Consider the following 144,179-nt stretch of genomic DNA (forward strand, 5'->3'; position numbering starts at 1 on the left):
ATACCCCATGTGTGAGACTTTTCCACTACCTGGCCACATACAGAGGCCCAACATGCAAGTAGCACCTCCAGGCTTCTAACACATAGCATGTACACACCAAGAATTACACCCCAAAATACATTCTGCTGAGCAAAAGGTAAAAAAAAAGCTCACCTGTGGTTGTAGCAGGCAGGAATACCGTTCCAGAGCAGCCAAAGCATTTGTCCAGACAGCCAAAGGAAATGTCCAGGAATTGTCCAGGCAGCAGACAGATATGGAAAAGTATGAACATGGTTCAGTACAGTGCAAGGTTTAGCAGGCAGTTCAGGTAACAGGCATAGGCATGGCCAGTCCAGGTGGCAGGCAAAGGCATGGCAAGGTCATGTGGCAGGCAAAGCCATGGCCAGTTCAGGTGGCAGGCAGAGGCATGACCAGTTCAGGTGGCAGCAGGCAGCACTTTGTACATTGGGCCTTGGTCAGGTAAGACCTGAGGACAGGGGTAGAGGCTTCTTCCCACCCAAATCTCTATGAAGCCTCCGAGTCTCCAGACCCTAATCCGAGAAAACGAAAAACCCGGAGAAAAATGTTTTCTCCACTCGGAAAACCTTTTCTGGAGCCCCTCACATATGTGAGACCCCTGTACCGTACAGTGGCAGGGCAAATGATCAGTTCAGGAGGCAGACAAAAAGCATGGTCATTTAACAGTCCGGGTCAATTCACGTTGAAGGCAGAAAGATGTTTGGCAGAGGCATAGTCGTTAACAGTCCGGGTCAATTTACGTTGAAGGCAGAAAGATGTTTGGCAGAAGCATAGTCGTTAACAGATAGTGGAAAAAAATCATCTTCACTGTACTAATAGTGTAGTGAAGTATGATAGCTCTGATAGCACGTTCCAATACAGAGGCCTGGCTGGGAGGGACATTGGGGACAGTAGTATCGGGTGTCACGGCGAATTCCTCTACTTGCACATACACGACATTTTTTTGGGGGTTTGCGCCCTGTTTGGGTAAGAGGGAGGAAAGTGCCTTTCATGGAGTCTGGCTAACGAATCGGAGCGAATTAGTTGAGGGGCTTGGCCTTGGGGATAGAGAAGGGCTGTGACAACGTCTTCTTGGAATTTTAGCTAGGGTAGGGAACTTTGGGTGCACTTAGAAAAAATGATATAGGAATTAAATAGGGCAAGTTGCATCAAATAAATGGCGACTTTCTTGTACCAAAATAGTGATCTCCTGGTGGCCAAGTAGGGCTGCATCATCTGGTCGTTCATATCCACCCCCCCCCCATGTATAGGTTGTACTCATGCACACATTTTGGCTTCTGTATGGGGCCTCCTCTTCTCTGAAGTTCCACCAAGGTGTCGTCATGTATTGTTGAAAGGATGTAGACATCTCTTTTTTTATCTCTCCACTTCACCGCTAGTACTTCTTCAGTTCACATACTGGCCATTTCACCCTGCTTCAATTTCTTGGTGACCAATCTTTGTGGGAAGCCTTTGCGGTTGGTCCGTGCTGTCCCACAGGCCACAGTGTTCTTTAGGTACAAATGGCGGAAAAGTGGGAGACTAGTGTAGAAATTGTCTACGTAAAGGTGGTAACCTTTCCCAAGTAATGGTTGGATCAGCTGCCAGACAATTTTGCCACTTGTTCCCATGTAGGTAGGGCATCCAGGGGGGTTTAGCTGTCTGTCTTTTCCCTCATAAATGATAAAATCATATGTGTAACCCGTGGCCCTGTCACACACCTTATAAAATTTTACCCCACGTCTGGCTCTTTTACTAGGGAGGTATTGTTTTATTCCCAGTCTTCCGGTGAAGTGCACCAGGGATTCATCCACACATATGTTTCTATCAGGGGTAAACATCTCTTTGAAGCTGGCGCAAAAAAAATTGATTAGGGGCCGAATTTTGAATAACTTATCGTAACTGGGATGATTTCGAGGGAGGCATTGGGCATTGTTATTGAAGTGTAAAAATCTCATGATCATCTCATAACGGGTTCTGGGCATCAATGACGAATAGACCGGCATGTGGTGGATAGGTTGGGTAGACCAGTAGGAATGGAGTTCATTTTTTTTTGTCAGCCCCATGTTGAGGGTTAGGCCAAGGAAAATTTTAAATTCTTCTACGGTGAGGGGTTTCCAAACAAAAGGACGGGCATATGAGGAACTGGGATTGTTGGCTATATGTTGGCTGGCGTATAGATTACATTGCTCCACAATGTAGGTTAGGAGATCATTGGTAAAAAATAAATGAAAATAATAAAGTGGGGTTACATTTTCCGTCTGCATCTGAGGGCCTGGCTGGGCTGTGAAAAGGGGTATTACAGGTTCTATTGATGTATCGGGCAGCCATGTTGGATACAGTAGAACATCTGGGAGGCTAGTATGGGTACTGCCTCCTTGATGGGATCCATTGCTAGCATCTGGCCTATCTTCTAGGAAGGTTGCAGAACTGCTGGTGGATGCGTGCCTATCCCGGAGTGCTGCGCTGCTGGTGGATGCCTGCTGGTGGATGCCCTGGAGTGCTGCGCTACTGGTGGATGCCTGCATATCATCCTGGAGTGCTGGGCTGCTGGTGGATGCCTGCATATCATCCTGGAGTGCAGCGCTGCTGGTGGATGCCTGCTGGTGGATGCCCTGGAGTGCTGCGCTGCTGGTGAATGCCTCCTCCTGCTCATGTCTCCTGATTCTCCTTGTTAGGATCCTATCTTCCTCTGTTTCCAACTCGGAGCCACTGCTTTCCACTGGCTCATAGTCGCTATCCGAGTCTGATGGAGAGAATTCCCCGCTACTCTCGTCCGACATACTCTGGAGTATTTGGAGAGCCTCCTCTGCGCTGTAAGACCTTTTTGTCATGTTGGCGGGCAGATGTGTCAGATGGCAGGCGGCAGATGTGCCAGATGGTGGGCGGCTGTGCCAGATGGTGGGTGGCTAGATGTGCCTGATGTTGGCGGGCAGATGTGCCTGATCGTGGGCAGATGGCGGGTGGCAGATGTGTCTGATGGCGGGCGGGCAGATGTGCCTGATGATGGTGGGCGGCTGATGTGTCAGCTGTTGACGGGCTGATGTGTCAGCTGATGATGGGCTGATGTGTTAGCTGTTGACGGTGTCAGATGGTGGGCGGCAGATGTGCCTGATGGCGGGCGGCAGATGTGCCTGATGGCGGGCGGCAGATGTGCCTGATGACTGGCGGGCAGATGTGCCTGATGACTGGCGGGCAGATGTGCTTGATGACTGGCGGGCAGATGTGCCTGATGGCAGGCGGGCAGATGTGCCTGATGGCAGACGGACAGATGTGCCTGATGATGACGGGTTGATGTGCCCGCTGTTGGCGGACAGATGTGCCCGCTGTTGGCGGACAGATGTGCCAGTTGTTGACGGGCAGATGTTCACTGACAGGTGTTTACACTGTGTTTTGGGGACACTGTGTTTTGGGGGCACTAGCTGGGTGATCAGTGGGTAAACAGCAGACAAACAGCTTTATTACTCACTGATCTCCCGGCTGCAGCACAGATCTCTCTTCCTCTCCTCACTGACAGGCTCTGTGTGAGGAGAGGAAGAGATGAGAGCAGTTACTACGCTCTCTATTTACATTACATGACGACTGTGATTGGACACAGTCGTCATGTGATCAGGAGGGCCAATCACAGGGCCCTCCTGTGTTGTGCTGTCTCTGGGGGACACAGGCAGATCGGGATTGCGCCGCTGCGCGGGCACGTGGCGGCGCGATCTCCTGTCAACTGCCACCCCCTCCCTCTTGTTTACTATACGATGGCTGTGATTACACACAGCTATCGTGCGGATCAGGAGGGCAAATCACATTGCCCTCCTGCCGCTCCGAGATGCGGCGCGTCCGAGTGACACGCGCGCATCGGGATCGCGCGGCTGCGTGGGAGCGCGCCCGCGTGATCCCGCTCCTTCTGAAGGACGTTCGGGAACGTCCAGTCAGAAGGAGGGAGCTCCCACCCGGCCGTATATGTGCAGTGGCTGGGTGGGAAGTGGTTAAGCATCTCATCTCCAGCGAGAATCAATTTAGTGTTTGCAGTGGTTCCTCGTAATTGAGGTCCTCCAGCCCCCTTATTAGTTTCATTGCCCTTTTTTTGGACTCTCTCCAGCTCCAGCACATCTCTTTGGAGGACTGGTGACCAGAACTGGATGGAAAACTCCAGATGAGGCCTATTCAGAGTTTTATAAAGTGGCAGGATTATAGTTTTGTCCCTGGAGTATATCCCTTTTTTTATGCATGCTAATATTCTGCCTGCTTTGGTAGCTGCAGCTTGGCACTGCATGCTGTTGATCAATCTGTCATCTATTAGCACCCCCAGATCCTTCTCTATCCTTGATTCTTCCAGCTGTTCTCAACCTAGTGAATATTTTTAATCTATGTCTTTTGACCCCAAGTGCATTACTTTACATTTCTCCACATTAAACCTCATTTGCCATTTATCTGCCCACTCCTTGATTTTATTCAGGTCATTCTGCAAAATGTCCTGCTGAGAGTTTATTACTCTGCTTATCTATGTGTCAGCCACAAAAACTGGGACTGAACTAGTTATCCCATACTCCTATATCATTTATGAATATGTTGAATAGAATTGGTCCAAGGACAGAGCCCTGGGGTACCCCACTTACCACTCCAGACCAGTCTGAGTACATATTATTTATCACCACCCTTTGGACCCGTCCCTGTAACCAGTTTCTTACCCAAGCACAAACTCTATGGTCCAAGCCTGCAGACCTCAGTTTGTAGATTAAGCGTTTATGGGGGACGGTATCAAATGCTTTTGCAAAGTCTGGATACACCACATCCACAGGCCTCCCCCTATCTAGATGGCAGCTCACTTCCTCGTAGAATGTTCGCAGATTGATAACGTATGTTAGAGGGCCCCACGACAAACCTTACCTATGTGCTATGGTTCTCATCGGTTTCTACCAAACCTTGCATGTGTATGTTTCCCCGTTACATATTTGGAGCAGGCGAGGATTGTTCGCTGCTCCAATAATTGATTCTTTTTTTTTTTTACTTGTTTTCCAAAAACAATAAAAACTATTGAAACACAAATAAGGATGACAGGTCCCTTAAAAAGACCCAAATCTCTTATTTACCTTTTATAAGCAAAAGATCTAAAAAAACAAAAACATTTTTGATCTTTTGCTTTAAAAAACAAAAAATTATTTACTTCCAGCGTGGGCCAGAAGTGACATCATGACATTGCTCTGGTCCTCCAAGGCCATAGAGGCGATCAAAGAATATCTACTCTTTGATCGCCTATGGGAGCAGCTGGCTGCACTGGTGGATTTTTTTCGCGGGCGAACCAACGGAAACGGTAAGTCTGAGAGACACCGGCGACCAGTGGGGGGGTTGGGGCATCCCTGGGGGGGGGCTTTATCCCCTTCCACTGCTTTGGAAAGCGTTCCAGTGGCTCATGAGCTGCTCGGAACGTTTTCATGAGAAAGCCAGCCACAAAAAAACAATACTGGGGTTATGGCTGATATCTCCTGGTAAACCACTTGCAAACCGCAATATATATATGTATTGCGATCGGCATGTGGTTTTAAAGTGACACTAAACAATATTCTTATTATCAAAAAAATAATCCATACACATCCACTGCTTAATGGCCCTATAAGCTACCAAAAGTTTCCTTTTGCCTGTGAATTCTATTTGTTTGTAATAAGCAGTGCAAAAAAAAAAAAAAGATTCAGAGATTTGAAGGAAATTGAGAGCAATAGAAGAGACTTTTCTAATTCAAGAATACAATACTTTGTTTATAGGTAAAATTGATCCAGGGAATAATATCCGATTGCCTCTTGGAGGATCAGGAAATCATTTTTTCCCCCGCTGCAAAAAATTAGTGTATATAGTGTATATGGGGGTTCTCCATTTGTGTGTTTTTTTCTTTGTGGGGTGAACTGGATGGACTTGTGTCTTTTTTCAATCAGACTAACTATGTAACTTGAATACAATTTTCTTTTTTTAAATTAGAATTTAGTGGCACTTTAAAGTAAAATAAAAGGCAAACTTTTCATTTGGGACAGAGAGGGTTGTAACATAACCAAAACAGCAAATTAAAGGGATTCTGTGGTTAAATAGTTACATAGTTACATAGTAGGTGAGGTTGAAAAAAGATACAAGTCCATCAAGTCCAACCTATGTGTGTGATTATATGTCAGTATTACATTGTATATCCCTGTATGTTGTGGTTGTTCAGGTGATTATCTAATAGTTTCTTGAAACTATTGATGCTCCCAGCTGAGACCACCGCCTGTGGAAGGGAATTCCACATCCTTGCCACTCTTACAGTAAAGAACCCTCTATGTAGTTTAAGGTTAAACCTCTTTTCTTCTAATTTTAATGAGTGGCCACAAGTCTTGTTAAACTCTCTTCCACGAAAAAGTTTTATAACTATTGTGGGGTCACCAGTACGGTATTTCTAAATTGAGATCATATCCCCTCTCAGGCGTCTCTTCTTCAGAGAGAATAAGTTCAGTGCTTGCAACCTTTCCTCATAACTAATATCCTCCAGACCCTTTATTAGCTTTGTTGTCCTTGTTTGTACTCGCTCCATTTCCAGTACATCCTTCCTGAGGACTGGTGCCCAGAACTAGACAGCATACTCCAGGTGCGGCCGGACCAGAGTCTTGTAGAGCGGGAGAATTATTGTTTTATCTCTGGAATTAATCCCCTTTTTAATGCATGCCAATATTCTGTTTGCTTTGTTAGCAGCAGCTTGGCATTGCGTTCTCCCACCCCCCGGGTATAGATTGCATTCATATTTTTGCCACCCACATGCATTATTTTACATTTTTCTATATTGAACCTCATTTGCTATGTAGTTGCCCACCCCATTCATTTGTTCAGATCTTTTTGCAAGGTTTCCACATCCTGTGGAGAAGTTATTGCCCTGCTTAGCTTAGTATCATCCACTAATACAGAGATTGAACTGTTTACCCCATCCTCCAGGTCATTTATGAACAAAATAAACAGGATTCATGCCAGCACAGAACCCTGGGGGACCCCACTACCCACCCCTGTCCATTCCGAGTACTCCCTATTTACCACCACCCTCTGAACTCACCCTTGTAGCCAGTTTTCGATCCATGTACTTACCCTATGGTCCATGCCAACAGACCTTATTTTGTACAGTAAACATTTATGGGGAACTGTGTCAAATGCTTTTTCAAAATCCAGATACACCACATCTACGGGCCTTCCTTTATCTAGATGGCAACTCACCTCCTCATAGAAGGTTAATAGATTGGTTTGGCAAGAACGATTCTTCATGAATCCATGCTGATTACTGCTAATGATACCGTTCTTATTACTAAAATCTTGTATATAGTCCCTTATCATCCCCTCCAAGAGTTTACATACTATTGATGTTAGGCTAACTGGTCTGTAATTCCCAGGGATGTATTTTGGCCCTTTTTTAAATATTGGTGTTACATTGGCTTTTCTCCAATCAGCTGGTACCATTCCAGTCAGTAGACTGTCAGTAAAAATTAGGAACAATGGTCTGGCAATTACTTGACTGAGTTCATTAAGTACCATTAAGAATTTCTTGGGATTTTATTTGCTCTCCTCCGCTGTGTGTCTTTCATGTTCTATCTTAGCCGTCCTTATTGCACCCTTACATTTCTTGTTGCATTATTTATAAAGTCTGAATGCTAATGATGATCCCTCAACCTTGTATTTTTTGAGGGCCTTCTCCTTTGCTTTTATATGCATTTTTACATTGGAGTTAAGCCATCCAGGACTTTTGTTCGCTCTTTTAAATTTATTACCCAATGGGATTCATTGTCTAATGCCCTTATTTAATATTCTCTTAAAGCAAACCCATCTCTCCTTCGTGTTCTTTGTTCCTAAGATTTTATCCCAATTTATGCCTTCTAGCAAGGTGTGTAGTTTAGAGAAGTTGGCTCTTATGAAATTCGGTGTCTTTGTATTCCCCTTATGTTTCCTATTTGTGTGATTTATACTGAAGCCAATTGACCTGTGATCGCTGCTACCTAAATTGCCCCGTATTTCCACATCCATGAGCAGATCTGTATTGTTGGTAATCAGTAGATCCAGTAACGCTTTATTTCTGGTTGTGACCAGGATCCCCAGAACTAGTGTCCCCTGTTCTTGCTTCAACTGAAAATTTTCACTCTGGATGATAACAGTCCAGGACTAGGATCAATAGAGAGGGCAAATCTCCCTGATGACGGGGGGAGGAGGATTTCACAGACCGTAATAAAAACCTGACGGGTGCTTTAATCCATCTCCATTTTATCTAAATGTGTAAAAAAAAAAATAACTTTAAGTTATACTTTAACCACCTCAATACTGGGCACTTTCACCCCCTTCCTGCCCAGGCCAATTTTTAGCTTTCAGTGCTGTCACATTTTGAATGACAGTTTTTTTATCTTTTTTTTTTTCACCCAAATAGATCTTTCTTTTGATGGTATTTAATTGCCACTGGGTCTTTTATTTTTTGTTAAATAAATTTTAAAAAAACCTGAAATTTTTCTGTTTTGCAAATAATCGATCTTCATAAATTTAGGGCAAACTGTATTCTGCTACATTTTTTTGGTGAAAATAACCCAAATCAGTGTTTATTATTTAGTCTGTAGGAAAGTTATAGAGTCCACAAACTATGGTATATACAGGGGGTCCCCTAGTTACAAACATCCAACTTAGAAACGACTCCTACTTACAAACGGAGGGAGACAACAAGAAGGGAGAGGAAATCTAGCCCTAGGAAGGGAAATTCACTCCTGTAAGGGCTCTTTCACACGGGGCGGATCAGTGATGATCCGCCCCGTGAACACCCGCTGGCTCAGCGGGGATCGCTCCGCCGATCCCCGCTGAGCAGAAAGATGACAGGTCCATCGCTGCACGCTGTGCAGCTACGGACCTGTCAGAGCGCCGCTCTCCCCTATGGGGGATCGGATGATGACGGACCGTAGTGTCCGTCGTCACCCGATCCGATCCGAAAACGGTTGGAAAAGTAGGTTTTTCCTCCGTTACACTTTTCGGATCGGAGCGGCGTCGGATGTCAGCGGACATGTCACCGCTGACATCCGACGCTCCATAGGGATACATGTATGTCCGTTTTTCATCCGAAAACGGAAGGATGAAAAACGGACATACGGATCCCTCGTGTGAAAGAGCCCTAAGAGTTATTATGGGAAAAAGGTGTCTCCACTGATGCTTTATCACCAAGGCTTGTTGTATACAGTATTGGAAAATTGATCAGTCCTGATGTACTGACAGCCTATCTCATTTCTTTAGGCCCAAAAACACCAGGACAGTACAAATATCCCTCAAATAGCAGTACAAGGTGTTTAGGAAAAGGTGTGGTGAGTTTTTTGAAGTTGTAATTTTTGGGAAAATTAAGAAATAAAAAAAAAAAAAAAATTCAAAATGTTTTCTTTTACATACTGTCACCAGTGCAGTACAGTGTCATCATATAACTCGTATGGTGGTGATCAGCGACACTGACTGGTGACAGTTTATATATATATATATCTATATATATATAGATATATATATATATATATCTATATATATATATATATAATGTGTGTTTTTTTTTTATCACATTGTGACTGGAGCAATACAATGTTACCTTAACCTCCCTGGCGGTATGATTATTTTAGATTTTAGGTGCTGAAAGCGGTACCATTATTTTTGCATGGAAATGTGGCGTTTTATATTGTAGGCCTGTAATTCTTAGGAATAACTCACTGAAATCTGTCCAAACAAGAGTCTAGTAGACATCCTGGGTATGATAAAGTTTGAAACACAAAATCATAAATTATAATATAATAAATAACTATAAATAATAACAAAAAATAATATAATAGTAATAATACTTTTTATTCAATAAATTTTAGTAAATAATATAAATCAAAAACACTGACATATTTTTTTGGCCAAACAAGAGTGCAATATTAGTAGTCATATTGCTTTAGTAAACGTCTCGGGTATGGTAAATTTTAAAACAGGGTACAGCTCAAAGTCCGACGTCACAGTCAGGACAGTAGAACCGGGTTTCTTTTCTGACTTTCCTTCCTGTGTCGTCACGTTTAGAGCAGCAAACCACACACATCCTTGTGGGTGCTGCCTTCTTTTCCGTTGGTGGAATGTGGTCCATAAAGTGTCGACCTGTCAGACGTTCCGGGTTCACAACACCAGCAGCACGACGTCCAGATCGATTTACAGTGGTTGGTGTTTGGTGCTTCAGAAATATGAGTTCTGCAACTTTTCAAACGAAGTCTGCATGAATCACAGGCCTGTCACTCTTTTTTTTTAGAAGAATGAAAGCGTTCCACAGGCACTGTTCAAGAAGATGCCTGAAGATTTTTTTATAATATTTTTTTTGTTGCTTTCTCATAGCAGGGTAAAAAGTCATGGCCTGGTCAGCTCTGTCAACACCTCCCATTGTGTTGTTGTAGTCCATTACGAGTTGAGGTTTCATAACATCTTTTCCACCTTTTGTATGTACCATGAGAGTAGAGGTGTTGTGAATGGTACTCATTAGGCACACATCTTTTTTATCTCGCCATCTTAGTGCCATCATTTTGCCTTTTTGCCAGGCAACTATTTCTCCTGCAGTGAGCTTTTTTTTGGCAAAGGTTGGCGGCATGTCACGCCAGTTAGCTCTAACAGTCCCGTATGCATCCGTCTTGTGTTGTAGAAGGAACTCATAGAGTTCTGGAGAAGTATAAAAATTATCTGTGGTTACACAGTACCCCTGATTCAACAATGGCTCAATCAAAGTGAGAACAGAAGCGGTTGCCATTCCATATTGACTGAATCTGTCGTTGAATTTGGTCCCTTTCCCGGTGTAAAGGACCGAATTCATATATAACCAGTGCTGGCTTCACAGAGCATGAATGATTTTATGCCGAATCGCGCTCTCTTAGACGCGATGTACTGTATCCAGCTAAGTCTTCCTTTGTAGGCCATAAGACTTTCGTCGATACTGACGTCTCTGTCTGGTATATAGGTCTGCTGGAAATTTTTCTGAATACTTTGATATAAGTCCCAAATTTTTTTCAGTTTTGGAGCTGGATGAGAAGTCTCATCAAATTCGTCATTATTTTGAAAATGCAGATATTTCATTATGAGTGAAAATTTGTATTCCGACATTATGGTGCCAAAAAAAGGAGTGGCTAGTATTTTGTTGGTTGTCCAGTACCATTTCTGCAGGGGTTTCCCCACCACTCCCTGGAGAATAATTAGGCCCAGAAACTTCCAGATGTCCTCCTTGGTCACTGGTTCCCATTTTCTGCTCCTTGAAAACCTCTGAGGTATAGCAGCTTGTTGTTCCTGGTACCGATTGGTCTCTGTAACAATTCTTTCTATGACTTCATCAGTCAAAAAGAGTTGGAGGTATCCCAAGGGGCTGTCATCTTCAACCTCCACTTTGATACCAGGCGCTCCGGTAAACGGGAATCTTGGGGGTGCTGTGTGCTCCGTACCGCAATCAATCGAGCACCAAGTCCGCACATTGCTGGGCAAAGTCGCAGGATCATCGCTGAAATCGCTTTCCGTGCCTGATGACGAACTTCCCCATGATTCGCTATCACTCACATCTGCAAGCGATTCTGTCTCGCTGTCGCTGTTTTCCAGCAGGTCATATGTCGCTTTTGAGGTGGAAGCGCGCTTTTTGGATGCCATGGTCGCTCTGCAGTTTCCAGACACAAAGTACAGTAAAACTGCAGGCAGGGGCACTGGACAAAGCACTGGGGGGCAATCTGAGGTCAATTTTATTATATTTAGTAATGTAATCCAATAGGATTACAATGTATCAGTGTGTTTGTGTATACATTTGAATTTGCTGCCGGTTCCACCCCCTGCGTCGCTACGCTCGCAGGGAACGGAAGCCAGGGCACACAGTGGATCGGGCGGAAGATCCGGCCGCCGAACACAGCGGGAGAACATCGCGGGATCCCGGAGACAAGGTGAGTCGCATCTTCCAGGATCCAGCGATGCGATCCCGAGTCTGGCTCGGGGTTACCGCTTTTGGTACTAAAATCTCACCCCGAGCCAGACTCGGGAATACCGCCAGGGGGGTTAATAACATTGCACTACTCTGTGGAAGTGATCCTTTTTTTTTTTTCTTTTTTTTAAACGCATTATGATTGCTTATACCAGTGAATTTCACTGTTATAAGCAACCTTTTTTACTGAATGAAATATACTAGATTGTCAAAAGTATTGTAACACCTGCCTTTACACGCACATGAACTTTATTGGCATGCCAGTCTTCATCCGTAGGGTTTAATATTGAGTTGGCCTACTCTTTACAGCTTCAACTCTTCTGGGAAGGCTGTCCACAAGGTTTAGGAGTGTGTCTATGGGAATGTTTGATCATTCTTCCAGAAGCGCATTTGTGAGATCAGGCTCAGGTACTGATGTGGACGAGAAGGCCTGGCTCGTAGTCTGCACTCTAATTAATCCCAAAGGTGTTCTATCGGGTTGAGGTCAGGACTCTGTGCAGGCCAGTCAAGTTCCTCCACCCCAAACTCACTCATCCATGTCTTTATGGACCTTGCTTTGTGCACTGGTCCTAGTCATTTGGTAGAGGGGGGGATTATGATGTGGGGTTGTTTTTCAGGGGTTGGGCTTGGCCCCTTAGTTCTAATGAAAGGAACTCTTAAGGCTTCAGCATACCAAGACATTTTGGACAATTTAATGCTCCCAACTTTGTGGGAGCATTACATTTGTGGGATTGTCTGACCTCAATCCAAGAACACTTTTGGGAAGAATTAGAGCAGAGACGGCAAGCCAGGCCTTCTCGTCCAACATCAGTGCCTGACCTCACAAATGCGCTTCTGGAAGAATGGTCAAACATTCCTATAGACACACTCCTAAACCTTGCGGACAGCTTTCCCAGAAGAGTTGAAGCTGTTATAGCTGCAAAGAGTGGGCCAACTCAGTATTGAACCCTACAGACTAAGACTGGGATGTCATTAAAGTTTATGTGCGTGTAAAGGCAGGGGTCACAATACTTTTGACAATATAGTGTAGATTCATTCAGTGTGTATTGTTATGATTAGCTGTGATTGGCCACAGCTAATCATATGGTACAGATGGGCTGTGACCAATCACAGCTAGCAACACAACTGTACACAATTAATAGAAGCCATCCATTGTTTACAATTTTCATGTGATCTGCTGTGGTCACATGGTACCGACAGCACAGCATCATATGGCTTCCACCCGGGAACGACGAATGTCCAGCCGGGCAGGAATTGGTTAAGAACCCCAGAACATTATATATTTTCTGAACGCAGAGGCCCTGTAGGATACAAAGATGATAGCTGAATTTTTTTTATGCCACACAATATTTCTGCAACTGTTTGTCAAAGCTATATCTAGTGCACACAAACACAATTTAAACCCCAATTTTTTTGTGCAAAATAAAAGATGAGTTGGTTATCTTTTTCAAACACTGCCCGTTAAACTCCCAAGGTGTTACTTGAATGAGTTGAGGAGGTTTACACTTTTTGTCTGGGTGGGTGAAAGGCCGCAATTGCGTAGATCTATCTTGATATTACCTACAATAAGAGGGGGGTATAGGCTTTCCTGACCCAGTGAGACATTATGAAGCTTACCATTTAACCAGATTAATGGAATGGTGTGTGTGATTGGAACCCAAACTGTGGGTTGATCTAGAACAAGCAGGTATACCTTGCTCTCCTTGACATGGCTGCCCCACGACGATTACTTTACAGCCGACGGTTGGAGTGAATTTACGGGTAGCAAAACACCTTTTCAGGACCATGCCTTCTTTTTCTCTAGAACCGAGCCCTCTCACCCCGATATTGGGATCATATGTTTTTTCGCCAGGCCTAACAGACTCAAAATTCCACTTACTTCGGAGGCAGAACATTTTCCGACGCATTTATTTCGCAGTGAATAATAGGCTTCTGTCCAGCTGTGAAGTCGAAATTCGATTTCACAATGAGCTGGATTTTCTATGATGAGTACAACTCATCTCACCTTCGGTCACTCCCAGCAGATCACCAAACTCTACGTCAGCTCACACCACTGGAGCAGATTTGCATAGATGGCGATCAGCTCCCTCATTCACTCACATTTTTACGGATTTCTGACGAACCAGGTAGAGATATCCGACTTAACCTTTCTACAACAATGGGAAACTGCCCTACTTTTTCTCAGCGTCAGAAAGATAAGATCATACTTTTCGCTCACAAAGCCTCCTTGGCTAGTAGATACCAGGAGGAAGGTTACAAGTTCCTCACACGGTGGTACAGAACTACAGCCAAATTGCATAGAATGTACCCGCAGGTCCCGAATACATGTTGGCATTGTGGGGAATCTGTGGGGACCCTTCTACACATTTTCTGGGAGTGCCCAAAATTGAATAGTTTTTGAACAGATGTCACTCGGTGGGAATCCGGCAGCCTACCTATTGAATGATACCCCAATGTCAAACAAGAAATTTAAGAACTCGTTACTGAGGCATTTGCTTACAGATGCTAGGGACTGTATTCCGGCTCTGTGGAAAGGTACGTGTTCCCCTACAATTTCATATTGGAAGACAAGAATCGCAGATATCCAAGTTATGGAGAGTCTTACCATGACTTTGAAGGAGCAAGACAAATACAGGAAGATCTGGTCTCTCTATTTCTTCTATGAGGACCAGACACTGTCAGTGGAGCATCCTGTGGAGTGAACGGGTCAATGAAGTCCCCCCTAACCGCCTTTTTTTTTTTTTTTTTTCTTCTTCTCTCTCCTCACACTTGCCTTATTACCCTGCTCTTTTTCATCTTTTTCCTTAATGGGACCGGTCGTTTAGGCTGCTCTCTTACTTTGCTATCCTAAATAGTTTAAAAGAAAATGGTTTGGGGAATTCACCAAGACCTTTGATTAAGCATCCAGAATTACAATATGGGGCTTATAGCTGAGAATGTTAGTATTTCAGTGCTTAACATTTGAATACTGACTATGCTGGGATGTTTCTTGTACTATCTTTGCAACTGTTTATGCTTTTTGATAATGGTTTTGTACGATTCATTGACCTTGAAATAAAGTTAAAAAAAAAAGAAGAGAAGATGAAGATGTCGAGTATATAGATATCAAATACATCAAGTCTCAAAACTGTGTGCACCTGTAAAATGGCAAAAAATTACAGGACTCAACATTATCAGTAGGTGACCCTTTAGACGCCTTTATAGCTCCTCAGTTTAGCGCAAACCATAAATGAGGGACCTAGAATTATTGGTTTCACTCTGGCATGCACAGCAATATAGAACATTTGTGGTGCAATCGTTTACATACGTGCGTACATGTATGTATGTATGTATGAAGGTGCTTTTAATTGTTTTGTTATTTTATTATATTTAAAATGTTTTAACACTTTCTTTTATTTTTTTACGTTTACCAATGTTCTGGTAAAATACAAAAGCTTTGTGCCCGCAAAACAACAACAAACATTGGTGCCCTATATTTTCCATAGGTGATGCTTTATAAGCCCCTACAGGTCATCAGTTAAGACTTAAGGATGTATAATGAAACTTGAAGCATTGCTCTCACTCTGGCATGTTACATGTTATAACATATGTATCACAAGTGTTTACGTTCATGTGTGCATACATGGGGGTGAGTGTAACTTTATTTCTTTACTTTTTTTCACTTTCACTAAAATTTTAATTACATCATGTAGGGGACATCAAAAAGTCTCCTTTATGATATATTTTTAAGACAGGTTCTCTTTAACCTCCCTGGCGGTATGATTATTTCGGATTTTAGGTGCTGAAAGCGGTACAATTATTTTGCATGGAAATTTGGCGTTTTATATTGTAGGCCTGTAATTCTTAACAATAACACACTTAAATCTGTCCAAACAAGAGTCTAGTAGATATCCCGGGTATGATAAAGTTTGAAACACAAAATCATACATTATAATATAATAAATAAAAATAAATAATTTAAAAAAATATATATATAATAATAATAATAAAATAAATTTCCCCACGATTCACTATCGCTCAATTCTGCAAGTGTTCTAATTTACTATCGCTGTTTTCTAGCTGGTCTAAAGCCACTTTTGACGTAAAGGGACACTTTTTGGTTGCTATGGACAATCTCCAGTTTCCAGGCAGAAAGAACAGTATATATAATCTAAAACTGCATGCAGGGCATTGGACAAAGCACTGGGGACAGAAGGGATGTGAAATGATTTCATACAGTACTGTAATCTGTAAGATTACAGTACTGTATGTGGTATGATTTTTACAATATTTTGAATTTGCCGCCAGGCTCCACCCCCGTGCGTCACGACGCTCGCAGGGAATGGAGCCTGGCAAGGAGAGGCTTCGGAGGAGACCGAGCCCACGGACACTGCGGGGGACATCGCAGGATCCTGGGGACAAGGTAAGTAACGCCGCACCAGGATCCTGAGATGTAATCCCGAGTGTGGCTCGGGGTTACCGCTAATGGGACTGAATTTTAACCCCGAGCCACACTCGGGAAAACCGCCAGGGAGGTTAATGAGACATAAGCTTTTTTTTTTTTTTTTTTTTTTTTTTTTAGACCCCCCCGATGTCTCACCTGCCTTCCATTGAAGCTAACAGAGTGCAGATCCCTTTGTTGCCAGGGAAAGTGACAGCGGAAAACTGGTAGTTTTTTCACCTAATTTCTGGGTTCATTATAGCTAGGGGAGACCTGCAAATGGATCATCGCTGGTCTCCCCGTCTCCACCCAGCAACCCCTGCCATGCAGGCAACTCCTGCCTAGAATGGCGGAGGTCACTAAAAGTGATAAGTCAGCTGTACAGTATACAGTATGTAACCTCCGCTGCCACCATCGCAAGACATAAGGCAGTGGCATTAAAAAGGTTAATCATGAAACATCCAGAAGCAGTCCAACTGAGTGGTGGGAAAAACAGCAAACCAATGTTAGGCCAAAGTGAGGTCACCGACAAGGGAATATTCTGAATGGGTTACAAGGGCAGTCTCTGAAGGGCTGAAAAAAAAAAAAAAACAGTATAATATCCCACAGTGTCATGGGAAAATGCACAAGGAGACCTATGTGTATGACACCCTGCCTAAAGGTCTTAAAGTGTTACTAAACCCACAGCAGTAAAATCAGTCTGTATATGAAGTAAAGCATGCTTGTTATACTCACTGTGGAACTTAAGGGATTACGCCTCCGCATTGTGTAAATAGGCTGTTTGATCCTGTCTTTTCTGATAAACCCCTTCTTTTACTGTCCCCAATCTATCTCCTGATAAGACAGAGCCTTTGGAGTCACCCTGCAAATGCTCAGTTTGGTGTGTATTGCTAGAGAGTTTTTTTTTTTTTTTTTTTTGGAAGGGTGCATGTGATCAGCATAGGGCCTATCAGCACTGTCCAGACAGAGGGTCAGGGGTCCTGAAGCCTCATAGGACAGTCAGAGTAGAGTGGAAACTCCTCCTACAAGCTTACACCAGACACTGATAGAAGTCACAACACTGCTATATACTAGGTATTTTTACTAAAATAAATGCATTTCCATGTTCTGTGCACTGTGGGAGACCAGGTATAGTGAATGCAAGGTCCTGGGTTTAGTAACACTTTAATTAAGGAATGAGAGTCCAACAGGCTTTGAAACAGAACCACCAGGGATGAGATTTGCCATTTGATGGTACTCAAAGCCAGATGCTGGTTGAAACCAGAATGGAGAAAAGCCAGGATGCATCCCAGGGAATACCTAATAGAATTTCCTGGTCTTGCACCACACAAAGTAGGCCTTTCTGGTGCAGTAGTGGACTTTGTTGCCTTCCAGACTTTTTGGAGCATAGGGAAGACTGACTGCAATAGGCCTCTGTCACTTGCAGCCTGGGCTTTAACCTGCAATTCAGGCCAGCCACTAAGAAGGAGAATGGTGGACAGTCCATAGGACAGAAGGACTGGGGGATCCAGTAAGGCCCACAGAGAGTCTGCTAGAAGTCTGAGTTTGTCCAAGTACCATGTTCTTCTGGGCTAGTTTGGTGCCACGAGGATCACCAAAATGCCCTCAACTACAATTCTGCAGATCAAAGAGTTTACCAAACTCCAACACAGGATGGAGCTGTGGGAGTTTAAAGTAGCGCAGTGCCACATCCTAAATGTCAATAGTTAAATAGAAAAATGGACTTTCCAGGCACCAATTATAGAAAAATATACATAAACTTTATTAAATACATAATACAAGAAAAAACATTTAAAACATTGCAAATAAAATGCAAACAATAGCTAAACCTCTCCAATATGGATCGTAGTAATGAAAACCATGTCAATACAGACATGTATCCCTGTATTGAATTATGACATGCAAGAAAGCTCTACATGTTTTGCGAGAAATCGCTTCTTCAGGAGCTTGTTAATTATTTTAAAGGAGAGAAAAAAGGCAATCAATAACATTTATAATCTTGGTAAAAAGTCTTGAGAGTTTGCAGGGAATACCAAAAAGGCACTCAAAGGAGGGCTCAAACCTGGGCATGCAAGAAGTGCAGCGGATCACATGTGGGGACGTGCCTAGTAGAATAGTCTGAGTGTGTAGACAATAATAGCACCAGAAATAAGGTAAGTATCCAGAGCCTGGTGGGAAATAGGCAAAAGACCCACAACAACTTAGATAAAGTAGATAAAAAAGCTTGCGCCATGGAGGGAATAAAGGGGTGCAGTTAGGCATCAAATCCTAACCAGCCTACCTTAATAGGGAAACATAATTGGCATGGGCCTGGATAAATGTTGTATAGACATAAGCTTTATGCTAAGAAGTGGAACTGTTTTTTAGCGGTAAACACCGCCACCTGTAACGTATATAAATGGTAATAATAAGTATAGTCTCATTATAAACGATCTATCCAAGGGGTTGATAGGTAGTATTAACAGGATAGTCTCACCTTTTAATAATAAATCGTATGCATATACTGTATAGAGGTAGAGGATTGTATCTATAGTGGACCACCAACAAATGATAATATAGTATAGATTTGTAATAGAACAGCACAGTAGGTTTACAGGTATCAGTTCCAAAACATCTAGAGAAAAAGGTAGCATTGGTGAATTATTTACAAGTCCCAATAGCAAAGGCACACAAATGGTAGATAGCCTTATATCACGGCAACCTTTCCAGACGGTCCTCCATCCGTCCATGGATCCTTCTATTCATTACCACTGTATTTACTCTGATAAGGTACTTTATTATCTACCCTTGGATAGATACGGAGGGGTGATGAATGGAAAACAGCATTTAACACTAGAGATGGGCATTATGAATACTTGGTTATGACCTTTGGTCTGTGTAATGCCCCAGCTGTGTTCCAAAGCTTTGTTAACGAGATCTTCAGGTATCTGCTTTATCAGTATGTTGTCATCTATCTGGATGACATTCTCTTCTTTTCGGAAAATCTGCTTGTTCACAGAAACCATGATTGTACTTCAGCGCCTTCAAGAAAAAAATCTGTTTGCCAAGCTGGAGAAATGCTCTTTCAAATGTTCCGAGGTTCTGTTTTTGGGATGCTTTGTATCTAGCTTTGGTCTTTGTATGGATCCTGGAAAGGTCTTGGCCATTACCAACTGGCCTCTTCCTGCAAACCTTAGGCCACACAGCTCTTTCTTGGGTTCACCAATTATTACAGGCAGTTCATTAGGTATTACTCTTCCATTGCTGCGCCTATTATCGCCATGATCAAGAAGGGTGCGAATGCGAAGGAGTGGCCCCCTGAAGCTGTCTCTGCGTTTCATGACTTGAAACATCAGCTGCCACTACTGGTGGCCTACTCTTTGTTCTGATGTTAAAGACTACGTTAAGGCTTGTCATATCTGTACCCAGTCTAAGTCCTCCACACAAGCTCCTGCTGGTCTTCTCATGCCTTTGCCCATTTCTAAGGAGCCTTGGTCTCACATTGCCATGCACTTCATCACCGATCTTCCACCTTCTGAGAAGAATACAGTCATTTGGGTGGTAATTAATCGATTCTCCAAGATAACCCATTTTGTTTCTCTTCCTGGTCTCCCTTCTACTCCTGCCTTGGTTCCCACACTTTTGTTTGAGAGATTTTCCGCCTTCATGGAATCCCTTCCCATGTTGTTTCGGACAGGGGTGTTCAGTTTTCTTCTCGCTTTTGGAGAGCCTTTTGCAAATCCCTCAACATTACCTTGGATTTTACCTCTTCTTACCATCCTCAATCCAATGGTCAGACTGAGAGGGTTAATCAGGAATTAGAGGTCTTTCTCCGTACCTTGGTCTCGGCTCATCACAATGATTGGGCATCACTACTCCCATGGGCAGAGTTCTCTCACGATAATCATGTCAACGCCAGTTCTCAGAAGAAACCCTTTGACACAGTTTATGGAAGACATCCTCAGCTCCCTCTTCCTATGACCTGTTCTCCTGACCCAGCTTTGGCTACCGTTCAGGAATCATTCAGTTCTATGTAGGTTGACGTTCAGGATTCCCTCCAGACAGCTGCCAACAAATTCAAGGGTTTTGCTGACTGTCGCAGGCGTAAGCCACCTCCTTTACAGCCAGAAGGCAAAGTCTGGCTTTCCACCAGAAACATCAGACTCCAGGTTCCTTCTCTGAAATTTGCCCTGAGATTTATTGGTCCTTCCAATATAATTTCAAAGCTGAATCCTGTGTGTTTTAAACTCCAGATCCACAAAAGCCTCAGGATCTCAAACTCCTTTCATGTATCCCTTCTGAAACCTTTAGTTCTCAATAAGTTCTCCCGTCCTCTCCCTCTCTTGGCTCCAATCTCTGAGGATGATCAGGAGTATGAGGTTAGTCAAATTTTGGATTCTCGCTTCTGTAAAGTTGTTCAACATCTCGTAGATTGGAAAGGTTTTGGTCCTGAGGAGAGGTCTTGGATTCCTGCATCTGAAATCTTCGCACCTTGTCTTCTGAGTAAGTTCCATTTGAAGTTCTCCTTCAAGCCTGGTCCTAAGCAGGGGAGGGGGAGACCTCATTAGAGGGGGTACTGTCATGAATTGCCAGTAATACCTTCATGCCCTGTCTGTCTGCTTACCTCTGGTCTGTGTATCAGCCTTGGGCCTGCACTCTCACATCTGCATGGTTAAGTAATCTTCCCTCAGCGTAGCTCCACCCTAGCCTCTACAGGATACACTATTTAATACTGTGCTGTCCAAGCCTGCCTTGCCCGGGCAATATTGTGTGTTTGGTTTTCTGTCTCCTGCTTGCCGTGTGCTCCAAGTCTGTTTCTGTTACTGATCTTTTCTTGTTCTTTGACTATCCCTGCCTGCTTCTTACCCTGACCTTTGACTTGTTCTTTGTCTAATAGATAGAGATAGACCTTTGGTTTATCTCCTACCCCTTGTTGTCCTGGGCTGCTGCTTCCTTTCTGTCCTCCTGTAGTCAACCGTGAGCTGGGAGACCCTGGGGGCTGTGACCTGGAGCCAGTTGCAGCGCAGTCCATCCTCACCACTAGAGGCTCTGGTGAATACCTGCTGGCTCTTAGACTCTGTGCCCTGAGGAATCTTATGCTCTAGCTCCCAGTGGGATCCGTGTTGGTGCTATAGTGGACCTACTTTCCTGAACCACCCAGAGTTCCATCCACAACAGTCAGCCATAGGGTCCACTATCTTAGCGGTGCACTCCTGGCCCCAATGGCCTCAGGTGACCCGACACCCCTCTCCCAGGTCTATAGCAGAGTCTGAGCTGGCAAGGCCCTCTTACCCCTTTTCTTTGTATCTATGATCTGTCATGTGCGGTGTTAGGTGTCCCTAAAGGGGAACTCACAGCCTTCCCTGCTACAGACATGGAAGAGTGAAGCTTTGTGTGTTAGGCACTGTGGGCTACTGAAACTCAGGATTGTCCAAGGATTACTGTGGTGTCTGTGGGAGCTGTGAGCAGTGTTGCTGACTGTACGTAGTACAGCAAGATGAAGAAAAATGGTGCGCACATGCATAACAGGGCTGGGTAATCTAAGGCTGTGCAGGTGCAAGGGTTGCACCTTGCATTAGGAGGCTGAAACGCGTACAATATTTAAAACCGCTAATGCTCCCTCTCCATGAAATACCACTTGATTTTGCCAGAAATCTTGTGTGGTGATAATTTCCTGTGCACAAGGGGAGTTATGGAGATGAGGAGAGGCCTGTGTTATTTTGTAATGCATCAAAAATGGAGTAGGTAGGACTGATAACCCTTTTGTAGAGCTTTGTTGTCTTGTTAAAAAAGGAAGGTGGAGCAAACTTCATTTTTAGCACATCATTTTTTTTTCTGTACTTACAGCGTAAATAAAAAGGATAAAACATGGGTAAATGCCATCCATCTTAGAGCTGAACTAAATATGTATTTTTTTTTTTTGCCTTGAGATATGCTTATAGTTTAATTGCAACTGCATTTATTGTGCCCTTTTGTTATTTATATGAGGTAGAAAATTTTCAAATGTAATTATTTCTGCATTTCACACTTTTTTTTCTACTAAAGTCAGGTAAATTCCATCAGATCATAGTGGCGGGCTCATGTACACACTTTACAGTAAGTGTATTCACCTCAATTTGGACTGGGGGGGGGGGGGGGGCACTTGCTGCATACTACCTGGCAGCAAAATGCTGTACAGAATGAGGCATTGCTATTTACCTGCATCACAGCTCATTGTACACAGCATTTTCAGTGCATAGACATGTAATTTGCCATGTAGGGAATTCACCACAGCCTGCTAGGGTAACCAGCTAGAGACGTGAACATGTGTTCTTTAGCAATTCAGGCATGCATATTTCTGCAAAATGTAAAGCAATATGTTGCCTGGTCACTGTAAAGCCCAGCCCTGGACAAAGAAAAAATCATCCCTTGCAGTGCTGTGCCTACACTGCAAGAGTTAATAGCTCTTATTTTGTTTATGGGAGGGGAGAAACCATGTTACTTACCTGATCGTCTGCTGGGCTTTAAAATCACATATACAGCCTCCCTTCTTATGTAGCCTGCTTCATAGCCAAACATTTCCAAATAAATAGTGTAATCCTGATTCCTTACCACAAAGAGCTATGCATTTATTTAGATGTGGATAAAAGAATTGAGAACATACCACTATGAGTTTGTTTTAAAAGTAGTTTTATTTTGCCTTGGTTAGGAAGAAACAACGGAAATATAGGATCTTTTTTCTTTATACCAGACACCTAACCCATCCCGAAACCATCTAGATCATTTTGATTCCTTTTGCAGCCTAACATCAAGTGACAAAATGTTACATTTTCTGAAGGGCTGATGGTTTTCAACAAAAGGAAAATTTACAGTTGACAGCATAATGTGGAACTAACTAGAAAACTAAAAAACAAGCGTTTCTTCACCCATTCTGTTTTATTGAGTTGCAGATCAATAATGTTGAGGAAAGCAAATACAAAAGAAGCTAAAGAGCCCATTCACACAGGGGCAACACGACTTCCAGCATGACTTTGGGAGGAAACACGACTTGAGTATGAATCACAACACGACTTGGGGCAACTTACAACACAACTTGAAGTCACCTCCAGGACAGGGAACTTTACAAGTGGCCAATCAGAGCTTATCAGCTGTGTGTGAGAAAGAGGGGGCTGGCTGTTTAGTGGAGTAAATTACTTTCTGTTTCCTTTCTGCTTCCTGTAAAGTTGCCTCAGTATGAACAGTGATCAGACTTGGAGGCAACTTCCATTGAAATCAATGGGTACAAGTCGCCTTTTAGTCGGATTGAAGTAGTACAGGAACCTTTTCTGAAGTCAGAGTGACTGCAGTAGTGTGCATTAAGACGGATCCATTCACTTACATTGATTTTTTTCATGTAGCGCGACTTGGGGCGACTTGAAGTCGGATCCAAAGTTGCCCCTGTATGAATGGGCTCAAACTGAAGAGGTGAGTAAAACCTCTCAGTCTGTTTACCTGTTGAACGGGGCATGTGATGAACAACTTGAAAACAGAGGTTAGCTTCAGGCAAAACAGAAAGTGAAAATGATATGTAGATTCAAATATGTCAGTAGCTGAAAATATATACAGTAATCTCACGCTGCACCACAAAACAATGAAAGTGCCTAAGCTATCAGTAACGATGCTCCTATAGGTTTGTAGGGTGGCAGAGCTGTGGCAAAGCATAGCTCAGAATTACATTTAAAATTTAGTTATATTTTCACTTCAAGATATGGCAGATTCCCCTCTACTTATAAAAAATACCCTGTACATACACGATAGATGCAGCGTGGATGCACTGTACACTGCCACAGCATCTTCTGCACTTGGCAATTTTCACAGCCTGTATAGACCTGGGCACCTCTGCTGCTGATATTATAGAGACAGTGGGGGTTATTTACAAAAGGCAAATCCACTTTGCACTACAAGTGCAAACTACACTTGAAATTGCACTTGGAAGTGCAGTCCCTGTAGATCTGAGGGGTAGATCTGAAATGAGGGGAAGCTCTGCTGATTTTATTATCCAATCATGTGCAAGCTAAAATGCTGTTTTTTTTATTTTCCTTGCATGTCCCCCTCGGATCTACAGCGACTGCACTTCCAAGTGCACTTTGCACTTATAGTGCAAAGTGGATTTGCCTTTAGTAAATAACCCCCAATGTCAGTATAGGTTTGATATTAACAGGTTTGCCTAAGCGGCAGCTGCATTTAACAAAAATGTGCTATTATAGAAGTCACACAATTCCCACATTGGGCTCTATACTGACAAAATGACTTGCTTTCCATCCCTAATTTAGTAGTAGGGTAAGAGCACGATGATTATTACTGATATGCTTTAGTAATATAAATAGTAAAAACCAGGGCAGAAACAAGATTTCTCAAGAAGGAGAAACTACAAAACAATCTGCACCAGTATGACAAAGCCAAATTCAATTGTAAAAGGCTTTTTTTTACATTGAAAAGGCACTTGACAGGCAGTGTTAATTTTGGCAGCAAATTTCGATTTCGTTTCGTTAGTCTTAGGACTAAAATGGCATTTTAGTTTTAGTCCAATTTTAGTCTTCTGCAATTGTTTTAGTCGTATTTAGTTGACTAAATCTCCAGTACATTTTAGTCAACAAACTCATTTTAGGCATCTAAAATCTAATGGAGTTAAATTGTAATGCATTATTTAAGCATTTCTCTACAATTTCCAAACTCGTTATATACTGCTGGTGTGAAAAATCTAATATGTTATTAGTTATGGTATTGAGGTATGAACATACTACAGACCAGTGTTCATTTTGATGTTAAATTTCAATTTAGTTTTAGTCTAATGCCCCTTACACACGGTTGGATTTTCCGACGGAAAATGTGTGATAGGTTCTTGTTGTCGGAAATTCCAACCGTGTGTGGGTTCCATCACACATTTTTCATCGGAATTTCCGACACACAAAGTTTGAGACCTTGCTATAAAATTTTCTGACAACAAAATCCGTTGTCAGAAATTCCGATCGTGTGTACACAAATCCGACGCACAAAGTGCCACGCATGCTCAGAATAAATCAAGAGATGAAAGCTATTGGCTACTGCCCCGTTTATAGTCCCGACGTACATGTTTTACGTCACCGCGTTCAGAACGATCGGATTTTCCGATAACTTTGTGTGACTGTGTGTATGCAAGACAAGTTTGAGCCAACATCCGTCGGAAAAAATCCATGGATTTTGTTGTCGGAATGTCCGATCAATGTCCGACCGTGTGTACAGGGCATTAGTCTTTTGACTAAAATGGCATTTTATTTTGAGTCCCACTTTAGTCTTTTGACTAAAATGGCATTTTAGTTTTAGTCGTATTTTAGTCATGTCAATTGTTTTAGTCGACTAAAATGGCATTAAGTTAGTCGGCTAAAATGTTTTAGTCGACAAAATTAACACTGTTGACAGGCAGAGGCAAACAAAGTGAAAAAGTATAATGTCTGTACTTTAGCTTCATATGAGGGATGAGGACTATATGTATACTTTCCATTCTTTTAGACTTTTGCAATCAAAAGGCAGTAAAGGAGAAATGCATTGCCCTGTAAGCTCATCCCCTAAAGTTTACTATTGGCAAAAGAAATATGAAAGGGAAAGTGAATTCTGTTGGCAAAACAGTATTTTTATTCAGACACTTGCAACAATAAAGTGTGGTGTTTAATGATTTTTTGTTTGCTTGTCTTTCCTTTAAGTGCAACCAATATCACTTTTAATCCTTGATTTAGAACATTAAATACATAATTCTGACTGTCTGCCATTGGTTAACTTTGTTTTGAAAAAAAAGGCCAAAATCTTCTAAAGTCATCAGGACACATTTTTAAGACAAAGGAAAACTTCTACATTTATCAGATTATTCCAGTGTTTTTTTTTTTTCTTTAGACTAATTCGGACCATTATAATAACATTTTTATTCATGTGAAAATAATATATATGAGCTACATTCTTTTCTGTGCAAATAAAGTGACTTTTTGGTTGAATCTCCTGCACGTCAGTCTTCTTGTTCGTCAAAAAAATCCTGATCCATGTTAACTCCACGAAACAAGCTGAAATATACATAGAAGTAATCAGTTATCATCTTCCATTATTCAGACTTTGACATTAGTAGGTTTGAATTACAGTCTAAGTTGGATACCACTCTGCAATGATGCTACACTAATACAGATAGTGTACTCAGCTAAAAGGAGAAGTATGGCCAAAGCTCTTTTGGCTGTACTTCTCCTGGGGATCAGAGAAGTGCACTTTGGCCCACTCAGCCAGATCCATCCAGATGTCTGGGCTGGCAGCTGGCTCAGCCTCTCAGTGCGCTGATGAGAGCCTGAGCCAGCCACTCCTGCCCCCTCCCCATCCTCAAGTGAGCGCTGGAGGGGCAAAGCAGAGAGTGGTGACTGACACTTACCACTCTGTGCTTAGAGTGGACCCGAGAAGTGAGTGAACAGCGATCTTTGATTGCTCAGTTCTCAGTGTAGAGCCGCCAGGACACAACTGCAGGTTGGCAGTTATATAGGTACGAGTGTTTTTTTTTTTTCAGATCACACAATTCTCTTTTTAAGCCTCAGAACTGTCAGCAAGCATCTTAAAAATGCTTTACCCAGAACATCCAAGTTTAATCATTTTAAAATACATCCAGGGTAGTTTATATTTATCTAGTATGTGGATGATAGTTTGAATTCAAAAGATGAGTCTGTCTATGCTGGCCAAAGGGTGATGAGTGACCAAAGTTTAGTGACGAGAGAAAGATTTGAGAAGAGGTGGATACAGGCTGCAAATACAAACTGGTAGTGGACACTGACTGCAAAGGAACAAAGTTTAGTCCCAGTTTCATTCCTACTATTGTTGTTCGATGTATATTACCTATTGCTAAGGAGCCAAATGACTATCTTCCCACAATGAGAAACTTGCACTGTACCTACATATATAATGCCTACAAACATAACTACCCTCTATGCTTTTGTTACCGACTAAATCTCATCAATCACTAACCAGTTCACAATAGGGGTAATAATATTCCCAGTACCTCACATGTCCCCATTCTATATTATACACGTGTCAGTCATCATTTAACTGTGAAAAACATAAATAGATCTGGTCTTATAAACAACTAAGCATTCTTACTGAGGTTTGGTCCCTGTACTGAGCAGCACTCCCCTTCTAGGTCTACAGGGGATTCCACAGCTTCCACCTCTTCCTCATCCTGAGGAATTTCCCCCAATGCTGCATTCTCCCTCAAAAAGGGACATAATTATGCATGTGCACTCCACCACTACAATATGTCAATCCTTTAAAACTGTCTGGAAATGCCTTAATACAAGGAAACATTGCCCAAGGAACTGACACAGGGACAGCAGACCCAGTCTTCTCTCATTATAGAGGCGCAGGGCCTTCTGGGACTTTACTTCCCTTCAGGGAGATCACTAGCCTGAACCTGTATAGCCATCTGCCAGCAAGGTCACCAGATACACTGTACACTGGAGATCTCTGCCCACAGGATCCACCCCACAGACATTGCACACTGTCCCTGCTCTTGTATGCAGAGTCCGGTTCCTCTAGGCCAGCTGGTGGTAGCAACAGACCTAGATAAAGCCTATCTTTGCTCTAGAAGGGGTGTAAGGAACAAGATAGAAATCATGGTAACAGAGTACACAATCGAGATCTTCAGAGAAAGCATTACCTAAAGACACTAGCTAAAAACTGAGGCTTAGATGAGCTTGGAGGGGTTATGCCTGAGCAGATATTCTTGTCTTTTTTCCTGTGATGTATGTTTAAAAAAAAAAAGGATTTTTATACTTACTGTAAAATTATTTTCTTTGAGTCTATTGAGGGACACAAAGTGTTTAACCTTTGGATTATACAGCTGCCAAATGGGGATTGAACACTTGCAAACTGTAGATCAGCCCAGGATAAGCCCTCCTACAACCAGCATGCCTCAGGTTTGTAGCAAAGCAATAGCAAGAGTATGATCATAAACACAGAGTGGTGGGACATGTGTCTCCCAATGGACTTGGGAAAAGGAATTTAACGGTAAGTACAAAAATCCTTTTGTGCTTTCTTGTCCATTGAGTTGCACAGGAAGTCTTTAACCTTTGGGACATGCAAAAGCAGTCCAAATGAGGGGTGGGAAACACAGCAAAGAAACACTGAGGCCTTGTTTACATGGGCGGTGCCTGGGGGAAGTAAAAATAGGTAGTTGAGCCACTTTTTTATTGCCTCCTTACTGTTCAGCCACAAGTTAACATGGTCATCGTCTGAACTGTGGCATCATTATTACAACAGGTCGTGTTTGGCAGCAATACAACCGTCAAATATGACCTCTTCAAGTGAATAGGGCCACACCGCAATTGTGAGCCAAACAGCAGCACTATATTCCCATTCAAAATGCCCATTTGGCTGCAAAAAAATGTTTTAAAAAAACAGGCATTTGAGAGGAAGCAGTATTGGCAGCCACTGCTCCTAAACCTACCTGAAAATTGATCCACTGCAGATCGCTTTTTAGAGAATACTGCTCATGTAAACAAGCCCTAGCAGGCCCAAGGAAACAGCAGAAAACTGGTGACTGCCTGCAGCTCAAAAATCTGCCTATAGAACTGGAGCTGGCATCAGATGTGGCCAAAACATCCAGCTGGAAAAAACTTAGAGAACATGCAAACAGAAGACAGGGTGGCAGCCCTGCAAATCTGGGAGACAGTTGGTTGCACAGCTCTAGTAGAGTGCGCCTAAGCAGGAAAGGATGGAACCTGATCCTTGAGACCATAAGCTTGAATGATATGTATTATATATAATTTATTTATACCTAAAATGGCTGTTTCCTCTTGTTCTTCAGTCCCTCCTGTTGGCAATATACTTGCCACAAAAAACGGTCCGTTCCTACACTGGAGTTCTGGAAACATATCACTGCTATCTCAAGCAATCCACACACTTGGGCCTGTGACCATTGACAGTGTATCAGTTTCTGCTCCACTGTCCCTGCGTGGTCGTTCCACATCACAGTTACCTTTGGTAACTGTTAAAGCCATGTATGGCTTACCCAGATGTTGATCCTGGAGGTGCTGGTATGGTTCAATAGCCCATCTAAAAAGTTTAGTAATACATATTTTGAGACAATAATCAAAAACATATATTGCCATGAGGAAACCCATGACATAGAGGAGGACAGTTCCAATAGAATTCAGAACCTGGACTTCAACAGCCACACATATAAAATCAACAACCAAGTAGCACAAATCAGCCCTAGAGACAGATGATCCCGATAATATGCCAGTGTCCACAGAGCATCTGCCAGGAGTCTTGCCCCCTCAGCTTGTGCCAATTTGGAACAATAAGGATCACCACAATGCCCTCCATCCTGATCCTACAGGGCAGCCGAGGAAGAAGTTTTAGGGGAGAAAATGCATAGATCAGGATGTACTGATCCCATGGAGACACTAGAGCATCTACTGCTTCTGCTAGAGGATCCCTGTGCCTGGATACAAACCTATCTATCTAGTTTGTTGCTGAGCCTGGAGGCCAGGAGGTACACATCTGGCATCCCCCACCTCGAACACCTCCAGGTGTAGGGGCCACTCACCTGGGTCCAGTTGAGGAAATCTGCCTGCCAACTGTCTGCCTCTGGAACGTACATGGCTGACAAGGTTGGAACTTGAAATTACGCTCACAAAATGAACTGAACTACGTCTCTTTCTACAGCAATCCCTTAGATAACCCTCCAGTAGGATGGTCCAATGCTGCAGAGAAAGCCAATTGCCAATGCTCCAGGATGTTTATCAGGAGACAAGATTCCTCCTATTATCACAGGACTTCTTTGCAGCCCAATAGGCTGGTGTTCATTGTGAGGATCTTCCAAAAAAACAGGAAGGGTGAACTTTCCCAACTTCAGAATTGGATATCTGAGCTACTCAGCCAGGGATGTCCTTGGCAAAATCTTAGATTTGTCTCACAAAGTCAGAATTCTGTGTTGCAGATATATGGGGAGGAAATAGGCAAAAGGAACGGGCTGGAAGGAGGCTCCCATCAGGCCCAAGACCCCATGCAAAGTCAGACAGCTTCTGGACTGGATAGGTTGAACCAAGAGTTATAGATAGGAGAGGCTCAAGTTTCCCTTGGAGAAGGAGCTTTCTGGTTTGAAATATGTTCAGGTCTAGAAACAGATACTCCTAGCAATATGTCAGTTCCAGCAATGATTTCTAAAAGCTTCAGGACCACCTGAACTGCTGTTAACATCTGAACAGTCAGATACATGTTGTCCAACAGAGCTCTCACTGACTGTTCCCTTAACAAGTCATATAAGTATCCTATAAGAGGAATACCAACAAAGCACTGTAGGGATAATACTGGGGGGCCAGGATCTTGGTGTATACGCAAGTCCATGAGCATCAATCCAGGTGGACCAGACCTTGTCAAACTTCTTGAGACAATTTCTGCTCTCATAAGTTAATTTGTACAGTGGTAGACTCCAGGTCAACAATCACAGCATGTACCAGCACGTACTGTCCATCTGGGTCAGGGGCGGATCCAGGGGGGGGGCAATGGGGCAATTGCCAGCCCGAGAAAAATGAGATAGCGGGCGGCTCCGCGGGCGAGTGAGATAGCGGGCGGACCGGTTTGTGGGAGGGCCGCGCTGCCAGGTGGCTCAGTGTGTTGGCAGGTGAGAGTGAGTGTGGCAGCTGGCCAATCAGTTAGCCAGGGGCGGGGGAGCAGAGAGATGAGATCATCTCTCACCGCCAGCCCTGCATCCCTGTAGTAACTTCCGTCCTCACTGTGCAGGCAGCAAGACACAGCACAGCAAGAGACAACCAAAACACTACTTTAGCAGGCAAGTGACAAGCCGCAAGTGTGGCAGGTGACGTGGCAATCCTCAAGGTGTGGCAGGTGACATGGCAAGTGACAATCTGCATCTGGTGGCAGGCAAGTGACAATCCGCAAGGTGTGGCAAGTGACAAGCCACAAGGTGTGGCAGGTGACGTGGCAAGTGACAATCCATAAGGTGTGGCAGGCGACGTGGCAAGTGACAATTCGTAATGTGTGGCAGGTGACGTGACAAGTGACACACTCAGGGCTCCCACTGATTCTGCATTATGGTGAGTTGAACTATTTTATTTTATATTACAATGTAATTATAGAAATAATGCGCTTCAATCAATCTGACACCGTAACAACCATGGTGCCGGGATGATTGAAGCGCCAACACCAGCCGTTTGTTCCATGATACTATGATACTATGTTCAAATTAGCCATAAAAGCAAGAGATAAGAATTATTGCCTATGAGCTCAGTGTACTTACGTACGCAGATGGAGCGGCAGCGCCCAAACCTTAATACCAATAATACATTGTGCATCAAAGCATCAGCTGAAATGTGCATTTTCAAGAAAAACAATAAAAACAGGTAACACAAAAGTCCAAAATGCCAGAAAGATTTCCCCACTCCCCGCCAACCCCCTTAAAACTGAGGGAGGCCCAAATCCCCAAACTGTTCATGGTGAAACTTCACCCCTCTGGAGCAATGTGCTCAAGAGGCAAAGGGTCCGTTGCCAAAATGAGAAAAGACAAACTTAAAACAAAACAAAAAGGATAAGGAGTCTTTAAAAAGGCACATCCAGTAATCCAAATAAGGTGCAGGTCACTCAGCATTACTGGGGGTAGAAGGCTTGAAGGAACAGGTATTGTTACAAACAAAGAAGTTATCAGTGTATCCGAGTGTCTCAGAGGTCTGTCAAAAAAAAAGGGGGGTGTATAGAGGGAAGAGAGGGTCCAGCTCCAAAAAGCAAGAACCTCATAATGTACTTTACCCAGTGTCGAAAAGAGATCCCTCAGCTGGCAGGGGGACAGACAGAAGACATCCGGGCGTTGATAATCACAAAGTTACAGGAAAATGACCGGAACCTTTTCAAGCTCTTCGAACCGTATGCAACCAATTGGCTGCTTCCACCGGCAAGGTGAAGAACCTCACTTGCCCACCATCTTGGACTCTGAGCCTTGCTGGGAATAGCATACTGTACTTAATGTTTTTGTCTCGCAGCCGGGAGCAAACATTATCAAAGGTCTTCCTGAGGTGCTGGGTCTCTGAGTCTGGAAACACCATAAGTTTAGCATTCTCGTATCGCAGCTCTCCAGAGGTCCGGGCCTCCTTAAGTACCATATCTTGATCATGAAAGTTCAGCAACTTAAAAATAAATGTATAAGTAGATGCCCCAGGGGGGTCCCCTGTTGGGTGGGATGTGATGAGCTTGTTTCACAGCAAAGTGGGAGGAAAATTGAGCATTAAGCAGAAGCTATCGCAGGAGATTCTCAGTAAAAATTGTAGAGTTTGCACCCTCTGACACCTCTGGTAAGCCCAGGATGCGCAGGTTGTTTTACGCCGATTGTGATTTTCGGCATCCTCTGCACAGGATTCAAGATGCTTCACCTTTACCTTGAGGGTATGTATGTCCCCTGAATGATCCCTCTGCGCATCCTCTGTCACCAAGATCCACTGCTCCGCCTCTGTCAAGCATCCCCGAAAGGTATCCATATCCCTGTGGATATAGCCCAGCTCCAAATAGACATGATCCATCTTTTCAGTCACTGTAGCATGACAGGCATTAATTGCCTGCATGAAAGCTTGGTAGTCTGCTAAGTCCTCAGCCGCAGTGCCCTCTCTCCCCCGTCTGCGAAGCCATGATGCTGGTTGTAATGGCAGAGGAGGTTCACTTCACTTCAGGTTTCTTATTAGAGCCTTTGTACAGGCAAACAGAACCAGTGCTGCGACCCCTGCGCATACCCACCAGACCCACGGTGTTAAGAAGAGAGAGAGACACCGAATTTCACTCCTGCACCTATCCAACTGTAGGATTCATAGGCCGGTCAGCAGAGCTGCACGATTATATGTCCGCTCCCTGAGCCATCTTAGACACGCCCCCGAAAAGGGACATTTAGCATTTATTTGGCTTTATCCACTGAGGAAGATGGGTGCTCTTGCCATTAGGAGTCAAAATGGTCTCTATTAATTTCAGAGTAACAGCTGTAGACTAACTCCTCGAAGGGCAAGCTCATCAGTCAAGAGTCACTGCTGCCAATAGAATAGAATCCACTAGGGCTGTGGGCAAATCAGGTACAGGCGTGGGGGTATACTTGTGGCCACTGCATTCAAAGTCAGCAAACTGGGCGATTTGTATCACAAAATCTTCCATGACCATTTTAAAAAAAAAGGGCATAGGATCCAACCACACCCCACGGAGCTAAAGAAAAATTCAAGGAGAGAATAGACTTTAAGAGCATAGGTCAACTTGACTCCAGGCTGCAAACGAAGATCAAATTTTTATGTAACTATTTGAAAACAATAGCAGCAGTGGGGAGATGCTCCTTCTTCACTCTGTATGGCAGGAAAGAGCATGAAGTGTGACACTCCACCCAGCAGATGACATCAGTGCTCAGTCCCACAGCAATGATCCCTTCCGTGTGACAATGGGAAACCAGGAATAATGGCGCCCCATGACTCAGGCAAATGAGGTAGCTCTGTGTTCTATGTAAATGGGGCCAAACTGCTCCAGATAACTGCTACAAAAGAGAACACTCCAACAGCTTTGTAAAGAGGAGTCTGGATTGAGAAAAAGAAAACCCAGAATAGAAAAAATGCTAGGATAAAAACAGGTTAGTCTTTCACAAGACAGAGCTCAGGAAAAGAAAATCCTCCTAGGACACTAGCAAAAAACAGACATTCTGGAAGTAGGAGGGGTTATCCTGGTTTGGCCAACAATTTTGTTTGCCAGTGTCCAATCCTCCTGTAGGCTGCAGTATAACCTGCAAGAAAAACAGAAATGGAAGGCACGCACACCTAGTGCATTACCAGAGATAATTTAATAAGACATTTTTGTATAAAAGTGGGCACTCATAAAATGCAACTGTCAAAAGGCCATAAACACAGTGCATGGTCAAGCACAGAACACGGGGTACAGCTTCATAGATACTGGTATCCCCAAGGAGTCTGGATGCTTCAGCTAAGTAGTCAAGTCTATCTTGTATGACAAGACTACCCCCCTTATCTGCCTGTGTAATGATCACTTCATCATTGTTCTTTAAAAAGTGCAAAACTCTTTTATCAGACAAAGACATGGAGGAAGAATAATCCTTTTTGGCCCCATGACAAAATTGTACCAATTCAGAGAAAACCACGTCATAAAAGGTAGGAATGTACTTGCCTTTGGCCCAGTAGGGATAGAAAACAGATCTTGGCCTGAAATGAGTATGAGCCATGGGAGCCAAACTGGCATAACTGGATGGAATTTCAGCTGCCGACAAGTCAGTACACTGAGCTCCTTCAGAGCACAATTCCTCTAGCTTATGCAATGTCTCATAGTCATGGTCAATGCTGATATGCTCTGGAGTTACAGTGGAATAAGTGGTATTTCCAGGCTCCTTCCTATGCTTTTTGATAGAAAAAAAAAAAAGTTTGAGGGTAAGGTTGCGTGTAAATCTAGTTAAATCTATAAATAACTCAAACAGGTCCAGGGGATTGGGCGGGGCAAAGTTAAGGCCTTTACATAGTAACCCAAGTTCTGATTCACTAAAAGTTACGGAGGAGAAATGAAAGATTTTTATGGTATCATAGCTGGATCTTATTTCTTTCCTTTTTTTGGTTTTCTTTCCTCCACGCTTGCCTCGTCTAGTTTTTCTACCGACCTTTTTCTCCGATTGACCCCCGCCCTGTGGGTGTACCCTTCAATAAAAAAGAAGGGGAAAGGGTAAAGAGGAGTTTGCAGAAATGGGTTGATCATATGGATGGATAGGTACCGGGCCACTGGGTGGTGTACATTCAGGGTGATTAGTGGACAATACCATTTCTGTACTACCCCCTACAACGCTGGAGCCCTCAAATGGGGTTTCTCCATTGCCTCAGCAAAGGTGACACCATTGGGAGACTGATGGATTGAAAAATAATAAAGGCACTGTTGTAGGCATTATGTTAGATGGACCTGGCTCACTGCCTTTCTTCTGAGTCCCCCCATTTTTCAGTCAGCCACCGGATGCATCGCTCCAACCAGATGCTGAGGTTTTAAACTTACTATAGGCCACTGCGACCCATTGGAACACCTGGTGGGTGCCGGTCCAAGACCACAGGTAGATGAGTGAGCAGGAGGATATTGGGAACTATTTGGTGGAGGTCTGTTCCTAGAGTGTGAATGGATGACGCCTCTATATTGCTGCTGGGGGCAACCCCTGGGGGTGGCAGAACCTGGACCATTATTAGGGCTTGGTGGCCTATCGTGACATGATGGCCTATCCGGGGCCCCTGGTTGTCTTGTTCTTTTCCGCCAATGTTCATGACCCTGCAAAAAATCTTCCCTATCCCTTTTGAATTTGCCCGGACTTCTTACTACTGAGGTCGACCACAAATTCGATGATTTGGTCATTGATACGATCATCCCATAAAGAAAATGCAGCCAAATAAGTAAAGGGATTGAGCTTGTCTTTGGCAGCCTCAATCTCAGAACAAATGTGGGCAACGTTTCCTCTCACGTTGGGAAATGATGAGGCTCATCCATTTTCTACTGCAGTCCCTGGAGTGCTCATACCACTGATCCCTAAGGTCATCATCCAAAAAACTGCACCTTTTGGTCAATCTAAGACCTCTGGGTGCTCTTTTAACATCCAAGTATTTGCGTAAAGGCACAATATACCACCACTGTGACATTTCATTTTCAAGCAATTGCTTCAATGCATAGAATTTAGAAATCATGTTTTCTTCAAGTTGCTTGTCTCTAGTAAGGGGCACTGTGCCAGACTCATTGTTCTCCATTGAAATGGTCACTAAGGTATTAGGATTTTCAAGTGAATCTACACAATTGCTGAAACCTTTGGCCAGAAAGTCTCTCCTGATGAGTCTTTCTTCCACAGGTTTAACCAATATGAACAAATAGATAAATAAGTTGCAGTTCGAAAATGCGATCAAAATTACAACTGATTGTACAAAAAATGCACACTAGGACTGTTTACCAGACCAGGAAACCTTGAGCTGCTAGATGTCCCCAAACAGTAAAGATACAAAAACACAGCCCCTTTAGCGCTAATAGGTCTTCCAAGGTGTGGAGTAACAGATGTTAGATAAAATGGTGGTTTGAAAGGTTTATATGGTATCCCAAAACTAGGTGGATGCTGCCTTCCTCAGATGGGGTAATCCGAAAGGAACTACAAGAAAAACAGAAATGCGTGCACACCTAGTGCATTTCTGGAGATAATTTAATAATAAGAAATTTTTGTATAAAAGTGGGTACTCACAAAATGCAACTGACAAAAGGCCATAAACACAGTGCATGGACATGCACAGAACACAGGGTACAGCTTTGTAGGCACTGGTGTCCCCAAGGAGTCTGGATGCTTCAGCTAAGTAGTCAAGTCTATCTTGTATGAAGTGATCATTAGACAGGCAGATAAGGGGGATAGTCTTGTCATACAAGATAGACTCGACTACTTAGCTGAAGCATCCAGACTCCTTGGGGATACCAGTATCTACGAAGCTGTACCCCGTGTTCTGTGCATGTCCATGCACTGTGTTTATGGCCTTTTGAGAGTACCCACTTTTATACAAACATTTCTTATTAAATTATCTCTGGTAATGCACTAGGTGTGCGCGCCTTCCATTTCTGTGTTTCTTGTAGTTCCTTTTGGATTACCCCATCTGATCAAGGCAGCATTCACCTAGTTCTGAGATACCATATATACCTTTCACACCACCATTTTATCTGACATCTGTTACTCCACACCTTGGAAGACCTATTAGCGCTGGAAGTGACTGTTTTTTGCAGTATAACCTGGTTAAAGATTCTCAATGGATGAGAAAGAAAAATGGTTTATTGATTTAGGCCTGTTTTGACCCTGTGGCTGCTGCTGACCTAAACATTAAACCGGTGTGTAAACAAACTCTCAGCCAGAAGATTGTTCACCTTTTCTCTGCCAGCTATGTATTAGAAGGGATTCTTTACAGCCTTCCAAACATTTCTACATTGTGGGGTACCTGCTGTCTGACTCCCCCCCCCCCCCCATGTCATGTGTCCTGGGCTTACCTGTCCCTCAGGAACATCATCGGTTACCTGTCCCTCAGGAACATCATGGGCTGTGTCAGAGTTGAAAGCAGTGGGAAATAAGAAATCATTAATTTGTTGATTTCTTATTTGAAGTATGAACCTGGAAGAGTTCCGATTTGAGCACTTTCAGGTATAGAGCTGCCAAATCTCAGCTTCTACGGCCAGGGAATAGGCTGATCAATTAATAAAACTAATTAAAAAAAAAAAAACCTCACGCACATACAAGCACAAATTAGCAATTTGGGTGCAAAATCGCAATCAAACGGCCATTGTTAGGTATCGCCTGTCATGCCAGAGTGAGAGCAATAATTCTAGGGCCAGCAATCACTTTTAACTCTAAACTGATGAGCTGTAAAAGCTTTTAAAGCCTTGCCTATGGACAATTTTGCATGCCATAGTGTCCTGCTTTCATGCAATTTTGAGGCTTGACATATTTGGTATCTTTTTACTTGACACAAACTCATCTTTTATAGATTACCAAAAAAAAAGTTATTATACAGTATTTATGTGCACAAAGTGTACTCTTTAGTGAAAATGGAATAAAAGAATTTTCATGAACTTTGATTTATCTCATGGTTACTGTGACATTGTGTGAATGCATCAATGCAGTGCATGTCATTTCAGCTTGCAGAGCTTGGATTCTCTGAATAAGTTTATCAAAAATGGAAATATTGCAGAATATACAGCCTCATGCTACATAACTAAGCTCCATTTCATGCTGAATAAACTAAACTATTAATGTATCTTAAATAGAAAACTATCTTTGGATAGATTTTTACTCCAAAAGCATGTTATTAAAATAAATTTGATAAAAATCAAAAAAATCTGATATTTCTGATTTTTTTTTAAAGATTCATCGATTTATATCCACCCCGCTTTAGACAAACTTGAAATTAAAACTGAGCTCAAAAACGAAGATTTACTATGGGTAGGGGATTTTATAGAAATGTTAGTTGTGCCTAAGCAGTAAACCGAAAAACGTTCACTTTGTCCAGAATTCCTCCAGACAAAATAGGTACTTCTGTGTCCACAGCCTCGTAGCTGTATATCTATAGTGTGATATTAATATGCTGCTATCTTTGACTGCTAGTTTCACAAAATATGGCGTGAGATTTGGTGATGTAACTACAGTGCTGCTCACTGTTGTGCTTGCTTAAGGCTCTAACTGGAGGAAGCAAAGCCATGCCTCTACCAGAATGGCCGCCCCACATACATACAGTACAGAACAAGACATGCAATTCAGTAATGGATAAAGATCAACTGCAGGGAGAAAGACAATACTAGTGACTAGCCCTTTGCTTTTCCTTTATTGGGCACAACTTCTAGAGTTCAATTCCTCTTTAAGTCTGGTGTGCAGTTAACATTTAGACATGGTAGGGAAAAAAAACTACTAGCATTGTATATTATTCCCAAGCAACTTAAACTGAAGATATATACATACAGATTAAAACAGCCTGAAGAAGGGTTATTAAAGTGGTCGTATGGAGTTCCTCTGGACAACATGTTCATACACAGCCAGCAGAAGTATTGTTTACACCCAGTGCATGTCATTTTGTTGCACCCATCAATTTTCTGTAGGAAAAAATAAACACATATTACACTTCGTCATCTTGGACAAACACACAAAATTACCTAAAATATAACCATACACTATGAGTCTACTTGCAATAAGGCCACATTAGAAAGATGGAGTCGCTCACATATGACCATTACCCAAGCTAGATACTGTATATTGCTGTTCAAGAAGACAGCGTAAAATTGTAAGAAAAATATATAAGCATAGGCAGCCACAGATGTGTGAAAATGTCTGCAACCTTCTCCAGAATGTTGACCTGGATTTGTATCACATAACCATTCAGAAATTTAGAAGACACCCATACAAAGAACAGTAAACTTTACTAAAAATGCTTGTCACAGCCTGGCTATAATAGGTGGGGGAGGTCAGCCCTACTGGTTCAGCAATGACAACAGGGGAAAACATGAGGTCAGAACTGTAATTTCCTTAAGAAGCTCAGTGAGTGCTTTAAGTGTTCCTTAAGACACATGCACAGAGCGACCCTGAACTTCCTCTTCTGGTGTCCACACTGGCAATCTTGGCTCCTCCTCTTCTGTGTCTGCCACCATAGCAAGCCCCTTGCTATGGGGGCAGACGTGTGGGCTCCATCCCGCGCCGGGCTGTGTGCGCCTATAGACACACACACAGCATGGCTTGGCCCTCTGCTCCCTCCTCACAACATTTGATTGACAGCAGCAGAAGCCTAGGTCACTGTAAGTAGAAGGGGAGGGAAGAATTGCAGCCCTGCATAGCACTGGATCAATTAAGGACTTGGATAAGTATATAGGGAGGTGGGGGAGCACAGCAAGTTTTTTAACGTTTTTTTACCTTAATGCAGGGAATGCATTAAGGTAAAAAAATGTTTTACCTTTAGAGTGAACTAAAGTTCACTCTAAAGAGTAAAGTGTAACTAAAAGGAAAAATGTTTCTTTTTTTAAATTTTGAATAGAGTAGAGTAAGGGAGGCTTAACACTCCCCTTCAGTTTTTTTTTGCCATCTGTGTCCCATTGGGCAGATTTCACTTTGTGTCCCATAGCCAAATCAGGGAGTAGAAATCCCTCCAAAGTGAGGGAATCCCAGTGTGTCACCAGAACTTGTGCCCCTGTTTCGTCACATATGGCGACCCATTACATCTGGCTACCCACTGGAGCGCGCATGCGAGCTGCCTCCATATGCGTTCCAACACTTTTGAAACTTTGTTTCAAGCGTTAAAAGTGACAAACGTTTTATACGTTTTGGAACGCATATGGCGGCGGAGCGCATGCGCACTCCAGCGGCTAACCAAGTGTGATGGGTCGCCAAAAATGTGACGAAACACCCCCACTGGAAGATTTCTCCTCTATTAGTGTTCTTTTAGTGTTTTTATGTCAACCCAAAATGTTGGACTTTCTTTTACTTTCACTTTCGGTTATATTGGTGAACAGGACAAATAGAAAGGGTAAACTTCCCTAACTGAAGCACAGACAGCAATAGAAAGTGACAGAGGTTCTAATCCCTCTCCACTCTGTCCAAAACTAGAAAAAAAAAAAAAAAGTTTTGCATTTAGTTACACTTTAAAGCAGGGATATGCAATTAGCGGACCTCCAGCTGTTGCAAAACTACAAGTCCCATCATGTCTCTACCTCTGGGTGTCATGCTCAAGTCCCATGAGTCTTGCTATGACTCATGGGACTTGTAGTTCTGCAACAGCTGAAGGTCTGCTAATTGCATATCTCTGCTTTAAAGCCTATCTAACCCAAAAGCAAAAATGTTATATATTACAGCTTACCAATTCTTAAATGTAGTGGTTGCGTTCTTTTTAAGTCTTTCTAAGGCCACAGTCACCAGCTGACAGTCACCAGCTTTGTGATAAAAGAACCGAACGGTTAACGCTGCGCTTAAAAACAATCTATTTAGAAAATTTAAGATAAAAAGATGAGTAAAGCTACCGGCACCAAAAGTCCTAAATACAAAACTCAAATTAGTGAAAAACATGGGGTAGGTGCAGCGCTAAGTAGCAATGTGTTGATCCAAAAGTGAAGGAACCAAAAAAAAAATGAATATAATTCTATTTCAAATATTCAGAAGTAGTGAAAACGTGAATAAGAGAATGGAAAACTAAGGCAGAGTCCCCATATCTGAAAATAGGGAAGCTGCAAAAGCAGTGCAATAAATCAAATCATGTGGAAAATAAAAAAATAGTATAAATGAAAATAATGCAAAAGAATCAAACTGTATGAATAACAATGGTGAACTGTATAAATCACAAATGTTATATTAAGGTGTCAAAAACTTTGAGGCATTAAACACCAAAAGTGATCCCAAAAAATGTATATAATAGTTTCACAAAATAGCTCATGTAGATTAATCCAATGTTAGTCACCAGCTTTGTGCTCTTAGAGCTCATGGTGTTTTATCGCTCGGTTCTCAGTCTTAGAACAAGCGGGGGGAAAGATGCAGTATCGGACCAATGCTGCATCCACCTGGGTAAGTATGATTTAAAAAAAAAATAAAAAAATAAAAAAATGCCATACTTCTCTTTTAAGCAGTTACAGCAAAAGTTTACATAAATAAAAGCAGATTTTACATAAATAAATAAAAGCTGACCATTGTAAGCACCCATGTCAGTGTCAAATGGTTTGTATCAACCCTCTAACTGACACTTTTGCTGAATAGCTTGGTCTATTAAAAAAACCTAGCAAAGAAACTGATTTACTGGCTGAATCACCAGGCGAAAATAAAAGGAAAAAAGCTTAAAAAAAGAAAAAAAAAAAAGAGAAAAAATGCAGTAACCAAATTTAAAGCAAAACTAAAGCTCTGCAGGAACTCACTTCTGCTCCAGCAATGCGGTGCCAACACCTTCTTCCCAAATTCCTCTGGTTGCTTGGTCTTAGGCTTTCTTGAATGGCCAACAGGGGATGGAGTATATCCCACACATGCTAATGGCAGTTACATCATTCTGACACCGAGGTGTGCTGAGAGTGTACACTGATGCCGCGTACACACGACCAGACTTTCCGGCAGAAAAGGTCAGATGGAATCATTCTGTCGGACATTCCGATTGTGTGTGGGCTTCATCGGACTTTTTCTTTCTAAAGTTCTGACGGACCTAGAAATAGAACATGTTTCAAATCTTTCTGACGGACTCAATTCCTATCGGGAAACCCGTTCGTCTGTATGCTAGTCCGACGGACCAAAAAAACGATGCAAGGGCAGCTATTGGCTACTGGCTATTGAACTTCCTTTTTCTAGTCCCGTCATCGCGTTCTAAACGAACGGACTTTGGTGTGATCTTGTGTAGGCAAGTCCGTTTCAGCGAAACTCCATCGGAAAGACTGTCAGAGTCTACTCTGACGGAAAGTCCGGTCGTGTGTACGCGGCATGAGCTGCACATGTGCAGCTTAGTGTACATTCTAAAGAAGACTACAAAGAGGTAGGCAACTTTGTTTTTTTTGCAGAAGAGACATCACAGTTTAAATTTAGCTCCACTTTTGGCAAGCTGCAATAGATTACATTTTAGCTTTTGGGTTTAGATATGCTTTACCCTTTCAGTATGCTCCTCTAATGTACTGCATATAATTGTGTAACCAGTCAGGTTCTCTCCAAAAGCAGACACTGGAACCAATTCAATAAAGTTTCCACTTGATATACATAGATCAACCTGATGTAAAGGCATGCAACACTCTTGCTCCTTCTCTATGGCCTTCAGCTGTTTAAAATAAAATTCCATTATATTAAGAAATTATTTTTATAGCATATAAAATTGCTTGCAACTTATTGTTTCTGCTGGAAAATGTCATTCCACACGCTCTCCCACAACGGGCGGAAACAGCATAGTGACATAATCTCCCAAAAGTGTGCAATGACACAATCATGTATGGCATGTATATGCTCTTTGCCATAATTACATCACTATGCCAATTCTGCCTGCTGTGGGAGGGAGGGCGAGACAGCATTTTCCAGTGTCCTATTTAGGATTTCCAGTTTTGGAGTAAGTATCACTTGCTGCTTCTGATGTAGCTGGTGTTATACCGGTGAAACTGGTCAGGTAGTGTGTCATGACCACACCCCCTCTCTTAGGTGTTGGCTCCCCATCTGGATCAGAATATCCATGGACCTTGAAAAGTATACAAAATTACCTTCATTTTGGACTATGGCTAGCCCAGTGTTGTGGATACAATTTTGTTTGGTGATTGCACGTGACATTATGCTTCATATTTGGGATATTTGACCTCTATGTATATCTAGAGAATGATACTGTGCTGGAAGTGCTTCTGTGCTGCTATAATTGTATCCACCACTTATGAACATTGTTCTCTTATGGGACACTAAAGGCAAATCGGGCATTGATCCGCAGAGGGTCAGACTGTAAATATCCATTGTCATCTCTAATATTAGCAATATGTAATAATGTGGAGCGCTCCCTAACAAACAATGCCAGCAGTCTACCCATTCTCTCTCCCTGTTCAAAAATCCTCTAAATTTGATTTAGAATGAGCTTTCTACTGGCAGTAGCATGTAGTATTGAGATTTCCCTTTACAAGGATTGCTTAGCGTCATATGTCGCTGCATCTTTGTTTTGTACATAACTGAATTCCAGAGCCTGAGCTTTCTGTTCTGCTTCTTTCAATACTAGCCCTGTGTCCTCTCTAACTTTGCGAATAACCCTTTGGTATTGACCCCGAGTGTACGCCTTATAAGCATCCCAAAGCATCGGTGGGGTGATTGTACCTATATTGTGTTCCCAGTACACCCCCAGCTCTCCCGCAATCTCATATTGGTTAAAGTTTAGTATTTTTGTGTATACAGTGGGTGTTTCAGTTATATTTTTATTGTTCTTTTCGTCGGTTAATTTATTGATATTTTACCGGTGACTCCCCTACTGTCTATGTTAAAGCGGAGCTCCACCCATTTAAAAGTCAGCAGCTACAAAAAATGTAGCTGCTGACTTTTAACAATCAGACACTCACCTGTCCCACAGTCCAGCCATGCGGGCGCACAAAGCCTCACTCCTCTCCCCCTCCTCTCCGCGGCGTCGGCATTTTAACTGTGGGCGCCCGGCTGTGGCTTCACAGCCAGACGCACATTGCGCATGCGCGAGCCACACTGTGAATGGCCGGGCAATCTTCTAGGACCTGTGACATGTCCCAGAAGATTGAAGGGAGGGAGGGGGAGAGGCGATCTTCCTTCCGGCGCCAGGGGAGGAAGTGGGAGCTGGGTGCCTCTAAAAACAGGTTACTTGCTCACCCCCCCTTGTCTCCGCCAAGTACAAGCACACCTGGTGGGTTTAGAAATAGAATGACCTTCGTCATGGCTGATGGAAATAAAGAGAATTGTGTTTTTTTGGAAGAAGAGATATCTTTAAAAGAGGAGCGCCAGCCATTTTTGTGTTTATTAAAAGTCAGCAGCTGCAAAAACTGTAGCTGCTGACTTTTAATAAGCACACACTCACCTGTCTCCAGATCCAACGATATGCTCACCCAAGCTGTTCCTTCCCACGGGCTTCTCTCCCCGGTGCTGGCATTTCAATTGTGGACACCCAGGTTTGACAGCTTGCAGCTTTACAGCCAGGTGCCCACTGTGCATGCGCAAGCTGGGCTGTGCCTCCTAAATTGTCCGGCAGTCTTCTGGGACCTGTGACGTGTCCCAGAAGACTGCAGGGAGGGAGGAGGAGAGAAGAACTTCCGCTCAGATTGCCTAGGTGGTTCGAGCGGAAGTGGGAGCGGGTACCTGCCCCCCCCCAAAGAAAACGACATGCCAAATGTGGCAGGGGAGGAGTACGCAAAGCAAAACTTACCCTTTTGGGTGGAGCTCCGCTTTAAGGTATGCTCTAATAATTCTGACAACAGTGAAAGGATGTAGAGGAATGTCCTTAGGATGCTTAGGAGCAGGGCGTAACAGAATCAGAGATCCTTCTATTCAGTTGGATCTGGGTTTCAGCAGCTCTTAGGTCCCTTTCACACTTGTAGGACCTGAAAGTTGCACGCGACTAGAAGCAATGCCTGTGCAATTTTGAGGTCTATGGACCTAAAGTCGCATCAAAGTCGGACCAAAGTACTGCAGGGACTATTTTGAAGTCGCACAGATATGAACGGTACTCATTGGAAATTATGGGGCACGACTTGTTATGCGACTTTGCAGTCCCAAGCCGCAGGCCAAGCCACACAAGTGTGAAAGGTGCCTGAAGAATAGTGAGGCAAATGGGAAGAGGTCAGGGGTCTTCTGTAAGAAGCCTGAGGATGTTCCCGTACCCAGATGTTCTGGACCAATGAGGTATCTGAGAGCACTGTATTCCTCTCCCACGCTAGATAATAGAGAAGGGAAGCAGAATGCCGAGTGGAGGAAAGACTTGAGTGGCCGGAACTTAGAGCAGGGAATAGTTAGAATATCCAAGGCTAAAATAAGAGAATTCATAGAATTAGAACCATGAAAGTTCACTTGTTGTGGCAACTGGGGATTAGGGTGAGTACTTCCAGAATCATCTTCATTTGGCATAATATACTGCATATGTAATACAATATTTCTTGGTCCAGATGGTGGTGGCTAGGGATGAGCCGAACACCCCCCTGTTCGGTTCACACCAGAACATGCGAACAGGCAAAAAATTTGTTCGAACACACGAACACCGTTAAAGTCTATGGGACTCGAACATGAATAATCAAAAGTGCTAATTTTAAAGGCTTATATGCAAGTTATTGTCATAAAAAGTGTTTGGGGACCTGGGTCCTGCCCCAGGGGACATGGATCAATGCAAAAAAAAGTTTTAAAAACGGCCGTTTTTTCGGGAGCAGTGATTTTAATAATGCTTAAAGTGAAACAATAAAAGTGTAATATTCCTTTAAATTTCGTACCTGGGGGGTGTCTATAGTATGCCTGTAAAGGGGCGCATGTTTCCCGTGTTTAGAACAGTCTGACAGCAAAATGACATTTCAAAGGAAGCAAAGTCATTTAAAACTACTTGCAGCTATTAATGAATTGTCGGTCCAACAATACACATAAAAGTTAATTGATAAAAACGGCATGGGATTTCCCCACAGGGGAACCCCGAACCAAAATTAAAAAAAAAAAAAAATGGCGTGGGGGTCCCCCTAAATTCCATACCAGGCCCTTCAGGTCTTGTATGGATATTAAGGGGAACCCCGCCCCAAAATTAAAAAAAAAAATGTTGTGGGGGTCCCCCTCAAAATCAAAAAACATACCAACTAATTTTGGCCCAGAGGAATATTCTATAAAGTTATCTTGTAAAGCCACTGGTGTATTGTGTGTACAAAGACCTAGTACCAATGACTCATATTCCATAGAATTGGGAAATAGTAACTGTGATTATGTAGTAACAGATCATTGGAATATGGTGCAGGTAGTGGGGAGAGGAGAAGTATTTCATTTTGAAGTAGATGGGTACCGCATAGGAGGATCTGCATTTAAAAATGATACACATGTGTGTGTGGCCAAAGATAGTGCCCTAATTAGCTGTGTAAATCTGTCTAAAAATCAAACACGAGCAGATATGTTTTGGCAGTACTGGATTCACCAAGCTACTTGTACTCCATTGCCTTATCAATTCTATTTTATATGTGGTCTGAACGCTTATAAATGGCTACCACCAAATTGGTTAGGGAGCTGCTATATTGGACATATAGTACCAAAAGTCCATATAGTTTTTAATAATCCACCTGAGAGGGTAAGGAATTGGAAAAGGAGCATAGGTTCCTCAGAAATACAAGATATACCCGAGGGGTGGGATGTCACTGAAGGAGATAGATTGGCTATGATTATTCTTCCTCAGTATGGAGTGGCTCGGACAGTGCAAATGCTGAAGAGAATGTCTAAAATCATAGAATATGCGTTCAACAAAACATTTGATAGTATTGATGCTCTTACAGAAGAGGTTAGGCAAATGAGATTGGTGGTACTACAAAAAAAGAGCTGCTCTTCTTGCTGCCAAGAGAGGGGTATGTGCTCTAACTAGGGATGAATGTTGCTCCTATATTACAGATAGTACTGAAAACATTGAGTCAGAATTAACAGAGGCCTGAAAAGCTATTGGTAAACTTCATTCTATCTCTAATGATAGAATATTTGCTTGCATGGTTTATTTTATTAGCATTAGGAATTTTTATTATAGTGAAGATTATTTTTGTCTGTATTAGTAAATGTACAACATCTACTATTGAGGCTTTATCTATACGTAAGTCTGTAGATTATGTCTATGACCTGAGTTCCTTGTGAATCAAGGGGTGGAATGTAGTACGGGTCTATATTCATAACTGATTTACAAAGAACTTGGTATTATGAGTTATTAAATATGATAGTTTTAAGGTGATTACTTCTATATATGTAAATATGTATGTTTCTGCATACATTGATCTTTCTGAGCTCACAAATGGTCACATTGTCTCAGGACCATTATGGCTAGTCTTTTGTTAGTACCAGATAAAACCAGCTTCTTCGCGCTTTCTTTCAAGCCTTTAAAAGGTTAGACAATAGAGAATAGCGGCGAACTTCTTCCAGGACCTGAATGCGCATGGACATTGAAGAGACTGTCGACTTCCAGAACTTTCTAACGATTTCAGAAGTTGAGGGGTTCCCTGGATTAAATGCTGAATTTATCCTGTATTGTATCATCTGTAATACATCTTTAATCAAAGCTAAGTAAATCTCCTTTATTACATTCTTTGTGTGTTGTGTGTTTTAATCCTTGCATTTACTGACCACATATCTGAAAGGGTAAATATGAATGAACCTATGAATAAATGTAACACAGAATTTAAGCCCTTATTACAACTCGTATCAGCTAGATGCTGTGTAGCTAAGGTTGGCCCCGGGATGACAGAAGCGATCAGGCTCCTCCTCCCACACGTTGCGTCCTGGGTGTGGACTTCCTCAGTAGGGGTCCTATTAAGCATGCTGGGAAAGAGTGTACATTTTTGGAAAGATCAAGTGATCAGGGCCCTCCTACCCAGACTGCAGTCTGGGGTGGGTGTGTGAGGAACAGTTGCTGCTAGGTAGGCCTGAGGCCTAGCCATGTGCTCGGGGTGCTCTGCCAGAGAGAACCTGTTCACTGCCTGAGGGCATGGGGAGGATCTGCCAGAGAGCAAGAACCTCTTGTTACCTGGGGGTACGTGGAGAAGGATGGAGTTCTGAGATGAAGTACCAGAGGTGACTCGGGGACTGTGCAGAGCCTGGGAAATCATCAAGAGGAACTAATCTAAGGAAACTCTGCACTTTGATGTGAGTTTTGTTGCTATTGGAGACAGCTGTGGCTAGGTAGGTACGGAGCATTGGTTGCAGGCCTAAGGCCCTTGTTCTGTATTGCTGTCTACTTGTGCGGTTTGCTTTTTTTGAAGTCAGCTGATCTCCTTTTGTATATTGTCCTAGGGTGTCCTGTGCCCTAACCCTCCCACATTTTTTTCTGTTGTGAGCAATAAACTCACTTTGTGTATTCTAAAAGTGACTGGCGCCCATCTTTTATGCAAATGTCCACACCCACCATGCCTAAGAACCAGCAACAACCGACCCAAAAACTGCTAGTGAGCCATGAGGTGATAAGCAGTTGAATCTTGATAGAAGCGTCAATTGAAGCAAGGAGGAAAACTAATGAAAAATAGGGGAAAAAAAAGTCTTCTTCAACAGAAAAAGGAGACATCACCTAAGGACACTAGCAAAAGACTGGAGCCTTACAGAGTAGGCAGGGTTATATGGGTACACTGAGGGGAGTGGTTCCCAACAAAGCTTTTGCCAGTGATCAACCATCTAAAAGGTAGGCACATAACCCATGGTCTAAGAATCAACTTCTTTGCCCTGAAATGTACAATGAAGATACATTTAATAAACCGTTTCAGGTTGCTTGACCTGACATACAATGTTATTTGTATTAAACATACTTTGTGTACCTGGATTCATTTTTTTGGTCACGCTACACATGCCCTAAGTCTACAACTGGTTAAAGAGGAGCTCCTTCAGAAAAATTTAAAGTCAGCAGCTAAAAATGCTGTAGCTGCTGACTTTTAATATAAGGATGCTTACCTGTCCATGGATCCCACTATGTCCTTGCCCGAACTAATTCTTTAATCGGCTTCGGGTGCAGGTGCTGGCACCTCTAGTAAGGCAAACAGGAAGTGAAGCATTGCGGCTTCACAGCCTGTTTCCTACTGTGCATGTGCGAGTTGCGCTGTGCCTTGTGAATGATCCTGTAGTTTTCTGGGACCTGTAATGTGTCCCAGAAGACTGCAGGGGAAAGAGGGGGGGCGAACTTACGGCTCAGTTTGCAGCGGAGATCTGAGCCAGAAGTGGGAGCTGGTACCTGTCAAAACCAGATACTCGCTCCCCCCAAAAGTGCCAAATGTGTTAGTGGAGAGGGGAAGGGTGCAAACAAGCGGACCTTCCCCTTTTGGGTAGAGACCCACTTTTAGTTTAAGAGAAAAAAAATGAATGTGGCTATTCTCCAGTTGATAAATTACGCTCCTTTACATACCTTGGCAGCTAAATACGTCAGGAAATGTTTATACCTGCTCTCTCTGGGATTAAAAAAAAAAACTGATTCAACAAAAAAAAAAAAAACATACATACTCACCCAGATGGCTGCAGCATCGGGTCAGCTCTACACTGAGAACTGAACGAACAACCACCGCTAAACGCTTAGTTCTCAGTCTTCAGTGAGCACAGAGCCAATGACTGGTTCTCTGATCTGCCCCTCCAGAGCTCAATGGAGGGCTGGGCTGTGGAGAAGGTGGGAGTGACTGGTCCAGGCTCTCAGCAGCGAGCTGAGCCAGCTGCAGGTCAGGCATCTTGGCAGATTCTGACATTATTGTCAGGATACCTGCAGAGCCTGGAACAGTACTGTGACATCAGCCGACAGCGGGCTTTAGACTGCTGTCAGCTAAATCTGGGTCACAGGGGTACAGAACTAAGTGCACACCTGACCTACAGGGGGGGGAAGGGGAAAATTGCTTTTTTCATACTTTTTCTTTAAATATTGTAAATTACAATATTTACTATATCTTAAATTCCAAAGCACCATAATCTCTTTCTGCAATGAGGTAGTTGTGGCCATCAGTAGTCATAAAAGCGACCCCCCTAAAGATTAAGTCCTCCCAATTTTTGCCCACTGTTTCATTATAGCTTGGCATGTTTTATGTAAATATATTATTCTGTGCTACTAATTTAGAAACCTTGTTTCTGTGTAAGGTCAGACATTATCTGTGTACAGTGTGTGCAGCCATATTTGCTCATTACTTACAGTGGATATAAAAAGTCTACACACCCCTGTTAAAATGTCAGGTTTCTGTGATGTAAAAAAAATGAGACAAAAGATAAATAATTTCAGAACTTTTTCCACCTTTAATGTGACCTATAAACTGTACAACTCAGTTGAACAGCAAACTGAAATCTTTTAGGTGGAGGGAAGTAAAAATAAAAAAATAAAATAATATGGTTGCATAAGTATGCACACCCTTCAACTAATACTTTCTTGAAGCACCTTTTTATAGCACTCAGTCTTTTTGGGTATGAGTCTATCCCATGGCACATCATGACTTGGTAATATTTGCCCACTCTTCTTTGCAAAACACTCCAAATCAGTCAGATTGCGAGGACATCTCCTGTCCACAGCCCTCTTCAGATCACCCCACAGATTTTCAATCGGATTCAAGTCTGGGCTCTGGCTGGGCTATTCCAAAACTTTAATCTTCTTCTGGTGAAGCCATTCCTTGTTGATTTGGATATATGCTTGGGATCATTGTCATGCTGAAAGATGAAGTTCCTCTTCGTATTCAGCTTCCTAGCAGAAGCCTGAAGGTTTTCTGCCAATTATGACTGGTACTTGGAACTGTTCATAAATCCCTCTACCTTGACTAAGTCCCCTGTTCCAGCCAAAGAAAAACAGCCCCAAAGCATGATGCTGCCACCACCATGCTTCACTGTGGGTATGGTGTTCTTTTGGTGATGTGCAGTGTTGTTTTTGCGCCAAACATATCTTTTGGAATTAAGGCCCAAAATTTCAACCTTGGTTTAATCAGACCACAACACATTTTCCCACATGCTTTTGGGAGACTTCATGTGTGTTTTTGCAAAATTTAGCCTGGCTTGGATGTTTTTCTTTGTAAGAAAAGGCTTCAGTCTTGCCACTCTACCCCATAGCCCAGATATATGAAGAATACGGGAGATTGTTGTCACATGTAGCACACAGCCAGTACTTGCCAGCTACTCCTGCAGCTTCTTTAATGTTGCTGTAGGCCTCTTGGCAGCCTCCCTGACCATTATCTTCTCGTGTTTTCATCCATTTTGGAGGGACGTCCAGTTCTTGGTAATGTCACTATTGTGCCATATTTTCCCCACTTGATGATGACTGTCTTCACTGTGTTCCATGGTATATCTAATGCCTTGGAAATTCTTTTGTACCCTTTTCCTGACCGATACCTTTTAACAATGAGATCCCGCTGATGATTTGGAAGCTCTCTGCGGACCATGGCTTTTGCTGTAAGCTGCGACTAAGAAAATGTCAGGAAAGGCCTACTAGAACACCTGAACTTTATTTGGGGTTAATCAGAGGCACTTTAAATGATGGCAGGTGTGTACTGACTCCTATTTAACATGAGTTTGAATGCATTTTCTTAAATCTGAACACAGCTACACCTCCAGTTATAAGAGAGTGTGCACACTTATGCAACCACATTATTTCAGTTTTTTCTTTTTACTCCCCCCCTCCCAAAGATTTCAGTTTGTTGTTCAACTGAGTTGTACAGTTTATAGGTCACATTAAAGGTGGAAAAAGTTCGGAAATGATTTACCTTTGTCTCATTTATTTTTTTTACACCACAGAAACATGACATTGTAACAGGGGTTTGTAGACTTTTATAACCACTGTATTTAGTCCTTGTTCATGCTGCTACACAGAGGTTGCTCTTTCCTGCTTCTTCGCGTGGTCTAAGTTTACAAGTTAGTTGATTTGTTGTCTAGAAGCTGGATAGAGAACAAATATAAGGAAATTTACAAGATGGATATATGACTTCTCCAGTCTGCTCTGTATGCCTTTTTCAGATTGCAGAAACTTGCCTGAATGTAGGTTCCACAGCGAGGACAGGGCTTGGAGTTCTGCTCTAGCCACTCCACACTCTCCAGTTCTTCCACTGCCTTCTGGAGTACTCGCTTCCCATATCTTTTCTCCAGAAATTTCTTACCATCCTCATCTGCAGCCACATATTCATCACGCAATGCAAGTAACTTCTCTGAAAACAATTCATAGAAAAAACACTGGATTAAAGAGTGATTAAGAAGAGCTATAGAATATTTAATTAGCTTTCTAAAAACGAGACATGTTATTAATTATATATAAAATAAAGTGTACAAACCTAACAAAACTGTGAAAGTTATCTTGTATCATAAAGTCCACACAACGACGATAAAAAATATATTGAGGGCGTGGCCTGGACATGGCTGTGTGAGGACGCGTGTTCTGCGAGCTCCCGGTTACCCCCTGCCCATCCTGGCTTCTCACCCCGTTTTTTACAGAAATGCTATCGGCCAAAAGACACAGAACCAGATCGTCCACCCGGGGGAAACAATTCCAACACTCCACAGGGTGAATTACACTGTTTCTTTGTGAGGTTACAGAGACTTGCCCCAGGCGCCACAGTGGCGGCTCCACAAGGACACGTGCTGGAGGCTCAAACCTTACAGGCTCAACCTTCATTTCCTAGCCCTGTAACAACCTGCAGCTCTGGGGTCTCCCGAAGGCCACGGGCGCTGAAGACCTGCCAGCAACTGTCACGGCCATCATTCACAAAATTACCCAACTCTGGAGCTAGATAGAGTCCATATTACATTGAAAAAATCAAATTTCCTCTAGGTGGGACTTTAGAAAAGGGCAGATAGCACAATGAAGTATGAAAAAGATATGTAAAAAATACATATGATTTTATTGAGAAACATTTTTTAAAATAATGAGGACGTATGAACAATACACATATCAAAGTCACAATCAGATTCTGGACAAAACTGGTCATACAGTGACAGTTCAATAAGGACAACTGGTAATCGCAAAAATCTGTTAGGTTGATAATGAACACAACAGAAAAAAAAACAACGCGTTTCAAAATGACTATTTCTTCATCAGGGGTGTATGCGATATTGTCGCAGAACGTACAAACGTCGTGCAAACTGTGTGGCTCTTGAACTAGTTTCCTATCCAGAATTTATCGTTTAAAAACAGAATGTGTTGCAGCTGTCAGCCTGCGAGGCCCCCGGCTCGGCGGGGTGGGTCAATACACCGACACAGGAAGGTAGGTCCAACGGCAGCAGGAGGGGGAAAGAGAACAAAGTCCCACACAAAGGACACCCCGGGTTGGCCCTCCGAAGTGTACCCCTAGCTTGCCAGAAAGAAACCAAGGGGAAAGATGGAACAGAGGAAATAACTGACGAACGAGGACGAACGAGGACCTGCTTGTTGAGAGCTGTGCAGACAGGTATATCAGGGAACTTTGGTAAAGCCCGATAACGATCAAGGGATTGATCTGGTCAATCAGAGAGCACAATGCTGCAGATCCTCGTTTGTGTCCACCCTCACAGCGAACCTCACAGCGAAATCCAGACAATCACAGACAATCTGATTTTTGAAAGAATTTATTTGCAAATTATGGTGGAAAATAAGTATTTGGTCACCTACAAACAAGCAAGATTTCTGGCTCTCACAGACCTGTATCTTCTTCTTTAACAGACTCCTCTGTCCTCCACTCATTACCTGTATTAATGGCACCTGTTTGAACTTATTATCAGTATAAAAGACACCTGTCCACAACCTTAAACAGCCACACTCCAAACTCCACTATGGTGAAAACCAAAGAGCTGTCGAAGAACACCAGAAAAAAAATTGTAGAACTGCACCAGGCTGGGAAGACTGAATCTGCAATAGGCAAGCAGCTTGGTGTGAAGAAATCAACTGTGGGAGCAACAATTAGAAAATGGAAGACATACAAGACCACTGATAATCTCCATCGATCTGGGGCTCCCCGCAAGATCTCACCCTGTGGGGTCAAAATGATCACAAGAACGGTGAGTAAAAATCCCAGAACCACACGGGGAGACCTAGTGAATGACCTGCAGAGAGCTGAGACCAACGTAACAAAGGCTACCATCAGTAACACACTATGCCGCCAGGGACTCAGATCCTGCAGTGCCAGATGTGTTCCCCTGCTTAAGGCAGTACATGTCCGGGCCCGTCTGAGGTTTGCTGGAAAGCATTTGGATGATCCAGAAGAGGATTGGGAGAATGTCATATGGTCAGATGAAACCAAAGTAGAACTGTTTGGTAGAAACACAACTCGTCGTGTTTGGAGGAGAGAGAATGCTGAGTTGAAACCAAAGAACACCATACCTACTGTGAAGCATGGGGGTGGCAACATCATGCTTTGGGGCTGTTTCTCTGCAAAGGGAACAGGACGACTGATCTGTGTACATGAAAGAATGAATGGGGCCATGTATCGTGAGATTTTGAGTGCAAACCTCCTCCCATCAGCAAGGGCATTGAAGATGAAACGTGGGTCTTTCAGCATGACAATGATCCCAAACACACCGCCCGGGCAACGAAGGAGTGGCTTCGTAAGAAGCATTTTAAGGTCCTGGAGTGGCCTAGCCAGTCTCCAGATCTCAACCCCATAGAAAACCTTTGGAGGGAGTTGAAAGTCCGTGTTGTCCAGCGACAGCCCCAAAACATCACTGCTCTAGAGAAGATCTGCATGGAGGAATGGGCCAACATACCAGCAACAGTGTGTGACAACCTTGTGAAGACTTACAGAAAACGTTTGACCTCTGTCATTGCCAACAAAGGATATATAACAAAGTATTGAGATGAACTTTTGATATTGACCAAATACTTATTTTCCACCATAATTTGCAAATAAATTCTTTCAAAAATCAGACAATGTGATTGTCTGGATTTTTTTCCCACATTTTGTCTCTCATAGTTGAGGTATACGGTATACCTATGATGACAATTACAGGTCTCTCTCATCTTTTTAAGTGGGAGAACTTGCACAATTGGTGGCTGACTAAATACTTTTTTGCCCCACTGTATATAGAGGTTACCTCCCTACTTGTGGCCTCCTGCATTTCTTTCACCCTTACTTCCTTCTATTATTTCTGTGTCTCGAATTTTCTGTTCATCTACTCCCCCCCGCTCTTCCTATCTTTTTGATCCCTTCTGTTCCATCCCAACTATATTTGTTTCCCCCCCACCCCCTCCCTCCTGAAGACTGAACCATGGATACTATCAGAGTGATCTCAATTAATGCTAAAGGACCTAATTTCCCTGAGAAGCGACGGATGCTCTCACAAGACTTACGCCAACTCCAGGCGGATATCGCTTTTGTCCAAGAAACCCACTTCAGGGACGACAAATTACCTATCCTCAAGAACAAGTACTTTCCTACGACATACCATTCTACCTACCCGGTGACAAAATCACAAAGGTGTCTCGATCATGGTCTCAGGGAAAGTACCATGGTACTTTCGCCCTGTCCCTATGTACTATACGTCTGAACCCAGATATCACCGGAGTGACCATAGGTCACTCCCAACACAAGGTGTTGGCCTACGCAGATGACATGCTGTTTTCCCTTTCGAACCCTCTAATTTCATTGTCTAACCTCCTACACGAATTTGACATTTATGGTGCATTATCAAACCTGAAAATTAATTTTGCCAAGTTCGAAGCAATGGGGGTGGGTTTATCGCAGCAACTTCCATCTCATCTACAAACGAGCTTTAACCTGAAATGGACAAAATCTGCATTAAAATACTTGGAGACTTTTATACCCTCAAAACCCTCACAACTCTTCGACCTGAATTTCCCTCCACTCCTGAAGACTGTCAGAACGCTCCTAACTACGTGGCAGACCAGACTGCAGCCGTGGTTTGGCCGCTGCAATATTATCAAAATGAGCATCCTCCCTAAATTTTTTTACCTCTTCCAAGCTCTACCAATCTCCATCCCTACCAGCTATTTTAAACAAGCACAGAGTATGTTTATTGATTTTATGTGGGCCCATAAAAGGCCGCAAATATACAGGAAACTACTGCCACTACCTAAATTGTGTGGGGGTCTAGTGGTGCCGGACTTGCAGACATACTACCATGCAACCCATCTGAGTAAACTCGTTGATTGGTGTGGATACCAAAACACAAAACTGTGGACCCAAGTAGAACAAGCCCAAAGCGACATATCTCTCTTGAGGGCACCTTGGTACTACCAATTGCTGCCCAGAGCCCTGAAACGCCATTCCCTTATTGGACCCACTACATGTGTCTGTGCACATCTATTCCTCCGTACGTCTCTCTCTTCTTCAAACTCGCCGTTATTCCCGATTCTGGGAAACCCACTATTCTCACAGGGATGCTCCGACCTAACTTTCTGGAATTTAGTGAAGTCAGGAAGGTTCCAAGTCACTCACTTCCTTACAGCAGGACACTGGCCGTCGTCATCTGCCCTCACAGACCCTGCTGGCCCATTTTAACTGAACTTCTGGAGAGCTTTCCAACTTTCCAACTAAGAACTTTGACCAATCTCTCAATATTTTTGAAGAGTATTGTTCCTACACCGGATCTCTGCCACACGCCCTCTCTATCAATTATAATATACCGATTACACCCCCAGACAATCATCAGCTCCCCAGTTTAACTGCCTGGGAAAAGGATTTGAACCGCACTTTTACTCCGAACCAGAGACACAATATTCTACAGTTCACAAACAAATCCTCCATATGTACCAAACTGCAAGAGACTAACTTTAAAATACTGTCCAGGTGGTACCGCACACCATCACTGTTGCATACGTTTTCTCCCTCAACATCAGACCACTGCTGGAGATGCCAGAGAGAAAAAGGAACACTCCTACACATTTTTTGTTCTTGCACCAAACTAGAGCACTTCTGGAAAACGGTCCGTCACACTATACAAAAATTAACGGAAAGACCAATCCCAGATGACCCAGCATCTGTCTTCTCCATGCCTCCAATATCCCAGAAAAAGTCTACAAGAAATCCATTAATCTCCGCCTCCTTGACGCTGCCAAGCTGTGCGACGCTCAATTGGAAATCCCTGCGTCCACCGACTATTGGCCTTGTCCTTTCATCAAGACACCAGCATGAACGACACTCCAAAACTTGGACTCTGTGGAACATGTACGTCTACTCTGATGATGGAAAGGCCTTGTTCAAACGCGATACAGCCGACTAATCTCAAAATACATCTCTTGCGAGTCATTTGTGACTTTCAATGGCCATTGAATAAATCAGTCCATCTCATAATTCTCAGACACTCTGTACATCCGTAACCCCTCTGCTTCCCTTCTCTTCTCTTCCCTCCCCCTTTTTTCCCCCCTTCCGCCTCCCCCCCCCACCTTTCAATCTACTTTCAGGGCATCTACAGCCCCTCCTTTCGCCTTCTTCCTTTTCTAGTTTTGAGGAGAAGAGAAAATTGGTTGAGATAGGATTTGCGGAATCTTATCTTGTTGACTTACGGTTCTGCAAAATCGGCATCCCTATACCTTCATAGACATACAATGCTTATTATTTATAGATGCAGGCCAGGGGTGCAGGGTATGGTACCGATTCCAGTTATGTGTGGGGTCTCTGCAACGCCCTTCTATACCTGGCAACGTTATTTTGCGACATTGTACCCAACATGTACTGTATCCTTACTGCTTTGATGTTATGAATCCTGTCTTTGGCCTCTGTTTAAATAAAAGAATTGAAAAAAAAAAAATTATATATATATATATATATATATATATATATATATATATATATATATATATATATATATATATATATATATATATATTTAATGTCTATATATATATATATTCCAAAGCACAAAGTGGATATCCGTATATTCAGTGGTGTGTTCTTATTATTTCATAGAGGAAAAAAGGAAGAAGATTGGCCTCTTACCAGACAGGATGGATCTCAAATTATAGGGATCAAAGGCGCTTATTATCAGGTAACCACCTGCAGTATTTCACACTGTCCGCTCTCAGGTGAACGAGACCTCCTCCTGCTGTAATGATTGGTCCACCACTGATCAAAGAATAATGTGCAAATACTTCCCAATCCTTCGACAGGTCAGCTCAGTTGCTCTCCAGCATATGTGGAATTCAAAGATGGAGAAATTTCATGGCGTAGCAGAAAATACTTGTGTTTATTCCAAATTTTTACACATCCATGAACAAATGAAGAAATCCATGTAAAACACAGCCGTGGAATTCACCCTGCAGGCTGGTGCGTGGTGATGTCACAGATTATTACTCTACCCAACGCGTTTCCCTGTAAGAAGCATCGACTAGGAACGCAGAATCTCCGTTCCCAGACGATGCGTCTTACAGGAAAACGCATCTGTGATGCTTCTTTGAATTCCACATATGTTTGAGCAACTGAGCTGACCTATTGAAGGATTGGGAAGAATTGGCACATTATTCCGTGATCACTATTGGATCGATCATTACAGCGGGAGGAGGTCTTGTTCACCTGGGAGCCGACAGTGTGGAATACTGCAGGTGGTTACCTGATAATAAGCACCTTTGATTCCTATAATTTGGGATCCATCCTGTCTGGTAAGAGACCAAGCTTCTTCCTTTTTTCCCTTATGAAATAATAAGAACACACTGCTGAATATACAGCTATCCACTTTGTGCTTTGGAATATAAAAAACATTCAATATTTTTTATCATCATTGTGTGGACTTTATGATACAAGATAACTTTCACAGTTTTGTACACTTATATATATATATATATATACATACACATATATACAGTGGGGACGGAAAGTATTCAGACCCCCTTAAATTTTTCACACTTTGTTATATTGCAGCCATTTGCTAAAATCATTTAAGTTCATTTTTTTTTCCTCATTAATGTACACACAGCACTCCATATTAACAGAAAAACACAGATTTATTAAAAAAGAAAAACTGAAATATCACATGGTCCTAAGTATTCAGACCCTTTGCTGTGACACTCATATTTTACGCAGGTGCTGTCCATTTCTTCTGATCATCCTTGAGATGGTTCTACACCTTCATTTGAGTCCAGCTGTGTTTGATTATACTGATTGGACTTGATTAGGAAAGCCACACACCTGTCTATATAAGACCTTACAGCTCACAGTGCATGTCAGAGCAAATGAGAATCATGAGGTCAAAGGAACTGCCTGAAGAGCTCGGAGACAGAATTGTGGCAAGGCACAGATCTGGCCAAGGTTACAAAAAAATTTCTGCTGCACTTAGGGTTCCTAAGAGCACAGTGGCCCCCATAATCCTTAAATGGAAGATGTTTCGGAAGACCAGAACCCTTCCTAGAGCTGGCCATCCGGCCAAACTGAGCTATCGGGGGAGAAGAGCCTTGGCAAGAGAGGTAAAGAAGAACCCAAAGATCACTGTGGCTGAGCTCCAGAGATGCAGATGGGAGAAAGTTGTAGAAAGTTAACCCTCACTGCAGCCCTCCACCAGTCGGGGCTTTATGGCAGAGTGGCCCGACGGAAGCCTCTCCTCAGTGCAAGACACATGAAAGCCTGCATGGAGTTTGCTAAAAAACACCTGAAGGACTCCAAGATGGTGAGAAATAAGATTCTCTGGTCTGGTGAGACCAAGATAGAACTTTTTGGCCCCAATTCTAAGCGGTATGTTGGAGAAAACCAGGCACTGCTCATCACCTGTCCAATACAGTCCCAACAGTGAAGCATGGTGGTGGCATCATGCTGTGGGGGTGTTTTTCAGCTGCAGGGACAGGACGAGTGGTTGCAATAGAGGGAAAGATGAATGCGGCCAAGTACAGGGATAGCCTGGCCAAAAACCTTCTCCAGAGTGCTCAGGACCTCAGACTGGGCCAAAGGTTTACCTTCCAACACAGCTAAAATAACAAAGGAGTGGCTTCACAACAACTCTGTGACTGTTCTTGAATGGCCCAGTCAGAGCCCTGACTTAAACCCAATTGAGCATCTCTGGAGAGACCTAAAAATGGCTGTTCACCAACGTTTACCATCCAACCTGACAGAACTGGAGAGGATCTGCAAGGAGGAATGGCAGAGGATCCCCAAATCCAGGTGTGAAAAACTTGTTGCATCTTTTCCAAAAAAACTCATGGCTGTATTAGATCAAAAGGGTGCTTCTACTAAATACTGGAGCAAAGGGTCTGAATACTTAGGACCATGTGATATTTCAGTTTTTCTTTTTTTAATACATCTGCAAAAATGTCAACAATTCTGTGTTTTTCTGTCAATATGAAAAAATGAACTTAAATGATTTTAGCAAATGGCTGCAATATAACAGAGAGTGAAAAATTTAAGGGGGTCTGAAAACTTTCCGTCCCCACTGTGTATATGTATATATATATATATATATATATATATATATATATATATATATATATATATATATATATATATATGTTGAATTGAGTGTATTTCGATTTTTTCAGAAGTTGCCGCACCTATAACACTTGATTTCACTATTTTCTTTCACTAATTTTTTGGGTAAGCACAATATATTTTAATTTAAATATGTTATTAATTAGCTTTGTAATGTTAGGATAAAAGAATGTATTTTTTTTGTTAACATATTAAAGTAGATATAAACCCAAAGTGGGTGACATTTAGCATGCTAAAAAGAGGAATTTCTACTTTTCTACAGGTTCCATATTTTAAAGTACAGTAAGGACACAAGCAGAATATTCATACACCATAGGTTAAAAGACATCTTCAGGCGATTTGACACTGACAAAGCTGTAGACGATAAACCCCCTGGGAGCCTCCCTTATAACCTTGCCCCATACAGTGAGTCCTGTTTTATAGCAAGCAATGGAGAGTAAACCAAGGAATGGAAGAGAGGGTGGTCTGTGTCTTGTAATGTATCATGGAATTTACAGGTAAGTGAGAATTCCTCTGATCTTAATCATACAGTACAGGACACTGGCAGAGTATTAATACACCACGGGATATCCTCAAGCAATGAATTAGAAGGGTGGGCAACAATGAGGCAAATAGAACTATGCTAACACAGTTAGCACAGAGTGCCGTTGTGAGCAGAAATCAGCAAAAATTGCACATCCACCTGATAAAACTTTAAAATGGATTTATGAACAAAAAAACAACAGGTGCCAGCCGTAAACAACTGAGGCTTGTTTCAATAAAATCTCAGGAAACTCCGACCAATCTGGAGGAATGAGCGCGTGAAAATGCAGGAGGAGATTTCTCCTTTAGAATGTAAACATTCGCGATCAGATTTCTTTTCCATCGTGGTCGACTTTGAAGCAGAGTGTCCCTTGCGAGGTCCCGAGGACATAACAAATAAGGAATCCATTCGTTTGATCGGAGGAGTAGCTGTGACGTATACACTAATGGCTCTGACTATGTCCAGACAATGTAGAGAGATTTCCTTTGGATACTTAGGAGAAGGGCATAAGAAGGGGAGGACAATGTCCTCGTTGTGGTGGAATGTTGAAATCACCTTTGGGAGAAAATACCTCTGTGGAAATTTTGGGGGTGCTATGAGGGTGCTTGAAGATTTTTTGGGGGAGCTTCAGCACACCCAAGCACCCACCTGGCGCCGCCACTGAGCATGGGTAAAATCAAGAGAAGGAACCTGCTTTTTCCAGGTCGACAAGATGTTTTGTAGGAGTTCTTGAATTAAATTGGGTGAATACTACTTTGAAGGAGGCTACCTTTAAGCCTAGAACTCTCATGAAGAACCTCAAAATATGCCTGTTGGATCTAAACTCTCAAGCATGTGCTCTTAGGGAAGAAAAACTATTTTTTGGGAGAAGTACTTTTGCTTGGGATGTGTCCAGGACCTGACCCAAGTATTCCAAGGTGAAGAAAAGGCTGGGGAGCAGATTTGTTGAAAAGTCTGGAACATTTGAACTATCTTGTGAACTATTTTGGATAGCTGCAAAAGGAAGGAGTCTTTCAGAAGAAGGTCATCTAGATGCATGTGACTTGGATTCCCTTCATTTTGAGAAGGGCAAGTAGAGATGCTCAGACCTTTGTGAACACTCTAGGAGCAGAGAATAGGTAAAAAAAAGACAGTGTCACAAACTAGAAGTGGTTGTCCACCAATGCAAAGCGCAGAAAGCGTTGATGAGGTGGGTAAATGGGAACAAGCAGATAAGCATTTTGGATGTCCACAGATGCTATGTATTCCCCTTGTCTCAGAGACAGAATTACCAACATTGTAGATTCCACAAGAAATTTTGGAATGTGAAGAAATTTGTTGAGGGATTTTAAGTCCAGAATAGGATGAATACCCCCGATTGGCTTTCGTACTGTGAACAGGTTTAAGTATAATCCCTTGAACCTGTCTTGTGGCTATACTGGCACAAGGACTCCCTGGGATAGGAGGTAGTTCAGGGCACTCTTCAAATCTAGCTGTCCTTGGGAAGCTTGTGGTTGATTTCAAAGAAGAAAGCAGTGAGTTTTGAACTCTATTTTGTACCCCTTATAACCACCAAATGAACCCATTGGTCTGGGATGTCTGTGAACCAGAAAGGCAAACTGTAACAGACGCGCCCCCCACACAATCTAAGGAGTGAGGACATCCTTTCATTGTGAAGAAGGTATGGTGGCCTTTGTAGGCCACGCCTTGTGCCGAAAGGAAGTTGAAACCGGGTAAGAGCAGAGAGGTGCTCAGCCTTTAGATGTGCTTGGGACCTTTAGTTGTGGAAGTCAAACCATCCCACCTGTGACCTCTTTGATAGACTGGTGAAGTGCTTTAACAGACATCTTCCTTGGAAAAGCTAACACCTGAGGGGCCTTTTGCAGGCAGCTTCAACTATCCAAGCTTTTAGCCATAAGATTCTTTCATGTGAATGGAGATTAGAGCCATTATGAAAATTTGTCTCAGAACATATTCTAGGACATCCACACAAAAAGCAGGGCTGAAGGCAACTGCTGTGATTGCTCTGTAACAGCACAATACTAAAATACAGGGTCATGTTGGTTGTTCACTGTTCTAGCTCTAGGGCTGGACATGCAAGATTAAAGAGAGCTTTTAGGAGGGTCTCAAATTTTCTATCTGCAGAATCTTTGAAAAAAGTAACACGTTCAGTAGGATTAATGATGTTTGTTTAGGATAGGCACATAGTGGAGGAGAGTAGAAAAAATCCAAATAAATTCTTTAAGTACATAAATAGTAAAAGAGGGAGGACAGATCATATTGGCCCCATAAAGAATGATGAAGGGAATCTGGTTACAAAAGATGGCGAGATGGCAAAGGTTTTGAATGTATTCTTCTCCTCAGTCTTCACGAGGGAAACGGGTGCTTCAGTAACCAAAACTGCAAGGTTTATCCTCATGACACGTCACAGGAAGCCCCCTCATGGCTAACAGAGGATAGAATTAAGAATAGACTTGAAAAATTTAACACAAATAAGTCACCAGGACCAGATGGCTTGCACCCGAGGGTCCTTAAGGAACTCAGTCAAGTAATTGCCAGACCATTGTTCCTAATTTTTACGAACAGTCTACTGACTGGTATGGTACCAGCTGATTGGAGAAAAGCCAATGTACCACCAATATTTAAAAAGTACCAAGATATATCCCTGGGAACTACAGACCAGTTAGCCTAACATCAATAGTATGCAAGTTATTGGAGGGGGTGATAAGGGACTATATACAAGATTTTAATAATGAAAACAGTATCATTAGCAGAAATCAGCATGGATTCATGAAAAATCGTTCTTGCCAAACCAATCTATTAACCTTCGATGAGGAGGTGAGCTGCCATCCAGATAAAGGAAGGCCCGTAGATGTGGTGTATCTGGATTTTGCAAAGGCATTCGATACGGTTCCCCATAAACGTTTACTGTACAAACTAAGGTCTGTCGACATGGACATTAGGGTGAGCACATGGATTGAATACTGGCTACGGGGTGAGTTCAGAGGGTAGTAATAAATGGGGAATACCCAGAATGGTCCGCCGTGGAAAGTGGGGTCCCCCAGGGTTCTGTCCTGGGACCAATCCTATTTAATTTATTCATAAATGATCTGGAGAATGGGATGGCTCAGTCTCAATATTTATGGACGATAGTAAGTTAAGCAGGGCAATAGCTTCTCCGCAGGATGTAGAAGCCTTGCAAGAAGATCTAAACTAATTAATGGGGTGGGCAACTACATGGCAAATGAGGTTTAATGTAGAAAAATGTAAAATAATGCATTTGGGTGGCAAAAACATGAATGCAATCTACTCACTAGGGGGAGAACCTTTGGGGGAATCTAGGATGGAAAAGGACCTGGGGGTCCTAGTAGATGACAGGCTCAGCAATAGCATGCAATGCCAAGCTGCTGCAAGCAAAGCCAATAGAATATTGGCATGCATTAAAAAGGGAATTAACTCCAGAGATAAAACGATAATTCTCCCACTCTACAAGACTCTGGCCCGGCTGCCCCTGGAGTATGCCGTCCAGTTCTGGGCACCAGTCTTCAGGAAGTATGTGCTGGAACTGGAGAGAGTCCAGAGAAGGGCAACAAAGTTAATAAAGGGACTGGAGGACCTTAGTTATGAGGAAGATTACAAGCACTGAACTTATTGTCTGTTTTATTGTACCGTAATGGTGAACCCACAATAGGGATAAAACTTTTCTGCGTAAGGGAATTTGAAAAGACTCGCAGCCATTCACTAAAATTAGAAGAATAGCTGTTTAACCTTAAACTGCGTAGAGGGTTCTTTACTGTAAGAGCGGTAAGGATGAAGAATTCTCTTCCACAATCAGTGGTTTCAGCAAGGAGCATAGATCATTTAAAAAAACTATTAGATAGGCACTTAAATGACCACAACATACAGGTATATACAATGTAATATTGACATAAAAGCGCATGCACGGATTGGACTTGATGGACTTGTGTCTTTTTTCAACCTCACCAACTATGTAACTATATAAGCATCTAGGTGCCTAGTGCATAACTTACTTTCTCTGTCCATCCTTGACATCTTAGCGCTCTTAACCATAAAAGAAGGACCCTTGTATCATACAAAAAGTCATTTACACAGAAACCCCATTTTTATCCTGTAAATCTACCCAAACATTTTATCTCTGATGATTAGCACTTCTCTCAGGTGGGTGGCAGATTTGGGGTCAAAGGTTTTGGGTGCAACTGTAGGATTCTTATCTTCCCCCCAGCACTTCTAGTACTTCTGCACTTAATTTTCTTTTCTCACAGTTAGCTTTCTCCTCCACAAGTTCGCTTGCTGTGCTGCGTGGGCAATGTACTGGAGGATGAGATGGCACTTAGAAAAGAAAGAAGATCGGAGCAGCGGTGCACTACTGTAAGGGCAAAGAGATCATCAGAGAAGAAATGGGACATTGAATGTGGGAGCAGCACAAGGCTACAGGGGGCTAGATGACAGTGGGCGATGAGCAGGAAGTGTAGTGAGAGGGTTGCCAGACAACAGGTAAACTGGGGAAAAAAAACCTGGGAAAGTATATCTAAGGTCCCTTTCACATGGTGCGGAGGACTTTGCCGGCTCAGCATGGAACCTTGTCTGGTGAACCCCGCTGAGCTAGTGGATGGCTTGTCCATGTCCACTCTGCTTATGCGGAGTGGACACAGCCCACAGTCCTCTATGGGCAATCAAATATAAATGGAACACCTGTCTGTTTACACCCGATGGCCATCCAATCCGATAGACGAATGGGGAACAGATCCCCATCCGTCTACTTTTTTGTAGACAGGATCGTATCAGATGTCGGTGGGTGTCAAAGGACACATGTTCGTTGATACCCGCTGCTCCATAGAGGGCAATGGATGGTCCGATCGGGTACACCTAAAAAAAACTGTCAGGCAGACCTGATTGTCTGCCTGTGTAAAAGGGGCCTAAAGCTGTTCTAAACGGTTTCATTTTGGATAGAGTGGAGAAGAATTAGGACCCGTCAGTTTTTCAGTACTGTCTGTGTACCCCTGGGAAGATTATCCCTCTTTATTTGCCTCAGTGACCACTATCACTTGGACAGAGAACTATAGAAATGCAAAATTTACAGCTGGCACTGGAACAGTTCTGGTGATAGCTGTCTAGGAACAGTCCCCTTGTTATCTTTCCAGGACAGGGGGAAAAAAGGCAATTACCAAACAGCAACAGACAACAATATCAACCCAAGAGAGGTTCTAATGCCACGCACACGCGAGCGGTTTTGCCGGTGTAAACTCTGAAGGTTTCTCCAACGGAATTCTGCTCAAGCGGTCTTGCCTGCACACGGTCACACCAAAGTCCGACCGACAAGAACGCGGTGACGTGCAACAAGTACGACGGGACTAGAAAAAGGAAGTGCAATAGCCAGTAGCCAATAGCTTCCGTCTCGTACTTGCGTCACAGCATGCGTCGTTTTTGGTACGTCGGAACAGCATACAGACAAGCGGGTTTCCCGATAGTAATTAGTTCCGTCGGAAAAATTTAGAACATGTTCTTTATCTAAGTCCATCTGAATTTTCGACGGAAAAAGTCCGATGGGGCATACACACGGCTGGAATATACGATGAAAAGCTCCCATCACACTTTTTCTGACGGACAGTCCGCTCGTGTGTACAAGGTATAACATTTAATTTAAACTTGAATATTACAGTGGATAGCAGGGGACAGACCACAGAAGTAAGCGCCTGAGCATACTGAGAGAACAGGGATAGGATAACCTCAACCATAAAAATGAGAAAATAAGAGCATAGCTACTAAAATATATGAAGTAGAGAGACAAATAGGAGAACCACATCCTTACCAAGAACCACCAAAAACATGGGAGAAGAACAAAATATATTGCAGGGAAGATGGGACATTTAGGAGTAGCTGCAGGAATCGAGAAGGGGGTCTGTGTAAATAGATGGTTGTTTTGAGTAGTACAAGTAACATTCCAACTGGCTAGCAGCCAGGGAAGAACCTATGCTAAGATGGCACTGCCAAAACAGAGGCTAAATAACCTGAATCAACTATTTAAAAGTAAGTGTAGCCTGCAACAACCCCCCCGGTCTACACAAATAATCTACACCCGTCACTGTCATTTTTCTAACAGAGATGCATAAATCTGTGCACGAAGACATGATTGTAAGAAGGCAATCAAAAAGCCCTTATGCTTGTTCTGGAACTATGCTACATATAAGGGTAATAGATAAATATTTTGTCATACCCTTCCTTAAAGATATCCTAATTTTGTTTCAAAACCAACATAGACCTACCTGCTGTTAACTTGCATGGGGAGACTCCATGGTAGGTCATCTTACAAAGGGTACAAAAAGCATACTGACAGCTTGTGCAAATACCCATCGGATCCCCTGGCTCTTGCATTACAGGGGTCTCACAGCTTGGGCGAGGACAATAAACAACATCACTCATTAAGTCCAAAGTAGATTGCAAGAGGAGACGATCATAGCGACTGAACAATTGTTCTCCCACCAGCATCTTTACCTGCAAAGTACACACATTTACACTTTTATGGAGTAATAATGTCAACTGTGTTGAGATTCTGCATTTACAATAATCACAGAACATTAAGGGTCCATGCACACTGGGCTTAAAAAACTGCCAGTTTTCTAGGCAGAAAAAACAAATGCTCATATAGAGCGATTTTTTACACGCGTTTAGGCACGTACATTTATCATTTTTTTATGCCAGAAAACTCCTCTCAAAAAATGTAAACCAGAAGGGGTTTTTTCTGCCTCTAAATGTCCTAATGTGCATGGACACATAGGGTAACACTGAGTTGCTTCTACAGGCAAAACTCCTGTGAAAACAGCAATTTTTATGCCCAGTGTGCATGGACCCTCTATCTGGGATGAACAAATATTGTCTCAGTATAAGAGCCATGTATATTTAAAACTTCTTCACAAAATTTCCTAGAATCGGTCACTGCTGCTCTCTCTATATGCAGTTTGACTGGTCTAGTATCCACCCTTCTATCATTTTCTGTAGTCAGCTTGTAGTGGTGGACCTGCTGTGTTGCACAGGCAAAGTGTAACATAGCGATGATGTCACTGCTACTTTTACAAGGGAATACCTGGGCTGGCAAAGGCAATTTGGCACACAAATTGGATTAAACTCTTTTGTGACTTTTGAGGTATATATTTAGGGTTTCTGTGGCCAGAGTTCAGCTTTAATGTCTAATATGCACTATATCTTTACTAATGGCAGGTTAACCATTTGTACATATTTCATTCCTTTATAAAGGCTGTTTATACTCTGGGTATATCACAATACAATTTACTAAAATTAGGTTTGCAGACGGTTTCAATTGTATAGTGAATACAACTTCAATTGAACTTTATTCTGAAAAATTGGATATTGTAATGTACGGTGGCGTTAGGATTAGCTATATAGTTTAATTTACCTATCTGCCTTGCTACCTGTACCATTTAGAAGCTGTCAATACAACTGTCTCCACATAATGCATCCATTTTGATGAAATGCAGAACCTGTGTTTATACTGAAATGCTAAGAGCATTTTAAGGTGGTGGTAAAGTCTTTTCTTTGACTTGTACCCACAGGTAAGCCTATAATAGGGCTCACCTGTAGGTAACAGTGAATATTTCCTAAACTTGCACTGTTTAGGAGGTATTCACACTGCATGCAGCCGGTGACGTGACAGGCGCATGTGATCTGAAGGGATGGCATACGCATGCTGTCCCTTCAGAGCTCCATGCCGCGGCCATGAATCCAGCGCACACATGCAGGAGTGACGTCATCGGCCAATCAGACGGCCGGAGCACTCGAACCTGCGATACATACTAGCACATTATGTCATTGTCTTACAGGGTTTTTTTTTTGTAAGTTGCGGTTTATTACTGCTTTAAGGAAGATCTATCACCGGAAATTAAAAGGGGGTATTAAATCTCTTTGTGCATGTAGCACTTGTCCCTGTTCAAACTGTGGATTATAGGCTAAATTCACCTTTTGTAAAAAAAAAAAAAAATAAATAAATGCACATGATTTTGCAGGTAAAAAATGTGTATTTATTATTTTTTTACACTGCACCCACGATCAGTGAGTGTGTGTGTTGGAGGGAGGGGAGGGGGAAATCATGGTACGGCAGGTGCTGTATAGTAATATGTTACATGTTACACCCTAAATATGGGTGTAACAGGTATCATTTTACAATCAATAATCTTATCCTTTAAATATAAAATATCTTTTTGTAGCTGTAGCTCCACCCCTCTGAAGCCAAAAATGTTTGCATACCTATGGGGGGAGGTGAAGCCAGAACTTAGCTCTGTCCCCTTTCCATTTTCCAGCACTCTGCCTCCTGATTTTGCATGTTTATTTATTGCAAACTGAGCTCAGACCTTCCACCAGCTATTTAGAGGCCAGGATCCATTACAGGATATAGGAGTGAAAACAAGGTCAGTAGAAGAAACAAGTGAAAATTGTGGGGGACCTAGGGATCGATACTCCCAGAAGTGTCTGTTTCTTTATGGCAGACTATTACCACCTTACAGAGAGCGTTCTGGCCACGTTCACATCGGCAAAGGTAAGTATTGAGAATATTTTTATTTTATTTTTTGTTACAGGTACACTTCTTGGAGTTATTTTATGTCAGGTTGAGGTTTAGGCTCCATGCACACTGGGCTTACAAAAAAAAACAAAAAACGCTCATACACAGCATTTTTGTAAACATGTTTAATCGAGTTTAGGAGTGTTTAGCGTTTTTTTTCCGCCAGAAAGCTCCAATCAAAAATGTAAACCAGAAGGGTTTTTTTTCCTGCCTCTAAACACGGAGCTTAAAATATTCCTCTAAATGTCCTAATGTGCATGGACACAGGATAACACGGAGAAAAATTTATGAAAAATATTTATGCACTGACTTCCAACTCACACATCTAAACACCTATCAGTGTACTGTTATAAAATTACACAAGCACTATTAAAGTGGGTCTGTATTCAACATTAACATTTCCTGTGGTGGAAAAAGAACCAGTAAGGGAGAGCTAAATATTCGTCATTTTCTAGGGAAAAAAAGCTCATTTAGTCTCCTTTCAGTGCTGGGCTTAAGTCTGAAGGTCGGGGGGGGGGGCAGGACAGAATAGTAATGGGGTCCAGGAGAGAATAGTATAGGGAGGGCCAGGAGAGAATAGTATTAGGGGGCCAGGAGAGAATAGTATAGGGGGGGGGCAGGAGAGAATAGTAATGGGGTCCAGGAGAGAATAATACAGGGCGGCCAGTAAAGAAAAGTATAGTTATGAGTGGGGGGTGGAAAGGAGGAAGCTGGAGGGTACAATGCTGGCATCTGTAGTGGTTTACCTCATGCAGAGTAGCTCAGGGAAGCTGCTGGATCGCAATGGTGTCTCACGCGCCCATTCTGGTTCCTCCCTCCTCTCCCGTCCCTCCCAAGTGATGTCACACCCACACAGAGGCTCCTGGGATGGATGGGAGGGGAGGGCTGCCTGTGACAGGCGCAGGACAGTGATATCAGTTTCCTCCACAGTCTGTGAGATGTTTGGGGATGTGATCCACCATTCATCTGCTTGTGATGAACGGCAAATTGTGGCAGAACTCCTGGGGACCTCTAGCGGAACCCCTGTTGAGAAACACTGGTCTAGGCTCTTGGTTATATGATCTATTCTGAAGGTGAGGATCAGAATGCAGACTTGGTAATGTTTTAATTAAGCAGGCATTGTGTGACAAAGTCTAAGTCTTTAGACAGGAATCAAATGGCTTCATGTCTGAGTTCTGAGTACAAAAACGTGCTTCTATGTTGCTATGAGAAAAATACACAGTGCTGAAGCCAGAGATTCATCATAACACTTAGGCTATAAGCATTATCAGATGAAAAGCAGCAATGGTGGTCTCCACATTTCTCCCAGTAAGGCCTCATGTACACTTGAGCTCAAAAATGCTGCTTTTACAGAAGTTTGAGCTTTTTTTTTTCCTCTGCTTCTAAACATGTTGACCTATGTTGACTTTCAATGGCCAGAATAAATTAATATTCTTGCCAATGAAATGAATAGCCACGCCTAAACATGATTAAAAAAATGCAGCTTAGGACCGTTTTTGATGCCAGGAGAAAAAAGTTTTGAATAGCCCCAGCATGGATGAGGCCTAAAGGTTTCCTCCGACTAGACAAATTTGCAAGCTGTAAGCTTTTGATACAGTCCACAATACAGCAATTATTAAAGTAGTGGGAAGTGATGACTAATAATACAAAGAACAGCTTTCTTGGCTGTATTGGGCAGAGCAATGGACAACTATGCACATTCCTATCCTATTGATGGTAAATTGCAAAGAATGTACACAGTGGACAAAGGAAAATAAGCAATGGACTGTTAATGACTTAAAAAATTCAGTATGCACTTCAACGTTCTTGCACTCCATAGTAGTGACCAGAACATTCACATTTAGGCAGCTCCATTCCACTGATTTCATTAGCCTAGCCTAAAGCATTCAAAGTGTGGTCAGAATGGATCACAACTGGGCACTAGCATTTATGTGAACTAAGGCTTGACTGGACCCCACCACCAGCAGTGAATGTATGTGCAGAGTGCGCTGAGCATAGAAATGCTTGATTCTCTATTGCAGAGCTGCACAAGGAAGTTGCAGGATGCTTGATACAGTGACAGTTCTCTGTGCATCCCATATCTTTGACCATGTCACCGTAGATCCCAAGGTCAAGCACAAGGAACTGATGGCTAAGTAAGTAAAATAAACAACAGGTTACCTGGGCAGGTGTAGCGACTGATGTGCACTTGGGCTCAGGACAATTAAGTGCATGGACCTCTCCATCCCGGATTTGAATTTCAAAGTAGTCTCTAAGACAGCTATTACAGTAAACATGACTGCAGTCCTTAAAATACGTACACTCACTGCCTAGCTTCTCAGAGAAACAGATATTGCATAAGAAAGGTTTGCTGTCAAAACATTTCTTTTGTTGATTCTCGTTAAAATTCAATATGTGTTTGATAAGGGCAGACACTGATTGGACATCTTGGATAGCACGTCTGTCAACTGCTCCCTCTTCAGGTGTGGCTATGCAGTGACTTGATTTTTCATGGGTCTTCATCAAGGTGTGTGTTCCATTATTGTGAAGTTGAATATCATAAGGTGATTTTATGTTCAAGTACTCAAGAGTCTCCTCCTTAAGAAACTGCATCCACGCAAACAAAACGACACATCCTCCGTTTTCTTCCCATAAATCGTCTAAATGCTGGCACAAAAGCGTAAGCTGAAATATTGAGTACAAAAGGATTAGAACATTCTTTTATTTTATAGCAGTATAAGTAAGTGTAACAAGCAGTATATACAGCAGTATACAGTTGAGCTCAAAAATTTGCATACCCTGGCAGAAATCGTGACATTTTGGCATTGATATTGAAAATATGACTAATCATGCCAAAAAAAAAAAAAACTCTTATTTAAGCATAGTGATCATATGAAGCCATTTATTACCACAGTTATTTGGCTCCTTTTTAAATCATAATGATAACAGAAATCACCCAAATGGTCCTGATCAATAGCTTACATACCCTGGAATGTTTGGCCTTGGTACAGATGCACAAGGTGACACACACAGGTTAAAATGCCAATTAAAAGGTTAATTTCTATGGCTTTTTAAATTGCAATTAGTGTTTGTGTATGAGGCTGGGTTCACACTGCAGCACGCTCTGGCTCACAGCAGGAGTCCGATGCATCCCCATTCATCGTATCAGGTCAGATTTCAGCCCCAATTTTGGGCTGAATTCGGACTTGAAATGGACCAAAAGACACACAGGGCTCCTGTGCAATTCGCACCAGAGCCGCTGCGGAGATGTGTGAACCAGCTCCATAGAGAGCTGGTCACAATCTCCTGCTATGCGAATTGGATGGGGGGGAAACCCACATTCCAATTCCCAACAGTGTGAACCCAGCCTTAATAGTCAATCAGTTTGTTAGCGCTCATGTAAATGCACTGAGCAGACTGGCTACTGAGCCATGGGGAGCAGAAAAGAAAGAACTGTCAAAAGACCTGTGTAACAAAAGTAATGGAACTTTATAAAGATGGAAAAGGATATAAAAAGATATCCAAAGCCTTAAAATTGAGAGCAAGTACTGTTTAATCGCTTATTAAGAAGTGAAAACTTCAGGGATCTATTCACACCAAGCCAGGTCAGGTCAACCAAGAAAAATTGCAGCCACAACTGCCAGAGGAATTGTTTGTGATACAAAGAAAAAAACACAAGTAACCTCAGGAGAAATACAGGCTGCTCTGGAAAGAAAACTGTATGGTTGTTTTTAAGGAGCACAATGCGACGATACTCGAACAAAAATAATCTACATGGTCGAGTAGCTGGAAAGAAGCCTTTACAATGCCAATGCCACAAAAAAGCCCGGTTATAATATGCCCGACAACACCTTGACGTTCCTTACTGGGCTTTTCTGTGGCATTGGTGCAGTAAAAGCTTCTTTCTGGCTATTCGACCAAGCAGATCATTTTTGTTTAAGTATCATCATATTGTGCTCCTTTAAAACAACCACACCGTCTTTTGCCAGAGCAGCCCGCATTTCTCTTGCTATTACCTGTGGGTTTTTCTTTGTATCCCAAACAATTCTTCTGGCAGTTGTGGCTGAAATCTTTCTTGATCTACCTGAACTTGGCTTGGATGGAAATTTAATTTTCCACTTTTTAATAAGTGATTGAATAGTATTTACTGGCAAATTTAAGGCTTTTGTTATATCCTTTTCCATCTTTATAAAGTTCCATTACTCTGTTACAAGGTAATGGTAACTTTTGAGCACAACTGTAAGTGTATAAGTATAGTGTGCTGTGCCCATACTATGGACATTAAAGTGGTTGTAAACCTCTGAAATAAAAAATGAACAAAGCATATCCTCACATAGTGTGTATATGCCTCAGTCCTTAGCACTTAGTGTGGATCTTCTCTGCTCTCCCCCGCGGAGCCCGAGAATGATCCGACCAGTGGCATCGGCTGCTGTCCAAAGAGTTAGAAGAACTTCTGTAGTTCGTCCTTTGCAACGTTTGTCCTTTGCAATGTCAGAAACCAGAAGGGACATGGATTTCATTAAAAGATAAGTTCACCTTCGGGAACAGGTTACATGTTCCACCCGTTTTTAGGTTGGAACATGTACCATGTTTCCAAACCTGCTCCAAACCTGTTTCCAAACCTGCAGCCACTCCCCGATCCCTGTACTCCCTGTGACAGCAGCCAGGAAGTCTTCTCCCCATACCTGCTGTCCCTATTTGAAAAGAGCGCAGTTGTGCGGGGCTGCATCCACACAGCCACATCATTCATTCACAGAGTTCTGTGAATTAATGAACTATAAGGAGCGACAGCCTTTGCAGCTGTCAGTTTGTAGTTCTCAATGAACTACCAGGGCACTGTTGAGCGCTGTGGTAGTGCATTGATTCTTCCTGTCTTTGTGAAACTGCCTGCCTGTATGATGTATGGGCAGACAGCTTACACTGACAGTCTGTAGGAGTCCTGCATAGGACCCGCGATTTGCTGATTGTGGGTGCAATGCTTTCCAGGCTCATACAAAAAAAAAAATAACAAAATAAATGCACATTTTTTTAACTGGAAGAAAATGTGAACTTAATCTTTAAAGTGTAATTTAAGTGTAATTTTTACTAAAAATTTGCATTTGATAAACTGCTGAACAAATATGGTGCGACATAAAAAATGTAACAGCAGCATTTTATTCTCCAGGGCCTCTGTATTAGAAAAATATATAATGTTCAGGGTTCCTAGCAGAAAAATACAGATTTTTACATGTATGTGAGAAATGTTAGAATTGGCCCGGTTTTGAAGTGGTTAAAGTGGTTGACCTACTTATTAAGAATATTTAGTGTACTAAATGAGAAAAGTCTAGGCACAGAGAACCAATATTACCACATGATTAAACAGTGCTGACCTGCAACAACTCTTAAAAAGTTAAATAGGACTGTTATCCATGATAAACAAATGGCCATCATCCTTAGTTTTGTAATGTGTACTATAAAAATAAATAAAAAAATATAGAGATGCTTGGTTGCTAAATGCATGCTATATGTTTGTTCTGCAAAATACTGTGCCTACAACCCTGCAATTTTAAGTCTAAGGCCAGCTTTGGAGTTTGAGGAATGGGAATACAAAACAACCTAATTCAGCCTAAGTCAGAAGCGCCTGTGAAGGACCAAAATAGCATCTCAGATTTCAAACTGATCCCAGATACAAGTTTAAAGTGATCATAAAAGGGAAAAAAAATTTGTTTTTAAAATAACCAGCCCTGCCCCCCCCCTCCCATTGGTGGGGGAACGTGAGATACTTTTGAACAGACGCAGGACAGGAAGAATAAGTGTACTTTAAGGTGTATGTAAACCCTAACCCTCTTAATTTTTACCTCTTGGTCTGCTAAATATACCATTGAAAGTTTTTTTTTGTCATACCTGATAAGTTCAAAAAATACCTGTTGATTTTGCAGAAATCGTGTGAGCTAATAATTTGCTCTTTGGCTGTAAACAAGGAGGGGCTATGAAGATGAGGAAGAGGTCCTTGTTCTTTGAAAATGTATCAGAAATGAAGTAGGCAGGACTAACACATGCTTTGGAATTTAGAGCCTAAAATACACTATGATATCATGTCAAAGAGCAAGGTAGAAAAACATTATATTTCTGGCACATCAACAGTAACATTTCTGTACTTGTAGCAGGTTTAACGGGATTAAAACATGGGGAAATGTGCATGTATTTCAGAGATATAGGTAATATATATTTATTTTTACAATACATTTTCCATTACAAAGTTGGACAGATTCTTTATGTTCTCAACATCTAACCAATTACAGGATGTGCTACATAATTATTAAATCCAAGATACTCCTAATGTCCGATTTTGCTAAAAGGAAACAAAAGTAAAAGTAAATGTATTACCGTATATACTCGAGTATAAGTCTAATTTTTCAGCCCTTTTTTTTGGGCTGAAAGTGCCCCCTTCGACTTATACTCGAGTCACCGCCGTCTGTCTGCATGATCAGCGTGTCATGCAGGCAGACTGCGGCCGGCGTGTGATGATACTGTTCGGAGGCTATTCCAGCTTTCAAAAGCCGCGCCTCCTGCTCGTCTGTGATAGGCTGAACAGCTGTCAGTGTACAGCCTATCACGGACATTCTTTCATCCTCGTCCGTGGTATGAGAATGAGAGAATGTCCGTGATAGGCTGACCGCTGACTGCCTATCACAGATGAGGAGGAGGCGCAGCTTTTGAACAGTGGAACGGCTGCCAAACAGTATTATCACACGCCGGCCGCCGTCTGAGGATGGAGATCGCCACAGGGAGGATGGAGATCGCCACAGGGAGGATGGAGATCGCCACAGGGAGGCTGCACAGGACACAGGTAGGCTGCACATGCACACAGGACATGTACAGGACACATACACATGTACAGGACACATGGACACATACACATGTACAGGACACATGCACATGTACAGGACACAGGGACACATACACATGTACAGGACACATGCACATGTACAGGTAGGCTGCACAGGACACAGGGAGGCATGCAGCTGCAGATGGGCATTGTTGACCCTCTGCATTTCTCACCCTCGTCTTATACTCGGGTCACTACGTTTTTCCCAGTTTTTTTGTGGTAAATTAGGGCCTCGACTTATACTCGGATCGACTTATACTCGAGTATAAACGGTACCTGTTTTGATGAAAGCCACTTGCAGCTGAGTGTGAATATGGGGCAGGTAGTGGAGGGATATCCTGGAGGAAGTTCAAAGTTCAAAACGATTGGTGGTAGAAATAAAACCGTTCCTTCAAAGCTCTCCACTATGCTGTTTGCCGCAGAGTTGGCTAAAGGCAAAAAAAATAAATAAATATGCAGGATTTTCTTGATTGGGTGTAAGTCTGTCTAGTGGGAAAAAAAGAACTTTTACTTGTCACCATGAAACATATTTATACAGGTATTTTTATAACAATATATTAGGGTTACTGTTTCTAAGGTAAAAAATGCAAGTCTATAATAAGCAGATAATATACTGTCAAATTATCAATATACTCACAAATGGTTATCCGACCGCAGCAGAAATCCCTCTTCTAGGTACCAGGCCTATACAGTGTCATTACAGTTCTACATCTTCCAGCGTGATTAGCTGTGTCACAAGGGGAAGGCTGACCATTGTTCATTATGAGCCAGCCAAATCACTTCCTTCCACATGTTGCAGGGTATACTTGCGCAGCTCATTTTTCATACAACCAGCAGGCTAAACGAAAACAAAATGACAGATCCCTGCATCCACACAAGCATGTGGATGCAGGGAACTCCCTTGCAACACTATTGTATTCTGGCAGTGGGGACTCCCTCATTCCTGTCAGATTACACAGATCAGTGCTGCAGCTATGGGCTGCAAGCGATGATTGAATGCCGGTTTTCAAACATGACCATTCCACAAGAGCTGGTCTTTAGACTGGCTTCTGTAGAACAGAGAGGAGTATACACAGAACGAAAGCCATGAAGTTTCTGCGGAACCAGCTGATTTTCAGTATGTTTGTACCTAGCCTCAGAGTACACTTCTTAGCCTTTGTGACGCTGAATAACTGTCACTACCTTATACACAAGGGAAGTGGGGTGTTCTTAAAGCTGTATACGTATAGAAATCTTCCAGGGTTGCAACATCCTGCTTGTGGGATTGGTTTACAACTTTTTCAACAACTCTTTTCAAGCAGCAGGAAGTAAAAGCTGGAAATGAGGTTTGCCAAAAATCATGCAATGTGTATAACATACAGTATAACAAACCCCCTGCCAGTCTGGAGTCAGGCTCAGAGGCCAGTGGCTGTAGCTGTTGAGAGATTAACGAGTAGTCAGCTGGACTGATACACATACAGACTCGCTTAGCGAGGCTCACCCAAGGTGTCACGAGTAGCTGGGTGGGATCAGATAGAAGCATAGTCAACAAGCAAGCCAAGGGTCAATAACGAGTGGTAACACAGATATGGACTGCAGCAGGTATGCAAAGGAGCAAGATATCAGCTGGAGACAGCACAAAAATCTGACAAACAGGAGGTGCAGAGACATGGCTTAAATAGGGAAGTTCATGGGAAGAAGAGGCAAAGAGTTCAAGGTTCACCTGGAGCAAGATACAAGGCAAGGTTGTCCAAGGGATAAGGCAGGAAGCTGTCTGACATTTCAGGTAGCACAGCGAGAAGAGCTACACTCAGACACTGCAGAGGTCCCAGGTTCAGATCCCGGCCCTGACACCCCATCTAGCTGCCCCCTGCAATAGAATAAGATAAATACTTACCTCTCAGACAGGCAACAAGTGAACCACCATGGTTCTTTCCAAAAGCTGCTGCGTGCTGTAGTGATGGAGTGACTGTGAGGAGGACCCATGGTGACAGAGTCCCTTTAACTTATTTCCCCCAGCCCTAACCCTTGTGAACCTAAATGAAATATATGTAAGCATACAGCAAACACTTTCATTTTATAATATCAGCATTTCAATATCAATGAAAAAACAATAGTTATATCTGACAATCTAATATAAGCTTACTTGAAAAATCTACTTTCATGTTGTGAGATGCTGGCCATCTCTTTCCACAACTTTCTAAATGCTTTGCAGCCTCTGGGTGGGGGTGAGGGGGGATCCTGATGCCTAAACATTTTTTACCTTAATGCAAGGAATTAAGGTACAAAATGTTTAGGCCCTAGAACTTTAAATTATTCTGTATATGTATATTAATGCTATCCAGAAAACACCCTGCTATTTGCTAAAGTCAGAACATCAACCAAATTTACCTTAACCACCCTTGCTCCGAAAGGTTTTACTTCCTTCATGACCAGGCCATTTTTTGCTTTTTAGCCCCACGCTACTTTAACTGGTAATTGCGCGGTCATGCAACACTGTACATAACCGAAATTTACATCATGTTTTTTTTTTTTCACACAGAGCTTTCTTTAGGTAGTATTTGATCACCACTAGGTTATTTTTATCATATAAATAAAAAAAGACATACAATTGTGAAAAATATTTCTTACTTTCTGCTATAAAACAATAAGTTTATATTGTTAGGTTTGCATGAAAGTTATAGTATTTACAAACTATGATATATATATACAGTGGGGACGGAAAGTATTCAGACCCCCTTAAATTTAAGTTCATTTTTTCCTCAGTAATGTACACAGCGCCCCATATTGACAGAAAAACACAGAATTGTTGACATTTTTGCAGATTTATTAAAAAAGAAAAACTGAAATATCACATGGTCCTAAGTATTCAGACCCTTTGCTGTGACACTCATATATTTAACTCAGGTGCTGTCCATTTCTTCTGATCATCCTTGAGATGGTTCTACACCTTCATTTGAGTCCAGCTGTGTTTTGATTATACTGATTGGACTTGATCAGGAAAGCCACACACCTGTCTACATAAGACCTTACAGCTCACAGTGCATGTCAGAGAAAATGAGAATCATGAGGTCAAAGGAACTGCCTGAAGAGCCCAGAGACAGAATTGTGGCAAGGCACAGATCTGGCCAAGGTTACAAAAAATTTCTGCTGCACTTAAGGTTCCTAAGAGCACAGTGGCCTCCATAATCCTTAAATGGAAGACGTTTGGGATGACCAGAAACCTTCCTAGAGCTGGCCGTCTGGCCAAACTGAGCTATCGGGAGAGAAGAGCCTTGGTGAGAGAGGTAAAGAAGAACCCAAAGATCACTGTGGCTGAGCTCCAGAGATGCAGTCGGGAGATGGGAGAAAGTTATAGAAAGTCAACCATCACTGCAGCCCTAAACCAGTCGGGGCTTTATGGCAGAGTGGCCCGACGGAATCCTCTCCTCAGTGCAAGACACATGAAAGCCTGCATGGAGTTTGATAAAAAAACACCTGAAGGACCCCAAGATGGTGAGAAATAAGATTCTCTGGTCTGATGAGACCAAAATAGAACTTTTTGGCCTTAATTCTAAGCGGTATGTGTGGAGAAAACCAGGCACTGCTCATCAACTATCCAATACAGTCCCAACAGTGAAGCATGGTGGTGGCAGCATCATGCTGTGGGGGTGTTTTTCAGCTGCAGGAACAGGACGACTGGTTGCAATTGAGGGAAAGATGAATGCGGCCAGGGATATCCTGGTTGAAAACCTTCTCCAGAGTGCTCAGGACCTCAGACTGGGCCGAAGGTTTACCTTCCAACAAGACAATGACCCTAAGCACACAGCTAAAATAACGAAGGAGTGGTTTCACAACAACTCCGTGACTGTTCTTCAATGGCCCAGCCAGAGCCCTGACTTAAACCCAATTGAGCATCTCTGGAGAGACCTAAAAATGGCTGTCCACCAATATTTACCATCCAACCTGACAGAACTGGAGAGGATCTGCAAGGAGGAATGGCAGAGGATCCCCAAATCCAGGTGTGAAAAACTTGTTGCATCTTTCCCAAAAAGACTCATGGCTGTATTAGATCAAAAGGGTGCTTCTACTAAATACTGAGCAAAGGGTCTGAATACTTAGGACCATGTGATATTTCAGTTTTTCTTTTTTAATAAATCTGCAAAAATGTCAACAATTCTGTGTTTTTCTGTCAATATGGGGTGCTGTGTGTATATTAATGAGGAAGAAAAATTAACTTAAATGATTTTAGCAAATGGCTGCAATATAACAAAGAGTAAAAAATTTAAGGGGGTTTGAATACTTTCCGTCCCCACTGTATGTATGTATGTATGTATATATATATTATATATATAATGTATATGTATATATATATATATATATATATATATATATATATATATATATATATATATATATATATATATATATATATATATATATAATCTATATATCTATCTATCTATATCAGTGGTTCTCAACTCCTGTCCTCAGGACCCACCAACAGCCCAGATTTGCAAGATAACTGAAATACATCACAGGTGATATAATTTTCTGCTCAGTGATTGCAGTATTCTAGTCTTAATCTCCCCAAGGTAATACTTAAAATCTGGCCTGTTAGTGGGTCCTGAGGACAGGAGTTGAGAACCACTGATCTATATATCTATATATCTATATATATATATATATATATCTATATATATATATATATATATATATATATAGATATATATATATATATATATATAAAAATCTATATATATATTTTTTTTATACTAGTAATGGCGGTGATCAGCGACTTACAATGGGACTGCGATAGTGCAGGGGGCAAGCTGATACTAACTGGGAACTGCCACTGACATCACCAGTGACACTAATACAGAGATCATACTATACACTATCACTGTACTAATGACACTGGTTGGGAATAGATTAACATCTTGTGTAGTCAAAAGGTTAAATGTGTGTCTAACAAGTGTTAATTTGTGTAATGAATGAGGATCGTTTTTATTAAATATCTCTGTTCCGTCTACCTGAGAAAATCTTTTCCTCTGTACAGAGCCCACAGCGGGTTTGGGGGGGGGATTAAAACAGACAGCAATGTACCAGTACGTCGCTGTTCCTGTACGGGCCATCCATCCACAGTACATTGCGGGCGGGCAGTCTGGAAGTGGTTAATCTGAGCTCTGTTTAATTCGCTGCAGCAAAAACCTAGAGCACATCACAGGGCTACTGGGTGTTTACCTCCTAAAGTCTATGTTATATAAAAAGATTGTAATGGAAAGAATACTATCACCTTGACAATGTATTTGACCTAAAATTTCATTACACCCAAAACAATTTACAACAAAAGCTCTGAACTCTAACAAGATGGAGTATGCTTGTACATAAAAATGCTGCTTTATTTATTATTTCATGTTAGTGCCCCCTTACATTGGTGGTCAGTGTAGTGCCCCCTTACATTGGTGGTCAGTAGAGAAGTGCCCCTTTACATTGCTCGTCAGTGTAGTGCATCCCCACATTGCTGGTCAGTGTAGAAGTGCCCCCTTACATTGGTGGTTATTGCAGTGCCTCCTTACAGAGGTAATTAGCGGAGTGCCGTCTTACATTTGGGGTTAGTGTATTGCCCCCTTACATTGGTGATCAGTCTAGTGCCCTTTTGAGACTGATGGCCAATGGAAAAGTGCACTTTTATATTGGTGATCAAAATAAAAGGAGCCCTTTGACAATAGTGATAAGTGTAGTGCTCCCTTGTGTGGCAGGTAGAGTAGTGCCCCCATACATTGGTTGTCAGTGGAGAAATGCACCCATAAACTGGTGGTCAGTGTAGTGTCCCTTCAAACTGCTGGAAAGTAAAGAAGTTCCCCAATACAAAGGGTAGTCAGTGTAGCATCTGTCGATTTTTTGTGAAACAAATGCAATTATTGGTTACACGGGTTATCTGAATACAGTTTATGCATGTGTACATGATTGCCTGTCATTATGTATAGACTACTGTATGCTCACTTATTTTATCTTTAATCTTAGGCTTTACTAAGCCTGGGTACACATGATCTGAACATTCAGACAGTGTGTACAGCTACCCGTCTGACAGAAGCTGGTCTCACGACTGGTTTCTGTTGAACAGCCTTGCTGAGAAACCAGCATCCCTCCACCAACCGATCAGCGCTGGCAGCCAATGGCTCAGTGTGTTCTGTCACAGGGGCAGTCCCTCTGTCAAAACACAATAGCACAGCGGCAGAGGTCACTGCACTAACACCGCTTAGGTAGTATAGTGACCTCTCATTTTTCTTTGTCATTCAGCCCGCTGAGTTAAGCGGAAAAAGAAACTTTAAGTGTGTACCTAGCCTATGACTGTAACAGTCACAATGACTACATTACAGTAACATTTTTGACTCATTATGCATTATTGGATGGGTGGAAGTCTCTCTACTGTAATTGAGTGCTTTCTTACCTTTAGCAAAGTGCCAAGGGAAGATTGTATGGGCACTGTTTGTTTTTTACACTGTTAACATGTAAAATGTTTTTAAAAGAATACTTGTTTTAAAAAAAACAAAACACATGTGATTCAAAGTTCAAAAGAAAAAACAACAGCACTGTGCTCAGGTGTAAATAAAATGTCAATAAATGTGTTGATCTCCAATATAAAACAAACAAGTGATAATTACTCTAAATATTAGTACCCAGTGATAATAGCATGTAAAAAAAAAAAAAAAAAAAAAAAAAAAAGATGAAACTTAATATAATACAAGTAAACATATAATCCAAAAGGACCAAACAAAAAAAAAAAAAAAAAAAAACAACACGTGTGTACGTGTCAAATCTCCTAAAAACGAAAAAAAAAAATATATATATATATCAATGAAGTGTTCTAATAGCAAATAAAATCACATGTCCAAAAAATGTGTTTATCTAAAAATCCACACTATGATTCTCCAATCCGTATATATCCAAGTGTGGCAAATAACAGTGTAATCCTTCATATTATTACTAACACCGCATCTGGTGACTAATCCTCCACTGCTTATGATCGAGATCACTCACTGATGTTCAGTGGCTGGTATTTGATAGACCAGCAAACAGGTATTTCCTGCTACAGCAGTGGTTCTCAACCTGGGGGTCGGGACCTCCTCGGGGGTCAAATGACAATTTGCCAGGGGTCACCGAATCCTGGGCTGTGCCTGAAGCCCACGCCGCTCTCCCAGTCTCTTCGCGGCCGCCCAGCAGGGCTGTCCCTAGAGCCTGTGGCCACCCAGCAGGGCTGTTCCTGGAGCCCGCGGCCACCCACTCAGCCTCTTCGCAGCCGCCCATTCAGTTCACGGCATGGGTGGGGGGCAGAGACTGGAGGTCAGCTGACTGGTGAGGAATGGGAAGTGGGAGGGGCTGGAGGAGACCCTATCTCCTGATTACGGCATAGGTGTCACTGCTACAAGACACCACAGAGCTGGCGACACAGTAACACTACCTGTGATTAGAGTTGCCCTTAAAAGTCCCCACTACAGTTCTCAGATCAGCAGATGACCTTGATCAAGAGCACCTAAGTTGGCTGATCAGAACTCCCCCCAGCATTGACACACATCCCAACTCCCCCCCCAGCACTGCCACTCATCCCAACTCCCCCCCAGCACCGCCACTCATCCCAACTCCCCCCACCAAGGAGTAAGAGAAGGAATAAAAATAGAGAATACATGAAAGGGGGAGGAACAAAGAAAAAGGGTGAGAAAGAACAAGAAAGATGGCTAGAGAGAGGGATGGGGAAAACAAAGAAGAAAATGGGAGAGAGAGGTAAAAGGGAAAGAAAGGAGTACAAAGAGAAAGAGTGGTACATCCTAAAATGTACCATAAGGGGTTTAATACTGTACGAGTGGAAGGGACTCAGGGAGCGCTAAATGTCCGTGGGTTAGGGGCGCAAATTACTTTTCTTGATATCGATAGCTATATATTTGGAATTTTAAAGTAGAGTTTTTTTTGTCAATAACGTATCATTTATTTGTTTGATTGTGGATTAGGAGTTTTTAGTTATCATAAAGGTTGGAGTCTTAGAGTTAATTTGTTTTAAGTAATCATGACTAAATAATTAGTGTATTTAAATGATTTTATCCTTAATTTATTAAAATCATAGTACACACACATATGGAGGTGTTTACCAACACAGGCATATAAGCATAGATATATATATACGGGCTCGCTCCGGATCTATCAATGCCGCAGACACCCGATGTAGCGTGGTGACGATACCTCCAAGCAGCACACCCTACGTACGCTTCGTCCTTAGACATGTTCACGGGGCAGTGGAATGTTCGTCATCACGCATCATTTAAATACACTAATTATTTACTCATGATTAGTTAAAATCAATGAATTAACTCTTATGCTCCGTACACACGATCGGATTTTCCGATGGAAAATGTCCGATCGGAGCGTGTTGTCGGAAATTCCGACCGTGTGTGGGCTCCATCGGACATTTTCCATCGGATTTTCCGACACACAAAGTTGGAGAGCAGGAGATAAAATTTTCCGACAACAAAATCCGTTGTCGGAAATTCCGATCGTGTGTACACAAATCCGACAGACAAAGTGCCACGCATGCTCAGAATAAATAAAGAGATGAAAGCTATTGGCCACTGCCCCGTTTACAGTCCCGACGTACGTGTTTTACGTCACCGCGTTCAGAACGATCGGATTTTCCGACAACTTTGTGTGACCGTGTGTATGCAAGACAAGTTTGAGCCAACATCCGTCGGAAAAAATCCTAGGATTTTGTTGTCGGAATGTCCGAACAAAGTCCGACCGTGTGTACGGGGCATAAGACTCCAACCTTATGATAACTAAAAACTCTTAATCCACAATCAAACAAATAAATGATACATTATTGACAATTACAGTATCTCACAAGTGAGTACACCCCTCACATTTTTGTAAATATTTTATATCTTTTCATGTGACAACACTGAAGAAATGACACTTTGCTACAATGTAAAGTAGTGAGTGTACAACTTGTATAACAGTGTAAATTTGCTGTCCCCTCAAAATAACTCAAAACACAGCCATTAATGTCTAAACCACTGGCAACAAAAGTGAGTACACCCCTAAGTGAAAATGTCCAAATTGGGCCCAAGTAGCCATTTTCCCTCCCCGGTGTCATGTGACTCGTTAGTGCTACTAGGTATCAGGTGTGAATGGGGAGCAGGCGTGTTAAATTTGGCGTTATCGCTCTCACTCTCTCATACTGGTCACTTTCAGTATTGTCACATGAACAGATATAAAAAAATATAAACAAAAATGTGAGGGGTGTACTCACTTTTGTGAGATACTGTATATCACAAAATTTAAAGTGCTAGTGATCCAACCTGAAAAACTCAACTCAAAATTCCAAATATATATATTATCAACGCTTATATTCCTGTGTCGGTAGACACTTCCATATGAGAGTGTACTGTGATTTTAATAAATGAAGGATTTTAAAAAGGATTTTATGCTATGCTGCGCATCTTTTCCATATAGTTGCACTTTCCTGGAGATACTGATCGGTAATATCGGAGGATCGCTGGGATGATCCACAGAGCATTGCGCCCTGAAAGTATGCCTGCCTGCTGATCACTATAACGATACAGAGTACTGAGAGTGGAGGAGTGTGGAAACCTGCCATTAAGGAGCATTGCACCCTGTAGAAGGAAATGCCTGTTCGTTGACAATTTGTTTTTTTTCCCCATTTTTAGGAGATTTTTGACATGTACACACGCTTTTTTTTGTTTGGTCCTTTTGGATTATATGTTTATTTGTTGTACCATATTAAGGTTCATATTTTTTTTATTTTTTTCACATGCTATTATCACTGAAGAATAACTAGGTACTAATATTTACAGTAATTATCACTTGTTTGTTATATATTGGAGATTAACACATTTATTGATATTTTATATACACTTGAACACAGCGCTGTCATTTTTCACTTTTCTATCTTTCATCGAGGTCCCTCAATTTGATAGCAGCTGGACAGGATTAATAATTAGCACCATCTTGGCATGGTCCACTTTACTTTCATGCTTCAAAGTTCAATTCTCAATTGTTTCATCCAGTTTCTAAAAAATGATGTGCACATATAGTCCCCATAAATCGTTCAGAGATTTTCATTTGCATTAATTTCCTATATCCAATTTTCTACAGTTAATTCTGCTCTCAAAATTCCCCTTTTGTAGCCAAGCATTTAGATGCACTGAGAGCAGAGATAGCAAGTGTAAGTAATGAGAAATGACAGGCCAGAGTGAAAGAACACATCCCCATTGACATGCCTTTTTCTCCCTACTGGCCACTGGATAGTACAGCGTTTAGCTGTGCTGTGCCGATCATTCCCTTGATTGCTGTTCCAAAAGCAGGCCTTATAGAATGTAATCAAGCAACTGATGGGCTGACTGCACAGCTGAAGTCTACACCAACCAGTGGCCATGTATATATCCCTGGAACATGCACATATAAAATGGGTGCCCAGTGTTCTTTTGCTCAGTAACTGGAAATACTGGAAGGAACCATGGGAGATGTTGTTTTGCAATCAGCAAGGAGACCATTTATTCTCCACCCCCACTTACTGTTATAAAGAGCTGGAAATGCTTAAACTGGAGCTACAGGGATGGACTGGGGATATGATCAAATTTTCAAAGTAAGAAAAAATATTTTAAGAGAAAGAATACAACATTTTGAGTCAGTGATATAATGGACTTTAGGTGCATTTTATCCGACTTACATTTAACAGATATTTTAAAATTTGGAGGAAGTTCCAGACACACTTGGATTTCCCCTCCTGGAGCAGTGTCGGCTCTCTTAAACTCATCTTCAGAGTATATACTACTGAGAGCTAGCAGTTCATCCTCCTGGGCCTCCTGATTTTCAGAGGACATTGGTTATCTGTGAAGGTCAACACACAGAGTATGTTAATTTAGTGAAGTTGCAATTACTATAAAGTATAAACACACAGAATAAAATAAGTTCATTATTAAGTTTAAAAACCAAATGTCAGTTTAAAAAAAAAAATCTAAATTACTGTCAATTTCACAATAAAACTTGTAATAACAAGTTTAAGAACTTTAGAGTGATGCATTTCTGTTTTCAATACTAAACTGTATATACTTATTATAATTTCCCAATCAAGGCAATAGAGTTCCTCTTCACACAAAACTAGTTACATGTAAGTAGAATTTTTCTTTAAAAGTCCTCTTTAGTTACAAGTGAAACCTGGTTGCCTAATGTCAAACCCTGGTTTATTATGACTTGGATACCCCAAAAGCAAAAACTCCCAGCCTAAATTCCTGATACTTTTCCTGTCAAGCTGAAAGTTTTGGGTGTTCCTGCCAACCACTGTTGGTTCCACCCGTTGCAGTCTTTGTAAAAAATAAAATAAAAAAACCTTAGTTAGACTTACCGGTGACGGTATTTCTAGAAGTCTTTCAGAACAGCACCTGGAGAGAGCGTAGCTCCAACCAACTTTCCAGGAAACACTGCGAATAATTCCTTTTAAGGCAGCCCCCTTTCACCATGGCCTCAGTCATAAACGAGAAACCTCCAACCATGCTCAAAAACAGAATTTTAAAACAAAACAACAAAATATACACATAATAAAAAAGTGCAAGTCATATTGGAAACCACTAGGGAGGGCAATAGCTGCTGTCCTAAAAGACTTCCAGAAATACCGTCACCGGTTTTCTCAAAGCGTCTTTCAGGACAGCACCTGGAGAGGATAAGTGAGAAACTCACTCTAGGGTGGGACCACCGCCTGTAGGACCTTCCGGCCGGAGGACTGCTCTGAGGCTGACATTAGATCTAATCTATAATGCCGGATGAACATAGTGAAACTTGTCCACGTTGCGGCTTTACAGATTTAGTCGGGAAAGGCACCAGCCCTCTCAGCCCAAGATGTTGCCACTGCCCTCGTTGAGTGTGCTTGGATACCCTCTGGCGGCATTTGCCCTGAGACTTTGTAGGCTTCCTTAATGGCTGTTCTGAGCCATCTTTCTTGGAAGCATGCTGTCCTTTATGTGCCCCTGAGAACAACACAAAAAGGGAATTTGACTAGCTAAATTGCAGATTGCAGAAATTGCAGATAATGCAGTAGTCATCTCTTCACATCCAGCGTATGGAATTTTTCATCTTTAGAATTGGCTGGGGATGTGCAAAATGTTGGTAGAATCACCTCCTGAGAACGATGAAAGGCGGAGGAGACTTTAGGAAGAAAGCCTGGGTCCACCTTTAGGATTATCCGATCTGGAAAGACTGTTAGGAAAGGTTCTATTATGGAAAAGCTTGCAGCTCACCGACTCTCCTGGCGGAGGTTACTGCTACTAATAAGGCCGTTTTCAGAGTCCAATTTTTTTTACTGTCGCCTCCTCTAGAGGTTTGAAAGGATTTCCCAATAGCCCCTGCAGGACCACTGACAAGTCCCAACTTTGAAAAAAAATTTTTAGGTGCTGGTCTTGACTAAGCCAATTTTTCTTAAAGAACCTGATAACTAATGGATCTCTTGATAACTGCACCTCCAAAAAAACTGATAATGATAAAAACTGATAAAGCCACCTGTGTCTTCAAGGAGTGATTTCTTTCATGAAGAAATTCCAGGATGGAAATTGTCTCCTGTGGCAAATACTTTTGTCCCGCACCAGGAGTTGTAGCATTTCCAAACCTTGAAATAAATATCTCTTTTGACTTTTTTCCTGCTGTTTAACAGCATAGAAACAAATTTGTCCGTCTGTTCCTCAGAAACCAGGCTGCTAACTTGAGCTGGCTTACGTCTGGATGCCAGATGGGTCCCTGGCTCAGAAGACTGTCCCATAGGGGTAACATCCAATGGGGTTCCGTTGCTGGGTTCAGGAGTGTTGAGAACCAAATCCTCTTGGGCCAAAAGGGAGCCACCAGTATTAGATTTGTGGACTCTTCCTGAAATTTTTTGAGGACTAACGGTATTAACGGGAAGGGGGGAAAAGCATAGTACAAATGGAAGTCCCACGGCTGAGCCAGAGCATCCAAACCTCTTGTCTGATCCTGTCTGCTCAGGGAAAAATAAGTTGGGAGTTTTGCGTTTGAGTGGGTCGTAAACAGGTCGATCTGAGGACTGCCCCACCTGCTTATCACCATCTGGAAAACTTCAGAGTTTAGACTCTACTCTGATTCCGAAACAGTTTTCCTGCTCAGAAAGTCGGCCATCAGGTTTAAGCTTCCTTTCAGGTGTATGGCTGACAGGGACCCCAATGTTCTTCTCTGCCCAGATTAAGATCTCCCGAGCCAAGGACCTGGTACCTCCCTGCTTTGCTACGTAGGCAACGGTCATGGCATTGTCGCACAAGACCTGAACGTATTGACCCCTGATCTCTTCCTGAAACCAGAGAAGCCCCAATCCAAATTGCTTTCAGCTCCCTCCAATTGGATGATCTTTTTGTATCTGAACTTTTCCAGATACCCTGGGCAAAATGATCTTCCAGATGAGCCCCCCACCCCCAGGAGCTTGCATTTGTCGTTAACCTTTTTGAGGTAGGAAATACCCAAAGTAGGCCCTCGCTTAGGTTTAACTGGTTCCTCCACCACCATAACTTTCTCCTCACTTGCACGGGAATCATAAACCTCTTTTCCAAGGGTTCTTTGTGCCTCCAATTTTGGAGAATCACTTGCTGCAGATTCCTTGAGTGAAGACGGGCCCATTGAACAGCCGGAATGGAGGATGTTAGAAGACCCAGAGTCGATATTGCTGACCGCACTGTTACAGGCGAGCTTATCTGGATCTGTTTTAATGCCCCCAGGATCCATTTCCTCTTCTGGCAAGAAGATCCTTTGTTGGACAGAGTTGATGCTGTACCCCAAAAATGTTATCACTTGGGAAGGGACTAAGTTTGACTTCTCCTCGTTCAGGATCCAACCTAGGTCTTGCAAGTGGTATTTTGTTCTGTTCAGATTCACAAGCAGCTGATCTTTTGAGCTGGCGAATAGAAGCAGATAGTCCAGGTGTGGAACTATCACGATCCCCTGGATCCTAAAGAGGCGCCAAGGCTTCCGCCATGACCTTGGTGAAGATTCTTGGAACAGAGGATAGACCAAAAAGGCAGGGCTCTGAACTGCAGATGGGCTATCCTGCCCTCTGAGCTGATTGCCAGACGCAAGAATTTCTGGGATGCTACCGCTATTTGAATGTGCAGGTAAGCATCCCTGAGGTCGATGGAAGCCATAAACCCCCCCCACCGTAAGTAGTTTCCTTACGGAGTAGATCGTATCCATGCGGATCCCTTTGTAATTAATGGACCGATTCAGGAGTTTCAGGTTCAAAATTAAGAGAAATTTTCCCAAGGTATTTTTTATTACAAAAATGTGAGAATAAAACCCTAGACCTTCCTCCTCCTGAGGTACTGGAATAAAATACTCCCTGATGCCTCAGCTCTTCTAAATGGGATATCAGGGCTAGGGCTTTGTCCTGTGCTCTGGGGATCTGGGTCACAAAGAAGCGGTTTGAAGGTCTCTCTGAAAACTCCAGCCCGTACCCCTGGGAGATGACATTCAGGACAAATGGACTGGAGGTTACTGCCCGCCACTGAGGGAAGAAGGCTAGAAGTCTCCCTCCTACAGCAGGACCACCGTCACTGGCTTTTAGCTGGCTGTTCGGGATGTCTGAACAGAACAGCCGAGCTACCTCTTCTCCTCGGTGTACCCCAGGGCTTCATATTTCCCATTTCCTTGGGGGCCTGGGTTTGCTGAAGAGGACGAAAATTCTTTTTGATTAAAAGGCGTCTTCTTCTTCTGCCGGAAAAGCCTTTTTCTTGTCTGTGATCTAAAATGGCCTCTAAGTCAGGGCCAAAAAGTAGATCCCCATTAAAGGGGAGGGAGGTACCTCCCTCGATGTGCTACTTCAACCACTCTAGTTCTTCAGCATCTACCAAAATGGAATTATCAATTTTGGGTTAACTGACCCTTTAATTTTTTTGTATCCTTCTTGATAACCAAGGGTCAGGATATCAGAAAGCAATTAAAGGTGGAGCAGATTCTACTGGAGAATTATTGCTACAGCTGTCCTAAAAAATGCTACTTACCTTTTCTGAAAACAAAGGTAAAATCATCTTGCGAGTCACATTTCAGTTTTAACTCACAAAAAGCCTACACTTTAATATATGTCTATATACAACTCCCTTCATATGTGGCAAATTCACGTTACTACAGAACGGAGGTGAGTTTAGCCGCCCACCAATGGCCATTAGGATAAAACTTTAACCTCAATATATGATGACAGATCCAAACATATTAGTTTTAAGATTAAGTCAGTATATTTGCTGGCGCCCTCGGTTAAGTTTTGGTTGTCAAACTTGCCTGGGACTATTGGGCGATCGGAGAGTGTTTTTTGTGTGTTTGTGTACAAACACAAAAAACAGCCCCCAGTCGCCCAATAGTCTCAGGCAACCAAAACTCAACCGAGGGCGCCAGCAAGTACTGAATTACATTAGATTGTGTTGTGCTCAGTCATCTCCACTCCTGCCTGCCTGGATCTGATGGAGTGTCAGCCATACTAGAACTGCTGTGACCTACAGTCCCACATCATCATCTTCTCAGCCCAGATTATGGACCTGAATACTACTCCTCTTTCCTTCATGTGAGTGGATATTATTGTTTTAATGAATTGTTTTACGATATATACTCAGAGGCGCCCCTATTCCTTAGTGAACAAACAGCATCATAAAGGCTGAGGAACACACCAGACAGGTCAGGGATAAAGTTGTGGAGAAGTTTAAAGCTGGGTTAGGTTATAAAAAAAATATCCCTAGCTTTCAACATCTCACAGGAGCATTGTTCAACCCATAATCCTAAAATGGAAAGAGTATTGCACAACTGCAACCCTATCAAGACATGGCCATCCACCTAAACTGAAAGGCCGAGCAAGAAGAGCATTAATCAGAGAAGCAGACAAGAAGCCCATGGTAACTATGGAGGAGCTGCAGAGATCCATAGCTCAGGTGGGAGAATCTGTTTACAGGACAACTATTAGGCTCTGTTTCCACTAGTGCGACTTTTCATGCGACTTGGGACTGAAAAGTCGCATGACAAATTGTTTCCCATGATTTCCAATGAGTACCGTTCATATCTGTGCGACTTCAAGTCGCAGCGACTTCAAAGTAGTCCCTGCACTACTTTGGTCCCACTTTGATGCGACTTGAGGTCCATAGATACAGGCATTGCATGGCATGTGGAAGAAGGTGCTCTGGTCAGATGAGACCAAAATTTTACTTTTTTGCCTAAAAGCATAAACGCTTTGTGTGGCAAACACTTATGATGGGACTAGAAAAAGGAAGTTCAATAGCCAGTAGCCAATAGCTTCCGTCTCGTACTTGCTTCAGAGCATGTGTCTTTTTTGGTCTGTCGGACCAGCATACAGGCGATCGGTTTTCCTGATAGGAATTGGGTCCGTCAGAAAGATTTAGAACATGTTCCATTTCTAGGTCCGTCAGATTTTTCAAAAAATAAAAAGTCCGATGAGGCCTACACACGATCGGTATATACGATAAAAAGCTTCCGTCTGACTTTTTCTGTCAGACATTCCGCTCGTGTGTACGTGGAATAACACTGCACATCACCCTGAAGACACTATCCCCACCATGAAATATGGTGGTGGCAGCATCATGTTGTGGAGATGCTTTTCTTCAGCAGGGACAGGGAAGCTGGTCAGAGTTCATGGAAAGATGGATGGAGCCAAAAAAAGGGCAATCTTAGAAGAAAACCTGTTCGAGTCTACAAAAGACTTGAATCTGGGGCGGAGATTCACCTTCCAGCAGGACAACGATTCTAAACATACAGCCAGAGCTATAATAGAATGGTTTAGATCAAAGCATATTCATGCGTTAGAATGGCCCAGTCAATGTCCAGACCTAAATCCAAGTGAGAATCAGTGGCAAGACTTGAAAATTGCTCTTCAAAGATGCTCTCCATCCAATCTGACAGAGCTTGAGCTATTTTGCAAAGAATAGGCAAAAATGTCACTCTCGAGATGTGCAAAGCTGGTAGAGACATCCCCAAAAAGATTTGCAGCTGTAATTGCAGCGAAAAGTGGTTCTACAAAGTATTGACTCAGGGGGGCTGAATACAAATGCACGCCACACTTTTCAGATATTTATTTGTAAAAAAAAAATTGAAAACCATTTATCATTTTCCTTCCACTTCACAATTATGTGCCACTTTGCGTTGGTCTATCACATAAAATCCCAATAAAATAGATTTACGTTTTTGGTTGTAACATGACAAAATGTGGAAAGTTTCAAGGGGTATGAACACTTTTTCAAGGCAATGTATTTCGAGACCATATGTTTATCTGTCATCATATAATGAGGACTCTCCTGACTTTTGTCAGTAAGTTGTCCGACACAGTAATGAATGAAAATGGCTGGCAAACCTAGACATAGGGGCCCTATAGAGCTACTCTGGGCACAATTTGGGCCTGGGGGCCTGTGAATATTTTTTCAAAACCCAAGTTGTAGTCTTCCAGACACATACGGAATTTGTTTTGAAACTCCTGAGATTTGTATTGGAGCATAACTTCTTGTTGTTTGATGGAAAAATTTACAAACAAAAGAGAGAGACGACTATGGAGACAGCATGTGCCCCCACCTATGCAAATCTCTTCTTGGGGTGGTGGGAGAGCACCCTGGTATTTGTTTTATGGGTGCGTTACATTGATAATATCAATGTCAATCATCTTATGACAGGGCCTGAGAGAGATTCAATCAGTTTGTCATAAATCTAAATACAAATAACATTGGCATGTTCTTCACCAATGAAATACAATATGATCACATTAATTTTTTTAGATCTTAAAATTGTGAGAGAAAAAAGTGGGGCCATTAGTACAACTACTGTATATACAGCAAACCCACCTCCACTAACACCTTGCTCCACTGGGAAAGCCACCACCCAATATCACTGAAAAGGGGGGTTCTCGTTTGATAGTTGATGCGTGCCAAAAGAAATTGTTCAACTGAGGCAGCATTCAGAGCTGAGAGTAATCAATTGATTGAACAATTCAGGAGGAGGGGTTACAAGATGTGGGACCTAATAAAATCTTATAACAAGGTGAAGGACATTCACAGGGGATCCCTGCTGGGCCCCAAGGAGAGAAATTACAACACTCAAGTTGGGATGTGCATTACAGGTACATATTCCAGACAATCTGAGTAGATTTCCAGTATAATAAGAAGGTATTGGAATGTCCTTCATTCAGATAAAGATATGTCTGCAGTGCTTCCAATAAACCCCATAATCACTTACAGGAGGGGAAAAAACTTGAGATATTTATTGGTACACAGTCATCTGAAAAATAATTCAGTGGTACATTAAATTCCCACCTGGCTACCAGAGAAACCATCAGGAAGCTTTTGACGTGGACATTGCAAAGCCTACATACCAGGGATATGCAATTAGCAGACCTCCAGCTGTTGCAAAACTACAAGTCCCATCATGCTTCTGCCTCTGGGTGTCATGCTTGTGGCTGTCAGAGTCTTGCTATGCCTCATGGGACTTGTAGTTCTGCAACAGCTGGAGGTCCGCTAATTGCATATCCCTGCTATATACCAATGGTGAAGGAATTAGTACATCTGAAGGACAGACAAGTGATTAAAATCAATTCCTTTTATAATCAGGGCCGCCATCAGAAATTCAGGGGACCCTTACAGTTTTAGGCCTGGGCCCCCCCCCCATCCCCGGACCTGACCATCAACATTCCCCAGGGCCCGCCCACTGGCAGTCCCACCGAGTCCCATACCATGTCCTCCTCTTCCATTCTCATCTCCCCGATCCCATGTCCTTCTTCTCCTCCTCCAGTCCCATCTCTTCCATCATATGTCATCCTTCTCCAGTCCCATCTCCTCCATCCCATGTCCTTATTCTCCTCCAGTTCCATCTCCTCCATCCTGGGACTCCGGTTCTGGTGGCAACTGTCTTCAAGGGCATTTCTCTCTCACTACCTGTTGTGTCTATGGACCTCACAATGGGACACAGATGGTAAAAAAAAAAAAAAAAAAAAAAAAAAAAAGAATGTGGTTTTAACTTGTGACAGACCTAGCCGGGAGAGAGACTTTTGGAGGGGACTGAATGCTAGCCTTTTGCCGATCGATCGTGGGCCCTGGCATTTGGGGGAACGGTGCTCTTTGTGAGCTGTATGCCTGGGGACCCTTGAGGTGGTATTACTGTGGATTCGGGTCCTGGTCCCCCAGGACACACGGACTCTGGGGACCCTGGATTTGCCATATTAGAAATAGTGGCTGATTCATAATGCTGGGACAAATACTGTTAGGAGATGCTGATGTCAATTCCAGCCACCTGTCTGTCTGTTGTCTGCTAGAATGTGTATTGTAACTAAGTCTAGAGTCATTAGATCCCCATTGTTGTTTGTGTTAATTAACTCTGCTATTGTGTGAAGAAGAGTTCGGTGTGGATTTGTGATAATGTTGATTGGGTTTTCTGAGCTACAAGATGGCCAGTCTGGCCTAAAGGTCATGTCTGAGTCATCTAGGCTGTCTAAAGGGATTAGTTAATTAGCCCATGTTAATTAGGTTTCTGGTCACAGGTGTATGTTCAGAGCAGGAGATATGCACCTCCTCTTTTACTGTATAAAAGAGCCTGTATTCCTCAATAAAAGAGATTCCTGGTTGAACTTACATACAGCCTGCCTGGTGTTTGTTCTGAGCTACACAACTGGATTAGAATGGCACATAGCTGTAGTTCTAGTCCCGGAGTATTGGATGACCTATTCTATAGCCACAGAGGAGTGTCAGGAGAGTTGAACCGAGCGAGCAAGGGGCTCGTTACATTGGTTGGCAGCGGTGGGATTTGCTCTCCAGTTACTGGGACACTCCAAACCAGCCTGCAGGAGAGCCATGCTGAAAGATTCACTCAAGGGCCGTGGAGGGAATGGTGGGATCGTGCTTCCTTGCCGTGAACACATCCAAACTATCACCTGGATCCAAGGTCCAGATAGCAGGAGAGGAGAGGTACAGATACCAGCCACCATGGAAGAGGAATTCAGAAGGAGGTTGCGAGAGATGGCGATACAGCACAGAGGACCAGTATCAGAGCAGGTACTGCTAGGATGGTTTAATTCTATCCGCTGCGAACTCTGGAAGGAAGCGCTAGCCCGTGAGCAGCGAAACCAGGGAAAAGTTCTCCCCTCCATCCATGTAAGGTACTGGTCGCAGTATGAAGTGCGAATGCTGTTATTGGGGGAACAGCCGAACCAGGAGTGGACAGCTGAGTTAAGCAGGGTGATCAGGGCAGAAATGCGGTTGGACGAGAGCTACAGAGCCCTCCAGTGGTATGTAGCCCAAGTGTGCCCGTGGACAGCGGATGACAGCCCCACGGAAGGCTTTGACTACGATGGCCTGGGATTGTTGTACTGGAGGCTGTCCAGGGACCCTGACTTTGGGCGTGATCGGGAGTGGCATTTGGAAGAAATAATGGAGCACAGAGAGCGAAGACTGAATGTCTCGGAAGTGCACTGGGCACAGGAAGATTTGGAGTTTCTGGCCGTTCAGGAATGGGAGATTGAGATGGCCTACAGACAGCTGCTAGACTCTGCTCAGCAGCAGGGTGGGGCTCCCTTTGCCTGGGACTATCAGGAAATACCAGTTGACAACTCTGAAATCCTGGCTGAAGAGTTGACAATGTGGCAGAGTAACAGTGTGCTTTGCCAACCTGCCCCCGCAGCTATGGAGGCGGAGGTCTTATGGCGGATGCAGCAAGTGCTGACTGACCTTGATGAACCTGTTTCTGCATTGGATGATCTTGGATGGAGGAATGTGCCTGTCCAGCAGCATGCCAGAGAATCGGCAGTGGAAAATCTGAAGATTGCCGTCCCCAAACCTGAAGTGCTGACAACAGGGCAGAGCTCTGCTAACCTCTGCCCAGCACTGATAGCATCTTCTGGGTTCCACGGAGAGGAGATGGTGAACCTTTATCCCCAGACACCAGTTGCAGAGACAGGGGATTTGATAGACTTTTCTGCTGAGGAAGAACAACCTGGTGAGCCTCCAGTAGAAGAAGAGCTGTTATTAGGGCCAAACTTCACTGTGCTCTGCCCAGCACCAACAGAAGTATCTGTGAAGTTACAAGGAACTTCCCCAGCTGAAGTGCTGGCAACCGGACAGAGGGTCCAAGATCTCTGCCCTACACCTGTGGCAGTTCCGGAGGCTCAGGGTGAGAAGGAGGTGGTCACTTCCCAGCAGCAGATCAGGATACAGGGGGAGAAGGGAGAGGAGGTGTTCGTCGTCCCTCCCCAACAGTTGGCCAGGGTGGAGGAAGTGGTCTTTCCTCCCCAGCAAAGATCCGTGCACCTGGGAGACAGTACCACAGACATATCGTCCCAACATCCAGATGAGGGAATGGAAAAGGAAGCAGCCAGCTCACCTCCCCAATGGCAGCTACACAGTTTGGGAGTGGAGGAAGCCAGCCTCCTGCCCCAACGGTTAGCTGGAGCAGAGGATGCGGAGTCCCCAGCAGAAGTGCTGGCAAAAGGGCAGAGTGCTACCAACCTCTGCCCAGCACCGGCAACAACTACAGAGTTCCAGGGAAGCGGGGCAGTCGGCCTCCCTCCCCAACAGTTAGCCAGAGAAGCTGGTGTGGGGTTTCCAACAGAAGGGCTGGCAACAGGGCCGAGTACTGCTGGACTCTGCCCTCAACTAACAGAGGATGGATTTCCTGTGAAGGTGGATGGGACTTCAGTCTCCACCTGTATACCCCAGGGATGCTGGGCAGTCGGCCCAGATCCCCAACAGCAAGACGGAGTGAGCCCAGACACCCGGTCTTCTCTCCAGTGGCAGAAAGGACTCCAGGGAGAAGGGCCAGTCCAGGCCTCTCCCCAGCAGCAGATATGTTCTCTGAGAGAGGCAGAGGTTGGCTAGGTGAGTAATGGTTTGTTTGGAACAATTTGTTTGGGGTACTGTGTGGGTACAGGCATTAGAGGACTGGAACTACTGACTAACTTCGGAGTCAACCCGTCTGGGGTCTCCTCCTGTGTTAGACCTAGCCGGGAGAGAGACTTTTAGAGGGGACTGAATGCTAGCCTCCTGCCGATCGATCGTGGGCCCTGGCATTTGGGGGAACGGTGCTCTTTGTGAGCTGTATGCCTGGGGACCCTTGAGGTGGTATTACTGTGGCTTCGGGTCCTGGTCCCCCAGGACACACAGACTCTGCCTGCTAGAATGTGTATTGTAAATAAGTCTAGAGTCATTAGATCCCCATTGTTGTTTGTGTTAATTAACTCTGCTATTGTGTGAAGAAGAGTTCGGTGTGGATTTGTGATAATGTTGATTGTGATAATGTTGATTGTTGATTGGGTTTTCTGAGCTACAAGATGGCCAGTCTGGCCTAAAGGTCATGTCTGAGTCATCTAGGCTGTCTAAAGGGATTAGTTAATTAGCCCATGTGAATTAGGTTTCTGGTCACAGGTGCATGTTCAGAGTAATATGAGCAGGAGATATGCACCTCCTCTTTTACTGTATAAAAGAGCCTGTATTCCTCATTAAAAGAGATTCCTGGTTAAACTTACATACAGCCTGCCTGGTGTTTGTTCTGAGCTACACAACTGGATTAGAACAGCACATAGCTGTAGTTCTAGTCCCGGAGCATCGGACGACCGAACCATCAGATGTTGCGATCTGCAGTCTGATTCTATAGCCGCAAAGGAGTGTCGGGAGAGTAAAACCGAGCGAGCAAGGGGCTCGTTACATAACTCTTCCATAATTTAGCCAAAATTGAAAAAAAAGTGCTCGCTTTATATATACTTTTTATACATAACTAGAACATCTAATAGGGTTATATCATTGCATGAGATTTCCCCTCACTTCCTGTCTTAGTTAGGGAATCTCACTGTGGGGAAATAGCTTGCAATTGTTGCCTTATAATGTCCAAATTATATATATATATATATATATATATATATATATATAGAAACAATTGCTGGTTATATTCCCACAGGTAGATTCCCTCACTTCCTATTCTGGTGACATCAAGACAGAAAGTGAGGGGAATGTATATATGTACATTCATATGTAAGCACCTTTTTCCCCATTTTGGCCAAATTATGAAAGAGTTAAAACCCCATTTGTTTTTTTTCCCCATCTGTGTCCAACAGGTTGCAGGTAAAAAATTGCTTGATTCCCCCATCAACACAGACAGTGTTGATGGGGGAATCCCTGCTGCGGAGCCATTCTATTTTCCTGGAGTGGGCAGGAAAACCGCCCCCGCCAGGAGAACACAGTGATTATTGCTAGTGGCTACAAGAGCTGCTAGCGATAATTGTATGTAAAATCTGACAGGCTGGTTGTACTCAAGTTGATCGATTAACTTGGGTACATTCAGCCTGCCCATACATAGTTTGAATCTCAGCGAGTCTCTGCTAAACAGACCGAGATTCAAACCGTCTATGGCCGGCCTTATCTGCACTCTAGCTGCAATCTTTACAGGGGCCGATCCAGTTTTTCTCAGCAGAGGATCTGTCCGCGGATCCCTTGCTGAGCTGAGCGAGCAACTGACAGGTCTGTGTACACTCATGCTGTCCGTTTACACCCAACTGCCCTCTGATCTGGCCAGACGGAGGGGAATGGATGCCTTCCATCTTTTCTTTTGGCCAGATCAGATCGAAGGTAGACAGGTGTAAACGGACAAATTTCCATTTAAATCTGTCGATCCATAGATAACAATGGGCGGTCCGATCGGGTTTGCCTCAAACGGACAGGAGGCCCCGATCGGACCACTCATGTGAAAGGGGCCTGAAAAGTAATCTGCATGCAAGGTATAATATTTACAAAAATGTGAGGGGTGTACTCACTTTTGTGATATATATTTATTTATTTTACAGTGTACAGGGGGGGGAATCTGGTATATAGGAGAGGTGATTTCCTCCCCTGATTTAAATTACAAATGTTTCTACCCAAAATTTGTATGAGGATATAGATCCTCCTTTTGAAGATCTCATACTGCAGATTGTTGGGAATTCTTTTGAATGATCTGCAGTTGGGTAGTTTTGATACATATATTCATATACTGTATATCTTTTTCTGGACAATGGTAAGAGATTTAGTCACCACCAACCTGGGAGAGGTATCCCAGATAGAGAGTCTTTAGGTCCTTCCCCATAATTAAACAAGTATGCACACAGTTCCTTATACATAATTTTTAAATAAATCCTAATAAAGGTTATGTTTTACCTTGGTGGCCATTGGTGTGCAGGTAAACGCACCCCCATTCAGTAGTAACATATGTCAGGATAGTTGGAGGTATGAATTCACTTACAGCATAAGCTCATCTTTTAGAGCATGTTAAATGTTACACCCATATTTAGGGTGTAACATATCCCAGGTCTGCCCCCTGCACCCCTCAATCCCACCCTATTACAAAGGGGGCGGGGGGAATTTTCTTCCCGTACATGCAGTCACATTTGAAAAAACGGCATAGCTGTGCGCGGCTCTGCAGGTACAGCTGCATCATTCATTCACAGGAATCTGTAAATGAATCTTTGAATGATAAAACTACAAGCCCCATCCCCCACCGCGGATGAGTGCCCTCCTAGTTCATTGATACTTCCTGCAACTTTGTAACGGTTTGCCTGTACGTAGGTATTGGCAGGAAAGCTGGAGGCAGTGCCGATTTGCCTCTGATGAAGAAGGGAGCATCCTTGTAATGCATCAGACATATTGACCTGAGTAGCTTCTTCCGAGATAAGGAGTATGTGCAGCAGCTCCGATATCAGTCTGGAATATTATGATGAGCTTATGACAAAAAAGTTTTTTGTGAGTATACATCTATTTGAATTTCTACGAATAAATGGTTTATAAAAAGGTAATGCGCTAGCCTGGTGTGCCTTCTTTTTAGTTCTTTTGAAAACTGGAGGCAGCGTCTGCAGAAGCTTGACATTACAGCAATGCTCTGCAGGCTCATCGAAAAAAAAAAATGTAATGTACATTTTTGTCCCCTGCAAAAATGTGTGCATTCATTTATTTATTTCAAAAAGGTGATGTTTGCCTTTAAATAGAGTAAAGTCAAGAATGTATTTATTGAAGATTCACTGAATTAAAGTGGACCTTCAGTCATTTTTTTCAACTTACCATCTATTAAATCCTCTGCCCTTGTTGTTTTAACTTTGGATAGTAAAACAATTTTTGTCTGCCAGTAAATACATTATACAGCCCATTTCCTGTCTGGTAAAAAGCCTAGGCTTATGACATTCTGCACAGCTCTCTCACTCTTTTGAGAGTTTGCCAGGAAGGGAGAGGGGATTAGTCATAAGAGGGCCAATAAGAGCTGCAGAGCTGGAGGTGAGCCTCTGTGTGTCTGTGTAAATCCAGGAAGTGATCAGGCAGAAACTTCAGATGCCCACAGTTAAAATGGTTGCAGCCAGTCTCAGTGGAGGTAGATTTCTGCAGCATATTTGGCGAGTACAGAATCACAGTATATATATATAAAATAATATGCAAAGTGGTTGGAGGGAAGCTTCAGAATGACAAAGATGTTTTTATTACAAATTATGTGGGCAGACTGCAGTTTCTCTTTAAAAAGAACTATTTTAGACTGGACAGAGATCGTTTTTTTTGTCTGACTCTCTCATTGCAACACCTGTTACTAATCTTGCACTAGATACTAGTCTGTATCTTCTGATTAAAAAAATAATTCTGGGATATAGATAGATAGATATATATTATATATATATATATATATATATATACACGCTTTTTTTATTATTATTTTTGTTGTTAAAGTTTGTACATTATATTTAATCATTTATCATATGCACTTCATATCACTGGTGGTGGTAGCGTGTGTAGATTTACTTATATAGAAAAGCGCTACATTAGTTATTTATATATTACACATTTGTATCAAGAGGGGTTGGCATATTTCAATGTATCTGCTGGGGATTTAGCAGAGTGTTTCTTTTTTGTGGAATTGGTTTTAGTGTGTAGCACAAAATGTTTCAGAATTTTGGTTACTATTTCATGTAGGAATTTAGCCTCAAGGGAGGGTTCTACAAATCTGGTCTACAGAGGGGCTTTAGAATGCCGTGAGGCCTGGCGGGTATTAAGGCCACATGACCGCCGTGATTGGCTGTCACATGAATTGGAGCTTTCAGATAGCTGCCGGTAACTGTGCCAGGAGCACGCTCTCGGCACAGCTCTTTCAGCTCTATCGCATGCAAATATGTGACCGCTCGGCGTAAAAAGCTGCCGAGAGCCTGCATATTTGTCTGCGCTCTGCGCAAATCGTTTAAAGCCTATCCAGACCTGAAAACAAAAATGTTATATACGGTATTTTAGTTTAGATGTTGTGGCTGCATTAATTTTCAGTTTTTACTTTTTTTTATATTTACTTCCACCTGGTAATCCAGCGAGTAACCCATTTCCTGTGTTAGGGTGGCTCCTCTATGTATGGAGGAGCAACGGAAACACCCTTGGACAGCAGCATTGTCAGCAGAAGGTATCAGGTCGACTAGCAGGTAGGACATTACATAAGTGACTAACGCATTTAAAGCTGAACCCCTGCTATCAAGTTTTGAGCATTTATACAAGTGGTTCGGGGGGGGGGGTTAGGGGGTGAATAAACATTTTCTGTCAGTGCAACTCTCTACATTCCACTTTTGCTGCAAAGCTTGGTCTGTGAATTGAAGGGGGAGAAAAAAACAATAGGAAAAAAATAAGTTTCAAGAGGGACTCAGAAAAACAGACTGCTTTCTTAATAGACAGAAAAAGAAACAGAAAGGCGCTTCTAAGTGGAGCATTCCACAGTGTTTATTTATAAACAATGGTTAAAAACAGTTACAAGATCCAAGATAAAATATGCATGTTAGTCAGCATGGTAAATTTTTGCCCAGTCCTTTTGCCTCTGGGGAGAGAGCTGAACAGCAGCCGTATCCAGCTTCTGGGACCACGCTGGAACCAGAATTGACATCAGACGGGAGTGGTAACGCGTTTCGGCGCATAAGTGATTCGCTCCTTCGTCAGAGGTGTAATTTTTTGATTTTGCCTTGAGTACCACTTTAACCCAGAACACAAAGATGGCTCTTGGGTATTTCTATTACAAAGTATTTGTGGTTTTATTCTGAGGATCTGAAGTAGTGTGCCTGCTTTTCCAATTTATGCCCTATTCACACCTGTTTGTTTTCATGCAGCAGAAACTCAAGAATTGTGCCACATGAAACTGCATTAAGTACAAATCCCATTGTTTTTTATGTGACTGGATCACATCCATACCACGTAGCTTCGATTTTCTTGAAGGGGAAACTATATGGGCTCTCATACACTGCAGCACACACAGAACAGTGCGAATCCAGCCAGGACACATTCTATTTTACCCCACAGGTACACTTAAAGCAATAATAAACCCAAAATCAAAAATGTATTACATTGCAGCATACCAATCCTTAGATGTTGTGGCTGCATTAGTTTTCTTTTTTTTAGTTTTTTCCTTCTGTTTTCACCTGATGATCTGGGCAATAACGCACCTCCTGTATTACCCTGACTAATCTCTGGATGAAGGAGCAATAGAGGCACCTTTGGCCAGCAGCACTGTCAATCTAAGAGAGTAGTGGATGTGATGTACTAGCAGATTTAAATATACTAAACAAATTGAAGCCAAACTCCAGCTCACACTTTTTAAGCAGTTACAGCAACTGTTTTGTACTTTTTAGGATAAAGGTTTTACATAAATAAAACATAAGCTGATCATTGTATACACCCCTGTCAGTGTTAAATGGTTTGTCCCAAATCTGTAACTACTACAGCTGCAGGATAGCTTGTTTTGTTGAAAAAGAAGGGACTTACTGACAGGATCACCAGGTGAAAATAAAAGAAAGAAAGCTTAAAAAAGAAAAACAAATGCAGCCTTCAAATCTACAAATTAGTAAGCTGCATAATAACAAATGTTTGGGTTTAGTACCGCTTTATGGCCACTTGAAAATTAAAAAATGCTAATTTTTTACTAATGCAGGGGGGAACTCTCTTCTGTTTGCAGCACCGATTTCAAATTGCGGGCTTAAGGAACATCTTGTGGGGCCTCCTTGTTAAATGAAATGTACATGAAATGCTATTAAAAAGAGCAAACAAAAAAATAAACTGGTCCTTCTGCAGATTAATGTCATAATGTGCTAATATGCCCTTCGTTCTTGGTGGACGTCATATGACGGCGCACCTGAACGACCGCTCACACGCAGGCAGGGGTGCACAGTGCACAGGCAGGGGTGCACAGTTAGGGGCTCTCTGTAAAGAGCCCCTAATGTGGCTCCTGAACCATGTGATTGGCTGTGTCTAATCACAGTCGGTCACATGTAAATACAGGAAGTGTCGGTAATCGGCTCTCATTGCCTCACACTGACAAAATGTGCGGTGAGGAGAGCCGATCAGCGGCATCTCCTCACAGGGGAGTACAGGGCATGTAATCAGGGCACTAATGATCATTGCCCCAATTACATTAAAGCCCCAGAAGTGCCACCAATCAATGCCCATGAGTGCCATCAGTGGTCATGAGTGTCCATCAGTGACACAAATCAGTGCCCATTACTGGTGCCAGTCAGTGCTGCCTTTTTGTACCCATCAGTGCTGCCCATCAATTCAAATAGTGCCGCCTATCCGTGCTGCCCATCAGTACCCACCAGTGCCATCTATCGGTGTCCATCAGTGCCACCTATCAGTTCCACATAAAAGTACGGCATAATAGTGCCTCATCAGTGCCGCCTTCTCAGCGCACATGAGTGAAGGAGAAAAATTACTTATTTACAAAATTTACTGACAGAAACTAAGAAAACTTTTTTTTTTTTTTTTTTAAAGATGAAAGATACAAAAAAAAAGCAGTGATTAAAATACCATCAAAAGAAAACTTTTTGTGTGAAGAAAATTATAAAAAATTCATTTGGGTGACCACGCAATTGTCATTCAAAGTGTGACAGCGCTGAAAGCTTAAAAATGGCCTGGGCAGGAAGGGGGTGAAAGTGCCCTGTAATGAGGTGGTTAAAGGAGCAGGATCCATTTTTTGGGGGGGGTTAACAAACGCTATATGTGCAAGTTCAATAATAAATAAAAACTTGTAAATTGTAATAACAGGTTTAAAGCGGAGTTCCACCCAAAAGTGGAACTTCTGTTTTAATACCTCCTCCCCAGCTCCTGATGGTGAAACTGAGGTTTTGAGGGGGGGGGGTTCCGATTTTGACAGGTACCCGCAGTCGCCTAAGGCGATCGGAAGTGGAAGTTATCCTTCCCCCTCCCTCCCGAAGTCTTCTGGGACACAGGACAGGTCCCAGAAGACTTCAGGACCAATCACAGAGCCGCTCGGGCATGCGCAGTGGGCACCTGGTTATGAAGCCACAAGCTGTCACAGCTGAGTGCCCATAGTAATGATGCCCGCGCCGCCGAGGGAGGAGACAGGAAGAAAACTGCTGGGGCGAGTGCATTGCTGGACTGTGGGACAGGTAAGTGTGTGTTTATTAAAAGTCAGCAGCTACAATTTTTTGTAGCTGCTGCCTTTTAATAAACACACAAATGACTGGAACTCCGCTTTAAGAAAAAAAAAACAAAACAAATAGAAAGCCTTCCAAAATGATTCACAACAATCTAGAGCTCTCATTACCTTTAAATGTACAAAACATACCTCGGTGATGTAGATGTAAGACTGAAAAGGATATTGAGGACGGACTAGAGAAATTCTTCATAAAGTTGAGAGAAACACAAAGCCATTCTGGATCTAGTGACAGTAATGCAAAGACAATCAGTTAGTTATGCTCATAGGCCTATAACAAATATGCATCACACTTTTAAATCTACAGCAAATATTAATGCCGTTTGCTTGTTTAGTATGATAAAGGCCAGTGTGCTGCAAAGTATAGTAACCAATCAGAATTCATCTTCATTAACAACACTATTCATTTTCAAAACAGGTTTTAAAGGTCATAACCAGGAATATGTTTTTCTTTGCTCCATACTCCCAAATCTGATAAAAAGTAGGAGAAAATTGGTTGCTAGGGATTATGCTTTTTCCACATCATTGCTGCTCTTTGTCTTGAGTTTGAGTTATAAAAAGAGAACTTCAGGCAAAACATTTTCTTCTAGATTTAGTGGAGAACCTATGTCAGGTTTTTATTGCTGTTTATGTCCTATTTGAAAGCACTTACAGTTTCAGAGACACAAACAGGAAAAGAGAGGAAATCTCCCCAAAATGAGGATAACACCTAGCTTGGACAGTGGTCACAAGAACAAAGGCTCCCAGAAAGAGAAAACTAAATTTTACATCTCAATTGTGTTCTGCGGACAATGTTTTTTTATCAGTTCCAGTTTGATGTCTTGCCATCCTAGCATGAAAAGTTGGTTAAACTTGTGTAAAATGTTTCTTTTTTAAAAGTCTTGGCCCTATTGTGTAATTGTATCAAAGATAGATCTTTCCACTTAGTATTTTCACTTGTGCATTCCAATATATAAAGAAAAGAGGATAAAGATCAACACAATATGTACGTTTAACAGTTTGCGGTTTGTGTGTTCTGTCTATATCTGTGTTGGCTTATTTCTACATTTTAAAGTGGTTGTAAACCTTAGGCATGAAATATGAACAAAGAATATCCCTGTTTAGACCAGTTTCACACTGGGACCGTGGTCGTTTTAGCAGCACTTTAGCGCTGTTTAACCACTTCAGTACCAGGCACTTACAACCCCTTCCTGCCCAGGCCAGCTTTCAGCGCTGTCGCACTTTGAATGACAATTGCGCGGTCATGCTACACTCTACCCACGTAAATTTTTTATCATTTTGTTTCCACAAATAGAGCTTTCTTTTGGTGGTATTTGATCACTGCTGGGGTTTTTATTTTTTGCACAACAAATAAAAAAAAGACAGAGAAATTAGGAAAAAAAAAAGGGTTTTTTTTGTTTCTGTTATACAATTTTGTAAATAAGTAAGTTTTCGCCTTCACTAACGGGCACTGATAAGGTGGCACCAATGAGGTGGCACTGGTATGCAGCACTGATGGGCACTTCTGGGTGGCACTGATAGATGGCACTGCGGGGCATCACTGATGAAGAGACATCTGGCAGGCATTAGTAGTGGGCACTGACTGGCACAATTGGTGGGCACCGATTGGCAGATTTTGGGCACCGTGTGATATTCCTGGTGGCCATGTGTGGTGGGCATCCCTGGTGGTCCAGTGTGGGCATTCGCAGGGGGGCTGCGCTAAAAAACAATCAGCGCAGACTCCCCGTCAGGAGAGCCGCCAATCGGATCTCCTCTACTTGCGTCTTACGGCTCTTCCTGTTTACACTGTGATCAGCCGTGATTGGACACAGCTGATCACATGGTAAAAAGCCTCCGTCATAGGCTTCTTACCGAGATTGGTGTAGCGGTGTGTCAGACTGACACGCCGCACTGCCGATCGGGAGCTGGCCGGCAGTTATCCTGCTGGACGTCATATGGCGCCCGGTCAGGATAACTGAAGCACTGCCCGGCCATCATTCTGCTTTAGGCCGGGCGGGAAGTAGCTAAGCGGCACTTTTCGCCTGCTAGCGGGGCGCTTTTAACCCCCGTTAGCGGTCGAAGGGGTTAAAAACGCCCGTATTGCGGCGCTTCTGAAGTGCTTTTCAAGCGGCTGATCGGCTGTACTGCGGCAGGTCGGCGCGTTCGCATGAATCGCCGTCATTGTACGTCGGCTCGGGAACTTTATTTTGTGGGCCCATGTGAACCCACTGGCCATCAGGAGAGCCAATCAGCAGGTGGGGTGGACTCGAAGTCTGCCGGCCACCTGCGATCGTTCCTTGCAGTGACAGAATGGGGATATGCCTGTGTAAAAAAGGCAAATCTCCATTCTAACAGGGGAGATCACACATAGCGCAAAAAGTAAAAACCGCAGAGGTGATCAAATACCACCAGAAGAAAGCTCTATTTGTGGGAAAAAAAGGATGTTCATTTTGTTTGGGTAAAACGTTGCACGACCGTGCAATCGTCAGTTAAAGCGACACAGTGCCGTATAGTAAAAAATGGCCTGGTCATTAAGGGGGTAAATCCTTCTGGTCCTTAAGTGGTTAAAGTAATGCAGTGCTGTATCGCAAAAAGTGGCCTGGTCATATGGGGGGGTAAATCTTCTGGAGGTCAAGTGGTTAAAAAGGTGCAGCACCATGTCCTCTATATCAATCAGAGTTTTTCAACTCCAGTCCTCAAGTACCCCCAACAGGTCATGTTTTCAGGATTTCCCTCAGATGAAACGGCTGTTGTAATCGCTAGCAATGAAAATGATCAAATCACCTGTGCAAAATAATGAGACGCCTGAAAACATGACCTGTTGGGGGGTACCTGAGGACTGGAGTTGAGAAACACTGCTCTAAAATCAATAATTGATGGCAATAAAGTAAAAAAAAAAAAAATGGAAATGATTTATGCTGGTAACCGCACATCTGATTATTTACACACATACATACAGGTACGGATGAACAACCCTGGATACAACGTTCATCACACATCCGATCGTTTACATACAGGTACAGATGAACAACCCTGGACACAAAGTTCATGGCACATCTGATTGTTAACATACATAAATACATACATACAAGTACGGATGAACAAGCCTAGACACAAAGTTCATGGCACATCCGATCGTTAACATACATACATACATACATACAGATATGGATGAACAACCCTGGACACAAAGTTCATGGCACATCTGATCGTTAACATACATAAATACATACATACAAGTACGGATGAACATCCCTGGGCACAAAAATCATGGCACATCCGATCGTTTACATACATACAGATATGGATGAACAACCCTGGAAACAGAGTTCATGGCACATCCGATCGTTTACATACATACATACATACAAGTACGGATGAACAACCCTGGACACAAAGTTCATGGCACATCCGATCATTTACATACATACAGATATGGATGAACAACCCTGGAAACAGAGTTCATGGCACATCCGATCGTTTACATACATACATACATACATACAAGTACGGATGAACAACCCTGGGCACAAAGTTCATGGCACATCCGATCGTTTACATACATACATACATACATACATACAAGTACGGATGAACATCCCTGGGCACAAAAATCATGGCACATCCGATCGTTTACATACATACAGATATGGATGAACAACCCTGGAAACAGAGTTCATGGCACATCCACACCTGTATGTATGTAAATGATGGGATGTGCGGTGATCAGCGTAGAGTCGCTGCCCGTCATTGATTTGTGCTGGAGGTTGGTACACAAGATCTGGGACCCCCGGGGGCATTTTTATGGTGTACAGACCTATGTGCCTAAAAGGGGTTAAAAAATTGAAGCTATTAGCATACTAAAGTTGGGATTTTGTTTTATTTAAATGTTTCAGAGAAGAGGGAAGCAATGGCCAATGGTTAGCATAGAATTTAGAAGAGATGTTGTGTGTATTAAAGCTCCTGTATAGAGCACGAATGACTCACACAGGACAGTCCACCGGCTCTATCTCCTATAGGAAGTAATCATTACACATCACACTGCTATCCCCGGACACTCAGGGATCGTATAAAACAGCCGGCCTGTCTATACCAGCACACAGGACTCTGCCTGAGCACTGAGCCGTTCTATAGAAACCAATCCACACACACAACCTGACAACTACACGAGCACCAACCTGACAAGAACAGACAATCTATCTTCACGGCCACACAGGAACGTGCAGATCAGGAAGTTACAATCGGATACAAACCGGCCACAGCGCCATGTAGCGGCCCAGAGGACTCAGAGCGTTTCCTCCTGAGTGCGGGACAGTGACTGGGAGCCGTTTCATGTCGGAGCAGCACATTGCCTTTGTGTGAAAGCCTCGTGTTATACGATGGCACTAATAAAGCTGTATAAAACCCAAAAGCAAACATATTTTATATTGCAAGAAAGTACATAAAAGGTGGGCGTTTGACGGTGGTCTCTGGATATTATATTCTAACATCAAATGTACACAGATATATCAAAAATAGAAGATTATTGGCCAAAAAAAAAGGTTGCAAAAACAAGAAATACATCCATAGGGCATCAAGAAGCCCACATATAGAAAAACAAATATATGGGAAGCAGTCAGGTGTAACGTGGAGCTTGCCTACGTGTTTCGTGGTACAGGCCACTTCTTCTTTTTGGCAAGCTCCACGTTACACCTGACTGCTTCTCATATATTTGTTTTTATATATGTGGGCTTCTTGATGCCCTATGGATGTATTTCTTGTTTTAGCAACCATTTTTTTGGACCAATTAATCTTCTATTTTTGATATGTTTGTGTACATTTGATGTTAGAATATATATCCAGAGACCGCCGTCAAACACCCACCTTTTATGTACTTTCCTGCTTTTTGACTACCGGGTTGGTGCTCTCTCAATATTAGGCTGTTTAACCACTTCCGGACCGCCCACCGCACATATACTGTGGCAGGGTGTCCCAGGTGCGTGAAACAACGTGCCTGTACATTTCTTCCTGATGTCGGCTCTGGGGGGGGCAAGCGAGCCACGCTCCCGCTTTAATTGGACACAGTGGAAGCCAATCAGCTGGTCAGATGGCTGCCGGGACCTGCCGTTCATTCGTAGGAGAGACAGAACGGCGGTCTGCCTATGTAAACAAGGCAAACTGTCGTTCTGTCACAGAGAGAGAGAGAGGGATCTTGTGTTCCTGCTAATCGGTGTCTCTCTTCCTCAATTCAGTCCACCCCCCCCCAGTTAGAAATCACTCCCTAGGAGCACACTTAACCATTTGATCGCCCCTGATGTTAACCCCTTCCCTGACAGTGTCATTTATACAGTGACAGTGCATTTTTTAGCACTGATCACTGTATTAGTGTCACTGGTTCCCAAAAGGTGTCACTTAGTGTCCAAAGTCGCAGTGCCGCTAAAAATCATAAAATGGCATAAACGTATCCATAGTTTGTAGGTGCGAAAACTTTTGTGCAAACCAATCAACATATGCTAATTGGGATTTTTTTTACCAAAAATATATATCAGAATACATTTTGGCATAAATTGATGAAGAAATTTAATTTTTTTTATTTTTTATTGGATATTTATTATAGCAGAAAGTAAAAAATATTGTTTTTTTTCAAAATTGTCACTCATTTTTTTGTTTACAGTGCAAAAAATAAAAACCGCAGTGGTGATCAAAAACCACCAAAAGAAAGCTCTATTTGTGGGGAAAAAAAAGGATATACATTTTATTTGGGCACAGCGTTGCATGACCACGCAACTGTCAGTTAAAGTATCCCAGTGCTGTATCGCAAAAAATGGCCTTGTCAATAAGGGGGTAAAACCTTCTGGGGTTGAAGTGTGTGACAGACTTGAGATGAGAGTGTTTCCCTTGTAGCAAACGTCTATAAACGGGTTTATTTTGCAGGATGGTCTGCCCTTGTGGTTATTTTAGCCTGCTGAAATTTTGCAGTTCGAAGAGTGGCAGGTGTAATGTCCTGTCGTGATTGTATTTGTGGTTTATTGTTTGCTATACATGAGAGGGGGTGGGGACTGGTGAAAGTCAGAGAAGGAGGCTACCCGAAGGATCTGTTGGGTCACAAGCCGTTGCTCCCTACTACCCCTGACGTGCTTGTACTGAGATTAAACGTACATTACCCGGTGACAGGGGGGTTTGGGCAGACCCTCGAAGTGATAGAACAGAGAGCCAGAGAGGAGGGTCATCAAACCATTAGTTGTCCTCATTCCCCCTTCAAACCGTCAGCCGAGACTGCGGCAGACGAACAAAACAGAGTTAGAGACCTTGGTTACGTCTTAGGAGGCCCTGAGAGAGGAGGGGGAGATGGGTCAGAACAACTCTAAACCAGAGAAAGGAATTTGCTGATAAGAACGCTGAGAAAAATATTAACCCCTTGGTTGTACGAGAGGAAAGAAAGTGATATTGTAAAAAAAGTGATATTGCAAAGAAGATGTTGAAATAGTTAACAAAGTTGAAAGAAGTGGCGAAAGTTATGTTGCTGAAGAAAACAGGGAGAAAAATCCTGTGTGATAAAGAAAATTGGATAAAGGAAGTTAAGAAAGATGGCGATTGTATTATGTATGTGTATCACAGAGCTGATGATATGTTGGAACTTTAAACAAAGGAGGGGAGGGACAGCACTGCCCTCCGTCTAACAACCACTCCTTTCTCACCACCCAAGCACAACCCACTGTGACAACTCAGCCCGGCGGCCATCTTAGTGCACCCATGCCTTCACTTTCTACCCAGTCCAGTGCACTTCCTGCCGGCGGCCATCTTGGTACACCCAGTAAGCTTAAACAGCCTGTACCCAGCCCTCCCTGTTTTAAACCAAGATGGTTCATACCACACACCTGTCTTCCCCAATACGGGAGCATCACATTCCCAAGCCGGATATGTTAATGATGAAGAAGCATCTGAGTGGGAAGCCCGACAGCAGGCAGCAAGGCCACCCACTGATTTAACCCCCAATCCGGCTCCAGACTCTCAGTTCCGAGAGGATCTTAAACACATGCTGGCAACCGTAAGGAACAGTGCCTCTTGCCAGACCCTGCCCCAACAACAGTCTCGGTTACCAGAAGGGGCACCAGTGATGTATGTCGCTTTTACTCTATCACAAACAGCGGCCTTAGTGACAAGTCTGCCTGACCCAGAGAAGCAGCCAATTCCCTTCTACCACAGGATAGTGCAGATACAAGAAACTTACTCAGCTGCCTGGAGAGACTTGATCAGCCTATGCCAAATCAAAGCAGGATATGTCTTTTGGCCAGTCTTGCAGATGGCCTTCAATGATGCCTGCCTGACAAGTGCCACTTCCTACACCTCAGGCGTGGAGTTCTGTGCACAACTCCACGACTGGGCAAAGGAGAAGTTGACGGATCAGAAGACCACAATCCAAGATATTACCCAAGATAAAGGGGAGTCTGTGAAGAAGTATCATGCTAGACTCATAAAGGCACACACACACATGTTATCAACTGCTTTTGTTTCAGGGCTCAGAGAGGATATCAGAAAAGGCCTGATGGTGGCCCGCCCTGAATACCATTCAATGAAAATGTCTGATTTATTGTTGGTAACCAGAGGTATAGAAAATCAAAAAGGTAAAAAAACAACGCCCCTCATGGTAACCCATGACGAAGATCCCGCCTACACTAGTCCACCACCACTGCTCAATACCAGGGAAAGGATCACCTGTTACAACTGTGGGAAACGGGGTCACTTCAGAAAAGAATGCAGAGCCCCAAGATGTCCCAGACGAAAAACCTACCACTTTCCTCATTGACAGGGGTGCAGCCAAAAGTGTGTTGAGGGCGGTGAACCTGCCTAATAATTCTTTCCTTTCCACTTCCTGATTTGCTTGCCAGATTTGTGGTGTCCTCTACATGTCCCTTGAATCTACTAGGAGCTGATGTGTTGTCCAGACTACAGGCCTCAATCAGGACACGCCTGAAGGGGGGGATGAAGTTACATACTCCCCTAACTTTAGAAGACTAATCTGCTTTGTGTTCTCTGCCTCTCCTGATGACACTTAATGAAGAAAAAAAACTTCAAGTTCAATACTGCAGGAAGTACTTAACAGAATCCCTGCGTGCCTATGGTCCACAGGACCGGAAGACAACGGTCACTTAAAGGTGCCACCAGTTTCAGTCAAGCTAAAAGAGGGCGCATCATTGCCCCGGAAACCACACAATAACCCCAAGAAGAGAATCCTAAAAAGAGAACCAGGTACCTACTGTGGATGCCTTTGACTGCAAAATACCTCACAGAGGTGGACCTTACAAACGTTTTCTTCAGTGTCCACCCTCACCCCTCCTGCTGGTACCTTTTTGCATTCATCCACGGAAAGAAACGGCAACATACCTAAACAGTTGTGCCACAAGGGGCACAGAACTTTCCAAGCCAGTTTGCAAAAGCTATGGCTATCATCCTTGACACATGACAAGAGGAGCACCCGGAAGTGATTCTCTTCCAACATGTTGATGACCTTCTCCTTTGTGCAGCTGACTTACCCCCTGTTGAAGTCACCTCAGAAAGCCTGTTGTGCTATCTTGCCAACCAGGGGTGCAGAGCCTCAAAGCCCAAATTGCAGTGGTGCTCAACACCTGTCATTTTCCTTGGACTAATTTCCTAGTGCAGAGCATGGATTCCAGAAGCCTTCCTACTGATGCTCTGCAATCAGACCCCTTCCAGATGTCTCCTGAAGAAATATCTAAGTTTGAGGCCCTCAAGTGTGCCATCTCAGGCGCTAGGGCTCCCAGCCTACGACAAAACGCTCAAGCTCTTTGTATCTGAACGTCTGGGACATGCTGCAGGTGTACTCACCCAATCACACGGCATCAGCCTACGCCCCATAGGATATTATTCCTGTCGGCTGGATGCGGTAGCAAGAGGAGGCCTATTGTGTCTGCGAGCTGGATTTGCTACACAAGCCTTGCTTGACAAAACTTTGAACTTGGTCCTCGGACACTGCCTCGTTCTGCTTGCTCCCCATGACGTTGTTGCCATATTCAACCAAGATCCAGCCGAAACATTTGTCCACTACCAGACACTTGAGACTCCTGTGTTCCCTCCTACTGGACAGCATTACTCTATTAAGTTGTCAAACACTGAACCCTACCACCCTTCTTCCACTTCTCGAGGGGGGAAAGGAGGAGGAGTAGAGTCTTGACTTGTTACCCCATGACCACACAGGACACGCGGTCACCACTGAAAACACTGTTCTACAAGCTGAAGTCTTACCACCGGTGATGTCTGCACAGGAGGCATAGCTGTAAGCACTTACTACAGCACGTAAATGGGCAGAGGGAAAAAGAGCCAACATTCATATGGACTCAAGATATGCTTTCAGCATTGCCCATGATTATGGTGTTATCTAGAACAGAGGATTCCTGATGGCTGCAGGAACACCTGTGAAAACTTGATTGATGCCTTGCTTCTCACAACCCAAGTGACTATTCTGAGTAAAGCACACGACAAAATGAACTCAAAGGAAGCTTAAGGCAATCATCGAGCCAATACAGCTGCCAAACAGACAGCTGGTGGTCCACGGGAAGTGGACAGCAGGGTGGTAGAAGAAGACCACCCCGTGCTTACCCTACAGACTTTCCCAGTGGACAGAGTTTATCTAAAAGAACTACAGGAAACAACAAGTCCGGATAAGAAGGAAAGCTGGAAACGGAGAGGAGCAACTCTCAGAAATGGACTATTCGAGTGCAACAAGAAGCCTTGTCTACCCAGGAGTATGTACCCAGCCGTGGTGCAATGGGCACATGGAGCTGCCCACTTGACAAAGACTTTTATGAACTCTCTTATCAACAAGTGTTGCACCAAGAGTTACTCCACTGACCGACAGCTTCTGCAGATCATGCATTATCTGCACCAAATGTAACCCAGGATGCACAGAAGAAGCACAGAAGAAACACCTGGCAAAAGCCCTATACCCCATTCCAGAGGATGCAAATTGATCATTCTCAAGTGCCAAGAAGTGACAGATTTGAAAACGCCCTAGTGGAAGTGGTCATGACTGCCAGGACCACAGCTAAGAAACTACTGAGTGAGATAGTATGTAGATTTGGGGTCCCAGAGGTGATATTGAGAGATCAGGGACCAGCCCTAACAACAACCCTTACAAAAGAGATTTGGGCAGCACTGGGGGTTCAGTTGGCACTACACATCCCATACCACCCTCAAAGTAGCGGGAAGGTAGAAAGGATGAATGGGACAATAAAAACAGGATGTTAAAGATGGCCCAAGAGACTAACATGAGTTGGCCAGACAGTTAGCCCATTGCCCTGTTCAGTGTCAGACACACCCCTGGGGGAAACATGCCCTATCCCCTTATGAAATTTTGTTTGGTTCAGCCCCCAGACTTGGTTGTTACTTTCCACAACAGTTACAGTTACAGTCTGATGTGTTGACTAATTATGTAACCATTTTATCACGAGAATTAACCTGAATGCATGTCCAGGTGTTTTCTTCCATTCCAGATCCTGAATTAGATACAGGAACACACCAACTACTGTCTGGAGATCCTTGAGCCAAGTTATGATGGTCCATTCCAAGTTTTGCTGACCACAGCTACCTCAGTCAAGTTGGCCAGGAAGAACACCTGAATGCACGCTTATCACTGCAGGAGAGCGTGCTTTCGGGTGCTGCATATCCTTTTTCTGTTTGATCTAGGGGGGAGGGGCCCAGGAAGTGGCCATCACAAAAATGATAACATAATTACGTTTTAGTGTAACTCTTCAGGTACACATGTGACCACCTTTACCTTAGATTACTGTGACATAGTACCTTGTCCGTTTGACCCTTCATGGTGATGCCATTGGTACAGTGATATCCCTGACGGTAAGGACATATATGTATGCCACACAGTCAGAGGAGGAAGCGAACAGCTCTCTCCGGAAGCTTTGATCCTCATGTATACATACATGTCATAGGGGTTACAAGGGGGGCCCCTGATGAGTTTAAAGCCAGGGATCTGGTAAAAGCTGGTTTTGAGTCTTTGATCCCCATAACAACTGTCAGCAAGAATGTAGATTGGATTAACTACATGTCATGGTTATGCAATAGAGTTTGTCGATCAGCATACCTGTCTCCATGTGTTCATCTCTAGAGACCAGCTGACCCTCACCTGACTGCTTTTGTAACCTCTCCTCTAAGCATGGCCCCACCCCAGGCCCTATCAGGGAACCCTATATTAACCTGTGCACTGCAAGCCAGCAGTGCTGATCAACCACTGTGTGTTAGCCTCTGTGTGTACTTGCTGTGTTTCCTACATCTGATTCCGGTTACCGACCTTGGCTTGTACCTTACTTTCCTTGTTGTTCCAGTCTGCTGCCTCCTTCCTCTTCTCCTGTAGTGTGAGCGTGAGCTGTGAGACCCCGGGGGCCGCGACCTGGAGCCAGACTGCAGCGCAGTCCATCCTCACCACTAGAGGCTCTGGTGAACACCTGCTGGCTCTTAGACTCGGCGCCCTGGGGAATCTATGCTCTAGCTCCCAGTGGGATCTGTGTCAGTGATCCAGTAGACCTGATTCCTGAACCTCCCAGGGTACAATCCGCAGCAGTCAGCCATAGGGACCACTACCTTGCGGTGCATTCCTGATCCCAACGGTGTGCATCTGTCACCCAGCCTCTAGGTGACCTGACACTACACATATTATAACCAACAGAGATTTGTAAATTACACTAAAGATGCCCTCCAGGGAATTGCTGACCAGTTAGCCCCCACTTCCTACATGACATTCCAGGACCTGATGGCCTTAGACATGGTGCTAGTTGGGAAAGGAGGTGTTTTGTAAAATCATAGGAAAAAACGGGAACCTGTTGTACATACATTCCTGATAATACTGGGCCAAATGGTAAGGTTACTCTAGCTATAAAGAAATTAGAAGATCTGTCACTGGAGTTGAAGAAGAACTCAGGTATCACAGACCCATGGGACCAATATTTTAGCTGGATGAGTGGGTGGCAGAAGGTGCTCACCCAGATACGGGTAACGGTATTAATAATCCTGGTTCTTTTAGCCCTGATTGTATGCTGTATGCTACCTTTTGTAAAGAAGTTAATGAGCAAGGCTGTAGACAATAGCACACCTACATTTCTCCACCAAGAAGAAGAGGACCTCCTTATGATGGAAGATGACAAACCGTTCACTCCTCTACAGTCACTGCCTGTCCAAAATCTCACAATCCTATAGGGTTATAGGGATAGATAGCGCCTGACTGCACCTCTCCAGCTGTATCGAGGAGGGAAGTGAACAGTTGCTGCCCAATTCTATATACAGCCTAAAAGAGTTGCTGAGGAGAAGGGCCAGGCCAAAGTGGGACTTTTAGTATTAGGGACAGAAAAGAGAAAATAGTCATTTTAGGGGGGATTGTGAAGGAATGTGATGTAGATAATAATAGTAATCTGAAAATGTCTATTTTCTTATGTGCATACATATTTTTCTCCTTACTCATTATATAAGTATACAGGTTTGCTCTGTTCCTATATTTTCTCAAGATGGCGGGTACCCCCTACATCCCACACATCAGAAGAACGCGGAACTGAAGATAAGACCAAAGACAGCCAAACCTCGTTATGAAAATTCTCCATCTTCTTTATCTTCTTAACCAATGAGATGTACCTATTAGACTAACATAGCAATGACGTATTTGTGTGTATAAAACATTAACACCGCCTTGAATAAATTAGAAGTGTAACAGTAATGCTGCTGAGCGTGTCTCAGAGTGTTTACTTTTATATGCATGCATATCAACACTTTTCAAATTAGAGACAGCAGCAGATAACCTTGGGCTCGATTGGAGCTCTTAATCATTTCCATAACAGACTCACCCGGGAAAAGAGGCTTTTGGAGGGGACTGAATGCCAGCCTCTTGCCTACCGATTATGGGCCCTGGCATTTGGGGGAATGGTGCTCTTTGTGAGCTGTATGACTGGGGACCCTTGAGGTGGTGTTACTTTGGATTCAGGTCCTTGTCCTCCAGGACACACAGACTCTGGGAACCCTGTGTGTGCCATATGGGAAATGGTGACTGGGAGGGTATGTCTTGGATTGCTTAAAATGGGACAGTAATATTTATCCACAATATCTCCCAGGATATATGTAAAGACTATTCTTGGTTTGTTTGATTCTGAACTCAACATGTTAGTTGAGAGAGATGATCACATTGGCCTCTAGAACTGGGTAGGAGCCGGACAGTCTACTCCTACTATAGTTTGTTGCCCACTAGGATGAGGAGGGGGGAGATCACTGTTTGTATTGTTAATTGTAATTAGCTCCTGCTATTGTGAGGTTTCCTGTGTGTATACTAATGTGTGAAGCTCGGTGACAACAAGTCTGTCCTAAAGATTATGTCTCTGAGTCACCTAGTCTGTATAAATGATTAGATAACTAGCTCATGTTAATTAGGTTTCTGGGTAAAGTTTTATTGTAAGCCTGCTGTATATATTTGTGTGTCATCTCAAATAAAACAATCCATGTTAGCAGCTAAACAAGTGTTGTCTTGTTTTGTGCTTGTGAGCGGTTGTAATATCTGATATCTAGATTCAGACTGGGAGGAAGTGGTATACTGACGGAAGTACTCAAGCGGAGTGTGGGACGTTCCGTCACAAAGTGGTTAAAGCATAACTCCACTTTTGTTGAGAAAAAAAACTCCCTCTCCCTGTGATCTATGTACATTACAAGGATTATAACAACCTTTGTTGCAGATTCCTACCTTTTGTTATTCTGAAGACATTTCTGTGTGTTTCTCTGTGCCCATGTGGGAAAATGAAACTAATCGGAGTGGTTTTATAATTATCAATCAGCTGTGGCACCTGCAGGGTACTAATGAGAAAAGCTGCAGGACCTGCATCCCTTTTGATGTGATTTCATATTGGAAGTATCTCACCAAAAATGACATTTTAGTTGCAGGGGATGCCTGAAATCTGACTTGTATCTTAGTGTAGACTTCTGGGAAAATCAGTGAGCCAATCACACAAGCAGGAAATTATGTTTCTGGGGGTGGTCAGTACACATTCTGTGTACAGAACACCTCCAGGTTGCCAGATTGCATTACATTTTCAGAAAATGACAGCAGCTGCAGATCAAAAAGGAAATGTAATTTTTAATAACATCCAGTTGCAATATGACTTATGTCGCAGTTGTATACACTATATTATTTTTTCTTTATTTGCCATTTTTTTTCCTCACAAAAGTGGAGTTAACATTTAAGCATTTGGGTTGGGCCTCTTCTCTATACCATATCACCTATAGCGTATATTATATTGCAGCTTTTTAGCTGTGGTGGCTGGATTTTTTTGTAGGCTCCCTTTTTTCTCTTCATTTGGTGAACCAGCCAGCAAGTCTGTTGTTTTTCAAAAGCACAGCTTTTTCAGCTCTCTAACAGAACATATCAATTTACATGGATAAGGCAAACCATTTAAATGGGAACTTTACCCCTTGTATTTTTAAAGTATGACCACTTTAAAATGTGTATAGCATTGCCCCCTTAAAGCAGAACTTTACTCATAACAACTTGATAAAAAAAAGTGTAGCTGCTGACTTTTAATAACCGACACTCACCTGTCCCACAGTCCAGCGATGCGGGCGTACGAAGCTCCGCTCCTCCCCCCCTCCTCTCCTCTGTGCCGGCATTGTGACTGTGGGCACGCACTGCGCATGCGCGAGCCGCGCTGCACGCTGTGATTGGCCGGGCAATCTTCTGGAACACGTTACAGGTCCCAGAAGATTGCACGGAGGAAGGGGGGAGAGGTGATCTTCCGGCTCTGCAGAGCCCCAGAAGTGGGGGCTGGATGCCCCTAAAAAGAGGGTATCCGCTCCACCCCCCAAAAAAAATGACATGCCAAATGTGGTTCGTCAAGGGGTCACCTTCACTTAAAGCGGAAGTTCCATTTTTGGGTGGAACTCCGCTTTAAGCTCAAGTGCACTTGGGTTATGCAGCAAGACAATGATCTAAAACACAACAGCAAGTCCACCTCCAAATGGTTCAAACAAAGCAAAATTTTGGAGTGGCCTAGTCAAAGCCCGTACTGAAATCCAATTGAGATGCTATGTCATGACCTTACATAGGCCGTTCATGCTGGAAAACCCTCCAATGTGGCTGAATTAAAACAATTCTGCAAAGAAGAGTGGGCCACAATTGCTCTACAGCAATGTGAAAGACTAATTTCCAGTTATCGCAACTGGTTGATTGCAGTTGTTGCTGCCAAGGGTGGCCCAACCAGTTATTAGGTTTAGGGGGCAATTACTTTTTCACACAAAGCCAGGTAGGTTTGGACAGCTTTTTTGCCTTAATAAATGAAACCATCATTTAAAAACTACATTTTGTATTTACCCGGGTTATCTTTGTGTAATAATAAAATTTGTTTGATGATCTGAGTCATTTAAGTGTGACAAATATGAAAAAAAAAAAAAATCAGAGAGGGGGCAAATACTTTTTCACAGCATTGTATAAGGGTTCTAGGCGGAAGTGGTGTTAAACTATGTGACCAGTGGTGTGATGCAGCCCCTGGTCATCCACCTGAAACCAACAATCTAAAATACCCCAAACCATCACAGGTGATCTTACCTGTCCAAGACGCTGGACTGTATACAGTATATTGTCCAGATATTGCTTGTCACAGTGGGAACACCCCCCCCCCAAAGGGGTATTTAGGGGCAGGGTTTTTTAGCAAGGGACCATAGCCCTGAACTGTATAGCACCCGCGGCTGACTCAACATGTTGCACCAAGTGCCAAGGTGAGCACCCATCCAGTGCCCAGAATAACGTTACAGGCCATCCCTACAGTGTGGTGTTTGAGTATGGCTCCCAATTTTTTTACCAATCCAAATACACTGCTTTTGTGTTCACAAACTGAAGCCCTCGTTCACACTGAACACGGCTTTGAAATGAACTCGCACGATTTCAAAGCCACATTTCAGTCAGACTTCAGGGGCGATTTGAAAGACAACTGTGCGGGTTCATGCAGAGATGTCTATTGAAATCACCCCCGAAGTCGCCAAAAGTAGCGCAGGAACTACTTTTGTAAATCGGTGCGGCGTCGCACCGCTTGGGACGCTCCTATTGCCGTCAATAGGCTCCGATTTGACATGCGATTTGACCTGCAAATCGCATCGATGTGAACGGGGGCAAAGAGTTCCATTACCTTCAGACACTAGAGAAAAACTGAGCACTCAGAGTCGGCTAGGGTCACCCCAGGGAAGCATGACCTCAAGCTTGCCAGTGTCCAATCTCCCGAAGGTATATGGTGCCTGTGTACTCTACTGTAGGATTAAGACATGTACATAGGCACATTCCTCCATTTAACTATTTCACATTAGCCAAAGAATGATGCTAAATCCCTAACTCTTGGTATCGACTTGTCAACTGAGAAATACAAATCAAGCAGGTAGATATAGGTGACCTTTTCCACAGTATGGAAACATTAACCTTCAGCTGAATGCACCGATCAGTGCCTGCAGCTGCTGATTAACCAGTTCCGGACCGCCCACTGCACATATACTGCGGCAGGGTGGCCCAGCTGCGTAAAACAATGTGCCTGTACGTTGTCCTCGCTCTCTGGTCTGGGATGTGACCTGCTCCCGCTGTATTTGGAGCCAATCAGCGGGCCACCCTCGATTGTTCAGGGAAATGACAGAATGGCGGTCTGCCTATGTAAACAAGCCAGACCCTCATTCTGTCACAAAGAGAGAGATCTTGTGTTCCTACTAATCAGGAACACAGATCTCTATATTTGTCTAGTGCATTTATCACCCCCAGTTAGAAAGCACTCCCTAGGGACACATTTAACCCTTTGATTGACTGATGTTAACCCCTTCCCTGCCAGTGTAATTTATACAGTGCATTTTTTTTTTTTAGCACTGATCACTGTATTGATGTCACAGGTTCCTAAAAAGTGTCACTTAGTGTCCAATTTGTCCACCTCAATGTCGCAGTCCTGCTGAAAATCGCTGATCGCCGCCATTACTAGTAAAAAAAAAAAATTGAAAAAAATAAAAAGTCCCTAAATCCATCCCTTATGCCGCGTACACACGACCAGACTTTCTGGGAAACTAAGTCCGACGTTCTTCCCACCGGAGTTCCAGCGGACTACCGCCGGACTTTCTGAACGGACGGACTTGCCTATACACGACCGGACTTTCCAGCAGACTAGGTCCGCCGGTCCTTCCGACGGACTTTCGTCGGGGTCACCGCCTATATAAGACACATCGAAGCGCTCAGAGAGCATTCCAGCCAGAGAGAGCGTTGTGTCAACATCGGAAGAAGAGAAGAGGGGAGAAGACAAGAAGACAGAAGTCCGGGCCACCGCTAGCAAAAGAGTGGCAAAAGAGCAGAAGATAGCTGAGGAGCCCGGCAGAAGACCCAGAGAACACGGTGAAGAGGTCGAACAACAGGAGAAGAGGCCGGAGACAGCGGAGAAGAACCGGAGAGACCCCTGAAGCCGGAAGAAGACCCCTGAAGCTGTCTAATAAATTACTTTAAAAACTTGTGTAGTGTGTTTTTTTATTGACACTTTTTCCCTAGGTGAATGGGTAGGGGTACCATGTACCCCATACTCATTCACATAGGGTGGGGGGGCCGTTATCTGAGGGTCCTCTTATTTAAGGGGGCTCCCGGATTCCGATAAGCCCCCCGCCCACAGACCCCGACAACCAACGGCCAGGGTTGTCGGGAAGAGGCCCTTGTCCTCATCAACATGGGGACAAGGTGCTTTGGGGTGGTGGGGGCCGCAGGGCGCCCCCCTGCCCCAAAGCACCCACCCCCCCATGTTGAGGGCATGCGGCCTGGTACGGTTCAGGAGGGGGGGACGCTCGCTTGTCCCCACCCCCTTTCCTGACCGGCTGGGCTGCGTACTCGGATCAGGGGTCTGGTATGGATTTTGGAGGGGACCCCCACGCCATTTTTTCAGCGTAGGGGGTTCCCCTTAAAATCCATACCAGCCCTAAGGGCCTGGTATGCCCCGCGCTCTCCGCAAACATTTGTTTTTCCTATTGCAGCGAGTGCGAGATCCAGTAGCCTGCCCTTGCATCGCATCTGGTCCGTCAGACCAGCATACAGACGAACGGGCTTTCCGTCAGGAACTGAGTCCGGCGGAGTTACGAAGGAAAGATTTGCAACATGTTTCATTTCTAGGTCCGCCGGACTTTTGGGAAAAAAAAGTCCGCGGGAGCCTACACACGATCGGATTGTCCGGCTAACTCCGGTCCGCCGAACCAAGTATGCCGTAAAGTCCGGTCGTGTGTACGCGGCATTAGTTTGTAGACGCTATAACTTTTGTGCAAACCAACCATCTAATTGGGATTTTTTTTACCAAAAATATGTAGCAGAATACAAATTGGCCTAAACTGATGAAGACATTTGATTTTTTACACATTTTTATTGGATATGTTTTATAGCAGAATGTAAAAAATATTGTTTTTTTTTTCAAAATTGTTGCCCTTTGTTTATAGCGCAAAAAATAAAAAATGCAGAGGTGATCAAATACCACCAAAAGAAAGTTCTATTTGTGTGGAAAAAAGGAGATCAATTTTGTTTGGGTATAACATCACAGGACTGCGCAATTGTCAGCAGTGCCGTATCGCAAAAAATGGCCTGGTCATTAAGAGGGTAAATTCTTCCAGGGCTGAAGTAGTTAAGAAGAATTTTCGAACATGTCCTTTCGACAGAAGTCAAATGATCCATGTTGGACTGGGCAAATTTTGATCAGTGCATGGCCATCTTGAGTGAATGTATAGTGTGTTTAATGCTTTAAAGCAGGGGTAGGCAACCTTTACCACTTCAATACCAGGCACTTTCCCCCCTTTCTGCCCAGGACAATTTTCAGCTTTCAGCACTGTCGCACTTTGAATGACAATTGCGCGGTCATACAACACTGTACCCAAACTAAATTTTAAAATAGAGCTTTCTTTTGGTGGTATTTGATCACCAGCGGGGTTTTTATTTTTCGATAAACAAACTAAAGAAGACCGAAATTTTTGGAAAAAAAAATGTTTTCTTCATTTCTGTTATAAAATTTTGTTTTCTCCTTCACTGACGGACACTGATGAGGAGGCACTGATAGGCACTGATGAGGAGGTACTGGTGTGTAGAATTGATGGGCATTGATAGGTGGCATGGATATGCAGCACTGATGGGCAGCATTTATGGGCACCAATAGGTGGCACTGATGGGCATTGACAGGCGGCACTGATTGGCACTGATGGACACTAATAGATGGCACTGATGGGCAGCACTGATGATGAGGTACTGACAGGTATTACTGATGGGCACTGACTGGCAATGTGATCAGCACTGTGATGGACACTGCTATGGGCCCTGACAGGCATTTCTGATGGGCACTGACTGGCAGCTGATGGGCACTGATTGGCATTGTTGTGGCACCTCTCCTGGGGGCTGTGCTAATAATCAATGTGCTAATTATCAGTGCAGCCCCCTGCCTCTGACAGGGAGAGCCGCCAATCGGCTCTCCTTGTCAGTGCGAACCAAGGAAAGCCATTTATGGACACTTCCTGGTTCACGCTGTGATCAGCTGATCACGTGGTAAGGAGCCTCCATCAGAGGCTCTTTACCGCGATCGGAGATGACACACAGCACCACTGATCACCACGCTGCGCGCGCCGGCATGTTGTCCTGCTGGACGTCATATGAGGCCCAGTCAGGATAACTGAACCACCGCCCGGCCGTCATTCTGCTATAGGCTGGGCGGGAAGTGGTTAAAAAGGTGGAGATCTACATGAATATGGGAGAAGTCAAAGAACACTCACTCCTGATTTAAACCTCTAATTGCCATATTACCATGTCCCAATCGTGTGCATTGCATGGCAATCATTGGTTTAAATCAGGTGGCGAGGAGGCGATCTCACCTCCTCACCACCTGTCAAACACGGATCGCTTTTCAGAAGAGCAGCAGTGCCTACTGCACTTGTGAATGAGGCCTTAGTAGTATTCAGCAGCGGCACCCTTAGGGCTCGTTTAGACATAAAGTTGGGGGGGGGGGTGTACAGCCCGGCAGTTGAGTCACTTTTTTACCTCCCCCAATCATTACCTTCTTTAGCTGCTGAGGCCAAAGGTGTACACATGCCGCAGCTGGAATTAAACCCTGTGTTGCTTTTGGTGGGTGCTACCGCCTGCCAATCACAACCTATTCAAGTAAATAGGGCCACTCCACAAGCGCCCCGCAACTGCATGCTTCTGTGGGGTCCAAGCATAAGGTGAGAAAGCAACACAATGCTGCCCACTTGTACTACACAAGGTTGCAGGGCATTTGCAGAGCGGCCTCATTTACTTGAATGGGTCATGCTTGGCAGTTGCTACACACACCCACCATGACAGGGCATATAACTCCTGCTGCGGCTGCTACATGCGTACACCCCTGGCCACTGCAGCTAAAAGGGGGTGGCAGGGGTGGTAAAAACACATCTTAACTATGGGATTTTACCATCCCCCAAATTACAAATGCAAAGTGTAAGGCTGGCCGGAGGCTAGCCTGTGTTTGTGGGAGGAGTCTGAGGGTACTTAATCCTCCTCCCCTGTCGGGTCCAGTGTTGGCGTCTCTTTCAGGGTTAACGTCATTTCCGGGTTGGCAGGGGGACTGCGTCACTTCCGGGTTGCGTTGCAGAGCGGCAGGTTGGCTGCTGGAGTTTCGTGGCGGTCCCCCTCCCGGTGCTCACACCGGGCATCATGGGGGGGGGCGCCCGCCCGCCTGCCTACTTCACTCGGTGTTCACGCATCAGGGGGAGGGGGAGCCACTCACCGCCCAAGTTTCTGTCGTTGCATTCTGCCTCAGCGGTTCAGTCTCAGTGGTTCAGTCTCAGTGGTTCAGTCTCAGCGTTTCGCCCCGGCATTTCTGTCGAATCATTTTTCTGCCGCAGGATTTCTGTCGTAGCGTTTTTCTGCTCCAGGAGTTCTGTCGTAGTGTTTTTCTGCCCCAGGAGTTCTGTCGTAGCGTTTTTCTGCCCCAGGATTTCTGTTGTAGCATTTTCTGCCCCAGGATTTCTGTCGTAACGTTTTCTGCCCCAGGATTTCTGTTGTAGCGTTTTCTGCAACAGGACTTCTGTCGTATCGTTTTCTGCCCCAGGATTTCTGTTGCTGCGTTTTCTGCCCCAGGATTTCTGTTGCTGCGTTTTCTGCCCCAGGATTTCTGTCGCTGCGTTTTCTGCCCCAGGATGTCTGACGCTGCGTTTTCTGCCCCAGGATTTCAGTCGTAGCATTTTCTGTCCCAGGATTTCGGTCGCAGCGTCTCTGCCCCAGGATTTCGGTCACAGCGTCTCTGCCCCAGGATTTCGGTCATAGCGTCTCTGCCCCAGGATTTCTGTCGTTGCGTTTCTGCCTCATGATCAGTCTCAGCATTTCTGTTTTAGCATTTTCTGTCATAGCTTTGCTGTCCTTTCATTTCTGCCTCATGATCAGTCTCAGCATTTCTGTCATAGCGTCTTCTATCATAGCGTTTCTGTCCTTTCGTTTCTGCCCCAGGAGTTCTGTCACTACGTTTCTGCCTCAGCGTTCAGTTTCAGCATTTCTGCCTTTAGCGGGGGTTCTGTCATAGCGGGGGGGTTCTGTCAGCGTGGGCTGTTATAGCATTTCAGTGCCACGTAGTCACACACATACTTCAGTAGCTGTTTTCATCTTCGTTTGTTGCCATGTCTCATTGTATCTTCGTTCATGTTTGTACCTGGGTTAGTTAGCTAGGGCTCACATCTCGGGATCTGTCATGTCTACAGATCCATACGGGCTGAGGTTTTGTTTGTTAATTGATTGTTGACCACAATCTTCTCGCCCGTATACCATACGTCATACGATGCACGTTCATTCATTACACCTATACGACCACCCACCACCGCCTGTGGGTACACTAGTCCTGAGTGTTCAGTTTAAAGCGGTTGTATACCCGCAAATTTTTTTTTTTTTTTTACCCCTGTAAAGCAAAAGGCATAATGAGCTAGTATGCTCCGCATACTAGCTCATTATGAAATACTTACCTTAGAACGAGGCGTCGGTATCTTACCTGGTCCACGCCGAGGGAGCTGTCATGTTGCCTCGGCGTGTCTTCCAGGTATTGCGGTTCCAGCGCTGTGAGTGGCTGGAGCCGCGATGTCATCACTCCCGCGCATGCGCGTGGGAGATTTCTTACCCGGCAAGGTCCGGCAGTTGCCGGGCCTTCAGCCAAGAATCCCCTGTGCGCATGCGCCGCTGCAGTCAGCGGCACATAGCGAGGGGAATATCTCCTAAACCGTACAGGTTTAGGAGATATTTTTTTTACCTACAGGTAAGCCTTATTATAGGCTTACCTGTAGGTAAAAGTTACAAAAAACACTATACAATCACTTTAAGTGTCTGTCTCTGCGCTGCAGGTTACTCGGGCTCACTTACTACTTACACGAGGGTGGGGGGCACCATCAGGTTCATTCATGCATGGTGGTCTTGACATTTCTGCTCAGGTTCTCATACTTAGGTAGGCCAGAGGAGCGTTTTTGTTCTCATGTCTGGTTGTCTGTCATTTTCTCTATATTGTGCTTCTTTAGGTTAGGCTTGCCGCATGTTCCTGTAACGACTAGTTCACATTCATCCTTTCAACCACAGGGGGGGGGGGGGTTTAGAGCAGGACAGCACCCCGTCTTAAGGAGTCAGTCCATAATTCAGCTCTCGGCTAATTTTTGGCACAGGGGACTGTGGTCCGCTTCGGGTTGTTTCCAATTTCATCTTAGCGACTCTCATCTACCAGCAGGGTACATGTGCTAGGTATCATGCTTGAATGCAGTTTCATGGGGGCTAAGCATGCTCTCCACAACCTGGTATGGTTGCAAGTCAATATGGAGGTGATTGAAGCTCACGCAGTCAGAGGCAGGGTGTCTGCGCACCCCCAGCTCCTGCTCTTCTTCCATTCCTGCAGGCTAGGTCAGCATCCCCTTGGTCCGTCTTTCAGGCCTTCTGGTTTATAGTTCTGGGCCAAGTATGTTCCTTGTCAGGGGTGGTGTTTGTATCTCCCATCCCCGGTCCTCAGACAGCCCTGCTGGAAGTATTTCCAGGCCTGCGCGCGGGCCTCATCACTATATCATCAGGTTTTGTTAAGTATCTTGGCTTGGACAGTCAGTCATGCTTTCATTACCAATCAGGTTACTGGAGGCAGCGACTTCCAGGGGTGCTTGGTCTGGTTCTTTACCTTCATTCTGAAGGTGGGGGAGGCCGGGTCTCCAAGGTGCCTAGTTGCAAGTTCCATTATCGTTTGTTACTTTTGGCTCAGGCATCAGGCTCAATCCAATCTTTCACGGGACGTTTAGTTGAGTTCTGGGCTGCTTCACACGTTCAATAGGGGGTTCCTGCTATCACAAGTCATGAGTCGGTGGGTTTCTCCTGTCGTAGCGGACACTTACCAGATACATATACTGTTGTCATCCGGGCGCACGCTACTCCACTTGACGGATGGGTACCTACCCTTCTTCACCTAAACATGTGTCTTTTGCCCTCTTTTCAGGCATACTGTCCAGCTAGGCCAAGGCACACCTCAGGCCTTGGTTGTTAGGGTTACCGCTTTCTTACTTGAAGACTCTGACTACAAGTGTAAGGCTGCCCGGAGGCTAGCCTGTGTTTGTGGGAGGAGTCTGAGGGTACTTAATCCTCCTCCCCTATCGGGTCCAGTGTTGACGTCTCTTTCAGGGTTCCCACCCACCCGTTTCCCCCAGCCTTCTTACTTACTCATACTCATTGTACCTTTTTCTTACTCTTACATTCAGGGTATGCCCTCTTTTCATGCATAGGCCAAGGCACACCTCAGGCCTTGGTTGTTAGGGTTATCGCTTTCTTACTTGAAGACACTGACTACAATGAACCTTTAACTGTTTTGAGCCCCCTATAAGGCTGCTTTCACACTGATGTGCTGACATTTACCTGCACCGTGGGTGCAGTGCATCTTCAACTTTCCTGGGTTAGCTGCTCTTTGCCATAGACTTCTATTATATCCTGAAGGTGTGGCGCACTTTCTGAAAGCGCACCAAACCTGCAGGATAGAATTGAAGTCTATGGCTAAGCCCAGCAAACCCAGGAAAGCTGCCGGTACACTGCACCCATGGTGTGGGTAAACCGCAGAGAATCAGCATGAAAGCAGCCTTATACAGTACTATTATGCCCAGTGTATTGCTTCACACTGACCTGAAGATCTCTTCTTTCCTGCTGCTGGCACTATTCTTGAGACCACTAGCCAGAATAAGAGATGGATTGCAGTTGGTATTACTTAACATGGGACAGGAGCCAGCACTACAAAGGAGGCATTGGCTTTTGCAGCTCTTCCTCCCTACTACAGCTCCAACTTTACAAGTAGTCCCTTGGCATTGTACTGTGTACTTGTACATTGTACTGTTATTGATGCTCTGGGATGGGGGGTCAGCAAGCTCATACCACGATCTACCAGTCACCTGACCGCGATATACTGGTAGGTCGCAATCTACGGGTTGCTGACCCCCGCTTTAAAGATGTTCACCATGTACTATGTAGGAACGTGTGTGTGTGTGTATTTTTTTGTTATATATTGTATATATGTATTTATTGTCCCACGTGCATCCATGTGCACCATTAAATAATAAATATTAATTGATTAAATTGGTTCTGGTGGTGTACTTCACACAAAGTCCCAACATTCCCCTATTCCCCTTCCCCCCTCTGTCTTCTTAAAGAGTATATCAAGCCAACATTTCCTATTCCTGATATGTGTCTGCTGTACCATGTACTTGTATGAAAAAGTCACCTGCTCTTTTTGTATTGTTTCCTTTGTGTGAAAGCCCTGGTGATCCTGCCAGTCCCTCTGCTTTGCTATGAAAAATTGATCACACAAAGCAGGAAAACACAGCATGGGCATTTCTCTAGCTGTGCTGGGAACTCAGCCTGCTTTCCTCCAATGATCAGACTTGTCTTGACATGCCTCCCCTGCAAATCTTTTCACTGGGAAGTTCACTGTGATGTTGTTTCTCCTCCCCCAGCTCTTATGCAGCTGAGAACAGTGAAAATGTAATAACTTATAAAAAAAAAAAAAAAAAAAAAAAGGGAAAGAATAAGAAGATTGTCAAGACCCTGAAACTGAGCTGCAGCACAGTGGCCAAGACCATACAACAGTTTAACAGGACAGGTTCCACTCAAAACAGGCCTCGCCATGGTCGACCAAAGAAGTTGAGTGCACGTACTCAGCGTCATATTCAGAGGTTGTCTTTGGGAAATTGACGTATGAGCGCTGCCAGCATTGCTTCAGAGGTTGAAGGGGTGGGGGGTCAGCCTGTCAGTGCTCAGACCATATGCTGCACACTGCATCAAATTGGTCTGCATGGCTGTCATCCCAGAAGGAAGCCTCTTCTAAAGATGATGCACACGAAAGTACAAGCAGTTTGCTGAAGACAAGCAGACTAAGGACATGAATTACTGGAACCATGTCCTGTGGTCTGATGAGACCAAGATAAACTTATTTGGTTCAGATGGTGTCAAGCGTGTGTCGCGGCAACCAGGTGAGGAGTACAAAGACAAGTGTGTCTTGCCTACAGTCAAGCATGGTGGTGGGAGTGTCATGGTCTGGGGCTGCATGAGTGCTGCCGGAACTGGGGAGCTACAGTTCATTGAGGGAACCATGAATGCCAACATGTACTGTGACATACTGAAGCAGGGCCAATCCTAGGGTCACAGACGCTTGGGTGCAGAAATATTTCTGGTGCCCCCACATGGGCGTGATCATCTTACAAACTCCTCCCCTTTACACATGTTTCTATGGCAACGACTCAAACACAGAGATATACAAATTAGACTTGTTGCGCTATAACAGAAACAATAGGATAAGAAGCTGACACAATATTGTTGGATACAATAGAAAATATATGGAATATAGGTGTAGCGTTATAGGAATAACATAATTAAAGAGTCCATAGATCAAAAAAGTTAATTGAAGTGGTCAAAATCAATTCATAGTAGGTCTCTCTAGATATAGAGGTAGAAGAAGCCCATCACCATCACCCAAACACACTGACCCTTACCGTCAGCAGGTGGGTTAAATAGCATAGCGTTTTTGGATGGTAACCACGGAAAATTACTTCTCATTACCCAGAGCTCCTCACTCCAATGATGGACTCAAAATTGCAATAGAAACTGGTAGCCAAGGTGGTTGAGTCAAAGGACACACTCCACATTTGCAGCCAGATATTGGATGTACCCTGGATGTCAATGGAGCTACGTGACTTGTGTCTCTCCCATTCAGCTGGGCATGCTGTGTGGGCTGCAGTTTCCGTGTTACAGTGGGGCTGCCAATCCTCGGGACTACATGTCCCACAATCCTCTTCTCTGCTCATTTTCTTATACTATTTCTTCCCTGGCTGATTTGAAGGCGGGGGAAGAAACATAGTGGGCGGCTGTGCTGGCAAGCGCTGCTCACTAGTACAGCAGCGCAAGGAGAGGGAGGGGGCAAAAAAGAGCCCGCGGCTGCAGTGGCATCACTAGGGTTGGTGTCACCCCCCCTCCATCAACTATAATCACCCCTCAGTACAGACCCCCTCCATTAAATATAAATCCCCCTCCATCTGTGCAGATTCCTCCACTAAGTATAAACCCCTCCCTCAGTACAGACCCCCCTCCGTTAGTACAGACCCCCCCTCCACTAAGTATAGACCCCCTTCTGTCAGTGCAGACTCCCCACTAAGTATAAGCCCCTCCCTCAGTACAGACCCCCCCTCCATTAGTGCAGACCCCCCCAGGACAAACCACCCCCCCTCCATTAGTACAGACCTCCCTGACAAACCACCCCCCTCAATTAGTACAGACCGCCCTGACAAACCACCCCCCTCAATTAGTACAGACCCCCCTCAGGACAAACCACCCCCCATTAATAGAGACCCCCCTTCCATTAGTACAGACCCCCTGGACAAACCACCCACCCTCATTAGTACAGACACCCCACAATCCACCCCACCATTAGTACAGAGCCCCCCTCCATTAGTACAGATCCCCCCACAAACCACCCCCCTCCATTAGTACAGACCCCCCTCCATTAGTACAGACCCCCCCACAAACCACCCCCCTCCATTAGTACAGACCCCCCCACAAACCACCCCTTCTCCATTAGTACAGACCCCCCCACAAACCACCCCTTTGCCATTAGTACAGACCCCCCACACAAACCACCCCACCCAAAAAGTACAGACCCCCCCACAAACCACCCCCCTCCATTAGTACAGCCCCCCCCACAAACCACCCCTCCTCCATTAGTACAGACCCCCCCATTAGTACAGACCCCCCCCACAAACAACCCCCCTCCATTAGTACAGACCCCCCCATAAACCACCCCCCTCCATTAGTACAGACCCCCCCAAAAACAACCCCCTCCATTAGTACAGACCACCCCCACAAACCACTCCCCTCCATTAGTAGAGACCCCCCTTAGTACAAACCCCACCTGGGTGGCAGCTGGAGAGGAGAGAACAGTGTGCATCCGCGCCGCCCGGGTGGAGAAGATCATGGCAGAGAGGAGTAGAAGAACACGACAGGCACTGTACGGCACGGACCGCCCCGCCCCGCAATGATGTCACTGCGCAGGTCTCTCTCCAAACAGAGACAGCCGCTTCGATCTCCTCTGACAGGAGGGGGGACAGACTTGGGCAGGAAACACAGCGGCAGAGAGAGCGGCCTCTGGATACCAACAAGGTGAGGAGGCGGACGGAGGGGAGCACTCTGGCGCTTGAGCTTCCCCACCTCTGTGGCGCCGGGGTGAACTGCACCCCGCGCACCTGCTTAGGATCGGCCCTGTACTGAAGCAGAGCAGGATCCCCTCCCTTCGGAGACTGGGCCGCAGGGCAATATTCCAACATGTTAACGACCCCAAACTGACCTCCAAGATGACCACTGGCTTGCTAATGAAGCTGAGGGTAAAGGTGATGGACTGGCCAAGCATTTCTCCAAACCTAAATTCTTTTGAGCATCTGTGGGGCATCCTGAAATGGAAGGTGGAGGAGCGCAAGGTCTCTAACATCCACCAGCTCCGTGATGTCATCATGGAGGAGTGGAAGAGGACTCCATTGGCAACCTGTGAAGCTCTGGTGAACACCATGCCCAAGAAGGTTAAGGCAGTGCTGGAAAATAATGGTGGCCACACAAAATATTGATTGTTTGGGCCCAATTTGGACATTTTCACTTAAGGGTGTACTCACACTTTTGTTGCCAGCAGTCTAGACATTAATGGCTGTGTGTTAAGTTATTTTGAGGGGACAGCAAATTCACACCGTTATACAAGCTGTACACTCACTACTTTACATCGTAGCAAAGTGTCATTTCTTCAGGGTTGTCATATGAAAAGATATAATAAAATATTTACAAAAATGTGAGGGGTGCACTCACTTTTCTGAGATACTGTATGTGTGCTCAAATTGGCAAGTAAAGTGCTTAACAGTGCAAATAACTGTACTACAAACTAATAACACATTTCTCTAAAAATATGAACAGTCCAATTCATTAATCATTAAAGGGGTTGTAAACCCTCGGGGTTTTTCACCTTAATGCATTCTATACATTAAGGTGCAAAACCTTTTGTGCTGCAGCACCCACCCAGACCCCCCCCCCCATTTCTTACTTGAGCCGATCGTTCCAGAGACGGGGACGAGCACAGCAGCTCCAGCCACTGTCTTGGGTCCTCATTGGATAGATTGATAGCAGCAGGAGCTGTTGGCACCCGCTGCTGTCAATCAAATTCAGTGACACAGGAGACGGGCCGAGTCCTGCTGTCTGTGTCAATGGACGCAGCAGCAGCAGGACTCAGGAGCGCACCCCCTTGGAAAGCGGCTCTCCGAGGGGGCACTCAAGAAGAGGAGGAACCAGTGGGGGGGACCCCATAAAAGCAGGATCGGGGCCTCTTTGTGAAAAACCCTTGGAGGAGGTAAGTATAACATGTTTGTTATAAAAAAAAAAAAAAAAACCCTTTACAATCACTTTAAATGCTCCAGTGCAAAGTCTTTTAAGCTTCCTTGTATCTTCACATTTCATGCATGTGCCTAACCATGCGCCCAAGTGCTCCCCCATTAGGTGTGTGCTCACCTCAGACAATGTGACTTCACACTTAAGTTCAGGCCAAACAAAGCTTTTTAGTCTCCCAGGACTAATTGAATGTATTGTTTCCTTCCAGTCCTGTCACTGTATATCCCCAAGGGCAGCGTTTGCTCGATGTATATACAGTGCCTTGAAAAAGTATTCGTACTCCTTGAACTTTTCCACATTTTGTCATGTTACAACCAAAAATGTAAATGTATTTTATTGGAATTTTATGTGATAGACCAACACAAAGTGGCAGATAATTGTGAAGTTGAAGGAAAATGATAAATGGTTTCAAAAATTTTTACAAATACATTTCTAAAAAGTGTGGCGTGCATTTGTATTCAACCCCCTTTACTCCTATAACTCTAACTAAAATCTAGTGGGACCAATTGCTTTCAGAAGTCACCTGATTAGTAAATAGAGTCCACCTGTGTGTAATTTAATATAAGTATAAATACAGCTGTACTGTGAAGCCCTCAGAGGTTTGTTAGAGAACCTTAGTGAACAAACAGCATCATGAAGGCCAAGGAACACGAGTTGTGGAGAAGTTTAAAGCAGGGTTAGGTTATAAAAAAATATCTCAAGTTTTGAACATCTCATGGAGCACTGTTCAACCCATCATCTGAAAATGGAAAGAGTATGGCACAACTGCAAACCTACCAAGACATGGCCGTCCACCTAACCTGACAGGCCAGGCAAGGAGAGCATTAATCAGAGAAGCAACCAAGAGGCCCATGGTAACTCCGGAGGAGCTGCAGAGACCCACAACTCAGGTGGGAGAATCTGTCTACAGGAAAACTATTAGTCGTGCACTCCACAAATCTGGCCTTTATGGAAGAGTGGCAAAAAGAAAGTCATAAGAAGTCCTGTTTGCAGTTTGCGAGAAGCCATGTGGGGGACACAGAAAACATTTGGAAGAAGGTGCTCTGGTCAGATGAGGCCAAAATTTAACTTTTTGGCCTTAAAGCAAAATGCTATGTGCGGCACAAAATTAACACTGCACATCACCCTGAACACACCATCCCCACCGTGAAACATAGTGGTGGCAACATTATGTTATGGGGATGCTTTTCTTCAGCGGGGACAGGGAAGCTGATCAGAGTTAACATGTTCAAAAAGAGGATAGCATGGGGGTGGCTACCAAATACCGTGTTTCTACCAATATCTACCCAGACTCCCAAGCTACTATGCACTACCCATACATACAGGTTCAGTGAGGCCATAGATCCTGCAGGCATCAATTTGGAAATGCTTTTTATCATTTTTCTTGGTGAACCTTGGAATATTATTGCGGTTTTACTTTGAGATACCAATGTTATTACCCTGGTCATTGTTATTATTTTTACCATTATATATCATTACTATTTGTATGTATTACTATAATAATCAATAAAATTCCTACATGTTCACCATTTACTCTTTTGCTACCACGTGCTTCATGTAAAGTCCTACCCCCCTGCTCTCCTCTTTTTGAACTCATAGGGATGGAAACACATGACCCTACCAGGCCATGGTTTCACCCAAAGTCCCAGGGTTGGAAATAGAGGGCCTTACCAGGCTTTGGCTTCATTAAAGTCCCAAATAAAACTCCCCCTTTTTTACATTAATGAGAAGATGGATGGAGCCAAATACAGGGCAATCTTAGAAGAAAACCTGTTATAGGGCGTACACACGGTCGGACTTTGTTCGGACATTCCGACAACAAAATCCTAGGATTTTTTCCGACGGATGTTGGCTCAAACTTTTTTTGTCTACACACGGTTGCACAAAGTTGTCGGAATTTCCGATCGCCAACCACGCGGTCACGTACACCACATACGACGAGACTAGAAAAGGCCGGTTCAGAACCAAGCGCGGCACCCTTTGGGCTCCTTTTGCTAATCTCGTGTTAGTAAAAGTTTGGTGAGAGACGATTCGCGCTTTTTCAGACTCGTGGCTTTCAGATCGTTTTCTGCCGTTCAGTTTGTGCTTGTGGGTTTGTATCTGCTCTTCAGTGCGTGCAAGCAAGTTCCGTGTGACTTTAAGTAGTCATTGTATTCTTGTTCGTTCGTTACTGGTTTTCAGGTCGCTCTTCACAGGCCTTGCTGTTCTTCAGTGCGTTCTGTTACTTCGTTCTGAGCAGCCGACCGTTTTCTAGCCATGTTTCGTATGCGTACTCCTCGTAGAGTTCGTGCTGTGCGGGGGCTTGGTGTTGGGGTCCTGACCTTGACACAAGTCCAGTCCATGAACAGGGTGGGGAGGAGTTCATGGACCAAGAATTGGTTGCTTCAGCGTGACCAGTTCTCTCATATGCCTTTGCTCCGTGAAATCCGTGAGAATAATCCTGATGATTTCAGGAACTTTCTCAGGATGACGGACCCCGTTTTTCACCGTTTGTTGGCTTCGCTGACCCCCTATATCAGCAGGCAGGATACCTGCATGAGGCAAGCCATCACTCCGGAGCAGAGGTTGGTCGCTACCCTGCGGTATTTGGCGACAGGGAGAAGCCTGCAGGACTTGAAGTTCTCGACAGGCATCTCCCCCCAGGCTCTGGGTATCATCATCCCAGAAACCTGTTCTGCCATCATCCAGGTCCTGCAGAAGGAGTATATGAAGGTAAGATTTTTATCCTTTTATATCACATTTTATAGTATTTAATGTTTGCTAATATATTGTATTTCTTTCCTCATTCCCTAATTACCATGATTGTAATATGCTGTGAATGTCCCCTTTGTTCTCATGCATGCTGGATTTTTATGTAATTATTATTTTAGGTCCTTCATACATATTTGCCCTTCAATAACCTCCCCAGCATGGTGTCTCCTGGCCTATATTTACCTCATGTAGTCACTTAACAATGTATTTTATCAGCTCTATAGTAGTGCTTTACCCCAAACACCCCCTAAAATGTTTGGAAATGTTATTTTTGATTTAAATTCTGGCAGAGTGCCAGAGGCTTTTTTTTGTTGGTGTCCCCAAATAATTTTTTGTAACCCTCCCTCCCCCAACTGCTAAGTCAGCTGATCCCAATTCTCTATGTATCCTCAATCATCTATCTGCTGACTTTGCCAAACCCATACACACTATACCCACCTCTTTACTGGTCAGATTTATGGATGAATTGCCCAAAGCATGTAGTTTTTCCTCAACAGTTTCCTTCCACGCCACAGGAATGGCAGACTGTGGCCTCCCACTTTGCCCAGCGGTGGGACTTTCCTAACTGCGGAGGGGCTAATTACGACTTCCTGTATGTGGACGTGGGGAAGAATGGCCGGATGTCCGATGGTGGAGTCATCGCCCAGACGGAGTTTTACAGGCATCTCCAGAATGGCAGCTTGGACTTGCCAGCTCCAGAGGACAATGTTGAAGGACTCCCATTTGTGTTCGTTGCTGATGAAGCGTTTGCGCTGGGGGACCACCTGATGCGGCCATTCCCAATGAGGACCCTCACCCCGGAACAGAGGGTTTTTAATTACCGGCTGGCCAGAGCCCGAAGAGTGGTGGAGAACACATTTGGAATCCTGGCCAGCCGGTTCCGACTATTTCTGACACCCATCCAAATGGCGGAGTATAAACTGAACCATATTATACTGGCGTGCTGTGTTCTCCATAACTTTTTAAGGAAACATTCGGCCAACTATGCTGGCTCAGTTGGGCCTGAGGCCGGAATCCTACATCAAACCACACTGACGGCGCTTGAAAGTGGCCGTCCTGGCTTGCCCTCCCTGAGTGCCCGTGATGTCCGGTTACGCTACCTGGAGTTCTTTGCGGGTAGGGGGGCTATCAATATGCCAGACAATCTGTGAAGCCTTTTTATAATAAAAAAAAAGAAATTCTTGGTGGACATTTACTGCTTGTGTTTGTTTTAGCTGACCCTGACAGAAATGTGTTGAGTCCAGAAAATGTTGTGATTGTGTAACCTTATACAAAGCACTGTTGGCTGTTATTTCCTAAATGCAAAAACACATTTCACTACAAGTGCACTTGCAACTGCACTGAAACTGCACTTGTAGTGCAAAGAGGATTTGCCCTTAGGAAATAACACCAATTTTTGCAGAAAACAGCAATTACATCACCCCAAAAGTGTTGTATTGTAGTGTTGAGACAATAATCCACACATTCTTGAGTAAGCAACTTTTTTATACCTGCACAATCACATGTGCATTTACCAAAGGTTTTTAAAACAAACCAACATGTTTGTTGTATAACAATTTTTGCAGTAGCATTATCAAAAATCGAAATGTCCATTTCAGATAAAACAGGCCTGTGTAAAACCAACAAGAAAGCCAAAAAACTTGAACTTACAAAGTTCACATTAGGTAAAACCTGAAGGCTATATCAGACATCAGTATTTAGGAACTGAGTTTGATATAGCGTTCAGATGGGGGGAAATCACCCCTGGAAAAGCCAAATTTGGAAGATGCACACCAATTTACTAATGTCAACATGTGCTATCTGCCATCAGGGGGGATCAAGGGACGTGTTTTGGGGGAGCAAGCCCTTCCTCAACGCTACTTTATAATTGAGGAAGGGGTTGCACCCCCAAAACGCGTCCATTGATCTCCTGTGATGGCAGATAGCACATGTTGGCACACTGTGTGCATCCTCCAAATTTGGCTTTTCAAAACATTGCAAAAATATTTAAAAGATTGGACTACAATCCAAAAAGTGATTTTGTGGGGTTTTAAATTCGCCCCAAAACATCAATGATGTTATTATTTTTTTTAATAACATCATTGATTTTTTGCTGTATGTTTTGCAGTTCGACATTACACCCCATGATCTCCCCGATCAGGATCTGGGCACTTTCTGATATGAAACGTTCTGGATCCACAACATCACGATCACCTAAAAAGAGAGAAAGAAAACAAAAACAGGTCTCAAAAATCTGCCACCATCCATCTCTTTTACCTGAGCCTGTGGTCGCAGACACTCACCTGTTGTGGTGCCAATCTCCACCACATCTTCTTCTTCCTCCTGCTCTTCTTGGGTTGGTGTTAGTTCCCCTTCTTCCAGAGGTGGAGGGTCTATGGTCTCCTCGGATGAGGGGTGTCCTCCAAGTCTTTTCTCCCCTATGTAAAACAAAAATGGTATAATTAGCACACAGATATTTGATGGCAGAACTAGAAATAGGAAACATTGCTTGGAAGTGGGGTACAATTGTCTATTTTAGCCGAGTTCCAAGATGTATTTTTTTATTGGCCTTTGTCAAGCTGCAATACTTTACCTGTTTAGTACAAGCTTCACAGATGGAGACCCCCCTATAGTATACACTGGAGCACCTGTGTGGCCCCCTAATAAAAATGGTGTTCTTGTGTCCCACACTAGTGCTCCAGTGTCCAGATGTGAAAACAGCTGCTCAGTGTCCTCTCCTTACACACAATCTAGTTGGCATTATATTCTAGTAACAAACCCATCTACACAAACAACTATTTGGCATCCAAGTAGGCCCAAAAAAAATGTGGGAAAATGCATATGGCCTAAACAATGGTGTTTTAGAGGCCGAAAGAAAAATGTTTGATACGAACGAATAATGGGCCCATGAACATTAAAGTTGCCCTTTTAAACTGTACAATTAAGAAAAGCATATGGAGCAGCACGAATGCAATAAAGACAGAAAGAATAGGAACACAGCACAACTACTTACTTTTTTGCAGCACTCTCTGGATCTTTCGGTACTGCTCGAGCTCTCTCAATTTCAGGTCCGACCACCGCTTCCTGAGCTGATCTTTTGATCGTCGTACCCCGAAATTCTTCTGCAGACTTTTGATCACTTTCGCCATGATCTTGGCCTTTCTGATATTGGGGTTGGGGTAAGGCCCATACTTTCTGTCATAGTCGGACTTCTTCATGATGTCGACCATCTCCAACATCTCCCCAAAGGACATATTTGTGGCCTTAAAACGTCTCCTTTTGGATCGGGACGTGTCCGGATCTGGGCTTTCCTCCTCCTCCTCTTTGTTCCTGCAATTAGCACGCACCTGCTGTGACTCCGCCATGTGCTCTTCCCCCACTGCGCCGAACGAAAAGGGGCAGGGAATAGACTAGAAAGAACGTCAGGGGCGGGCGGAGTTACACGCATGCGCAGTGTGTATAAAGCGTAACACGCGTGCGTATTACGTACGATCTGTGAGCGGAGGAAGGAGCATTGGACGCGCCGATCGTAAGAACGAAGGTAAGAGACAAACTTGTGCCTATACTGCTTCTACATTGAAGCCTATATTGTAACAAGATTAGGAGAGTTTTGTCTGACATTAGGCTTTGTCTTGTGTTGTGTCTTGCAGTGAACATGGATATCTTAGTGAAAGACAATGACTTCATGTCAGTATTCATAGATATCTTAAGGGAGCTGCCATGTCTGTGGGAGATTAAACACCCCCATTTCAAGAACCAAGCAAAGAGGAAGGCAGCACTGGTGCAATTGTGTGAAATTGTGAAGCAGGTGATCCCCACAGCAGACATCACCTATTTAAAGATCTTAATTGGTGGCCTGAGGAGCACATATCTATGGGAGCGCAAGAAAGTCCTGGATTCACAGAGATCCGGAGCAGCAGATGACATCTATGTCCCCAGGATGTTGTACTATGACAGGCTGCATTTTCTGGCAGGCCAGACTGAACCCAGGCCATCCCTCTCCAGTCTTCCTTCCACGCTTCCTTCCCCCCCGGCTGAGGCTTCTGACGCCCAACCTGGGCCTTCCAGGCAACATGTGGAGGAGCCAAGATTGAGCCAGGTATAGCATTCCTCTAAATATTTCTGCTTGTCCAATCAATGATGTTAACTAGATGTTAGTTTGGAGTACTAATTTAGGATTGTGATTGATGAAGCAAAACATTACAACCATGTCCCTTTTTCATACACAGGGAAGTCTCAGCCAGGAGGTGGCCGGGCCGAGCCGGCTGGCTGATCTGCAGGTCCCTCCACCCCCCCTGAAAAGAGAAAGTGGCAGGAGGAGGAGTGCCCTAGAGGAGGCTACCGGAGGACTCTTTTGGAGGGCTACAGAGGTCCTGGGAGCACGACAGACCGTGGAGGAGGACATTGCTGCCGTCATTGCATATAAAATGCAGAGGATGGAGGAGGGCCAACAAGCCATGTGTGAGGCGCTCATATTGGAGGCTCTTAACAAAGGTATGAGGGGCCAAATGACAGCTCAGACACACCTTTGCGATGGTCCTCCTCCTCCTCCTGCAGGTCCTCCTCCTCCTCCTCCTTCTCCTCCAGGTCCTCCCAGTCCTCCTCCAGGTCCTACTCCTCCTCCTGCCACATCTCCAACTGCACAGCCACAGCCCGGAATGAAGCGTGAAAGGAAGACCAGAAAGTGAGGACCCTGGATCCAGTCTGGTCGGCCAAAAAATGCAGCCTCTTGTGGTACCACAGCCTGGGGACACACATGTCATCTGCTGCTATCCGGATCTCTGCGAATTCTGGACCAGACTGCCCTCCCTTACATATGGACTCCTCAGGCCACCAATTTTGATGTTCAAGAATTGATGTCTGCCGTGGGGGCCCCAGGCTTCGCTAATTTCTCATGTTGATCCAGTGTTGCCTTCCTCTTTGTTTGGTTCTGAGCCCTTAATAAAGGATTTTTGTTTTGAATTATACTCTCCTATGTGTTTTACTTCAAAAAGGACAGTTGGTTTGTGAGGATTCAGGTACATTTCAAATATACAATGTGAAATGAACAAGGGACACCAACACCAAACAATCTCCTTGAGATTAAATAATAAAAGATATCAATGGTGTTGGGGTAACTTGACACACAAAACACACACAAAAATATTCTGGAGTAAAAATAAAAATAACATTGAATAAAGATCAGCCTTTGAAAAAATTCAAACATTAAAAAAAAAAGGCTTAAAATCCCCAAAAAAATTAAATAAAAAAAAAAATTCTGTCAGATGTGACAACTAATAACAATATATTCAGGGAATCCCAATAAAAAAACAAAAATAAAACTTTGTGAGAAGTGTGTGTGTTAATATGAGCAGCAAAACGACTTAATTCTTGTCACATTATAAAGAAGAAGAGAGTGCGCTGTATTAAACCATTTTTAACATTGCAGCGTGACGAAAGTGCTGTATCCATTGCGAACGCTAAGTTTACCAGAACGAGCTGTTCCGTCTTGGAATTTCTTCTGAGCATGAGTGGCACTTTGTGCGTCGGAACAGGCCACACACGGTCGGAATTGACGCGATCGGATTTTGTTGTCGGAAAATTTTATCTCCTGCTCTCCAACTTTGTGTGTCGGAAAATCCGATGGAAAATGTCCGATGGAGCCCACACACGGTCGGAATTTCCGACAACACGCTCCGATCGTACATTTTCCATCGGAAAATCCGACCGTGTGTACGGGGCATTAGAGTCTGCAAAAGACTTGAAACTGGGGCGGAGGTTCACCTTCCAGAAGGACAACAAATCTAAACATACAGCCAGAGCTACAATGGAATGGTTTAGAACAAAGCATATTCATGTGTTAGAGTGGCCCAGTCAAAATCCAGACCTAAATCCAATTGAGAATCTGTGGCAAGACTTGAAAATTGCTGTTCACAGACGCTCCCTGTCCAATCTGAACTTGAGCTATTTTGCAAAGAAGAATGGGAAAAAATGTCACTCTCTAGATGTGCAAAGCTGGTAGAGACATACCCAAAAAGACTTGCAGCTATAATTGCGGTGAAAGGTGGTTCTACAAAGTATTGACTCAGGGGGGCTGAATACAAATGCATGCCACACTTTTCAGATATTTAGTTAAAAAAAGTAAAAAGTCTTGAAAACCATTTATCATGGGGGGCAGGAGGCGGAGCCTAGCGGAGCAGACATGCATTGTTAGAGCTCCACACCGCTGAGGAGAGAAGAGAAGGACAAAGCGGAGCCTGCAGGCTCAAAAGGTATCCATTTGAACCTTTTTGCCCCAGGGAACAAACTGTGAAAGTTTGGGCAGGAAATATGGTACTGGGAGGAAACCGTGGCAGAAATAAAAATCACCTCACAAAGAGCTCACAGGCACTCACTGCAGCTGAAGCAGCTCCAGTCACCTCACAAGATACAGCATCAGGGCGCTCTCACAGACAGAAAATGTCACAGCAAGACTCTCCATTTGAGTCAGATACAGAACAAATCCTCTCACAAACTTCTCCACAAGCCTCCTCAGTATCCCCAGTAATATTATTACAATTTGAAAAGATGCTTCATAAGGCTTTAAAACAAACCTCAGACCAAATAACAAAAAGCCTAACCAAAGAAATAAGAGAGCTGGGAAACCGCACCGCAGCCTTAGAAATAAAAATGGATGAAATTGAAATTACAACCCAAGTAAATATAACAGAATTGGAACAATTAAAAAAAGAGAATTTAATACTTCAAACTAAGCTCGAAGATTACGAAAATAGAGC

The 144,179-nt window shown here is 43.6% G+C and overlaps 1 protein-coding gene across 1 annotated transcript; it reads right to left on the reverse strand.

Moving 5' to 3' along the window:
• Nucleotides 1-23,019: 23,019 nt before the first annotated feature.
• Nucleotides 23,020-110,023, reverse strand: RNF14 (ring finger protein 14). The gene is made up of 9 exons (XM_073620653.1): nucleotides 109,934-110,023; nucleotides 105,909-106,001; nucleotides 87,016-87,176; nucleotides 76,593-76,744; nucleotides 71,630-72,133; nucleotides 67,161-67,389; nucleotides 52,012-52,184; nucleotides 38,866-38,996; nucleotides 23,020-26,416 (listed from the first exon to the last, which is right to left on the reverse strand). The coding sequence occupies exons 3-9, from the start codon at nucleotides 87,167-87,169 to the stop codon at nucleotides 26,362-26,364; spliced, it is 1,398 nt and encodes a 465-aa protein (XP_073476754.1). The 5' UTR covers nucleotides 87,170-87,176; nucleotides 105,909-106,001; nucleotides 109,934-110,023; the 3' UTR covers nucleotides 23,020-26,361.
• Between the last annotated feature and the right edge of the window lie 34,156 nt (nucleotides 110,024-144,179).

The sequence above is a fragment of the Aquarana catesbeiana genome, linkage group LG03 (genome assembly GCF_042186555.1).
Source record: "Aquarana catesbeiana isolate 2022-GZ linkage group LG03, ASM4218655v1, whole genome shotgun sequence".
Taxonomy (NCBI): Eukaryota; Metazoa; Chordata; class Amphibia; order Anura; family Ranidae; genus Aquarana; species Aquarana catesbeiana.

Bases quoted from the DNA above. Each gene is read 5' to 3' on its own strand.
- RNF14 (XM_073620653.1), bottom strand. From the start codon at position 87,169: ATGTCCTCTGAAAATCAGGAGGCCCAGGAGGATGAACTGCTAGCTCTC. The intron at 72,134-76,592 runs GTACCGTTTATA...TCAATATTTCAG, and splicing joins AGTGGCTTTCATCAAAACAG to CTTACGCTTTTGTGCCAGCA. The intron at 52,185-67,160 runs GTAGGTCTATGT...AATTGTTTTCAG, and splicing joins CCCATGCAAGTTAACAGCAG to AGAAGTTACTTGCATTGCGT.